The sequence below is a fragment of the Phacochoerus africanus genome, chromosome 2 (genome assembly GCF_016906955.1).
Source record: "Phacochoerus africanus isolate WHEZ1 chromosome 2, ROS_Pafr_v1, whole genome shotgun sequence".
NCBI lineage: Eukaryota > Metazoa > Chordata > Mammalia > Artiodactyla > Suidae > Phacochoerus > Phacochoerus africanus.
The window spans coordinates 103,713,992-103,858,170 of record NC_062545.1 but is presented as its reverse complement, the minus strand read 5'-3'; positions in this window follow the sequence as shown (position 1 = coordinate 103,858,170).

Genomic DNA, 144,179 nt, shown 5'->3' with positions numbered 1-144,179 from the left:
TGTCTGGTTTTGGAATGAGGGTGATGGTGGCATCATAGAATGTCTTTGGGAGTATTCCTTCTTCTTCCACCTTTTGAAAGAGTTTAAGGAGGATGGGCACCAGTTCTTCTTTATATGTTTGATAGAATTCACCTGTGAAGCCATCTGGTCCTGGACTTTTATTTGTAGGGAGTGATTTTATGACCTCTTCAATTTCATTTCTAGTGATCGGTCTGTTCAGTTGGTCTGTTTCTACTTGATTCAGTTTTGGCAGGCTGTAAGATTCTAGAAATTGTCCATTTCTTCCAGATTGTCAAACTTGTTGCCATATAATTGTTCATAGTATTCTCTTATGGTTTTTTGTATTTCTGCTGTATCCGTTGTGATTTCTCCTTTTTCATTTATAATTTTGGTTATTTGGGTTCTTTCTCTCCTCTTTTTAGTGAGTCTGGCCAGGGGTTTGTCAATTTTGTTCACCTTTTCAAAGAACCAGCTCTTGGTTTTATCAATTTTCTCTATTGTTTTTTGAGTCTCTATTTTATTGATTTCTTCTTTGATCTTTATAATTTCCTTCCTTCTGCTGACTTTAGGCCTTTTTTGTTCTTCTTTTTTCTAATTCATTTAGGTGGAGGGTTAAGTTGTCAATTTGGGATCTTTCTCCTTTTTTGAGAAAGGCCTGTATTGCTATAAATTTCCCTCTGAGCACTGCTTTCGCAGCATCCCATAGATTTTGAGCGGTTGTGTCTTCATTATCATTTGTTTCAAGGTAGTTTTTAATTTCCTTCTTGATTTCCTCATTGACCCATTGGTTTTTTAGTAGCATGTTGTTTAGTCTCCATGCAGTAGGTTTTTCCTCTTTCCTTTTCCCATGGTTGATTTCTAATTTCATGGCATTGTGGTCAGAGAAGATACTTGAGATAATTTCTATGCTCCTAAATTTATTGAGATTAGCTTTGTGTCCCAATATGTGGTCGATTCTTGAGAATGTTCCATGAGCATTTGAGAAGCATGTGTATTCTGCTTTTTTTGGATGTAGGGTCCTGAAGAGATCAATGAAGTCTAACTTTTCTCTTGTTTCCTTTAGGATCTCTGTTGCTTTATTGGTTTTCTGTCTAGAGGATCTGTCCATTGATGTGAGGGGGGTATTAAGGTCTCCTACTATGATTGTATTCTCATCAATATCTCCCTTTATGTCTGTTAATATTTGTTGTATGTATCTGGGTGCTCCTGTATTTGGGGCATATATGTTGACGATAGTCACATCCTCTCCTTGGATGGATCCCTTAATCATTAAGTAGTGTCCTTCTTTGTCTTTCTTTATGTCTTTTGTTTTAAAGTCAATTTTGTCTGATATGAGTGTTGCGACTCCTGCTTTTCTGTCATGTCTATTGGCGTGAAATATTTTTCTCCACCCTTTCACTTTCAATCTATATGTATCTTTTGTCCTAAGGTGAGTCTCTTGTAGGCAGCATATTGAAGGTTTTTGCCTTTTTATCCACTCAGGCAGTCTGTGTCTTTTGATTGGGGCGTTCAGTCCATTGACGTTTAAGGTGATAATTGATAGATGATTATTTATTGCCATTTGAGGTAGACATAGATCTTGATAGAGCTCATGATATAGTGCAATGTTGCTCAAAGTTACTCTACAAACAATTCCATCAGAATCACTTGGCAATACATTATTTTAAAAATATTTTTATATAATGATTTTTATTTTTGATTACAGCTGCTTTACAGTGTTCTGTCAATTTTCTACTGTACATCATGATAACCCAGTTACACATACATGCATACATTCCTTTTTCTCACATTATCATGCTCCACCATAAGTGACCATACATAGTTCCCAGTGCTACACAGCAGGATCTTATTGTTAATCCATCCCAAAAGCAATAGTCTTCATCTATTAACCCCCAGCTCCCCATTCATCCCACTCCCTTCCTCTCTCCCTTGGCAACTAAAGGCCAAGTCCATGATTTTCTTTTCTGTGGAAAGGCTCATTTGTGCCATATATGAGATTCCAGATATAAGTGATATCATATGGTATTTATCTTTCTCTTTCTGACTTAATTCACTCATTATGAGAGACTCTAGTTCCATCCATGTTGCTGCAAATGGCATTATTTTGTTCTTTTTGATGGCTGAGTACTATTCCATTGTTTATCTATAACACATTTTCCTAACTCAATCATCTGTTGATGGACATTTGGGTTGTTTCCATGTCTTGGCTATTGTGAATAGTGCTGCAATGAACATGTGGGGGCATGTGTCTTTTTCAAGGGAAATTTTGTCTGTATATAAGCCCAAGAGTGGAATTGCTGGGTCATATGGTAGTCCTAGGTACAGTTTTCTAAGGTACCTCCATACTGTTCTCCATAGTGGTTGTACCATCTTGCATTCCCACCAACAGTGCAGAAGGATTCCATTTTCTTCACACCCCCTCCAGCACTTGTGTTTGTGGACTTATTAATGATAGCCATTCTGATTGGCTATCTGAGGTTGTATCTCATGATAGTTTTGATTTGTATTTCTCTAATAATCAGAGATGTTGAGCATTTTTTCATGTTATTGTTGGTAATCTGTACATCTTCCTTGGAAATACATCTATTCAGGTCTTTTGCCCATTTTTCCATTGGGTAGTTGGATTTTTTGCTGTTGAGTTGTATAAATTGCTTGTATAGTCTAGAGATTAAGCCCTTGTCAGTTGAATCATTCGAAACTATTTTCTCCCATTGAGTAAGCTGTCTTTTTCTTTTCTTTTTGGATTCCTTTGCTGTGCAAAAACTTGTCAGTTTGATTAGGTCCCATTGGTTTATTTTTGCTTTTATTGCTGTTGCTTTGGGACACTGACCTGAGAAAACATTTGTAAGGTTGATGTCAGAGAATGTTTTGCCTATGTTCTCTTCTAGAAGTTTGATGGTATCTTGTCTTCATTTAAGTCTTTAAAACATTTTGACTTTATTTTCGTGCATGGTGTGAGGGTGTGTTCTAGTGTCATTGATTTGTATGCAGCTGTCCAGGTTTCTCAGCAATACTTGCAGAAATGACTGTCTTTTTCCCATTTTATGTTCTTGCCCCCTTTTTCAAAGATTAATTGACCATAGGTGTCTGGGTTTATTTATGTGTTCTCTATTCTGTTCCATAGGTCTGTATGTCTGTTTTGGTACCAGTACCACACTGTCTTGATGACTGTGGCTTTGCAATATTTCTTGAAGTCTGAGAGGGTTATGCCTCCTGCTTGGTTTTTGTTCCTGAGTATTGCCTTGGCAATTCTGTGCCTTTTGTGGTTCCATATAAATTTTTGGATTATTTGTTCTAGTTCTGTGAAAAATGTCATGGGTAATTTGATAGGGATTGCATTGAAATCTGTAGATTGCTTTGAGTGGTATGGCCATTTTTACAATATTAATTTTCCCTGTCCAGAGGCATGGAATATTTTTTTATTTCTTTACATCTTCTTTAATTCCTTGATTAATGTTTTATAGTTCTCAGCATATAAGTCTTTTACCTCCTTGGTCAGGTGTATTCCTAGGTATTTGATTTTTGGGGGTGCAATTTTAAAAGGTATTGTGTTTTTACATTCCTTTTCTAAAGTTTCATTTTTAGTATACTGAAATGTGACTGATTTCTGAATGTTAATCTTATATCCTGCTACTTTGCTGAATTTGTTGATCAGTTCAAGTAGTTTATACACCAGGACCAGGTGGGATTTATCCCAGGTTCACAAGGATGGTTCAACATATGCAAATCAATCAACATCATACACCACACTAACAAAAGAAAAGTCAAAAACCACATGATCATCTCAATAGATACAGAAAAAGCATTTGACAAAGTTCAACATCCATTCATGACCAAAACTCTTACCAAAGTGGTTATACAGGGAACATTCCTTAACATAACATAAGCCATTTTTGACAAACCCATAGCAAATATAATACTCAATGGAGAAAAGCCGAAATCTTCCCACTAAAATCTGGAACAAGACAAGGATGCCCACTCTCACCACTGTTGTTCAACATATTATTGAAAATCTTAGCCACAGCAATCAGACAAACAAAAGAAATAAAAGACATCCAAGATGGAAGAGAAAAGGTAAGAATGTCACTGTATGCAGATGACATGATACTACGTATTTATTTTAAAAATCTTTAGTTCAATCTTCTGAATCAGAATGTCTTAGGATATTTACTGGAAATATTCATGTTTAAAATGAATAAGAATGTTGGAGAAAACAATTTGAACTCTGGAGAGACCCCATGTCCCACAAAGAGAAGAGAATCAATGAAGAAGCCCTTTTCGTTGTATAGAAAATTGGAGGTTAATCTAGTGAAATGAAGGAAGACAAGGTTAGAGGTTTTTCTTATTCAGTTTTTATAATTATAAGCAGTCTTTCTTCTGACTTTGAGGAACTGCTGAATTTTTTAGTTATTTTGGGGAGGGTTTGTTTTTTTAACTAGTTTTGCCATTTTGATATTTATCAAGAGTAGACCAGCTGGTTGGGATTCTAGAGATAAGCCTTCCCTCAGAATGCATTACAAAGTTCACACCCTCTTTAGGCTTCAGCTTCCTTGTCTGTAAAATGAGGCAATTAGACCATAAAATCACCCACATTCAAGGAAGTGAAACAGTGTATGTATGTGCCAAAGACACTGAAAGTGGGAGATGTTACATCATGAGGGCTTAGACTTCTTTAAATCATTAGGTTAGAATTAGGAACTGAGAGGACAGTCATAGTGAAAGAAAGGTTGTATCTGAAAACTCTAATCCTGATTCTCAAAAACAAGAGTATTCTTCTGACAGTATTAATGAAAAACTTACAAATTGTCTTCATGTCACCAACTAGATTATCTCAGCTCTAGCCCTCCAGGGAATCACCACCATCACTTACCTAATGGAATAAAAATGGATAATGAGGCACAACATTTCTTTCCAGTCATTTGGGATTTTACAGAGTTCCTAGAAGGTAGGGCAATAAATATCAGTAGGTCTAGAAGAAGTAAATCAGGAGTTACAGACATTGGTTACCTGAGGAATAGGGATAAGAGTGGGCTGAGGGCCCATAAAAAAGAATGAAATAACGCTATGTGCAGCAGCATGGATGGACATAGAGATGATCATACTACATGAAATAAGTCAGGAGGAGAAAGACAAATACCCTATGATATCACTTATATGTGGAATCTAAAATAGGATACAAATGAACTTATCTATGAAATAGAAACAGACTTACAGACATAGAAAATAGACTTGTGGTTGCCAAAGAGGAGGAGGGGATGAATTGGGAGTTTGGCATTAGCAGATGCTAACTATTATATATAGGATGGATAGACAAGGTCCTACTGTATAGCACAAAGGACTATATTCAATATCCTGGGATAAACAATGATGGAAAAGAACACAAAAAAGAATGTATGTGTATTTACTTATATATGTGTGTATATATATATGTATATTTACTTATGTATACACATATATAATATATAATTTACTTATATATATGTATTTACTTATCCATATCCATATATATATACACACACACAGATAGATAGATCACTTTGCTACATAGTAGAAATTAACACATTGTAAATCAACTATATCTAAATATTTTTTTAAAGAGTAGGCTGAGGGCAACTGGAGTATTATCAAGGGATTATATTATTTTATTGGGTCAGAGACCAAGAAATACCCACATTTCACCATGACTTAACCACTCTTCCTTTGGATAAGAAATCCAAATTTGCAGGACACAAGGACAAGGAAAGGCCAAGCAAGTTTTGATTATTATCTTGGGCCCCAAATATCAGTGCAGATCTGTCATGAGTGGGTCTGGAAATCTTGGACAATGTCTTTACTCAAATTTGGTCAGCATGGATTGATGAAAATATATACAATGCAGTCAAAGGGGAAACATAAACCCAAAAGTTTGCCAAAGTAAGTACCTCTGTGCTGTCTACCATGCTGCCAGCCACAACTTCCCCAGACTCTGATAGAGCTGGTCAAGGCTGACAACCCTAGACATTCTCAGATCTCACCGCCACTGGGATGAAAGGAGGATCTTAAAAGTACACTAAATGATCTTTGAAAATATGTTCATACACAATACTGATATCAACTGATAAGTGCTATAATAGAACTAATCTGTGGTTAGATTGCCAAGATGGAAAACAAGGTTTCACTGCCTACTTCTCATGTGACCTAAGGCAAGTTACTTATACTCCTTGTGCCTCAGTTTTCTAATATGTAAGATAGGAATAATGATAATATCTATCTTATATGGTTATTGAGGGGATTAAAAAGTAATTCATGTAAAGTATTTAAATTAGGGCCAGCCATGTAATAAATACTAATGAACTGTCAGCTATTGTTCTCTTCGTTTTGTTTGTCCAGAACAGTGGTCATCAGTAGACATTCAGTGACAGTGAAACATGAATGATGATAAATGTATGACTGAGCATAGATCTTTTGTTTGCTTGTTTTTTAGAGAAGAACTCCTCATTACTTTCACATATATTTTATTACTGTAGGCATTCATCCTCTCAGCTGCTTGTTGGAAATACACTGGAGTGGCAGTTAGGCTTATTTGCTTTAAATATCGTACAATGTGAAATTATTGAATTATCACAAATATACATAAAAATACTTTAATATTAAAAAAACAGAAAGGAGAATCTGAGAATGAATAGAGAGAGGGAGGGAGGGAGGAGATGTGATCAAGACAACCAGAGAGAGAGAAACAGAGAGAAAGAGAAATGTGTGGACCAAACAAGAACTGGGACTGCTGCTAAAACTCCACACTGCCACAGTTGGGGACGGGGAGGTGGAGGTAGAAGCATAATTATGGCCATTGTGACTTTATCTCTTTGCAGTCAAAAAGTGACTCCTGATTTGTGATCTCTTTATAGATTAACTCCAAAATTTGAAAATCAATGGACAATGCTTACATTATTAAGACAATCATTTTAATGTCTGACAAAATATTATTCTCTTCTTCCATGGACATAGTTCATCTTCCCGATGCTTTCTCTTTCAACTAATTAGATTTTTCCACTCTATCTTGAAAACTAACTCTGATAATTTTTATGTTGAAATAGACTTCTGTACAATTTGGGGGAACTCTTTCTTCAAATTGAATTTGTTTACACTATTTTGACTTTGGGTTTTTTGTTTGTTTTGTGTTTTTTTAGGGCTACACCTATGGCATATGGAGGTTCCCAGGCTAGGGGTCGAGTCAGAGCTACCATTGCCAGCCTACCCCACAGCCACAGCAAAATCAGATCCAAGCCATGTCTGTGACCTACACCACAGCTCCTGACAACACCAGATCCTTAACCCATTGAGCGAGGCCAGGGATTGAACCTGAAACCTCATGGTTCCTGGTGGGATTTGTTTCCGCTGTGCCACGACTGGTACAACAAACATTTTTACACTATTTTGAAATCATGGCAGATTCACATTAAAGAGACAGCAAAGACAGCACAAAGAAGTCCTGTGCAGTCTTTGCCTAGTTTCCCCTGATGGTTACATGGTAGATCTAATTGTTTGTTTTTTAAAAAGCTGCATCCTATTTTATGGCTCTAACATCTTCTTAAGTCTCTCTGAGGATACTAATTAGAACTGTTTTAGTTGTTTTATTTTCTTTTGATCTGCAAGGTGTCTGCTTCCTATAGGGTTAATTTGCTCTATCTTGCTTGGTCTTTCTCTTTCATTGACACAATTTTTTTTTTCTCAAATATCTGATGACTCGTGATTGTTAATTATATTTTAAACAATGATTCCTTAGGAAAGCTGATGAGGATATCTGTGGACATCAATAGAGTCAGTCAAGTAGCAGGCTTTGATTTGGGGTAGATAAGCTGCCTAGTAGTAATTATAGTGGAAAAACGAAATTCCTAAAAGGGGACGGCTTTATCCTGTGGCCTCATTTCCTATATTAGTTCCTCTAGTGCACTCTGACACCATTAGGATTTTTTGTTTGTTTGTTTGTTTGTTTGGGCTTTTTGGCCGTGCTTGCAGGATGTGGAAGTTCTCGGGCCAGGGATCAAATCCACACCATGGCAGCAACCCAAGCCACTCTGGTGGCCACCAGATCCTTAAATTGTGGAGCCACAAGATAACTCCCACCCTGACATCATTTTCTAGTATATAAGGGTCTACACTTACAGCAGGATCCATATCGGCAGCTCTGGCTATTCTGCTTGCATGGGGGATGGGAAGTGAGGGATGGAGGAAAACAGCTGAATTGCCTTATCTAGATTTCATATTTACTCAAAGTTATGAACTCCTCATCCTTGCTCTTCTTCACATCCTGTATCTTGGACACAAGAATTTCTTTGGGGATTTTCAATAGCAGAATTATCCAGTAAAAAATACAATGAGAGTTCTAAAGACAGCATTTTGTGTAATTAAAAATTTCCTAGAAGCCACATTAAAAAGTTTTAAAAGGGGAGATTAATTTTAGGAATATTTTAGTTACATACAATATATAAAAAAATTACCTCAACCTGTAATAAGTATAAAAATATTGAGATATTTTATTTTACATTCATCTTATTTCACATGAAATCTCCCAAAGCTGGTGTGTATTTCACACTGTGGCACATGTCATCCAGGCCAGCCATGTGTGAGAGGCTCGGTAGCTGTATATGTTTAGTGGTTACTGTTTCAGAAATAACACTTTTATTGTGGCCCCAATCATTCTACTTCTTCCATTATCATTCATTCATTTTTTTAATCATATAGAAAATGTATGAAATCTCTGATCCACTGATGGTCATCCTTTTATTCTCATGACTATTGTGGATTTAACATGATTTTAAAATTTCATTTCATTTTAGCAGAGTATGAGATGAAAAGTATATGAATGTGTAAACGCTGCTACTGAGAAACCCATAAAACCAGCAAAATCCCAACATCGCCTCCAATGAAAGGAACTAAAACTTAGAGGTTTTGTGGGTGTTAAGTAAACAACAATAACAACAAAGCACAGCTCCTGGCATTTCCTATTCTACATGTCTCAATGATTTTATTTCCTCTCAATTACCTTGGTCCACTAGCATTTGATTATTCTGTATTATTGATTCCTTTGTAGTTTAACAATAACTAATATGTATTACTTACTATGTATCAAGAACTCTTCTTAGACTTTATATCTCTTGTCTCATTGAATCCTTTCAATAATCTCAGGATAAATGTGCTATTATCATCTCCTTTTTATATATGAGGAACTGAGGCACAGAGAGGCTAAGTAAGTTGTTCAAGGGCACAGAGACCCCAGAAGTGTGATTTCACAACCCACATTCTTAATCACTATATCCTATGCTTCTTCCAGAGTTTACATCTAAAGCTGGGCCACAAAGGTTTGACTCAGCCCCTCCACTTATTTGCCTTGTAACCTTGACATTGACACAGAATGTCTCTTAGTTTTGTCATTAGGGTAGTGAGGTAAAAGCACTGCCACCACAGTGCTTTGCACATACACAGCAGTGTGGAAATATGGTAGCTGTGGTCATTATGGGACCAGACAGTACTTAGGGGTGGGCTCCATACTGCATGCAGACTATCTGCTCTGCTGAATGCTGGCTTCACCTCTAGATTCAGACTCCATTTGAACTTTTACCAATATCCATTAAGCTACTATCTCTCTTCAATATAGGCATTTTCATGACTTTGATATTCTTAATAGAAGGTAATTCTTATTAAGATAATGGCAATCAGTACCAGATACCTGGCTACACCTTATTTTTTCTTTTAGGTCTAAATAAACAGCTGACTCTCCATCTCTGGTTAGGAGAGGCCCACTACTCTCTAAGCCCGGTTATGACATTGTAAGTTATTGACCCCTTGACCCTATGAGGAACAAGAGAAAAGACATAGATTGACTCCAGTTGAAACTATATTCATTAATAGAAAAATAATATGAAAAGAAATGACTTTGTGATACTTTTAAATTAATAATCAATAATTTTTATATTAGACCTCGGTTTGATCACTAGGCTAAAAGAGTTCATGTAAAAAGCATTTTAAAAACAAGACTTTGTCATGACTATAACTCCAGGACACTGCAAAGCACTTGGCTTAAAATGTGCATTTCTCAAAGATCCATATGGAATAGATGGTATGTGTACATCATTGACATCTTGAGTAGGAAATGCTTTCTTAGAAAGCTTGGCTCCAACAGATTCAAAAGAGAGGCCACTATTTCTCTGGTAAGTAATGGGCTATGACTGTGCTAAATATGTATCCCTTCAATTGAAAGCCTCTGAAATGAGGGCGAGAAAACTGATTAGAAATGGTTTGGGAGTCTAATTCAGTTAGTGGGAATGAAGATTGATAAACAACATCAGGTGATCTGCTGGAACAAATAGATTCTTGATACATCAGGAATCCAGCTGCTTTTATGTTCCAGGTGAATAAGTGCCACTTAAATAAATAAATAATTTTTTTTTTCTGTGCATACATCCCAGTTGGGCTGCATTTATTAAGTTAGAGGCGAATCCAGGTTGGAGAGGCACAGAGTGGTCCTCAGGGAGACATCATGGAATTAGTGGGAAAGACAGAAAGGTCACTGGGCTCCAGAGAGGGGAAGAGTTGGGTTTAGCAGCTTTCTCATAACTGAGCCTGCTATTAACATAGTGTTATTTTGAATTTATAAGACATCTTGAAGCCCTGAGTTTCCATGTGTACTGCAAACATTAATTAATCTTCACAACATTGCCCAGAACATGAGGAGGTCCAATTCTCATCTCACGGGTGATACTGCCCAAAATCAGAGAAATTAAGCTAGTGGCCAAGGGACACTCAGGTCAACCAGAAGACCTGACTTCAGGGATTGAAGATCCACAGGCCCTGGGAAGAAAGTGTGATCATTTTATTTTAGCAGGTTAAGCAAAAGGAAAAAGAAAGCATTTCTTGAGGCTTATAGAAAGCAAAGGAAGGAATCAACTATGGAGGAGTTTGTAAAACATCTGCTTAAATTGGGAAGGCATCTTTTGCTCCCCAAGATTTTTTTTCAATGAAAAAAATGCAATTTATTTTATGAATGCAATAAAATGGTATCCCATCCCATAAAAACTAAAAGTACAATGCTGTCTAAGTGTGTTGTGTTGCACTGAAGGCCCTGCTCCATAGTAGCTCTAATATGTAGAAATTAATTTATCATTCCTACTGTAAGAATAAGAATCAAAAATCTTTTTAATTTAGGTATTTTTCTCTGAGAGAAAATAAAGAGTTAAAAGTTTCACCCAAAAAGAGTGGGAGATGTCACTTATTGAAAAGGCAGATTTCAGGCAGATTTGACAAATGACAGCAGTGACATTTTCAGAATCACAAAAGCTGGAGCAGGATGCTTACTCGTCTTCCGAGGTAACATCTCTCCAAGCTGCAAATAGGATTATAAATAAAGTGCTGTTCAAAGACCAATCACAAAACCATTTTCCTTGAGGAACTTAAAATAGAACAAAAATATCCCATTTACGTTCACACAATACATTTTACTACCTGCCACTTTAATTTCCAGAAGAGTCAAGCTTAACAATGGTATCAAAGACAGGTTTATTATCAAGGTCCGCATGTCCTATTTTCCTCTTACTAACAATCTAACACAAATGCCAGACACAGAAGTTATTTCTGGTGCAACACATCATGTAATTCCTTTTGACAGGTTTCCTCTTCTTTGAAACTGTAAATTCATTCATTAGATAGAAGGCACTTGTTAAGCTCTCGTATATTATTGTTTTATTTGTTTCAAGGATAGACACTATCTCTGTGATGCATAGTATATTGCTGAGAAGTAGTTCTGTTTGTATTAATGGGGAGAATATTGATGACAGTCAAAAAATTAAGTGCTTTGTCTTGTGGTTCTGATTGAAACCACTAAAATCAGTAGCATAATTTGAACAGCGGGATAGACGAGAAATTCTGGTGTGTAATCAAGAATTAGAGGTTTAGCCATATATACTTAACCACAACATAAATAAGGGATTTTGAAGCTCAGTCTTAGTTTTCTTAGAGAACGTAACTCTTATCTAGATCTCCGGCTCTTTTCTCTTGTTAGTATTCATTTCTAAGTGAAAATTATCTAAAACTTCTCACTTGGGAGCATAAAGAGAATCATGTTGGAAACCATCACAAGGGTAGAAAACTGAAGGAAAAATGGCATTAGGGACCAAGAAAAGGGGATTCATCAGAAATTATGACACTTTTGGAATGTGTCATATCAAGTTAAGAAACTTGCAGAAGTTCACAGAACTCATAAGAAGCAGATCTCATTGTTGATCCCAATTTGTGTCATTCCAAAGCCCACACTCTTTCCACAACAAAAAGTCTCTAAAGCTCTTTGTTTACAATTTTGTAATTATTTATAACCAGTCTTGTTTCAAAAAGAATATAAGGTTAACTTACAAATATGCAAGACATTCAGGAGGATTCACCTTTATAATAGAAAGTAAAATGAGATAGAAAAGTAAGGACAGATAAATAAGACAATCCAAAGTCAATTTAGGGCATACCACAATACCAGTAGGTCTCTCTGGAGAGAAGCCTTAAACTGGCGTGGGAGTTTTGTAGCAGTAAACAAGACATCTACAGGTCCTCCACATTCTCTCTGTAGATGCCAACCAGTTATTCAGAAAAATCCAACTGATTTTTTTTTTCCTACTCTAAATTCTCATACAAGCATGTATCCTGATGAACAACGTCTTCAACAATACATTTTCAAAAAACAGGGTGTCAAGTTTAATTAGGTTCCTTCTCCTTAAAGTTAGATTAACAGCTGCCACATCAAACACAGGTCAATAAAAGCAACCCTAAGCACAAGATTTTGGAGACTAGGGGCAGGGGGAAGGGAGTAGAAGCAATATTGACTTCAGGCTCACGAGTTTTTCTCTTTTTTTTTTTTTGTCTTTTGTCTTTTTAGGGCTGCACCCGTGTGCATATGGAGGTTCCCAGGCTAGAGGGTCTAATCGGAGCTATTGCCACTGGCCTATGTCAGAGCCACAGCCACAGCAACGCCAGATCCCAGCCATGTCTGTGACCTACACCACAGCTCACTGCAACGCCAGATCCTTAACCCACAGAGCTAGGCCAGGATTCGAATCCACAACCTCACAGTTCCTAGTCGGATTTATTTCTACTGTGTCTCGACGGGAACTCCCAAAGCTCATGACTTTTTTATTTTATTTAACCCAATATAACCAAAATTTTATTATGGCTTAATTATCTGGAACAATTCAGTTAGATGCTAAAATATTGGGAAGAATAAATGGACATCCTCCCTCCCCAAACCAATAAAAAAAAAAAAAATCCTAAGTAAGTATTACTTCTCTGAGCTGTAAAATGTATTTAGCAGGGTAAATGTAAAATGATAATCCCTGATAAGCAGCTAGAGCTCAGCAATGCTCTGTGGCCCCTTAATTGTGAATCGACATGTTCTAACAAGCATAGTCAGATTTACAACTTAGTGTTAGGCATTTAAAGAAAAAAAAAAAGATCTTGTTAAATAAAAGTGCATTATCTGGAATTAAGATATTATCAGGATTAACAACTTATCCTGAGTTAGTTCCACCAGTTAGTTATTAGACAGCAGGGACCTGAAGGAATAGAATGCAGGATATATACTTTAAGTCCCTATCATTTATATCTGGAATCTAATATGAAGCGCAAATGAACCTATCTATAGAAAAAAAACAAACTCATAGGCTTGGAGAACAGACTTGTGGCTGCCAAGGGGGAGGGGGACAGAGTGGACTGGACTGAGAGTTTGGGGTTAATAAATGCAAGCTATAGAATTTGGAGTGGGTAAGCAATAAGATCCTGCTGTATAGCACGGGAAACTATATCTAGTCACTTGTGATGCAACATGATGGAGGAAAATGTGAAAAAAGGAATGTATGTATATGTCTAACTGGGTGACGTTGCCATATAGCAGAAATTGACAGAATATTGTAAATCAAGTATAATAGAAAAAATAAAAATCTTAAAAAAATAATTAACAAAGAAAAAGAACAAAAGAAGTCCCAAAAGTATTTTTCATCTCTACCCAAAATGCTGGAAAGAAATGAGTTTGAATGATTTTCATGGTACTAGTGGGATTTTGAGGGGGTGGTTGGAGGCCTAAGGTCAGCACAGGAGCATCCCCTGTGTCTTGAACTGAGAAGTTAGAAATGACAAGCAGAAATCTCTGCCTAGGTCTCACCTCAGAAAGCCCCATGTTTTGGAGAGTCCTTAGGGGAAATTGTTTACCGCTCTCCTTCCAGTGGCTTGGAACAAGCTCACTACCAGGATCCCCAGTTCCTATTTTTCTCATTCAGAAATCTCTCTGGTCACCTACCTCTAGCTATGCTGTGCATGGGTCGTGTAGAGGCCCCAAGATTGATTTGTGCTCATGTGGTCATCCTGGGGCCCTAAAGGTATGAGAATTTAGAGTAAGAAAAAAAAGGTATGAGAATTTAGAGTAGGAAAAAAAAAATCAGGGGGGTCTCTGTGAAGCTGAGCTGCCAGAATGGTACTGACACACTAATTTGGAGTAACTCCTACTCAGGACACTTGACAAGTTCAAGACTCTGGGCTGCTGATCACCTACTATAGATCCTTGGATTTTTTCCACAATCCTCCACATTCCAACAACAGGGCTTCCTCTGATCGTTAGAGACTGTAGGCAGTGAGGGAAAGCACATGGGAATAGTGGCAGAAGTTCCTTTTGGTGTCAGTGCTTCCCCTGATATTATGGTTTTAAGTTACTCAGGGAAGATGTGGTACATATATACAATGAAATATTACTCAGCCATAAAGAAAAACGAAATACTGCCATTTTTAGCAACATGGATGGACCTAGAGATTACCATATTAAATGAAGTAAATCTAGCAGAGACAGATATCATATGTGTATCACTTATATGTGGAATCTAAAAAGAAAAAAAAAAGATACAAATGAAGTTATTTACAAAACAGAAACAGACTTGCAGACTTTGAAAACAAAATAATGGTTACCAAAGGGTAAAGTTCTGTGAGAGGAGAGGGATAAATTAGGAGTTTGGGAATAACATATACACACTACTATATACAAAATAGATATCAAACAAGGACCTAGTGTGTAGCAGAGTGAACTCTACTCAATATTTTATAATAACGTACATGGGAAAACATCTGAAAAAGAATGGATATATGTGTAAGTGAATCACTTTACTGTGCACCTGAAACTAACACAGCATTGTAAATCAACTACACCCCAATATGTCCAATATAAAATTAAAATTCAATTAAAACACACACACACATATATATAACCTAGAAAAAAATCCCCCAGGGAAGTCTTTGCACTTCCTCCACAGACGTTTTTCCATAATTGATGCTTCTTGGAATGGTTATGCATCTCTTCTGAAAGATTCTGAAACTATGGCTTCTTGACATCAACTGGTCCATTTAATCTATGTCTTTCACTTTTGATCAATATAGTGACATTGTCCTTTGCTAAACTGATCTTAAACCATGTTGGATAAAGCAAGCACGTCTCTTGTGCAAATGGAAACACCTTTTCCACCCTCTCCACGGAGCACTGCCTTTTCTCTGCACTGATGGTCATGTGTGGAAGGCAGTGGTGCAGACAACATTTAAAAAGATCATATCCTAGGAAAGTGGTAATGACAACCTAAAGACTCCAAGGCAAGACATGATTAAAAGATAGTGTTCAACTTTTACACTGTATAATTTTATACAGCCAGTTTGCCACATCTAGAAAATTAATTATTGTTCACTTTTCTCTGCATACCCTAGACTCTTAATTAGGGTCATTATCAACAACGTTTAAGAGAGTCATTAGAAGCCAGTGTTCAAGGTGGCTCAATGGGTAACATAGTCATGGGTATATGGTAGAAGGAAACTGCAGAGGCAAGGAGATTTATATTGGTTCAATAAAACAGGTTTTGAGGAGCCATGGCATTGTGGGTAAAAATATCATTAGTAACTTGTCTCATGGGGAAAAATGAAATTAGTCAGGTATGGTGCATTTGATAATAATGAAATAGAATTATTATTGGATCTGAAGAAGTGGTACCTGGACACTTGAAAAAAATCTACATGTGCACTGAAAGGACAAACAAATGTGTAAGTACCTCTTCTCTATACGTTATTTTAAACCAGGAGTTCTGCAACTATAGTCTTCACATCTTATTCTACTTGTCTTTGAATAACCCTACAGATAGGAGTGTATTATACATTTCTAAAGGGTTATAAACAATGAAAACAAATATGTGACACAGACCATTCATAGCTCACAAAACCTTGATTATTCACCATCTGACCCTTTACAAAACAAGTTTGCCAATCTTTTATAAATCATCAGTAAATCACATTACCTTATATAGAAATTTGTAACTTCTTTTAAAATAAACCTTTAATTAAGAACAAATTCAGGTTTACAGAAAAATTACCTAGATAATCCAGTTTCCCTATTATTAACACCTTATATGTGTATGATATATTTGTTACAATTAAGGAAACAATAAAGAATTATGAACTAAATCAATATTTTATTCAGATTACTTAAGTTTTGACCAAAAGTCCATTTTTATGTTCCAGGATCCATCCCACATTCTATAATCAACCATGTCTCCTCAGGAGCTTCTTGGCTAAAACAGGTGTTCAGACTTCCCTTATTTTTGATGACCTTGACAGTTTTGAGGAGAAATGGCCATGTATTTTATAGAATGTCCCTTCATTGGGGTTTGTCAGATATTTTTCTCTTTTTTTGTCTTTTTTTTTTTTTGTCTTTTTAGGGCCCCACCCGCAGCTTATGGAGGTTCCCAGGCTAGGGGACCAATCAGAGCTGTAGCCCGCCAGCCTGTGCCAGAGCCACAGCAATGTGGGATCTAAGATGCATCTGTGATCCTACACCACAGCTCATGGAAACACCTGATCTTAACCCACTGAGCAAGGCCAGGGGTTGAACCCGTGTCCTCATGGATGCAAGTCAGGTTCATTAACAGTTGAGCCAAAACAGGAACTCCTAAATTTTATTTATTTATTTTTGCTTTTTTTCAAGCCCCCCCCCCCAAGGCACGTAGAAGTTCCTGGGCTAGGGGTCAAATCAGAGCCACAGCCACAGCAACATGGGCTCTGAGCCACATCTGTGACCTACACCGCAGTGCATTGCAATGCCAGATCCCTGACTCACTGAATGAAGCCAGGGATTGAACCCGCATCCTCATGGGTACTAGTCAGATTTGTTGTCCCTGCACCACAATGCGAACTTGATAGTTTTCTCATGATTAGATTGGGGTTATAGATTTTGGAGAAAAAGACCATAGAGGTAAAGTTGCAGTTCTCATCACATGCTATCAAGGATACGTATCATCAGTATGACTTAGTAATGCTGATGCTGACCCTTGTCACCTGGCTGAAGTAGGGCTTGTCAGGGTTCTCCACCATAGCTACTCTTTTATTTCCTAATTCCCTCCCATACTCCTTGGAAGGAAGTCACTATTACCAGCCCACAATTAAGGAGTAGGGCATTATGTTCCATTTTCTTGAGGGTGGACCATCTGTTTAAATTACTTACAATTTTTCTGGATAGGACGTTTGCATGTTCTTCATTTATTTATTGTAGAATCATATCTGCATTAACTCATGAATATTTATTTTATGCTTTGCATTATAATTCCATACTACTTTATTTTATTTCTAAAATTATTCCATCTTTGGCCATTGGGAAGTATTTCAGTTGGCACACATGTCCCTTTAACTTATCCTCCATCACTTTTGTTTTTGAGAACTTTCTTATTTGCTGGCACTATAAAATACTCCAACTACATCTTGAATATATATTATATTTTAAGTTCAAGTTGTTTATTTATACAGAGATCTTCAAAAAATATTTTCATGGGACCCCATATACTCAAGGCCAAGTTGTGGTCCAGGGATTGCATGTGTAAGGAAAGTCATGGGAAAGATAGTAGCAAAGCAGAAATTTGAAGGGAGGAGCCACATATAATTTTCTTTTTCATGATTTACTGCAAACGAGTCCTGCTCCAGAAATCAATTCAGCCACATCAGGAATCCTTTAAAACTTTGCTTTCCAGCCATTTTGGAAAGCTGACATTTTTCATTTGATTATGAGAGGTTGCTCAATGAAAGATGGTTTTAGAATTTTAAATAAAGCTATTTTTACAAAGAACCATTTGGATCTATCTAGGAAATAATACCATCACGCATTGCAACAAGTAGTGATATTTGATAACATTGCCATATGGATATTTAACTTACCATTCAAACTGTAGCCTGGCATTTATTTTTACAAATTCCAAGCCTCTTATAAAATGTGTCTATACTACACTCACAACTTGCTGTCCTCTTGATTTTTGGAATTATCTATTATATTTTAGATAAAAATTAAGGAGAGGAACTAAAACTAAGAAATCAGGTCTACTGAACAGGAAATGTGGTTCAACACAGTAAGACTTTCCAACACGATATGAAGAAGTTATGTTAAGTGGATCCCAGTGTTTTCCTGTTATATTAAAAATGTCCCTTATTAAGGGATTTGTTTTGTGGACTTACAACATGAAAATGATTTCTAATAATACTTGGAGGATTTCTACACCTCCACTTTCTAAAACCCAGATTTGGAGGGCTTTTGATCGTGTCTAAAAAAATTGACTCTAAATTAAAACAGTGAAAAATTGCCAATGATGAAGAGCCCTAATAGGAAATCTCAAAAATAAAAAGTCTGAAAATATTTGAAACAACAGTGAATCATTGAGATAAGTATATTATTTTTATATTAATTATAGACACATTAACTGATGTAACAAACCCCCAAATCTCAGTGTCTCCACACAACAGAAGCTTATCCATTGCTATTCAACCCATCAGTGCAGGCATTCCTGATCAGTGGATAGCTTTCCAGGCAGTGATTCAGGGACACAAGCTCTTTTATCTTGCAGCATTGGCATTCTTGCAGCCCAAGTCTTTTGTATTCAGTTGACAAGGAAGAGCAGGGAGAGACCATAGACTTGCTTATTCTCAGCTCCTCCTGGAATTTACACACATTGCTGGCACTCACACTCCATTTTTAGCAATATTTAACATAAAAGGGAAAGCGTATAGGAAATTTCCAGGGAAGCAGCTCTTCAATATGGAGGGAGAGACCATGGCTTATTGGTGGAAGTTCCAACCTAATCTCTTTAGAAAAGACAACCAGCATTAGGAGGTCCAAGTTCAGTTCCAGTCATATATCTAATTATACTATGCCAGGTATGTGGCTGTCTCAAGGTTTCAGTGTAAATCACAAGCCAAAATATTATAAAATGAGTAACAACGCAAGAACTATAACTAAAGACTAAATATGTGTATTGTAGTTACAGAATGGTTCTGAGGAAAATGTGAAATCTTAAAGAACCTCTTGATTAGTGCATTAACCATCATGTTTTGGGCATTTAAATAGTGTCTTTAATTAAAGCCTGTTCTCTTTTAGTTTTTCTTACACATAATGAATAGAACGTCAGTCTTACTAGATCTCAAAGTGGAAAAGAATGGACACAGAGAACTGCCAGGGAGTATACAGCAAGGGTGCCTATGTAATCTTCATAAGAACTTATTTTGAGTGCTCAGTATCTACTAAGAACAGCACTTGTCACTTTATATACATCATCTCTTTAATATTTTCTCAAATTCTGAGATAGTTACCAATATTGTCCTTATTTTACAAAGGAGAAAACTAAAGCTTAGAAAGGTAAACTCCTATGCCAGGCATGGTAGGACCAAGCAACATATGCAAGAAAGGTGGCTCTGGATCTTACATCCTAGAATATAAAAAAGCAGAGCCCCAGATTCTGCTTAAGAGAGTCAATATACGCAATGGGAACTTGGCACTCCCTCTTCTGTAAGCCTCTAGTCTTTATTAAGTAGAACACCACAGACCAAAAAAACCTTATCTTTGATTAAATACTTAGAGAGTTCATCTACAAACTTTGCTAGCACTATAGGGATTCCAGGTGTCTTTTCAATAAATGAAACACACCAGATCAAATTCTTCAAACACAAATGACTAGGAGAGCTATATGCTGAGCTCTTAAAGTCAGGGGATCATGGCATCAATGAGTCCTATTTTTTCATCATTGGAGTGGCCCTCTGATGTACTCAGCTAGGCACGAAATGAAGGAAAATATATCTTGGTCCCAATTTCACTAAGATCCTAAGGAACAACACACTTGTGCAAGAATAAGAGTGATTTCAGGTCATTTTTTTTCCCCATCCTGCCTGTTCAGCATCATAATCACGCTCTCTTCTGGCCTTTGCATCATGTCTCCCAATTCATGAGAGCATTGATGTGTTTGGAGGAGGTTGAAGGTAGTGAATTTACACTCTCTTCCTACATGGCAATCTAAAAGTATTTGGTGGCCTTTTGGATTTTCTATCCCACTGAGTGAGAAAAAGGAGACAAACAGGGGCCTAATAGAAAGGAAGTTTCTCTTCTACAAGCCATTTTGGCTGGGGGAGAAAGCATTATCCTATTTGGGTAACATAGAAGTCTTTGAACCTTGAAGAAGTTATTTAATTATGTTTAAAACAACACTAAACTAATTCAAGGACACTTCAATGTAAAGAAAAATTAATCAAATTACTGTATTTTAAGTTAAGGATAATTATATATATGCATATTATATACAAACGTCTGCAGACTTGTTTTATTTATAGAAAATGTGTCTGATACTTTGAATCAAGAATGCTTTCGCTAGTGATTCACTGAAATGTTTCCAGGCTTTTTCTTTTTCTGACGCAAAACAATTTCCCTGAAAGGTTGAAAATCATTTAAATGAACCTATAAAATAGGTGGTAAAATGGTTTTTAGCTCAGCTAAGGAGGTGATGTGCTGATCTTAATGAGGCCCCAACTTATGAGAGACTATTCTCATGCTTACACAAATCATTTGTCTCAGTGACATGTGCAATAGCTATTAATGCAAAAAACTTTACATCTATAAGCCCCTCTCTACCATCTTTACCACATTTCCAAGAGTTTTAACAACCTTGACTACCCACTGTAAACTTTCTCCTTCCTAATGGAAAGCATTCATTTAATTTGAGCACAAGAATTCTTGAGACTCAGGAGATTTTAAGCAACAGCACTGACACACTTCATTTTAAACGGGGAGCAATTCTGCTCCCCTAAGGGTCATTTGGCGATATCTGGAGATATTTTTGGTTGTCACAATTTGAGGATACAATTGGAATCTAGTAGACAGAGGCCAGTAATGCTACTAAACTCCTAAATTACACAGGATAACCCTGCCCAGGAAAGAATCATCCACCCAAAACGGCAATAGTGCTGGGGTTGAGACAATGCCTAAATCAGAAACAATAGATTAGGGACAGAAGATAGAAATTGAGAAGTTTGAATTGCTTCCCTGGAAGAGAGGAATACAATAATGTGTTGGGTGCCCTTGCAAGCTAACAGGCAGTTCTTAAGACTGATTGGAGAGGGAACAAAAGAGGCAAAAGTGTTGAAAACTTCGCCTATGATCACTGGGGTTAACAGAAAGCACCTGGATTTAAAGAACAGTTGTCCTTGTTCTCAACCAAACTATTGACGTTACAGATGCAAATGATCTATCAATATTTTCATAATATTTGCATTATAAATTTTAACTTCTCAATAAATCAGAAATTCTAGGCTGTTAAGCAAAAGAAAATTATGCCAAGCTAATGATAATTGCTTTGAAATTTTAGATTACTGTAATGGTGGACTTAATTAGTTCTGTGATTTAGAAGGAGAGCTTTCTTTTCACAAACATACATATACACACACATGTGTATGCATACACACACACACAAAGCTGGTTGCTCTATAAATTCAAATCATGATTGGTAACAATGGACCTAGCAACTTTCCTTTTATCTAAAGATCCTGCCTGTTTTTTCAGCTTAAGCAAAAATGAGCAATTCTTTTCTTTTTGCTCTTTGATCTAAGAAAGTAAGCAAAGTCTCATGGATGAAATTACTAACAAAGACATAGAAAACCTAGACTGTGGAAGTCAAAAGCTAGATGGACAGGAAAGTCACAAGTCAGGTATCAGTGGTCTGACATCACTGAGGTTAATATCCATGCATTTATTCAATACATATACAGAAAGTATCAGATGTGTTCCTCACTATGTACTGCTATTAAGTTAGTGGTACATAAAAAAGAAATCTAAGTTTTGCCTTTCCAAAATGGCCCAAAAGCAAACCAAATATTAATGATGATTATTTCCAGGTGATAGAATCACAGATGACTAAATTCCATTTTTGTAATTTTTTGTGCTTTTCTAATTTATTATAAGGAACACAAATTAGCTTTTTAATAATTTCATTTAAGGAAATATTAAGAATCTCAGTTCTTTCATGAATTTTTTTTTGTAGAATATGGCTTAACTCTATAAAATCCTAGTTTTTTTTTTTTCAAATTATATGTATATATCAAGTAAAGTAGAATCACAGGAACATCCCAAAATATGGACAATAGACGATTTTTTAAAGCGGTGACCTAAAACCAGTTCCAAAGACTAAGAGACCACTGGCTGTCAGATATGTCCTGCCATAGCCTGAGGCCCCTTCACAGGGCTGGGAGGCATGTTTATCAAATGTTCCTTCCCAAACTCTCCTCTCCTGCTTCTCCCATTCCCAATAGTCACTCATATGTAATTTTCCCAACCTCTCAGTTCCATCTATGTTTCTCACTTAAAAAAAAAAAAAAAAAAAAAAAAACTCAGCTGGAAACCTCCTTCAGGGGAAACCTTCTGAAATATCTAGACATTATACGTAGTGTCTAACTCTGAGAAATTTCAAGATGGGATCCATGCTTTTAAGTTATGTTTCCAAGAATGACCTTAATTGAGAATAACAACAAGAAAAGAAAAAAAAAGAAGAAGAAAAAAGAAAAGGAACTCACAGTTCAACAGTGATGTATCCAAGCTTTAATTTTATGGAAGACTGAATGAAAATGTCCTTCTCCATCTACACACAGTTTTACTTTGGCAAATTCACTATACATGTGTTAAATTTGTGCAGGTTCCATTGTTTTTTAGTAGCACTCCCAAAAGCACACACATTCATACTCAGGCTTATGCTTGCTTGTTCCAGCTATCAACAATTCCTAATCCTCGTTGCACACAAGAATAATTCTGAGAAAAAAAATAAAAATAACCATGTGTCAACCCCATGGTAGAACACTTAATTAGGCTTTCTGGGAGAGTAAACCTCGTATTTAAAAGTTCCTCAGGTGATGATGATGTGTAGCCAGTGAACAGATCAAATGAGCTAGGGGCACTGAGCTAGGGCATAAAATATTTGAGTCAAGAGGTTACCTTCTGTTTCTGTCCTCTCCACCACTACTCTAAAACCATGTCTCATTAAACACATTAGGACGAGTATGTGGCATGCTTTAAACATAGGTTTGTTGACTTGGCATTGCTATAATGGTATAGGTCATAAATTATTTTTCTGATTATTCCTGACTCTAGGTCCCTGTCATAGGTGCAAAAGTGCTTTTGAATTCTGACAACCCTTTCTTTTGTGATAAGCAAAAGTCATGCTATAAGCCAAGCAAAGCACATGAGAGTGGGCCAATGCATCCTAAACCATGATCCTTTTTATCTTCCACTAAGCCCTTGAGAAGCATTATAGAATTTCACATGACTGCGGGCCAAGCCTTTCTTATGTTAGGATAAGTCTGTGAGCATAGCTTTTCTGGGCTAAGTTGAGAGTGAGGAAGGCACTGCCTTGGGTGATATAACCATGCTAGTTTTGGAGTTGCATATAAAGTCCTGTCAGTAGGTGACAGCAGAAAGCAAAACAAAATTTCGGTTGTTCTCCAGTCTGGATAATGGGCTGCAATGGAGCCTAATCTCTAGAAAATCTAATATGATTAAAGTAAGGGCTGCTACCACTAATGGGAAGATTTAGTTCAGCAAGAATTGAGCTCTTAGGAGTTCCCATCGTAGCACAGTAGAAACAAATCCAACTAGGAACCATGAGGTTGTGGGTTTGATCCCTGGCCTCGTTCAGTGGGTTAAGGATCCATTGTTGCCATGAACTGTGGTGTAGGTTGCAGATGCAGCTCAGATCTGGCATTGCTGTGGCTGTGGCATAGGTGGGAAGCTACAGTTCCAATTAGATCTGTAGTCTGGGAACTTCCATATGCCACGGGTGCAGCTTAAAAAGAAAAAAAAAAAAGACTTGAGTTCTTAAAGGCTAATAATCTGTCAATGAGTCCTGGCCCTCAAAATGGTGGGTTAGTAGTCCAAAGACCCCCTAAATCAATTCAGCATGCATTTTTTTTAGGATAGGATGAACAAAAACTCAGTCTTTTGTACAGATTTTGTGATCCCCAAAATGTTACTAGATTATATTTTTAGGTTGCCTGGCAAACCGTCACTAGCATGTCCTAATAAGGACATGTTTCTTACTTTACAGAGATTTAATTCTAACAAAGAAAATAATAAGCTGAGGACTATATCCTACATGAGTCAAAATAAGCATTTGGAGAAAGTAATCCTTTGATAGTACCTAGGAAATATTTATATCACAGTTGAATTTTCTTTACAGATTTTAATCCTGAGCATTAAGACCATCCAAGCATCTTCAAAGGTTCTGGGAAAACTAGGGAAAAAAAGTTTGACTAGGGAAACAGTATGGAAGGCAGGACAGAGCACCATGTTTTGTTTGCGGCATGGTCCTATGAATGTTCTTCCAACTTCCCATGATTCAGTTGTATCAATATTATATGGAATAAAAAAAGGACACAAAAGAATTCATGTGTAAAACAGAAACAAACTCAAAGATTTCAAAACCAGTCTTATGGATACTATAGGTAAAACCACTGAGGGGAAGGAAGAGCTAGAGGGTGGGAACAACATATATATACTGCTGTATAAAATAGATGCTTGATTAGGGCCAACTGCACAGCCCAAGCAAATTTACTCTGTGGTTCGTGATAACCTGTATGGGAGAAGGGACTGGGTATATTTGTATGTGACTGATTCGCTTTGCTGTATACCTGAAACTAATGCAACATTGTAAGTCAACTATACTTCAATAAAATTAAATTAAAAAAAAATTATGAGCTCCTGTTGTGGCTCAGCAGTAATGAACCCAGCTAGTATCCATGAGAATGCAGGTTTGATCGCTGGCCCCAATCGATGGGTTAAGTATCCAGTGTGGCCGTGAGCTATGGTGTAGGTCACAGATGTGGCTGTGGCTAATGTGGATCTGACATTTCTGTGGCTGTGGCATAGGACAGCAGCTGCAGCTCTGATTTGACCCCTAGCCTGGGAAATTCCATATGTCTCAGGTGTGGCCTTAAGGAGACCACAAAAAATGTTTTTGAAAATGTTACATGGAATTGATTTTTGTGGAAATAATTTCTATTGGACTTTCTGCCTCCAGCCTTTCCCTTTCCCTTCCCCATTCTTTTGTCACCATGTAGCTTGGAAATAGATAACTTTTCTCTGCATCATCACACAACCACCACTCTGCCTCCGTGTCCTAATCTCCTCCTCCTAGAAGGACACCAGTCCTATTGTATTAGGACCCAACCTAAGACCTCATTTTAACTCAGTTATCTTTTTCAAGACCATTTCTCTAAGTGCAGTGACATTTCTGTGTTACCTGGGGTTAGGTCTTCAATGTAGGAATTCAGGGTGGACAAAGTTCAGTCTATAATGACACATATTGGATTTATCGCCACAATTTTTTAGATTGAGATCTAAATATATACAAAAATCTTGATACAATGAGGTACATTTTCCATCTGGGATTAGTCCCCTCTTCCCTCTCTTTTCTTCATACTCTTCCCCCCTCAACCCCAAGTTTATCAGAACCTTAGGACAGTTTCAGTTTGGGTTAAAATTTGTTTTTAAAAATTAATCCTTCTCTCTTGCTTCAGGGTTCTGGATTTTAGCCTCTGGACAGCTTATTATTAATGCTTTTATTTGGCTTTTGACATTTATCTAGCATGATACACCTTTAACTGTCAGCTTAGTGTGCATCAAACCAAAGGTTATATTTGCCCTCATAAATTCCCTGCTCAAGCCTTTGCTTCCTTTCTCTTGCAGCAAAGCAGAGAAGAAAAAGAGAAAAAGATCATGTCTAGGTCTGACCGTGAACAACATGGATTTCAAGGTTAAGTTTTCCCTCAGCAAAGAGATTTCGAGTTCTAATTGGCCTTTTCTCTTTGAGAAGACATTCCCTTCACCACCCTTCATGCTAATCTACTGCTAGGTGCCCATGGAATGTGTCACATTGAAACTTTAAGCCGTGCCACATTTAATGACTTTACATCTGATCTGAAATGGAATTCGTTAAGATAGTTTGATGTTGCTGAATTTCCAGCCCATAAATGAATATGACTTTTAAGAAAGTATTATAGATTATGCTCAGTCATTGCCTGAGAGCTTCTCAAATGGTAGTTTGTCAGTTAAGGATATTCTGCACTGCTGGACAGTATGTCCTTTCTCAGAAGGGAATCTTAGCTGTGCAACTCTGTGTCTGCCTCACATGCCATAGAAACAAGATTTCAAAATGATGTCATATTTTCATGTGTATGCTTACACAAATGCTGATCATAGTACTTATATTGTCTAAAGTCAGACTGTTTGAGAGTAAAAGGAACGGATGTTAATCATTGCACCAGGACTGCAGGTCACACATAATCACTCTAATTATATACTGGTTTGCCTTTATTACACACAAACATCTATCTTCACTCTTAGGAGACTCATCCATGCAACCATGACAATTAATTTCCTTCATATTTACTAAACACTATTTACGGAAAAGTCAAACTTGGACATGCTCTGGAGACTGTGTTAAAGGAGCACATGTGAAAAGGAGGTATGTTCTTATTCTCCTCTTCTTCCCTTTCCTACTTCCATGATGGTGTCAGAACTCACTTATACATCCCAACTTAGTGGTTCTCAACCTGGAATACATACACTATGGTTCTGGGAAGCAAATCACTAAGGGCCCATACAATGTACATTGAGTTATTTCTTAATTTTCTATTTTCATTTTCATGGGTGCATGTGTGTTGGTGGGGTGTGTGTATGTGTGGGAGGTGATATCTTGTTTATCCTCAGTCAGTGGTGTAGAATCACTTGCTAAAGTGACAAATTTCAGGCTCCTGAAGAGTTGATATGTGTAAAGTTAGATCAGTTTTTCCAGGACTGGTTAGCAAAGTTACAAATCTACACATTTTTGCCTAGATGCTCAGTGTCGACATGAAGCTGGTCTGTCTTTCCAGTCTATTCCCATTTCTGGAAATGAGCAGGGCAAGGGAAGAGGAAGGACACATACCTTCTCAGGGCTATTTTCTGTGCAAGGTGATATATCTTTCTCTTGGCCCTAAGAACTAGGATTCATTTTTTTTTTTTTTGCCAGTCTTTTCAAGCAAGAAAAAGGATCAGATGAGATAATAGTATTCTCTAAAGTCTCTAGTGTCTTGAATCTCTAAAGTACCCTTAGGGAAAGTGGAGAGGCTTCTCGTCTTTGCTTTCTAATCATGCATACTTATTTCTTTACCTGTCTACTTTACTATGAATTGCAGCAAGTTCTACTTGAATTGCAAGGTCCAGCTCTATTACCTCACGAGCTACATTGATTAGTTACCTGTTTAACCTCCCGAAACTTCAATTTTAATCATATGGTATCTCCTTAAGGAGTAAGTTTTACAACCAGTAAAAATATGAATTGAGTATTTTGGTTAGTATTATGCTTGGTTGCAACCCGGAGAAAACTGTACCATGTGGTATAAAACACAGGTATATATGTCTTCCATAAAAATAGGTAATTAGGGATGACAAGATAGCTAAGAAAGTTACTTCTGACCCTAGGCCCTTCTGGGTTCCTGTACTACCATCCTTGTTGTAGGCTTCTGTTGTCATAATATCAGGCTTGTTGTTTCACTTTAGGTATGATTTCATTGTTCCTGGTTAAAAAAAGGAGAAAAGCAAAACATCACAGGGGAAGATAATGAACATACATGTCTGCCAGGTCTTTCTGTTTAAAAGAAAGTGTTGGGGAAGCCTAATCTAATGACTTCTACTTGTATTTCATTAACTTCTTCAGGACATTTGGCTAACTATGGCCTCAGAGGATTTGAGGAGAAGGATGCTTCAACTGTGTACATAGCCACCTTAAGCTAAATAAGAGCTCCACTAATAACGAAAAGGACAATGGATATCCAGAAGTCGCCTACCCATATTGTATAAAATACATGGTATAAGACCTGCACAGAACACGGTTTATCCAGATTCACCCCATTATGGAAAGTATAATCCTACCATTCAGTTTTTAAAGTTTTTCTTATAGTTTTTTTCTACTCACAGAAATACTCCCATATTCTTTCTCTCCCAAACAATATATTCATAGACTTTTTTGAGTTGAGAAGTATCATCAATCACATGGCCCAACTTTCCCAAAAAGTCTGAAGCCCAGAAATGATGCACAGTTTGTGCATCACAACTGGTTCCTGCTCAGAATTCTAAATCCAGTAAAACCCAATCCTTTTGTGACTATTACTTGCTGACCACTTCATATTTTAATTCCTTCTTCTGAATGATGTATTTAAAATTGATCCATTTTCAGGATGTCTTTGGCTATTCTGGGTCTTTTGTGCTTCCAAACAAACTTTAAAATATTTTGTTGGAGTTCTGTGAAAAATGTCCTTGGTAATTTGACAGGGAGTGCATTGAATCTGTAGATTGCCTTGGGTGGTATAGTCATTTTGGTAATATTGACCCTTCCAATTCAAGAGCATGGTATGTCTTTCCATCTATTTGTGTCATCCATGATTTCTTCCATCAATGTCGAATAGTCTTCAGAGTACAGGTCTTTGGTCTCTCTGGGTAGGTTTACTCCTAGGTATTTTATTCCTTTGGATGTGATGGTAAACAGGATTGCTTCCCTAATTTCTCTTTCTGATCTATCATTGTTGGTATATAGAAATGCAGTTGATTTCTGTGTATTAATTTTGTATCCTGCGACTTTGCCAAATTCATGGATGGGCTCTAACAGTTTTCTGGTAGAGTCTTTAGGATTCTCTAGATATAGTATCATGTCGTCTGCAACGTCTTCCTTTCCAATTTGGATTCCTTTTATTTCTTTTACTTCTCTGATTACTGTGACTATAACTTCTAAAACTATGTTGAATAGCAGTGGTGAGAGCAGATATCCTTATCTTGTTCCTGATCTCAGCGGGAATTCTTTCAGCTTTTCACCATTGAGAATGATGTTTGCTGTGGGTTTGTCGTATATGGCCTTCATTATGTTGAGGTAGGTTCTCTCTATGCCCACTTTCTGAAGGGTCTTTACCAGAAATACGTGTTGGATTTTGTCAAAGGCTTTTTCTGCATCTTGAGAGGATCACATGGGTTTTATTTTTCAGTTTGTTAATGTGGTGTATCACACAGATTGATTTGTGGGTGTTGAAGAGTCCTTGCATCCCTGGGATAAATCCCACTTGATCATGATGTACGATCCTTTTAATGTATTGCTGGATGCGGTTTGCTAGTATTTTGTTGAGGATTTTTGCATCTATGTTCATCAGTGAAACTGGCCTTTAATTTTCTCTTTTTTTGTGGTATCTGTCTGGTTTTGGTACCAGGCTGATGGTGGCCTCATAGAATGAGTTTGGGAGTGTCCCTTTCTCTGAAATTTTTTGAAATAGTTTCAGAAGGATAGGTGTTAGCTCTTCTCTAAATGTTTGATAGAATTCACCTGTGAAGCCATCTGGTCCTGGACTTTTGTTTGTTGGAAGTTTTTTAATCACAGTTTCAATTCCAGTACTTGTGATTGGTCTGTTCATCTTTTCTATTTTCATCTACTGTAGACTTAAAATATTTAAATCTTCTTTAACCCAATAGCTGGCCCCAGTGATAACAGTGTCCTTCCTAGGTAGCTCTTATTTCAAGGTCCCAGCCCTGCCCTACCCAGGATGTGGCTTTGGCAAACACTGGTGCCCCTATAAACAGTCTCCCAATCTGTGGGGACCAGTCCTACAGACTAGCACATCTGCAACAGTCATATCCAGGCTTCACAGGTAGTTGGCCTAAGGGTTAACTGCACCCACCAGTACAACCACAGCAATCATGGCCTAACTACAACAGGTGGATGCATGCAGCCCACACATGGGGTATCCTAGAGCAAGTAACCAAGGGGGACTGTGCCACTGGGCCCCACAGAACACCTTCTACTTAAGACCATTTTTTAAGACTGTAGCTGATATACTGAATACATAGAAAGAAACAGAGAGTTAGGAAAATGAGGAGAGAAAAGAATACCTTCTAAACAAAACAAGACAAAATCTCAGAAAAAGAATGAAAATAAAGAGAGATAACTATATCTAGTCACTTGTGATGGAACATGATGGAGGATAATGTGAGAAAAAGAGTGTGTGTGTATATATGAGTGAGTGTGTGTGTGTGTGTGTGAGAGAGAGAGAGACTGGGTCACTTTGCTGTACAGCAGAAAATTGACAGAACACTGTAAACCAACTATAATAGAAAAAGTAAAAATCATTTAAAACAAGAAATTTAGAAGGTCAAGTGTTCCAAGTGACAGTCATAAAAATGCTCATCGACTCAGGAAAAGAATAGATGAATTTGGTGATGTTCTCAGTGAGAACATCAACAAAGAGAAAATATAAAATAATTAATTAGAGCTGAATAGCATAATAAATGAGATAAGAAATATACTAGAAGGAATCAAGAGTAGATTAGAGGATACAGAAAATCAGATCAGCCATTTGGAAGACAGCATACTGGAAATCAATCAAAAAGGAAAAAGAAGGAACTTTTGAAAATGAGAATAGTTTAAGAACCACTAGGAAAATATCAAGCACACTAATATTCACATTATAAGAATTCCAGAAAGAGAAAAGAGAAAGAAACGGAAAGAAAATCTATTTTAAGAAATACTGGCTGTAAAACTCCCTAACACAGTGAAGAAAATTGACATCCAATTCTAGAAATCACAGAGAACCCCAACCAAGATGAACCCAAAGAGACTAACATCCAGATACATTATAATTAAAATGTTAAAAAGTAAAGATAGAGATTCTTAAAAACAGAAAAATAAGGAAAAAAAAAAACTAGTTATGTACAAGGGAGCAACCCACACCCTCACCCAAGAAAGAATAGCAGCTGATTTTTTAGCAGAAGCTTTATAAGGCCAGAAGGAACTGGAATAATATTTTCAAAGCCCTGAAGTAAAAACTTACAAATATGAATACTCTTGCCAGCAAGATTGTCATTCAAAATTGATGGAGCAACAAAATTACTCAGGTAAGCAAAGGAGTTCATCATCACTATTCTAGCCTTATAGGAAATGTTAAAAGGACTTCTTTCAATGGAAAAGAAATGTCCGTAACTAGAAACAAAAAAAAATTATGAAAGAAAAATATATCACCTATAAAGGCAAGCAAACAGTGTAGGTAGTGGACCAACCACTCAGAGTTAGTATGAAGGTTAAAAGACAAATGTATTAAAATAAACTACATGTAAAGTAATTAGTTGAGATACACAAAATAAAAATTGTCAAAACAATAACTATGTCCATCAAAAACATAAAACATGGAGGACATGTAAAAATGTCGTGCTAATGCACTGGAACTTAAGTAAACATCATTTTAAAATAGTTTTTATATATGAAACCCAAAGTCTATAACAGATATACAAGAAAAAAAGTAACCAAAACCTAAAACCTATAACAGATATACAAGGAAGAAAAAGAGAAAAAAATACAAACGTAGCTCTAAAGAAAATCATTAACTCTCAAGTGAAGAGAACAAGAAGAAAGGAACAGAAAATCCCTGCAAACACAACCAGAAAGCAATGAAAAAGTGTCAGTGAGTACACACCTATCAATAATTACTTCAAATGTAAACTAACTAAATGCTTCAGCCAAAAGACCCAGGGGAGACTGAGCCATCATGGTAACATGAGACATTTTCTTTGTCTCGGTTGTTCAAATCTATAACGTGTATAGCATCTATAATCTGCATAGCATCTGTAAGTCAGCAAAAGTTCCTCTGCCCAACACATCAGGACAGCAGGGAGGCCCACACTTGCATACATCTGAATGTAGATATACCAAAACACATGGATTGGGTGTAACTGGAGAACAGCAGAGATTGGGCCTGGGATACTGATCCCCTGACCATGGTGGCTGAGCCAGCAGCTCAGATAACTCAATAGCAGCAGGAGAAGAAGTGCCTACTACTCCAGCTTCCTGGAGCAGCACCCATGGACACAGGGATCTGAGAAGCAACAGCTATGGAGACTGCAACTCTCTCCCTCCAGATAGTAAGGCACCTGTAAACTGCATGACCCCAGCTTTACACCCACCCAATGGTAGTAGTGCCTATGACCCATGCAACTCTGAATGAAGTGGTAGTGACCACCATTTGATGCGCTGGGTAGCAACACCAATGGCACCAACAACACTGGCACAGGAAGGTACTAGCAACCCCAGAGGCACAAGTAGTGACAATGAGGGTACAAGAAAACACCTTTAGCAGAGGCTGAGGCCATAAAGGGTGGAAAGCACTGATTCTAACATATAGCCAAAGGCAGCTCAGGTAAGGGAAATAAAAACTTGTGTTATAGCGCCACCTACTGAGAATCAAAAGGAAGGCTTCTAATTACCAATTTGTATGATAAAATTGAGTAATAAAGCTTTAGGTATTCACTACTTCAAATGTGTGAGAAGAGGAACAACTCATCAAGCACCATGAAAACCTATGGCAACACAGTATCACAAAAACAAAATGACAATTACCTATAAACAAAACATAAAATCACAAAATAGGAGTTCCCGTCGTGGCGCAGTGGTTAACGAATCTGACTAGGACCCATGAGGTTGCGGGTTCGGTCCCTGCCCTTGCTCAGTGGCTTTACGATCCGGCGTTGCCGTGAGCTGTGGTGTAGGTCGCAGACGCAGCTCGGATCCTGCGTTGCTGTGACTCTGGCGTAGGCCAGTGGCTACAGCTCTGATTCGACCCCTAGCCTGGGAACCTCCATATGCCGTGGGAGCGGCCCAAGAAATGGCAAAAAAAAAAAAAGACAAAAAAAAATCACAAAATATTGTGATCTAATTGATAGAGAATTCGAAATAGCTATAATGAATCAAGCTACAAGAAAATCCAGAAAAGCAGTTCAATGATATCAGAAATAAAATTAATGAATAGAAAGAACATTTTACCAAAGAGATTGAAACTCTAAAAAAGAAGCAAACAGAAATTCTGGAACAGAGGAACTCAGCAAATGAGATCAATGCATTTAGAAAGCATTGCAAATAGAGCAGACCATATAGAAGAAAGAATTGGCAAGCTCAAAGATAGATTTCTAGAAATAATGTGGGTGTGGGAGAGAATTATGACCTAAAATAATGAAGAAATTCTATGAGAATCACCCTACTCCATTAGAAAGGGCAACATAAACATAATGGTTATCCCAGGGGAAGAGAAGAGGAAGGGAGCAACAAACTTATTTAAAGAAATAACATCTGAGAACTTCCCAAACCTGAGGAAGCAAATAGATAATAAAAGTCTATGAGGCTAAGAAATATCTAATTATCTCAATACAAAAAGACCTTTTTCAAGACACATTATATTAAAACTGTCAAAAAGCAGTAACAAAGACTTGTAAATAGAACAAAATTCAGTGAGTTAAAAAAAAGAATTTTAAGGGGGAGGACATAGTAACCTACAAGGAAACCCTGTTAGGCTATCAGCATATTTCTCAACAGAAACCCTTCATGCTAGCAGAGAGCAGAATGAAATACTCAAAATATTGAAAATGAAGATTTTCAGCCAAGAATACCCTATCCGGCATACCTATACTTCAGATATGAAGGAGAAATAAAGGCTTTTTTAAACAAAAGCTGAGGGAATTAATCATCTGCCTTATAAGAAATCTGGAAAGGAGCTCCTAGACCAGAAATGAAAAGGCAAAATTACACATAACTTTGAGTAATATAATAAATCGACAAACAAAATTGGAAAATTGAAACTGTATCAGAATAGCTTGTTAAAAACTAGTCATAGCATAAAGGCTAAAGGGACAAATACAGTAACAATAACAATAGCTTCTTCAACTTGGTTATGAACTCATAACATAAAAAGGGACAATTTGAGACAACAAAAAGTATGAGGAGGAAGAGGAAAAGGACAGAAGCATTATAGGAAAATGAAGATAAGTTTAAATTGACAGCAAAAATGGATCATTTTATTTATTGAGATGTTTTACACAAACCTCCTAGTAACCAAAAAACAAATCTAGGGCAAAGACACATAACATAAAAAAGAAGAAAATTAAAAACATATCAGAGAAAATCACCAATACAAGGAAAAAGAAACAATAGAAATACAAAGCAACCAGAAACCAAAAAATAAATTGGCAGTATTAAGTTCTCATCTATTGACAGTTACCCTAAATGTAAATTGATTGAATTCATCAATTAAAAGTCAGAGAGTGGCTGGATGGATTAAAAAAACAAGACCCCATTATATGCTGTCTTATGGGAGACTCATCTCAGCTTTAATGACAAAAGGGCTGAAAGTTAAGGGATGAAAGATAATACTCCAAGAAAAATTCAGCCATGTAGCCATACTCATACCACACACACACACACACAATAAAATGACCTCAAGACAAAAATGGAAATTTTTTACTGAAAAAGGGTAAAATTCATCAAGAAGACATAATAGTTACTAATATATATGCACCTGGCACAGAAGTATCTACATATATAAAGCAATTATTAACATGCCTAAAGGTAGAAATTGACAGCAACACAATAATTGTAGAGGAGTTTAATCCTCCACTTACATCAACTCATAGACAAGAAATCAGACCTTAAATGAAACTCAGAACTGATGGACTTCATAGATGTATACAAAATATTCCATCCAAATGGAGCAAAATACACTTTCTTCTCAAGTGCACATGGAACAGTCTCAAGGATAGATCATACAAAACAAGCCTTAATAAATTTAAGAAGACTGAAATCATATAAGCATCTTTTCTAACCATAGCGGTATGAAACAAAAAATGAACAGCACGGAGGAAACTGGGAAAAAAGTCACAAGTATGTGGACATTAAACAACATGCTACTGAACTACTGGAGCAATAAAGATATCAAAGTAGAAAACTTTAAAAATTTGAAGAGGAATTCTCTTGCAGGGCAGTGGTGATATGGTGTTGTCACTACATCAGCTCAGATCACTGCTGTGGCACAGGTTCAATCTCTGGCTCAAGAACTTCCACATGCCAAAAAGCAACTTAATAAAATATGACATACCAAGACTTGTAGGAAAAAAAAAAAAGCACTACTAGTACAGTTGACCCTTGGACATCATCAAGGTGGTTAGGGGGTACTGACCCACAGTATAATCAAAAATCCACATATAATTTTATAGTCAGTGCTCCATATCTATGGTTTTAGGTCCCCAGACTCAACCAACCACGGATCATGTAGAATTGCAGTATTTAAAAAAAAAATCCATGTACAAGTGAACCCATGAAGTTCAAACCTGTGTTGTTGAAGTGTCAAGTGTATACAGCAATAAAGCCTACCTTGAGAAAAAAAAAAAACACACATACAAAATGTCAAAAACAATTTAACCTTATGCCCAAAGAAACTTAAAAAAAAAAAAAGAGCCCAGTCAATAGTAGGAAGGAAATAATAAAGATCAGAGTAGAAATAAGTGAAATACAGACTTCATAAGTTATTATAAAAGATTAATCAAACTAAGAGCTGGTTCTCTGAAAAGATAAAATTAACTCAGTAAGAAAAAAAGAGAAGGCTCAGATAAATAGTATTAAAAATAAAATAATATAAATTACAATGACTACCATGGAAATGCAAAGGATTGTCAGAGAATATTACAAAGTTATGAACAAAAAATTTAACAACTTAAAAGAAATCGATTAATTATTAAACTCATACAAGTTTCCAAGACTGATTCATGAAGAAGTAAAAAATCAGAGTAGAATAATCACTACTAAGGAAATTGGAGTTCCCATTGTGGCTCAGTGGTTAATGAACCCGACTAGCATGCGTGAGAACACAGATTTGATCCCTGGCCTTGCTCAGTTTAAGGATCTGGCTGGCATTGCCATGAGCTGTGGTGTAGGTTGCAGAGGTGGCTCAGATCCCATGTTGCTGTGGTTCTGGCATAGGTCAGCTGCTACAGCTCCAATTTGACCCCTAGCCTGGGAACCTCTATGTGCTGCTGGTGTGGCCTTAAAAGACAAAAAGACCAAAGGGAAAAAAAAAAGAAAAGAAAAGAATAATCACTAGTAAGGAAACTGAAACACTAATCAAAAACCTCCCAATAAATAAAAATCTGGACCAGATGGCATCACTGGTGAGTTCTACCAAACATTCAAAGAAGAGTTAATACATATTTTTCCCAAACTTTTCCAAAAAATTGAGAAGGAGGGAACACTTCCTATCTCATTTTACAAGGACAACATTACCCTGATACCAAGACCAGGCAAGGACATCACACACACACACAATTATGGGTCAATTTCTCTGGTGAACAGAGATGAAAATGTCCTCAAAAAAATCAGCAAACTTAATTCAACAATACATTAAAATAATCACATACTATGATCCATGAGATTTATTCCAGGGAATACAAGGAGGGTTCAACATTCACAAATCAATGTCATCCACCACATTAAGAAAATAATGATTAAAAGTCATATGATCATCTTGGTGGATGGAGAAAAATCATCTGATAAGATTCAACACCTATTTGACACTAACAATGAAAGAACAGAAAGAGAAATTAGGGAAGCAATCCCGTTTACCACTGCATCCAAAAGAATAACATACCTAGGAGTAAACCTACCTAAAGAGACAAAAGACCTGTACTCTGAAAACTATAAGGCACTGATGAAAGAAATCAAAGATGACACAAAGAGATGGAAAGATATACCATGCTCGGGGATTGGAAGAGTTAACATTATCAAAATGACTATACTACCTAAGGCAATCTACAGATTCAATGCAATCCATATCAAATTACCAAGGACATTTTTCACAGAACTTGAACAAAATATTTTAAAATTTGTTTGGAAGCATAAAAGACCCAGAATAACCAAAGACATCCTGAAAAAGAAAAATGGAGCTGGAGGAGTCAGGCTCCCGGACTTCACACTATACTACAAAGCAACAGTCATCAAAACCGCATGGTCCTGGCACAAAGACAGAAATATAGATCAGTGGAACAGGATAGAAAGCCCAGAATTAAACCCACACACCTACAGCCAACACATCTATGACAAAGGAGGCAAGAATATCCAATGGAGAAAGGACAGCTTGTTCAATAAGTGGTGCTGGGAAAACTGGACAGCCACATGGAAAAGAATGAAGTCAGAACACTCTCTAACACTATATACAAAAATAAACTCCACATGGATTAAAGACCTGGATATAACACCAGACACTATCAAACTCTTAGAGGAAAACATAGGCCAAACACTCTCTGATATAAACGACAGCAACATCTTGTCAGATCCACCTCTTAGAGTATTGACAATAAAAACAAAAACAAACAAATGGGACCTAATCAAACATAAAAGCTTCTGCACAGCAAGGGAAACCCTAAACAAAACAAAAAGACAACCCACAGAATGGGAGAAAATCTTTGCAAGTGAATCAACTGACAAGGGATTCATCTCCAAAATGTATAAACACCTTCTGTAGCTCCATACCAATAAAACAAACAACCCCACCAAAAAGTGGGCAGAAGTTCTAAACAGACAGTTCTCCAAAGAAGACATATGGATGGCCAAAAAACACATGAAAAGATGTTCAACATCACTCATTAGTAGAGAAATGCAAATCAAAACCACTCTGAGGTACCACCTGACACCAGCCAGAATGGCCATCATCCAAAAGTCTACAAACAAGAAGTGCTGGAGAGGGTGTGGAGATAAAGGAACCGTAGTGTACTGTTGGTGGGAATTTAAATTGGTGCAACCCCTGTGGAAAGCAGTATGGAGATTCCTCAGAAAACTAAACATAAAACTACCATTTGATCCAGCAATCCCACTCCTGGGCATCTATCCAGAGAAAACCACAACTCGTAAAGACACATGTACTCCAATGTCCATTGCAGCACTCTTTGCAATGGCCAAGACATGGAAACAACCTAAATGTGCATTGACAGAGGAGTGCATCAAGAAGATGTGATACACATATACAATGGAATATTACTCAGCCATTAAAATGAATGAAATACCAGCATTTTTAGCAACATGGATGGATCTAGAAATTATCATGCTAAGTGAAGTCAGCCATACAATGAGACACCAACATCCAATGCTATCATTGACATGTGGAATCTGAAAAAAGGACAGACGGAACTTCTTTGCAGAACAGATGCTGACTCACAGACATTGAAAAAACTATGGTCTGCATAGGAGACAGTTTGCAGGTGGGGGGATGTGCCTGGGCTGTGGGATGGAAATCCTGTGAAATTGGATTGTTATGATCATTATACAACTACAGATGTGATAAATTCATTTGAGTATTAAAAAAATAAAATTATATAAAAAAGATTCAACACCTATTTATGAAAAATTTAAAAAAAATAACTAAAAAAGGAATTCATCTCAGCATAATAATGGCTGTGTATAACAAATCCATAGATGACATCATATTCAATGGTGAAAAACTAAAAGCCATTCCTGCAAGATCTGGAATACATATGCTCACTCTCATGACTTTCATTCAATGTAGTATTAGAATTCCTAGCTAGAACAATTTGGCAAGAAAAAGAAGTAAAATACGTTCAAATTGGAAAGACAAAAAGCAAAACTGTCACTGTGTGTGAATGATGTAATTTTATGTATAGAAAACACCAGAGATTCCACTCCCCCCAAAAAACTGTTAGAAATAATAAACACAGTAAAGTACTGCAGTACAGAATCAACACACAAAATTCTGTTGTATTTCAATACACTAACAACAAACTAACAGAACAAGAAATTAAGAAAACAATCCCATTTATAATTGCAACAAAAACAATAAAATACATAGGAAAATATTTAACCAATAAAGTGGAAGATATCTACACTAAAAACTGTAAAGTATTTGAATGAAATTAAGTAAGTGGAAAAAGAGTTTGTGTCCATGAATTCAAAGAATTAACATTGTTGAAATGTCTCTATTACTCAAAGCAATCCACATATTCAATGCAACCCCATCAAGATCCCAATAATATTTTTTACAGAAATATAAGCAAAATATCATAAAGTTTGCATGTAACCTCAAAAGGAAAGTTAAAGCAATCTTCAGCAAAAAGAACAAAGCTGTAAGTATCCCACTTCCTGACTTAAAATTATACTACAAAACTATAATGTAATCAGAACTGTAGAGTATTGGTAGCAAAAGAGAGACATAGATCAATGGAACAGACTGAAAGTCCAAAAATAAACCCACACATACATGGACAATAAAATATTGACAAAAGAGTAAAGAATATGCAATGGCAAAAGGATAATATCTTCAATAAACTGTGTTGGGAAAAGTGAACCTCTACATGCAAAAAATGAAACTAGATCACTACTTAACATCTTACACAAATATTAACTCAAAATGGATTAAAAGCATAAATGTAAGATCAGAAACCAAAAAACCCCTAGAAGAAAATTTAGACAGTATGTTTTTTGACAATAGTTTTAGCAATCTCTTTCAGGATTATCTCCCTCAGCCAAGGGAAAGAGAAGAAAGAAAAAAAAACAAAACAAATGTGATTACATCAAACTTAAAAGCTTCTGCATAGCAAAGGAAATCATCAACAAAATGAAAAGGCAATCTACTGAATGGGAGAAGATATTTGTAAATCATATATTCAATAATGGATTAATAACAAAATTACATAGAGAATCAAACATTTCAATATCAAAACCCACAAGTAATGCAATTAAGAAATGGGTAGAGGACCTAAATAGATATTTTTCCAAATAATACATACAAGTGGCCAACAGACAAATGAAAAGATGTTTGATAGCACTAATCATGAGAGCCATACAAATAAAAATCACAGTGAGATATCACCTGTCAGAAAGACTATCACAAAAAAATCTGTTAATATTTGGTGTATGTATCTGGGTGCTCTGATATTTGGGGCATGTATGTTGATGATTGTAATATCCTCTTCTTGAATGGACACCAGACAAAGAAGGACACCATTAAATAGTGTCCTTCTTTGTCTTTCTTTATGGCCTTCATTTAAAAGTCTACTTTGTCTTATATGAGTATTACAACTCCTGCTTTCCTGTCAACTGAACAGATTGATCACTAGAAATGAAATTGAGTATGTCATAGAAAACTCCCTACAAATAAAAGCCCAGGACCAGATGGCTTCACAGGCTAATTCTAACAAACATACAAAGAGGAACTGATGCCCATCCTCCTTAAACTTTTTCAGAAGTTTGAAGAAGAAGGAACACTCCCAAAGACATTCTATGATGCTGCCATCACCCTAATTCCAAAACCAGACTAAGATACCACCAAAAAAGAAAACTATCAGCCGATATCTTTGATGACTATAGATGAAAAAATTCTGAAAAAATTTTAGCCAACTGCATCCAAGAATACATCAAAAAGATCATACACCACGACCAGGTGGAATTCATCCCAAGTTCACAAAGATGGTTCAACATACACAAATCAACCAACATCATACACCACATTAACAAAAGAAAAGTCAAAAACCACAAGATCATCTCCATAGATGCATAAAAAGCATTTGACAAAGTCCAACATCCATTTATGATAAAACTCTCGTCAAAGTGGGTATAGAGGGAACATTCCTTAACATAATCAAGGCCATTTATTTGGGACAAACCCACATCAAATATAAGACTCAATGGAGAAAAGCTGAAAGCCTTCCACAAAAATCTGGAACAAGATAAGGATGCCCACTCTCACCACTGTTATTCAACATAATACTGATTCAATGCGATCCCTATCAAATTACCCATGACATTTTTCACAGAACTAGAACAAACAATCCAAAAATTTATATGGAACAACAAAAGACCCAGAAGTGCTAAAGCTATCCTGAGAAATAAAAACCAAGCAGGAGGTATAACTCTACCAGACCTCAAGCAATATTACAAAGTCACAGTCATCAAGACAGTGTGGTACTAGTACCAAAACAGACGTACAGACAATTGGAAGAGAATAGAGAACACAGAAATAAACCCAGACACCTATGGTCAATTAATCTTTGACAAAGGAGGCAAGAACATAAAGTGGGAAAAAGACAGTCTATTCAGCAAGCATTGCTGGGAAACCTGGAGAGCTGCATAAAATCAGTGAAACTAGAACACATCCACACGCCATGCACCAAAATGGCTGAATCATGCACCAAAATGGCTGAAAGACCTAAATATAAGACAAGACACCATCAAACTCCTGGAAGAGAACATAGGCAAAACATTCTCTGACATCAACCTTATGAATATTTTTTCAGGTCAGTCTCCCAAAGCAACAGAAACAAAAGCAAAAATAAACCAATGGGACCTAATCGAGCTGCCAAGCTTTTACACAGCAAAGGACAACAAAAAGAAAACAAAAAACAACTTATAGAACAGGAGAAAATACTTTCAAATGATGCAATTGACAAAGGCTTAATGTGTAAAATATACAAACAACTTATACAACTCAACAGCAGAAAAACCAACAACCCAATGGAAAAATGGGCAAAAGACCTGAATAGACATTTTTCCAAGGAAGATGTACAGATGGCCAACAAGCACATGAGAAAATGCTCAGCATCTCTGATTATTAAATAAATGCAAATCAAAACTACCATGAGATACCACCTCACACAAGTCAGAATGGCCATCATTAGTAAGTCCACAAATAAACAGTGCTGGAGGGGGTGTGGAGGAAAGGGAACCCTCCTGCACTGTTGCTGGGATGTAAGCTGGTACAACTCCTATGGAGAACAGTATGGAGGTACCTTAGAAAACTATACATAGAACTACCATACAATGCAGCAGTCCCACTCTTGGGCACAAAACTTTCCTTAAAAAAGATGCATGCTCCCACATGTTCACTGCAGCTCTATTCACAATAGCCAAGACATAGAAACAACCTAATTGTCCATCGACAGATGATTGATTTAGGAAGATGTATTATATATACACAATGGAATACTACTCAGCCATAAAAAGAACAAAATAATGCCATTTGTAGCAACATGGATGGAACTAGAGACTCTCATACTGAGCGAAGTAAGTCAGAAAGAGAAGGACAAATACCATATGATATCACTCATATCTGGTATCTAATATACAACACAAATGAACCTTTCCACAGAAAAGAAAATCATGGACTTGAAGAACAGACTTGTGGCTGCCTGAGGGGAGGGGGAGAGAGTGGGATATTTGGGGAGCTTGGGGTAAATGGATGCAAACTATTGCTTTTGGAATGGATTAACAATGAGATCCTGCTGTATAGCACTGAGAACTATGTCTAGATATGTATGACAGAGTATGATAATGGGAGAAAAGTTATGAATACATGTATGTATAACTGGATCCCCATGTTGTACAGTGGGAAAAAAATTGTGTTGGGGAAATAAAATAAAAAAATAAAAATAAAACAATATAAAATGACTGACCAAAAAAAAAAAAGCAAAAAATAACAAATGTTGGAGACTAAGTAGGTAAAAGGGAATCCTCATGGTGGGAATGTAAACTGGTATAGCCTCTATGGAAAAGTTGGAGATTCTTCAAAAACTAAAAATAGGACTATCATAAAATCTAGCAATTCTACTTCTGAGTATTTACACAAAATGAAAACACTAATTTAATAAGATATATAACCCCTCTGTTATCAGAGAATTCATTACAATAGCCAAAATATGCAAGTAACAGGTTTTCATGAATGGATAAGGAAGATGCAGGATATATATGTATATCATACACACACACACGATATACATATATGATGACATATTATTCGGCCATAGAAAATAATAAAATCTTGCATTTGCAATGGTATGAATGGACCTAGAGGGCACTGGCTAAGCAGGATAAGTCAGAGCATGACAAATACCATATGATTTTATTTCTATTTGGAATCTAATAAACAAGTGAACAAAAAACAGAAAACAGAGACAGATTCAGAGAGAACACACTGGTGGTTGCCAGAGGTGAGAGGTGCTGAGCCAAACAGGTGAAAGGGACAAAGAGATACAGATTTTTCCATTATAAAATAAGTAGGCCACAGGGATATAAGGTACAGCATAGGGAATATAGTTAATAATACTGTAATATCTTTGTATGGTGACAGATAGTTACTACACTTATTACAATGATCAATTTTTAATGTATATAAGTGTTTAATCACTATGTGGTATACCTGAAACTAATATAATATTGTATGTCAACCATAATTAAAAAAAAGTGTTCATGTATTTTTATTTTTGTCACAATGTTTATATTTTGTAAATACTTATACATTAATTGGAACAAAAGAAAGGGACTAGACAGGCATATTCAATACAAGTAAGGCACAACCTCAAATTTTCCAAGCATGAAATATAAGAAAATTTACAAATCTCAGGATGAAAACAAACTTTTAATTCCTTATCTTTTAGAATCCAAATCTGAATTCATATAAATATATATGTATATATAAATACACATACATATATATACACAAAGAGCAATTGTGACAGCAGAGGACATTTCTTAGTCCTCTGAAAAATTAAAGTAATTCAATTACTATGTTACAGGGACATTGTTTTTCATCCTTGTGAAGTGATAAATAAATGGTTAAATGTATGAAAATAATTTATATTTTTATAACTAATTTTTAGTTTACTAATCTCTCTTCTTATGCTGTCCACCTTCTGATCTTTATAATACATACTGAAGTTGTATTCTTATTTACAAATTAGTCAACTGAGGTTGAGAGACATAAGAGAGTTTCCTAGAGTTACACACTTAAAAGTGCAAGAGACAGGACTTCTGATTTCAATCTAGTTCTTTCTTTCACCTCTCTAATTACTGACCCCCTGGTAATTTATTTGTGTTTGGGGTCAAACATTTGAGAAGGGTTTATGTTGCTATTGGGAAAAAAATGTTTTTGTTTGTCTATGTTTTCCAAATTAGGAATATGATAGTATTGGAAAGAAAATTTTTAGGTTCAGTGGTATGGCTAAAGGCTCAAGGCAATAAATTTGTAGCAAGACTCAAGTTTCTAATCTGTACTCTGTAGCTGGAAGTATAGGTAAAATTCATCATGTCACTTATTTTCAATTAAGTGCTTCAATTTTCTCAAGGAGGAAGCCAAGGAGACATAATCACATACTTATGATTGATATATTGAATTCAGAGCTGACCACTTTTCTTCATAACTCTACCCTAGGCTCACTCATTTCTCTAAGGAAAAGGCTTTGAGTTGTATTGACCTCATTCTGGCACCACAGTCTACAGACTAATAACTGCTGGGATAAACCAAGATCTTTCATTCTATGATTTTCCTCATCAATTCACTTACTAAATATTCATGCAACCATGAACATGGTCCCTGGAAATGCGTGAAAAAAAAAAAAAACTTAAACTCCTAGCCCTAGTGGTACTTACATCTCTATAGAAGAGATGAGTAAAACACATAAAATCTGTACATGCTACTGTAACTATAATGGTAGCATGTCATAAGGCAAAAGCAGAGAATAATCTCTTCTGTCCAGTAACCCAGAGGACACTGAAGAAGATATCATTCAAAGAAAGATTACAAAAAAAAGACATACTCACCCATATGATCATTGCAGCACTATTTATAATAGCCAAGACATGGAAACAACCCAAATGTCCATAGGCAGATGAATGGATTAATAAGATTTGGTATATATACACAATAGAATACTACTTAGCCATAAAAAGAACAAAAGAATACCATTTGCAGCAACACGGATGGAGCTAGAGACTCTCATACTGAGTGAAGTAACTCAGAAAGAGAAAGACAAGTACCATATGATATCACATATCTGGAATCTAATATACAGCACAAATGAACCTTTCCACAGAAAAGAAAATCATGGACATGGAGAACAGACTTGTGGTTACTAAGGGGGAGGGGGTGGGAGTGGGATGGACTGGGAATTTGGGGTTAATAGATGCAAACTATTGCATCTGGAGTGGATAAACAATGAGATCCTGCTGTATAGCACTGGGAACTATATCTAGTCACTTATGATGGAACATGATAATGTGAGAAAAATAATGTATATATGTATGTGTGACTGGGTCACCTTGCTGTACAGTAGAAAATTGACAGAACACTGTAAACCAGCTATGATTGAAAAAAAATAAAAATAATTTTAAAAAGAGTATGGATCCACAAAAAAAGAGAATGGTTCCAGGGATAAATTGAAGCTACCCTGAGAGAGGAAACATGTAAAGCACCAACTGTTAACTGTAAGAAAATAGAAGATGAGAAGTCTCAACAAGGTCAGAGGATAGTTTAAGTAGAAATAAAATAAGTAAAATACTGGTAAATTTTGTCATTAGATACTGGCATATTACATATTCAGGTGATCCCAAATGTGTTGCATTTTTCAAGGCGTAATAAAGACCGGGATGAGGCCATACATCTGAAGAATGATGGATGTTCTTAAATGGGTAAAGTCAGGCTATTGGATGGGTTTACAGACATAATATAAGTATTAAGGTTGCTATAGATGCTGGCAGCCATGGTGATAGAGAAAGGAAGACTGGCACCAAAGTTTTCAATGGTATAAATTAGGGGTATTTCAAATGACTAGGAGTATGTCAGATAATCAATGGTATCACTGGGTGGCATGTATCACAGAGGAGGAAGAATTATTGCATTGATTATAGAAAAATCATGGTCTGGAAGTACCTTAAAAATTCCAAGATCACCAAATCTCAACAAATGTATTACATGAGAACATAAAGTGTACCCTTTGCAAAATACTGAAAAGGAAGTGTTGTCTTTGGGAAAGAGCCAGGTATGATGACACAAGGAATTTGATGAGGGTGAGGAAATCTCTTCAAAACTGAATGTGGTTCCCAAAGGAAAAAAGCCCTTTGTGAGAAAATAGAGGAGAAAAAGTACAGAATAATAGCATAACAAATATCTGGCTTAATGTTCTTGTATCATCACAAGTTAACAGTGCAAAACAATTATGGTATATGGCTTCTGAGATTTTAGGACTAAATAGAGTGAGGTTCTAAGTATTGTTGAGGTCATATCAAATGCATACCTGCAAATACCATGGGTAAAGTTACAGAAGAAAGACCCTGAGCTTAGAATGCCAGAATTTTTTGTAATGAGTAATAAGCATGGAGGCAAAAATTATCTTTGTTATAGTGTATAAAAAGCATTCCTTCTTTGCTTAAGACACTATCTCTATCCTCAAATGCTGTTTGAACATCCTTGAAACAATTGTCTGGACCAAGGGGCAGTCGGTGCCTCTGCTGACAAGACATACAAAAGCATGAGAGACTCTTGGAAAATTTTCTCCCAATATTGGTTTATGACTTTTCTCTAGGCTGGGGGGTGGCTTAGGAGTTACCTTAGATTTGAACCATCTTGTAACACTAATTTGAGGGATTTATTAATATACTGTTTCCAAGATAAGTGAGAATTTAGCTGAGGTAACAATATATCATATCAAGTATAAATATCTCATTGTTGGGACTGAAATTAGCAACTGGTAATCATGAGATGCAGCTGTTTTAAAGACTGTGTACTAGTCACTCAGTTCTGAAGGGGTACCTCTTAATAAGATGTAATAGTATGGGAGTTTTCTGGTGGCCTAGTACTGAAGGGTCCAGCGATGTCACTGTAGTGGTTCGGTTCACTACTGTGGTGCAGGTTCAATCTCTGGCTCAGAACTTACATATGCCACAGGTATGTCCAAAAAAAAAAAAAAGATTCAATAGCTAAAGTAATCCTCCTACACTGTTGTAATATAAATTGGTGCAACCACTAAGGAGAACAGTATTGAGGTACCTTCAAAAATTAAATATAGAACTGTCATATGATCCAGCAATCCCACTCGTGGGTATATATCTGGATAAAACAACAATTCAATGATACACGCACCCAAATGTTCATTGCAGCACTATTTACAATAGCTAAGATATGGAAGCAACCTAAATGTCCATTGACGGAGGAATGGATAAAGGAGATACGGTACATATATGCAATGCAATATTACTCAGCCATAAAAAAGAATGAAATAATGCCATTTGCAGCAACTTGGATGGACCTAGACAGTATCATATTGAGTAAAGTAAGTCATATAAAGACACATATCATATATCACTTATATGTGGAATCTAATAAAAATTACACAAAATAACTTATTTATAAAACAGAAACAAACAGATTTCAAAGCCAATCTTATGGTTACCATAGGTGAAACTGTTGTGGAGGAGGGAGAAATTGGGAGAGTGGGAATTCCATATACATATTATTTTATAAAAGAGATGATTAACAAGAACTTACTGTATAGCACAGGAAAATCTACTCAATAGTTTGTAATAACCTATGTGGAAAAAAGAGAACATATTTATACGTGTAACTGATTCAACTTTGTTGTACACCTGAAACGAATACAACATTGTAAGTCAACTATACTCCAATAAAATTTAAATATATATAATAGACTCAAGAACTATAGTTTTCTTGGGCCAAGATGGTCCAATTTCCCCCAAGTTTCTCTTTTCACAACCATGCATTTCCCAAGTCTTCAGTGACTGGTAAATTTTGAAGTCATGTCTAAGTGCCACAAGGCCATCCATGGCTGATACTGCCCTCTTTTTCTACATACTTTCATAAAGCTGTATGCTGCCTGTTGCTTCTTATGAACGTGAGGGTCAATCTAAACCCCAAATCATAGCTGCTGTTCAGCAAAGTAGGCACTGCTCGTTACTGAGTTATAGAACCCTAGCAATATTTTTTTTTGGATTCTAGGAACTGAGTGTGAATGCACTATTCTCAATAGGTTATCCCTGTTTAATGAAATGCTCTGCTTCACTCTAGCTACAGAATGTACAGGCATACCTTGTTTAATGCATTTCACTTTATTGTGCTTCATAGATATTGTATTTGGTTTTGGTTTTGGTTTTTAACAAATTGAAGATTTACGGCAACTCTGAATCCAGCAAGTCTGTTGGTGCCACTTTTCCAACACTGTTCTTCATTTCATGTCTCTGTGTCACATTTAGCTAATTATTACAATATTTCAAACTTTTTATGATTATTACATTTGTTTGGGGGATCTGCAATCTTATATAATTATTGTAATTATTTTTGGTTTTTATTTTTCAATTAGATATGTATAGTTTTTTAAACATAATGATGTTGCACACTTAATAGACTACAGCTTACTGCTAACCTGGCTTTTCTCATTTTTAAAGTTTTATTGAAGTATGGTTGATTTACCTATGTTGTGATAATTTCTGCTGTACAACATAACTTTTATAAGTAGTGGGAAACCAAAAAATTTGTATGATTTGCCTTATTAGGGAATTTGCTTTATTGCAGTGGTCTAAAACCAAACCTTCAATAATTCAAATGTATGCCTTTATGTCCACTCTTCAGCTGTATTGGAAAAAACAATTTGCCCATCCATGGAAGATCAGAGAGAGGATTTTAGAGTGAGACTACTTCTTAAATAGACTTTCCATTGATAATCCTATTTTTATTTCCACCTTCATTGCTACGCCAGAGATATCTGTGTCACCTGAGCCATTCTGGGTTCATCTTCTAGGGTTTCTGCCCCATTAGCTTAGCTTTTTGTTCTGTTATGATTGTTCTCTGTTAAGACTGGTCATGTACTTCCCAGTTTTTACAGCACATTTTTATTGTCCACTCTAATTTTTTTTTTATCTTGACGGGTTTCTCTTTTGAAATTTATAAATAGATAAATAAAATTGAAAAAGAAAATCTACTCACTGTAATTTGAGCAGGGTTTTGAGATATAAGCTTATGTATTCAGTTTATAACTCTTACCACAAGCCTTCAGAAAAAGTTTTGTACTTTTTGATCATTTATCCTCAAATATAGTACCAAGCATATCTTCATTATTGAGAACACACTTTGGCAGGACATCCAGAATATCCAGACTCCTCCCACCCAGGGTTGACAAATCTAATTCATTAGATATTTTTTAATCTTACCCAGACTAGGTATGGAGTGATTTATGTGTCCTTTGCTGACCATTTTCCTAACACTCTACTACTTGAAATATTGATAAAGTCAGATTTATTGAGGAATATTTTGTATACTCAAAATTCACCCATTTTATGTGTAGAGTAGAAAGACTTTTCACAAATGTGTACAGTCAGTAAACTTCTACTAAAATCAAGATATAGAATCTTTCATCACCCAAAATGCTTATACATCTTCGAGGTGTTTAGGTAAGAATGGCTATGAAAACTAGCACTAGTTTCATAACCCCCATGCTTACTTGTAGATAATCTTCTCACCTAATCTAAAGGCTTTGGCAACTATGGTGCATTCTTATGAATTTGTATTTTCAAGACTGTCATATAAATGGGATTCTACAATATGGAGCTTGAACATTTGCCTTGTTCCAAATCTTACAAGGGAAAGCAGTCATTAATTATGCAGTAGGATGTCAGCCATATGTATTTTTTTTAGGATGCCCTTCAAGAAACTAAGAAAGTTACCTTATGTGTATGTTGCTAAGAGTTCTTATCTTGAATAGGTATTCAATTTTGTTCATTTTAATTTTTTTATTTTTATTTATTTATTTTTGTCTTTTTTTTTTTGCCTTTTCTAGGGCTGCTCACCACGGCATATGGAGCTTCCCAGGTTAGGGGTCTAATCAGAGCTGTAGCCACCAGCCTACACCAGAGCCACATCAACGCAGGATCCGAGCTAAGTCTGTGACCTACACGCAGCTCACGGCAATGCCGGATCGTTAACCCACTCTGCAAGGCCAGGGATTGAACCTGCAAACTCATGGTTCCTAGGTCGGATTTGTTAACCACTGTGCCACAATGGGAACTCCCAATTTTGTTAATTTTTAAAGCATCAAGATTGTGTATGTATGCATGTGTTTATTTTGCTGATATAAGTAAAACCTATTGATTGATTTTCAAGGGATAACCAGCTTTGTATTCCTGATAAAAATATCATGTGTCAGGATGACCTATCCTTTTTATATATTGCTGGGTTTTATTTGATAATATTTTGTAAATGATTTTTACAACTAGGTTCATGGGGAGTGTTTGTGAATTTTGTTTCTTATACTATATTTAGAGTTTGTAAAAATGTTTCTTCTCTCCTTTTCCTGGAATAGCCAATATAGAATTGATATTATTTCCCCCAAAACTATTGGGTTCAGTTTGCCAGTGAAACCACCTGGTCTGGACTTTTCTCTGCGGGAAGAATTTTAACTATATTTCTGTAATAGATACAGAGTAATTAATGATATCTATTTATTGTCAAATAGGCTTTGTAACTTGTGTCTTTCAAGTAACTTAACCATTTCATCTACATCATGATTTTTATTGACTTAAAATTATTTGTAATATCCAACTGATACATTTATTATCTGTAAGATATGTACTATTTTCTCATCTGTTCCAGGTAATAGCAAATTGTGTGTTTTTTTCTTATTTGGTATGGCTAATGGTTCATTTGTTTCTTCAATTCTTTCTATGAACTAGCTTTTTTATTTCATTGATTAAAAAATTCTTCTTGAGTTTAAAACGTCAATGATTTCTTTTTTTTTTATTACATTTTCTTTTTTTTTTCCACTGTACAGTATGGGGACCCAGTTACACATACATGTATACATAATTTTTTCTCCCATTGTTGTGTTGCATTGTAAGTATCTAGACATAGTTCTCAGTGCTACATAGCAGGATCTCATTGTTAGTCCATGCCAAAAGCACAAGTTTGCATCCGTTAACCCCAAGCTCCCAATCCCTCACACTCCCTCCCCTTCCCCCCGGGCAACCACAAGCCTATTCTCCAAGTCCATGATTTTCTTTTCTGTGGAAAGTTTTATTTGTTCTGTGTATTAGATACCATATATGAGTGATATCATATGGTATTTGTCTTTCTCTTTCTGACTTACTTCACTCAGCATGAGAGTCTCTAATTTCATCCATTTTCACTCTTTTTTATGGCTGAGTAGTATTCCATTGTGTATATATACCACAACCACTATGGAGAATAGTATGGAGGTAACTTAGAAAACTATACATAGGACTACCATATGATCCAGCAATCCCAATCTTGGGCATATATCTGGACAAAGCTTTCCTTAAAAAAGACACATGCACCTGCATGTTCATTGTAGCTCTATTCACAATAGCCAAGACGTGGAAATAACCCACATGTCAATTAACAGATGATTGGATTAGGAAGCTCTGGTATATATATGCAATGGAATACATCACTGATTTGATTCTTTCTTTCTGCTCTTTTTGAATTTTTATTCTAATTTTACAAGCTTATTAAAGTGGCATCTTATTTATTTTAGACTTCCCTATATTTTTAAATGAATATAATAATATTCTACTATGCATTATTTCAGCCATATTCTACAATTTTATTATTATATATTTCTTGAGTATTAAATTCAAAATATTGCTATGTCTATTTTGACCTATGGGCTAAGGAAAAGTATAGAGTTTAATATCCAAAGAGATTTTCCCAGCATCCTTTTGTTACTAATTTCTATTCTAATTTCATTGAAAGAATAAAACAGTTTTATTATTTTATTTTATTTTATTTATTATTTTTTTGCTTTTTAGGCCTGCACCAGAAGCATATGGAGGTTCCCAGGCTAGAGGTCCAATCAGAGCTGTAGCTGCTGGCCTATGCCAGAGCCACAGCAACACTGGATCCGAGCTGTGTCTGCCACCTACATCACAGCTCATGGCAATGTCAGATCTTTAACTGAGCAAGGCCAGGGATCAAACCTGCATCCTCATGGATGCTAGTCCCAGATTCGTTAAACACTGAGCCATAATGGGAACTCCTATAATTTTATTTTTAATTGGTGGGATTTCTGTTATGGCCCAAAACATGGTCTATCTTGGTGAATGTTCCCTATGCATTTGAAAAGAAGATATATTATTGTATTGTGTGGAGTGTCATATAAAGGTAATTCATCAACGTTTTTGAAAATACTGCTCAAGTCTAATATAGTTTATGATTTTCTATGTGTTCCATCAGCTGATGGAAAGTGTTGAAGTGTACCACTACCTTTATATATTTCTTGATTTCTTCTCTGAGTATTTCTTCTTAGGTATTTTGAAATATTCTGAAGCATTTTCCTAAATGCATACATATTTATGACAGTTATGTCTCTTTTATTCATTGATGATATTATCATTATATATTGTTCCTCTTTATCCCTAATAATATTCTCAATATTTCTTTGTATAATATTAATAGACATTTCCTCATTGTTTAGTATTTGCAAAGTGTATCTTTTTATATCATTTTACTTTTAGTTTAACTGTGTCTTTATATTTAAACTATGTATGGGGGTGGTTAATAGTGGAGTTACTGCATTTCTATCTATTCTGCCACTCTTTGTATTTTATTTAGGGTTTTGGCTTTTTACAATTAATGCAATTACTTATATTTGGATGTAAATTTTTGAGTTTGCTAGTTGTTTTCTCTTTGTCTTATCTGCTTCTTCTTTTCCTCTTTTTTTCTTATTTCATTTAGTTTTTTTATGACTGCATCATTTGGAATCATAATTTTTTAGTGCTAATTCTAGAGTTTCCAAAATTCATCTCTACCCTATCAAAGTCTACCTTCTTTCAGTTAATACTACACCACTTCAGATATATTAAAACATTAGAAGAATATACTTTTACATTTAGTGCTATTGACTACACACACTTTACTTGGACATCTGTTATAAATCACACAATACATTGTTATATGGTTTTTACTTTACATATTAAACTTTTTAAAAGATTTAAAATATATATACCACTTTCTGTGCTCTTTACTTCTTGTGTAGATTCAAATTTCTATCTGTCATTATACTCTTTCTCTCTGGAGGACTTCCTTTTTATTTTATTTTATTTTATTTTATTTATTATTATTTTTTTGTCTTTTTGCCTTTTCTAGAGCTGCTCCTGTGGTATATGGAGGTTCCCAGGCTAGGGGTCTAATTGGAGCTACAGCTGCCAGCATACACAACAGCCACAGCAACATGGGATCCGAGCTGGGTCTGCAACCTACACCACAGCTCATGGCAATGCCGGATCGTTAACCCACTGAGCAAGGGCAGGGACCGAACCCGCAACCTCATGGTTCCTAGTTGGATTCGTTAACCACTGAGCCATGATGGAACTCCAGGACTTCCTTTTTAAACAGTTCTTTCAGTACAGACTGCTTCCATTAAAATCTCTTAGTTTAATTGTCTAAGAAATTCTTTATCTTGCCTTCACTGATGAAAGACATCCTGAATAGAAGTGAGATTTTTGCTCTGTATTAGATATGTGTAATATCATCAACTTTAACAGGCCTAAAGAGACTTTAAAATCCTCTATGAGGGCAGTTGTCAGGTATTTTATGTTGGTAGAAATCTAGAATTTGTAAAAACATGCTTGAAGTGAAAAGGAATTTTAAAAATAAAGATTAGAAAGCAGTGAAATGTAATAAATCTTTGATGGTTATTGTGCTATTTACTGTTCATTATTTACCATTGGTTAGTTATTTATACATCAAATTGTTTACTACCCCAAGTATTCAATTTTAAATTTGAAGAGGCAAAGCATTCAGATGTTGCAATAAACCCAAATTCTATCTTGAACTGTGTTCACATTTGACCATGTCTTTTCACTCATAGCAAATTATTCTGCATTGTGTGCTATGACAAACCTTGTATTTCCATCATTTGTATTAAAGTGAAATACACATACTTATTAAAATCTAGCAACACAGCTCTGAAGGATTCTAGTAACTTGACATGAGATTTACCCTCTAGTCCAACACCTACATTTTATAGATAAACAAACAAAAGCTAGATTAACATATAACATCAGAAACAAGACAAAAATTTAGGCCTCGCATTTCAGTGCCTTTGATTTACAAAGCCAGAGTCCTATAGAAAATTAATGAATGGTGCCTTTGTTTTTTTCTGTTCAAAATTCAATGGTTTACTTCTAAAACTGCTATAAAATTTAAATATAAATTTTTATTTTATTATTATTCTATCTCCATTTGGTGCACAAGCACATTTTTTAAAAAAGAGACAAATATTTATCACCTCTTTTGTTTTCCTGTGTCTCCCAAAGAGACTAATATTAGAAACATCTAAATTTATCTTTAAATATATGAAACTAGATTAATTTTTTGTTGACTTAACATAGACTCTGGATGGCCATTCATATAATATATCTATCTATGCAAATAGATACATACCCACATATGTTTTAGTATCAATGCCTTCTTAGTACCATTCAATAGTATTGGAGGGTTCCACCCCATTTGGTTTTGTATGTGGGAGTCAGAGTATTTTGTTCTGTCTTAAAGAAGGAAAGAAAAATCTGTACTTTTGCGCACCACATTGCTGACAATTTATCATTTCATATACATTATTGATGATGTAGTAGTGCCTTAATCATTAACTATATATTAACTCAATCACAGACTAAAAAATACGGATTAGTTGATCCTGGTGCAAAACTTACTTTCACTGATTCATCACTAACACAAAAAAGGTTCTGTCTTATCATATGAAAAGTACTAGTGACTGAAAATTCTCAGGGGAGATTAATAAGTAGCAGGATAGGATGCTTTCAACCTCCTGTGCAGTTGTGTCACAAAAGAAAATCTTGTCCAAGATGCATATTGCCAGAGATTATCTCATACCTCTGCCAAATGTGAATTATAAAGAACTAACAAAGGAATAAAGTAACAAAAAATCACCTCTATTCCTCCTACTAAATACAACTGCCACAAATTACTGGAAATCTTTCCAATTATGGGTCTAAAAATTGACCATTCAGTTGGGAACTAACAAAGCCTACCCCACTGCTAATCCTTAGATAATTACGAAAAGTCTAAATTGCCTGTCATGTGATTGAAGTAGACACTTATAAGGCAACAGGGTGGTCGTGGTCACTAAAGAGATGGAAATCAGATGAAAGATGTGACACTGTGGGTGTTAGCAAATGCTAAGGAAAAGGACACCTCTCTTTTTCTGTGCCTGTTGACCTTTTTGCTCTAATGCTCAGTCCCTGGGGCTAAATGTATTTACATTTCCTGGCATCTTTTTTTTTTTTCAATTTTCCCATGATATATCTTCTTTCTATACTCTCCTGTACTCTCCAAGCATCTCCAAGTAGATTTAAAGATCAGTCTTGATCTTTAAAAATAATAACATATGTTGGGTCAATCCCTGCCATTGTAAAGTTCTATAATAATTGGCTAATTCTTTCAAAAACTTAACTTTAGCAAATATTCAAAAGAATACCACATATAATATAGGAAAATTTTATACAGATATAAGAATTATAAAATGATAAACTCATAAAATATGGTATTTTAAATATCTGGTATTCTGAGTTGATCAGATCCTTGTAAAAACACTGCAATTCAACTAGCTCCATGAAGGCATCCATGATTTATCCAGGCTTTTTGGCCTCCCTCTCTGTTACTCATGCAACACATTAGAATTAACCACACTGTTTAGGAGGTAATCCCTTGCAATTACATAATTGTTTTCTAATTATATCATGTACATTTTTCTTGATATCCCAATAAGTTGCAACCTCTTGATAAAAATGACTATATCTTATGCCACTCATGTATGCCCTGTACCTTTTAGATTTGCAATGATCGCATAACACGCACTCAATACTAGCTTACTTTCCTCCAACTCTGTGTATTCACAGCATCCAATCAATATACTATCACATCCACAGCCCCATTGACTGTACTTGAAAAACCTTTGCCCTCTCTCTCATCCTATCTATTGTCATCCTATACATCCAGCTCAGTCTCCTTCTTAATCTCCTGGACCCCTTAGATGTTATATAATTGCCAGTTCTTAGTTAATGCTCCCTTATATTTCTTTGTGAATATATTCTCTTTTTTTGTGTAGCCTATGCATACTCTTTTTGATGTAACAATAGGGAGAGAGCAGGAAACATACTTTAAGTCATTTCTATATTCCCACAATGCTTAGAACTATGGAACCCAAATGAGAATACACACTGAGTTTTACTCTTTTTCTATGTCCCAGAATTTAATGCAGTACCTGACACACATTAGGTAATTAACAAATGATTTTTTAAATGAATTAATAATGAAATAAACATAATTAAAATGCAAAGCTAGATTAGATTTAAATAATTTAAATATTATTCTTTATCAAAATATAGGCATATATTAACACTGATTTTTTATAAAGGTGTGCAAATAAGAAATATAATTTCTGATGTTACTTATAATGCACCAAATAAATTTTGGTTGGCAGTCCCAAATTCTTTCCCTATCAAAACTCTAACCAGAGAATCTAAAATTAGCAAACCATAAGACACTTCAAATTTGTAGATTAAGAGAACATGGAGCTCATCTCCCCCCAGAAACACATCAAAAATACATCTGTATGTATTATAATTCTTATGAAAAACTAACTGGAAGCTGGCACAGGAATTCCTATAAAACCAAGGCTGCAAGAAGTATTTCCATGTAACTGGGTAGGATGGGGAAAATAAAAAGCATTGAATCTGGATCTGTTCCAAAGGAAGGCATCTAAGTGGAAAATAAAGACTTTATGGGTGCACTCTCACCCTTGGGAGTGAGCAGGTCAAGCTATAGACTGGGTATCCCTGTTGTGGGGCTCTCCAAGTAGGAGATAAGCCTCCTTGGCTGCTCATAGAATTTCTGAGACAGAAAGAAAGGCTGGATAAGCCTAAATTTCACTCATGAGGCATGTGCAGGTGCCAACAGACAAGGCACATAGATGTCTATGTAGTGGTTTCCATGTCATTGTATTCCCCAATCAGAGCTGGTTGAACATCCTGGCCCCACTCATTCCATGCCATAGCTTGGCACAGGATTGAGGGGAGTTGAATCTTGGGGAAAATTCTTGATCTAGCAACACAGAGAGCCAAGGGCCTGGAATGTAGTTCAGATAGGTCTGCAGCAGCCAGTATTGGCACTTACTTGAACAATTTCCCAGAAGAAGTCCAGGCTTTGGAGAGTAGTGCAGTTTCTTCAATTTCTATAGCCACAATACCCCTACCCACAGTTCCAGCCAAGTGAACACTCTGGCCCCACCCACTCCACAACACACTCGCATTAGATCTGAGATGACCATAACAGGGAAAAACAGACAATCCTTTGGGCTACATGTGAGCAGAGTCACATATATCTACACAGGCAGTGCATTTTAACTCTGTAAGATCTTGAGCCTCACTGACTTCAGCACTCCCCTTCTTTGGGGCAAAACCTCCAGTGCAGGAATAAGGAAAAACACATACTTAAAGGGAACAGAGCCTACTCAAGGCCAACCCTCAAGGTTCCACTCCAGCAACTTGGGATCAGACTCCCACCCTAAGAGAGATTTACCAGTCACTGAGCAGAGGAAGTCCCACCTGATACTCCATGTAGGCTTTAGTACTTTCACACCAGGCACAACCCCTATTAGGGTAATAGTGGCCAGTACACATTGAGGAAAGATAAGACTGGCATCCACACAAAATCCAGCCCTCATACCAAAGATACTGAACACATGCATAACATAGAGATGCTTTCCCATAAGAAAACCCTTTCAAGACTATAATAGATATTTTCAACTAAATTCATAGAGATAAAATTAAATAAAATGGAAAGGCAGATAAATGACTCATAATTGAAAGATCAAGAGAAAACCCTGGAAAAAATACACAATGAAAGAGAGATAATCAGTACCGATTGAAAACTTAACCTACCACTTAAAAGAATTAGGAAAAGAAGAACAAACAAAACCTAAAGTCAGCAGAAGGAAGGAAATCATAAAGATCAGAGAGGAAATCAATAAAATAGAGATCCAAAAAACAACAGAAAAAAAATACAGCCAAGAGCTAGTTCTTTGAAAGGGAAAACAAAGTTAAAAACCCTCTGGCCAGACTCACCAAGAAGAGGCAAGAAAGAACACAAATAAAATAAGAAATGAAAAAGGAGAAATCTCAAAAGATACTGCAGAAATACAAAAAAATTAAAAATAAAAGACTATGAACAATGATATGCCAACAAATTTGACAAGCTGGAAGAAGTGAACAACTTTCTAGAGACATACAATCCACCAAACTGAATCAAGAAGAAATAGATCAAAATATTGGGACACAAAGCTAACCTCAATAAATTTAGGAGCATAGAAATTATCTCAAGTATCTTCTCTGACCGCAATGCCATGAAATTAGAAACCAACCATGGGAAAAGGAAAGAGAAAAAACCTACTGCATGGAGACGAAACAACATGCTACTAAAAAACCAATGGGTCAATGAGGAAATCAAGAAGGAAATTAAAAACTACCTTGAAACAAATGATAATGAAGACACAACTGCTCAAAATCTATGGGATGCTGCAAAAGCAGGGCTCAGAGGGAAATTTATAGCAATACAGGCCTTTCTCAAAAAAGAAGAAAGATCCCAAATGGACAACTTAACCCTCCACCTAAATGAATTAGAAAAAGAAGAACAAAAAAGGCCTAAAGTCAGCAGAAGGAAGGAAATTATAAAGATCAAAGAAGAAATCAATAAAATAGAGACTCAAAAAACAATAGAGAAAATTAATAAAACCAAGAGCTGGTTCTTTGAAAAGGTGAACAAAATTGACAAACCCCTGGCCAGACTCACTAAAAAGAGGAGAGAAAGAACCCAAATAACCAAAATTACAAATGAAAAAGGAGAAATCACAACGGATACTGCAGAAATACAAAAAACCATAAGACAATGCTATGAACAACTATACGGCAACAAGTTTGACAATCTGGAAGAAATGGACAATTTTCTAGAATCTTACAGCCTGCCAAAACTGAATCAAGCAGAAGCAGACCAACTGAACAGACCGATCACTAGAAATGAAATTGAAGAGGTCATAAAATCACTCCCTACAAATAAAAGTCCAGGACCAGATGGCTTCACAGGTGAATTTTATCAAACATATAAAGAGGAACTGGTGCCCATCCTCCTTAAACTCTTTCAAAAGGTGGAAGAAGAAGGAATACTCCCAAAGACATTCTATGATGCCACCATCACCTTCATTCCAAAACCAGACAGAGATACCACCAAAAAAGAAAACTATCGTCCAATATCATTGATGAAGATGGACGCAAAAATTCTCAACAAAATCTTAGCCAACCAAATCCAACAACATATCAAAAAAATTATACACAATGACCAGGTTGGGTTCATCCCAGGTTCACAAGGATGGTTCAACATACGCAAATCAATCAGCATCATACACCACATTAACAAAAGAGAAGTCAAAAATCATATGATCATCTCAATAGACGCAGAAAAAGCATTTGACAAAGGCCAACATCCATTCATGATCAAGACCCTCGCCAAAGTGGGTATAGAGGGAACATTCCTGAATATAATCAAAGCCATTTATGAGAAACCCACAGCAAATATAATACTCAATGGGGAAAAACTCAAAGCCTTCTCACTCACATCTGGAACAAGACAGGGATGCCCACTCTCACCACTGCTCTTCAACATAGTTTTGGAAGTCCTAGCCACAGCAATTAGACAAACCAAAGAAATAAAAGGCATCCATATAGGAAGAGAAGAGATAAAACTGTCACTGTATGCAGACGACATGATACTATACATAGAAAACCCTAAGGACTCAACCTCAAAACTACTTGAACTGATTCATAAATTCAGCAAAGTAGCAGGATATAAGATTAACATTCAGAAGTCAGTTGTATTTCTGTATACCAGCAATGAAATATTAGAAAAGGAATACAAAAATACGATTCCTTTTAAAATTGCACCTCACAAAATCAAATACCTCAGAATACACCTGACCAAGGAGGTAAAGGACCTATATGCCAAGAACTATAAAACTTTAATCAAAGAAATCAAAGAAGATGGAAAGAAATGGAAAGATATTCCATGTTCCTGGATTGAGAAAATCAATATTGTAAAAAGGGCCATACTACCCAAAGCAATCTACAGACTCAATGCAATCCCTATCAAATTGCCCATGACATTTTTCACAGAACTAGAACAAACAATCCAAACATTTATATGGAACCACAAAAGACCCAGAATCGCCAAAGCAATCCTGAGAAACAAAAACCAAGCAGGAGGCATAACTCTCCCAGACTTCAAGAAACACTACAAAGCCACAGTCATCAAAACAGTGTGGTACTGGTATCAAAACAGACACACAGATCAATGGAACAGAATAGAGAATCCGGAAATAAACCCTGACACCTATAGTCAATTAATCTTTGACAAGGGAGGCAAGAACATCAAATGGGAAAAAGAAAGTCTATTCAGCAAGCATTGCTGGGAAACCTGGACAGCTGCATGCAAAGCAATGAAACTAGAACACACCCTCACACCATGCCCAAAAATAAACTCCAAATGGCTGAAAGACTTAAATATATGACAGGACACCATCCAACTCCTAGAAGAAAACATAGGCAAAACACTCTCTGACATCAACCTCATGAATATTTTCTCAGGTCAGTCTCCCAAAGCAATAGAAATTAGAGCAAAAATAAACCCATGGGACCTCATCAAACTGAAAAGCTTTTGCACAGCAAAGGAAACCCAAAAGAAAACAAAAAGACAACTTTCAGAATGGGAGAAAATAGTTTCAAATGATGCAACCGACAAGGGCTTAATCTCTAGAATATATAAACAACTTATACAACCCAACAGCAAAAAAGCCAGTCAATCAATGGAAAAATGGGCAAAAGACCTGAATAGACATTTCTCCAAAGAAGATATACAGATGGCCAACAAACACATGAAAAAATGCTCAACATCGCTGGTTATAAGAGAAATGCAAATCAAAACTACCATGAGCTACCACCTCACACCAGTCAGAATGGCCATCATTAATAAGCCCACAAATAACAAATGTTGGATAGTGTGTGGAGAAAACGGAACCCTCCTGCACTGTTGGTGGGAATGTAATCTGGTACAGCCACTATGGAGAACAGTTTGGAGATCCCTTAGAAACCTATCCATAGAACTTCCGTACGACCCCGCAATCCCACTCTTGGGCATCTATCTGGACAAAACTCTCCTTAAAAGAGACACGTGCACCCGCATGTTCATTGCAGCACTATTCACAATAGCCAGGACATGGAAACAATCCAAATGTCCATCGACAGATGATTGGATTCGGAAGAAGTGGTATATATACACAATGGAATACTACTCAGCCATCAAAAAGAATGACATCATGCCATTTGCAGCAACATGGATGGAACTAGAGACTCTCATACTGAGTGAAATGAGCCAGAAAGTCAAAGGCAAATACCATATGATATCACTTATAACTGGAATCTAATATCCAGCGTAAATGAACATCTCCACAGAAAAGAAAATCACGGACTTGGAGAAAAGACTTGTGGCTGCCTGATGGGAGGGGGAGGGGGAGGGAGTGGGAGGGATCGGGAGCTTGAGCTTATCAGACACAACTTAGAATAGATTTACAAGGAGAGCCTGCTGAATAGCATTGAGAACTTTGTCTGGATACTCATGTTGCAACAGAACAAAGGGTGGGGGAAAAATGTAATTGTAATGTATACATGTAAGGATAACTTGATCCCCTTGCTGTACAGTGGGAAAAAAAAAAAAGAAATAGATCAGACAAATCACTAGAAATGAAATTGAATATGTAATAAAAACACTCCCTACAAACAAAATTCCAGGTCCAGATGGTTTCACAGGTGAATTCTACAAACATACAAGGAAGAACTTATATCTATCCTTCTTAAAATTTTCCAAAAGGTTGAAGAAGAAGGAATACTCCCAAAGGCATTCTATGAAGTCACCATTACCCTAATATCAAAACCAGATAAAGATACTTCCCAAAAAGAAAATTATTGGCCAAAATCTTTGATGAATATAGATATAAAAATTGTCAATAAAATTTTAGCCAAATGAATCCAGCAACATATAAAAAAAGATCATACACAATGGCTAAGTGGGATTCATCCCAAGTTCACAAATATGGTTCAATATACACAAATCAATCAGCATCATACACCACACTGACAAAAGAGAAGTCAAAAACCACAGAATCATCTCAATAGATGAAGGTAAAGCATTTGACAAAGTCCAACATCCATTCATGATAAAAACTCTTACCAAAGTTGGTATAGAGAGAACATACTTCAACATAATAAAAGCCATTTATGACACACCCACATCCAATATAATACTCAGTGGAAAGAAGCTGAAAGCATTCCCAATAAAATCTGGAACAAAACAAGGATGCCCACTTGCACCGCTTTTATTCAACATAGTACTGAATGAGCTAGCCACAGCAATCAGACAAATGAAAAAATGAAATAAAATGTATCTAAACTGGAAGATAAGAGGTAAAATTGTCACTGTATGGAGATGAAATGATACTAAATATAGAAAACCCTAAGGACTCCACACAAAAACTACTCAAACTGATCAATGAATTCAGCAAAGTAGCACTATACAAGATTAACACTTGGAAAAGGGTTGCATTTCTGTATATTGACAATGAAATATTAGAAAATAAATATAAAAATACAATTACTTTTAAAATCACACCCCCAAAATGAAATACGTAGGAATAAACCTGACAAAGGAAGTGAAAGACCTATATGCTGAGAACTATAAAACATTAATCAAGGAAATTAAAGAGGATTCAAAGAAATGGAAAGATACTCCATGCTCCTGGGTTGGAAAAGTTAATATTGTTAAAATGGCCATAATACCCAAAACAATCTACAGATTCAATGCAATCCCTATCAAATTACCCATGACATTTTTTCACAGAACTACAACAAACAGCCCCCAAATTTATATGGACACAGACACAGAATTGCCAAAGCCATCCTCAGGAACAAAAACCAAGCAGGAGACATAACTCTCCAGACTTCAGGCAATATTACAGAGCCAAAGTAATCCATACAGTGTGGTACTGGTACCAAAACAGACATACAGAGCAATGGAACAGAATAGAGAACCCAGAAATAAACCCAGATACCTATGGTCAATTAATCTTCAATAAAGCAGGCAAGAATATAAAATGGGAAAAAGACAGTCTCTTTAGTAAGTGGTATTGGCAAAACTGAACAGCTGCATGTAAATCAATGGAGCTAGAGCACATCCTCACACCATACACAAAAACAATCTCAAATTGGCTTAAAGACTTAAACATAAAACAAGACACCTTGAAACTCCTAGAGAGAACATAGGCAAGACATTCTCTGACATCAGCCATACAAATGTTTTCCTAGGTCAGTCTCCCAAAGCAATAGAAATAAAAACAAAAATAAACCATTAAGACCTAATCAAATTTCTTTTGCACAGCAAAAGAAACCGTAAAGAAACGCAAAAAGACATCCTACCAAATGGGAGAAAATAGTTTCACATTACGCAACCGACAAGGGCTTATCTCCAAAATAAACAAATTCATATGATTCAACAGCAAATAATAAGCAACCCAACTGAAAAATGGGCACAAGACATAAATAGACATTTTTCCAAAGAAGACATGAATGACCAATAGGCACACTAAAAAATGCTCAACATCACTAATAGAGAAATGTAAATCAAAACTACATTGAGGTACCACTTCACACTGGTCAGAATGGCTATCATTAATAAGACTTCAAATAACAAATGGTAGAGAGGCTGTGAAAAAAGGGAACCCTCCTACATTGTTGGTGGGAATGTAAATTGGTACAACTGCTATGGAAAACAATATGGAGGTATATCAGAAAACTAAATATAGAACTACTATATGATCCAGCAATCCCACTCCTAAGCATATATCTAAAGCATTCATTGAAAAAGGTACATGAACCCCTAAGTTCACTGGAGCACTACTCACAACAGCCAAGACATGGAAAAAAACTTAAATGTCCAAGGAAATATGAATATATTAAGAAGATATGGTACATATACACAATGGAATACCTCTCAGCCATAAAAAAGAACAAAATAATGTCATTTGCAGCAACATGGATGGAATTAGAATCTCATACTAAGTGAAGTAAGTCATAAAGAAAAAGACAAATACCATATAATATCACATATCTGGAATCAAATATCTGGCACAAATGAACATATCTACAGAAAAAAAATGAACTCATGGACATGGAGAACAGACTTGCCAAGAGAGAGGGGGGGAGGGAGTGGGATGGACTGGGAGATAAATTCTGCTGTTTTAAGCAGAAGCAGTCTTATATTTAGAAGAGCTACAATCATTTCCTCTAAAGACCTGCAACTTAGGTCCTTCTCAACTCTAATATATCCCCCAAATTGGTCTTTGTAAATCCAACGTCACTCCTGAATGGTAAACAAGGAATGCCAGCAGCTGCATGAAGATGTGTGTTGGCTCTTTCACAAGGAGAGAAGATTCTGGTGGAGAGAAGAAAGCAAGAACAATGCAGAAGAGGAAAGAGTGCAGAAATGAGAAATGAGAGAGGCTAGAGCTAATTTTGTTGATGTTCCAACAGTGCAGCCAAGGCCATTGGCGATACACTGACTTGGATCCAAATGTCCTCTTCATGGCATTTTAAAGGAAGGGTACTTCATTATTTTATTATTCAATACAGAGCACACGTGAGGCAAAAACTAGATGTACTATCACAGAAACTATCTTACTTTCTGGCACTATTGTTTTTAAACAGAAGATCCACAGATATCAGCAAATCAGATCCATTCTTTGCAAGGAAATCCTGAGCCTGTACCCAACACTGCCACTTAGAAAACCAAAGACATAGCCCTCACCCCTGTTCTGTTACCACCTGGAGCTTGGCTCCTAGGATGCCTGTCACCCAATAGTCTCCTTTTACCCAACTGAATCTTCCAGGTTCTTATTGGTTTAAAGGGAACCACTGATTTCCTGTGACAGGCAGAATACAGTCTGTTTCCCTTCTTTTTAAAATAACCATATATGTTCCCCCTGTATTTCACATTATGTATACATTCACACATGACTCATTTCAACTAATGTAGTTGCTTCCCTTTTCTCTTCTCAAAACCAAATGATATTGACCCTTTGGGATCTCTTAATTTGGGCCTTAAGAAGTCACTCAAGTTATTCTTGCATAAATCTCTATTAGTTTTGCTGGGGAAAATCATCATTACCTTGTCCTCAATTTTAATGTTTATTTCCAAGCTTTTTGATAAAAATTCCAGGCCAAGTAGAAAACTCTGCTAACACTAACTATAATTTGTAATATCCTCTTGGAGAAAGTAAAAAAGAGCCCTATTTTATAGTTAAATGCTCAAAACCATAGTGTACATACTTTGTCTTAAGAAGCCACAACTTTATTTAACCACTTAAGCAAGGAATTTAAAGTATGTGGATTCCAACTGTGGAATGACTGTGGAAAGGAGAATGACCTTTAAAAAGAGGCTGAAAAGGAATTGATTCCTTATAATTTTAAGTGTATGTCGGAGTTCATCTATTCTAAACTCTTAACGGGATGCTAAAACCACCTTTAAAAATAATTTGATAAACTTTCACACAAGCTCAAATATACTATTTTCATGGTCACAGGGGGAGATGATGACTTCAAAAAACATTATATCCAGCTTTCATAGCTCTCTATTTCCCCTTGTTTTGTATGCTTCCCTATAATCTCCACACATTACTTCTGGCCCCTGGAATAACACCAAGTGTTTTCTTGCTCCCAAATTTCTGCCCCCACAATATCTGAAGAGTTCTCGCTTTAGACTTTGTTTTAAGTTTAGATGTTTCCAGTTCCTTTACCATGGCTTCCAGGCCAAGGCACATCCTAATCACTCCTCTGGATAAAATGCAATTTGAAAGCTTCCCTTTAAAACATCACCCTTGAAACCGAGTTTAATAAATGTGTCAGTTGACTGTCTTCCACTTAGGATATAGAAAGCTAAAGAGAGCAACATTCATCTACCACCACCAATACAGCACACACACATGACAATATGCAAGTTGGCAACTGTCTTGACTGCATAGCAACCAAATAACCCAAAATATAAGGGAAGACAGGACACTCTAAGAATGCAAATACCTGCTGACTGGGAATAGATGCTGCTGGGCATCATACACCCTAGTAAGGACAAATCAGCTAAAAGTTTAAACAAATTGCTGAAGGCTAAATGTGGGATAGCATGAGAATATAAAATACTGGTAGCTGGTAGCTTCAGGCCCAAGGAAAGTTTGTATTCACTCTCAGCCTCCTTATCCATGCACCCTAGGGTCTTCGGGAGGAAAATGGACTGTAGATGAGAAATAGAAGGCTCCGTGGTAGAGCAGTCCTAGAGGCAGGAGGTGCATCCCTGGGAGCCAATACAGAGATCCTCCTGGACCCTTCTCCCCACAGAAGCAAAGCTTTAAGCCATTGCAGAAAGGGCAGAAAATCTTTTCACCTGAGGGCACAGGTGAAGACTTTCCAAGTCAGGGAAACTAGTAAAAACTGGTACCTGGAAGAGTGCAAGTATACATCCTGGGTCTAGATTTTTAGGGATGCCCTGCTATGGGAGTTAGAACAAAATTACAGGAGTAAAGAACTCAGGATTTGTGGCCCAAGAGCTGTGTACATTGAAATCACAGTATTTCTCACTTTAATGCTAATCCTTTAGCTGATGGTATCATTCCTGAATTCTAGAAAACGTTTCTAAGCTCTCACTCCTGGTTTTCTCCTAGTTGAGCTACAAGTTGAAACTTTTGAATGGCTGCCAACAAATGGAGTTTAGACAATCCCTCTCTGCCAGGGCTTTGAAAATAGATGGTACATGGGGAAAGGGGAGAAAAGTGTTAGGGGATTAAAAATTCAACAGCCCTTGCAGGTTAGTTCTTTTCTTTAGGTAGGCTTCCTCTAAATCTATTCTTTTGGGGTATTGGGCTGATTGAGATAACGGGATAATAAAGACTTGTCAAACAAGCAAACAAACTTCCAATCTTCAACAATTTTCCCCCTCCCCAGGTTCTTAGAGGACAGGTAAAGAAACACTCAGGATAAAGAGAATTCTGGTTTCTCCACAGTGTCTGCGCATGCCTGAGGGGTGAACTTCCTGCGCAGAAAGCCTGGCGATTCAGTTCATAAAGGGAAGAGCAAAGCACAGGCTTCCTCATTGTTCCAATCCTTCTAAATCAGTACTCATGGCTCCTGCTGTGCTTGTTGGGAGAAACTCAAGGATTTTTTTTTTTGTGCAATTGTCTCAATCAACACTGCAAGCTTCTTGTAATCTTCCTTTCCATCCTCCATCGCTCAATGCTGCAAACCAAAACCAAGGAAGTATTTTCACAGAGCAAGTATGTCTTTACCCCTCCAATACCCCCTTACCCTGCACTGCATTAGATAAGGACCTTGACCTTTCTAGAGCCCCACAGAGATGAAAGAAAAAAAAGGAAAGAGAGATAATTATGGCCTTGTTAAATGTATTCTGCTTCCCTCTGTCTAATCTACAAAGCCTCCAAGGCATGCAAACTCCAAGAGAATGTGGTTTTTGGAAGACACTTAAGAAACACGTTGATGAGGAGAAGACAGGGGGAGGGGTGACATCCACAGGGAGCCCTCCCCTCTAAAGGTCTGATCACACTTAGGATTTGCGCCAGGGATTCCCATTTGTTTTGTTCTTACTTTTATTCTTATACTGATTTTCATTCCAAGAGTTTGTAGTTACACATCTTCTTGAAAAGAGCATATGAATAAGAATGTGATTTATTTCTAGTTAAGACTAGAAGCTTTAGTTTGGTAACCAAGAGATCACCCTCTCTCTTCCCCTCTCTCTCTCTCTCTCTCTCTCTCTGCCCTACTCTCACACTCCCCCCTCTTCCTTATGTCACTGTAATCCAGCAGGATTCTATGGGGCCTTCCTGGGACAGACCCCTCCCCATATCCTGTGCTTTAGCTTCTCTCTAAAGTACCTAGCTAACAGTTCCTGATTGTTTCCTGAGTATTTTTACAGATGCTAAAACCCTCCACCAAATGGAAGATATTAACTACTTGATGACCAGTAGCACCCCACACTTCCTGGAGCCTCAGGGCTGATAAAATTAACCCCTGTGATACCACCCAGTTACCACACCATCAACCAATCAGAGAACTGTGCATAAACTGATCATGCAACATGTGACCCCCATTCCCCACCTGGATTTTTAAAAGGCTTTGCTGAAACCCTTCAGGGAGTTTGAGATTTTGAGGGGCATGAACCACCTGTCTCTTTGCAAGGCCAACAATAAACCTATCTCTGCTCTAGTCTCTGACACTTCCATTTGTTTGGCCTCACTGTGTATCGGACACATGAACTTGAGTTCTGTAATATCATTTGCTATTTATTGAACACCTCCATGTGCAAAAAAGTTTCTACCCTTCTAATTAATGACAGTTGATTAAAGTCAATGTAGGACATACAAAAGGAAATAAAGTACAAAGCCTTTCTTCTCCTAAAGAACAAGCCATGTAACATCAGCACAGCTGTTAGCACATACATTGCTATAGCATCACTTCTTGCTGTGTTCTACGCTCCAGGAAAATAGGTGTCAGCCTCTGTGCTCACTACACCAGCTCCAGGACTTGGACAATGCTGGAAGAAACTGGGCTCCATCAAGGCTGGGTGAACTGGGTAAGTGATTGTGTGAGTTGATGAATGGACTCTTGGGAACTTTCCACTCAAATTTTCTGTTCCTACAAATCAACTTTCAGATAATAATCCACACTGTAACTGGTTTAGACACACAGAGACCTGCTAATTCACCTCTCCACAAATACCCAAAGATATTTTCAGTTCTTAGAGACTTTTGGAGAATCTCTAAATCATAGTCAAACAGAGAGAAATCACCAAATAAAAGCAAGACCACTGGCCCTGAAGTATGAATAAAGTCATGCAGAAGTACAAAAACTATTATCTCTACACTGTGAGAAAATTTTTTATATGTATGTATTTGCACATTTGCAGGAGCTAGTGGGGGCTGATATTTGGCCAGGAAGGCTTCCTAGGAATGGTAACATTTAAACTAAGTTGTGAAACTGAAAAAAAAAATGTATCAATAAGAAACAAATTTTAGAGGAAAAAATACTCAAGATTGAATTATATTGCTATTCTATTTATAGAAAATGATATTATAAAATCTTTTCAAATTAAGAGGTGATTGAAAAGTATGTACCCCATCCCCCAAAAAAAGGTTATAAAAGAATTATAAAGGTGTGCCTGGGAGCTGAGTAATTAAAAATAAAAAATAAAGTATTATATTATTTTTCTAAATTATCTTTTATGATATTTGGTGCTTTTATATATTTATAGTTTGTTGTAATTACTCTTTTCATTCTAAATAAATGTTCACTTTTGTACTTAACTTTATGTTTATAATTTTGTATTCTTTTTCTTCAAAACTAACTATCATGTAACCCTCAGGCACCACACAATCTGAATCCACTCCTGTCTGATGAATAATAAGCACACCACACACTAGACTTCATTTTCCTCAAAGCCCACCTGCCCCAGAGCCCAGAGTTGAATATCTCTCTTTATTCCCCCTCACAACATGTCTCCTTAGTAACTACGGCCAACAGGATTCATGGGAAGGCTAGCTCAACCCCCACTTGACACAATGATGACGGCATTGAGTTTAAATGAATGCTTTGCGTTGAAGAAGTCCAGGTGTTCCTGAAGGTTGGGTTCTTGTCTTATCATAGAAGGAATTCAGAAATGAGATGGAAATTGAGAAAAAAAAAAGTGACGCTTTTTTTAAAAGTGAGGAAATCTCTCTGCCCTTCTCTGGCATGCTAGTTACAAGGGGCATCAAATTACAAGTCAGATATTCACCAGGAAGGTGGGGTTTTGGGGGGTGGTATTCCTTAATTTTCATCCCAGCTCCACCTTCCTGAAGGGAGGAGGGATATTTGTCCTAATTTAGCTTCTATCATAAGTGTCATGGCATCAGCACATGATGGATACTTCTTATCTGCATAGCTAATTTATTATAGTTTTATTATAACGAGGGCATAAGGAGCAAAAAGTTACATTTGGACCCTGGAGATTCATGTCATTTTCCACCTTTGGACATTTATCACCTCAAAATGTGGGGTATCCTGTTAAAAAAAAAAAAAAGCAGGAGGTTTCTGCTTTTCTTTGTCTGCCCAAGGACACCACTGTTTGTATGATTCATGGTTTCCTGCCATCTGACCCACACCCTCTTTCTCTGCTCATATGTAACTATCTGCCTGCTGTAACCCAGAACTCTTCAAAGACAGGGGTAGTATCTCTGCCTAGGGTAGTATCTCTTGCCGCTGATTAGGAAGTTGTGAGGTTACCTTTTCTTACAGAATTCTATCTGGGATAGAAAATTATTGCCTTTAGCTTAATAAGATGTTACATACGATTCCTTAGAATTATCAGGAACTTAGGATAAAATAAGACAAGTCCATGAGGACTGGATTCTGGTCTAGGATTTCCAAGTAATTTGTATCCTTGGTCTTGGAACTATAACTTCTCCATATCTCAGTTCCTTTTTCCATAAAATAATGGGGTTGTATTTCATCAGAATTTCTTACCATGGGACCTGTGATCTTCTAAGAAGTTTATGAGTAAGATTCAGAGAATTCATGACCTCATAAAGACTATTTGTAGAATTATGTATGTTGTGCATTTTCCTGGTTAAGTCAAATGTTCAGATTCTCTGAGGGTATTTTTTTAATAAAAAGAAAAAATCCTGAATTAGATAATATACTTACAAAACTTTAATAGTTGCTATATTTTTAAGATGTTGCATATATAATGAATAAAAAAGTAACACAAGTAGTAACTAAAATAATTGAAGTACTCTATGAAATGATATTTAACCTTTCCCAATCTTTGTTAACTTGAGAAACCTTAAAAACAAACACTTATTCCAACTTTTAAGCATCCAAGATAAGCCTGAGAATAACATAAGTACAAATGCCAGACTTTGTACATAAAACATACCTCTGAGTGTGGGGTGATAAATTCTTAATTTCTGGAGTTGTTGGACTCTAAAATGGAATATCTTCTTAAGAAGCCTTCTGAAATCTCCCTCTTGGATATCTGCAGGCTGTTTCAATTTACATACCTAGAATCAGTTTCACAAGATTATAATTTCAACTCTGGCCATGTATTCTACCAGCTGAGTGGCAGGCACCAGGTTAATTAGCAACACAAACTGATAAACTGCCCTAGTTTTTAACTCTGGACTAGTAAGGTTAATTGGAGTTACTGTGCTCTTTCTCATAGATGAAGAAAAACAAAAAGTCAGCTAGTAAAGAACAAGATAATAATAAAAGTGCAAGACAATACATAAAAGGAAATCATTTTGAATCACCTCTCTGCTCCAAGTGATCTTAGACATTTCTTGGCCTCTTGAGATGAGCCTCTCAATTCCCCACTTTGCCCCCACTTCCTCTTCAATCTGCATTCAACAAATATTTACAGAGTGCCAAATGTTTGTCTAAACCCCAAAGGCAGGAACTAAAACTCGAAAACAACAGGAGCTTGTATTGATTTCACCCAGATTTATTCTTGGCAGAGCAAAGCCTGCCTTATCCAGGGGCAGGCTGAGTGATCTCCAGCTCCTGCTGGAATGATGTAGAAGTCCCCTGGAAATGAGCCCCCTGCCCAAAGGCATCTTGTTCTCTGGCCCTGCCAGGTGCCGGCAATTTTTGCATTAGTCACTCATTTTCGTTAAGGCACCAAAAGTCTCCCTGTTACAATACAAAGGTTACTTGGGAGGGAAAACAAATTAAATCATTAACACAGATGAGTTAAACCCATTAGCTTCACCCTGCAGGTATTGAACAAAGGATACACAGGATGGATGGCATGGCCTGGAGCAGAATTCCAGAAATCAATGGAGATCCCTCCTTGTGGGTTATGAACTTTTTAATGTCAAAAAGATTCAGACCCTCACTTGGTAGTAGTTTGACTTCTAGAACAACAGTACTCATTATTTACTATATCCTTACTGTCCACTAAGCACTCCATGAAGCCTTAGACATATATTTTCTCTTTTAAGCAGCCTTGTGATAAAGATATTTTAATCCTCATTTTACAAATTAAGAAACTGAGTGTTCAGGAGGGTTTAAGTAATGTCCATAATGTTACACAGGTCATGATACATCTATATCTCTTAGATTTCAAATCTTGGAATATAAATGTAGCATGTTTTACTGCTTCCATTAATACAGTGAAAAAGATGTATAATGTAAAACCTACTCTTCATCTAGAAGTGTTTTTAATGGCTTTGAATAGTGTCAATGTCAATGTGTACCAAGAAGTTAGAGAGTAGACTGTATATCTCAAGTAATGAGGTTAGAAAAAGCAATTAAGGGAATCTAAAGGAGCAAAATAACCCAGTCTCATTAGATAGAGAGATAGATATATTGAGAGAGACACACAGAGAGATCAAGAGATATAAAGAGATGCAGAGATGCATATTCTAGATCCTATTGTTTCTGAGTCTTCAAAAGGCCATTCCAGAACTCTAGCAAACCAGCTGCTTCAGGATGGTAGGGAACATGGTAAGACCACTGAATTCCACTGGGCCAAGGACCAAGACCACTGGATCAAGATACATTGCCATCCTTTTGCTGGGAAATAAGCCACTTGATCAGAAGCAATGCTATGTGGAATACTATGAAGGTATGTGAATTATTCTATAAATCCATGGATATTACCTCTAATAGAAGCAGTGTGTCTATGATAAATCCCTATCTAGAGTAATTGTCTATTCCAGCAGGAACAAAATACTGTCCCTTCCATGATGGGAATGGCCCAGTGTAAACAACCTGTTACCAGGTAGCTGGATGATCACCTCAGAGAAAGTTGCCATATTGGGAACTTACTATTGATCTCTGCTGCTGACAGACTGGCCACTCAGCAGTGGCCATAGCCAGGTCAGTCCTGATGACTAAAAGTACATGTGGTTAAACCCATGTTTAGCCTCCATTTCTTCTAGCATGGCCACATTGTTCATGAGGCCATTGAGCAATGATGGGGTTGGCTGGAGAAAGAAGCTCCAAATATCATAGAATGATAATTTGTCAGCCAAGCCTGAAAATGCTATAATCATCAGGGCCTCAAGACATTTTATCTCCTTGTTCCACCATCCTCAATATGCAGCTTCCATCTCATGGTCTAAGATGGCTGCTGGAACTCTGGCCAACATCACATTCCCAACAGTGGGAATGAGGAAATGAGGAAGAGAGAGGACATTGGCTGGAAGAAGTACCCAATGCTGTGTTTACATCCCACTGGCCAGAAATTCATCACTTGGCCACCATCCAGCAGCAAAAAAGCTGGGAAAAACTCCCTAAAACATAAACATTTGTTTCTTAAGGAAAGGAAGAAAATGGGTCTGGAAAGTAATTTTATTATCCCTCAACATATTTTAAAACAAATTTTCTACCACTCAACAACAGAGGTTTTTTCCCCTCTCTTACAGAATTTCTCTTGGCAACTGGCAGCATAATTTATCAAACTGTCCAAGTCAGAAACCTCCTCCTTTTTTACTGCCTGCCCTATCTATCTTTCAAAAACACCTAAAGTTTCTGTGCTTTCCTGAAATTCAAATTCTACTTTCCTAGTTTCTTTCACTATCTCCTATTTCCTAAACAATCTCCCTGATATTACCTCAGTCCTTCTTTCATCCAATTCTTACACTAATGGCAAAGCCACTTCCTAAGCACAGCTTGGATCACAGGTGTGTCTAATCATTTTCCACTGACTTTTCAAACCCCACCCAAATCAATCCATATCCTCTACCTCAGCCTTACTGCTTATTAAATCCTCCACCCTCATTTTCATCTCTGCTCTCTAGTCATCCATGGGAGGATTCTAGTTCCTCAAGTACTCTGGGCACTTTTCAGGCTTTTTGAGGCTCCCACTTGCTGCTCATGTCTTAGACTACCTTCCTCCTATGCCTATGACTGATGTCCTAACTCCTGCGCATTCTTCAAAGATTGGCTCAGGTGCCATCTCCTCCAAGAAACCTTCTATTATAGCCACATATTATGAAATCGTGTCTACCTAGAGCATCTCTATCATAGGATTTTCCATAACACATTATAATTAATTATTCTCCACCATATATATCCCTCAGGATTCTAGAGAAGGAACAGAATAATTTGTCTACAGATGTCCCGTTCTTAACACAGTGCCTAGGACATCTTCTGCAATAAAAAAAATGAGTTCACTTAAACACTATTCCAATCTCTTGCCTACCACATAGATTTCATCTCTGTTCAACACGTGGCTACTCCACAAACCTGTTTCTAGTTTGTTATCCTGATTTATGCCAGTTTGTCCTGGCATTGCTGCTCGTGAGAATGCTAGCCCAGAATGACCTACCAGGCAATGACCTCTTGTCTGACTCTTGTCCTTTACACACCTGTCTGCACACCAGATACATCCATTCATAGCACATTTTCAGTCTGGAATTACTTGATACTACTACATGAAACCCTATTGTTAATCTTGGTTCTAGAAGACTTTATTGAAACTACTAACACAGTAACAACCAAGGCTTTAATCACTGCAAAGCAAATATGTATTGAACATTAATTAACAGAAAAATATTCACTGTAGCCCTTATTTATGTTAAATACTGTGGTCAATGCTGAAGATGTAATGAGGAGCAAAAACAGTTTCTCATCTAGTGGAGTTTCTAGCTTAGGAGCATGACATTAATGAAATAATTGCATTATAAAAATTTAACTATAAATATTAAGAAATGCCTTCAGTGAAATGAAAATAATTCACTTGTTAATGTCAGAGAACTGTAGATAGGTGGGTGTGGAGGTGAGGAAGTTTGATGGAGGTCATGGGGTTAGCCAAACTATCTGAAGGATGAAGAGATATTAACGAGGTGGAAGAAAAAGTGATGATGAGAGGAGAGAGGGAGAATATTGAGATGCAGAGAATAGTATGTTCAAAGGCCCTGTGGTAGAAGGGCCTTTCCCAGTACCTTCAAGACAGTGAGAAGAGGTTCACTTAGTGGAAGCACATGTGTGTCAAGAACAGAGAGGTTGCAGGTGGTCATCCTGTTGGAGCAACCTCAAGTACATGGATCTTCAGAATCATAGGGGTTGAAGGATAAATCATGTGCTTGTCAGATCAAAAGGAGAATACATATGGCATGGTCTGTAATGCCAGTGAGCTTACAATTAAGAACTAGACATCTTGAAATATGAACAATCAGATATCAAGTAATGACTGAACAATATTCTAATGATTCAAGCAGCCACAAGAAATCAGAGAGGGGCTGAATCCTTCATCAATTCTTCTGAAGTCTGCAGCCTAGTGAGTACCAGAATGGATATGGCTTCCAATAAGAAAATGTACTTTATTTCACTATAAGTTCACCTGCCCAGGGGATCTTTCATGGGTATTTTTCTTGAGCTAATAAGTGATTGAAAGGGTTCTAAATAGGGTGTGGGGAATTCTCAGAAAGGAAGTAGAAAATAGAGCCTGTCTCACTCTGAAAAGCCTAAACAGGATTTTTTTCCAAAAAGATTATATTTAATTAGCTCCCAATTTGCTTCTAGTAACAGAAGGGATTTAACAGTTTATGGTAATAATATGTAAAAGGTTGAAATGCTCTTAAAACATATGCCAGAATCTTCTACTGCACAGAGTGTGAGAAGCTACTGGCATTACTGGTACACAAGGGGAGTGTGAGTAGAATACCTTGCTCTCCTCAAGTTACTAGTGGGGTGGCTGGCAATGACCTTTAAGATTCTCTGCCAAACAAAGGGATAGGATTATCCAATCAGGTTACAATGTCCATGGTGGATATATACAATAGTCCTGGTTAGCCTCTGCAAATGAGAATACAACTACTAATGCCTAAGTAATTGTAACAATAATACTTCTCATTAAGATGCTTATTACAAATTGGGATCTGTTCTACATAGTTTATATGTACTAGCATATTAACATTTTTAATTATTAGGACAGTTGTATAAAGTAGTTATTATTGGCTTCACTTTGGACATGAGAGTCAGAAACAGAGGAGTGAAGTAACTTCTCAAGGTCTCATAATTAGTTAATAGGGAAGCTAGGATTAGAACCCAGCAATCAGCCTCCAAAGTCCACATTCGTTATAAACACGCCAAAGTACTTTCATTCATGTACCTTCTTCAAATGGTGGGTACAAGGACAAAGTGTTCTTAGGTGTAAAAGTGATTGAAATAGTCCTTGACCCATAAGAGTATCCATATTTGCTTTCAATATCTTTTTTTCCTAGCCTACTGTAGTCTGCTCCCCCCATTCTGTTCATCTGTCCCTTTTTTTTTCCCACTCCAATTCCCTTTTGATACAATTGACTCCCAAAGACCACAACATAATCATAAGACGTTTGTTCATGAGCTACTTTTTGTGCAACTCTTCTGGATGACTGTTAGAACAAGAAGGAGAAAGAGGAGGAGGAATTCATAGGCATGTTGATGATTAAAGGACTGTAGGAGTGAACATTCCTAGAGAAAATAAACTCTGCCTTGCAGGCAACCCCGGATGGTGCTGTGTGGATGTGACTTAGTCCAGAAAAGTAAGAAACCTAAAGAGGGTCATGTCTGCTCCATGGGTCACAGATAGGAGTTTCTATACTGTTTCCCAAAGCTGGGGTTGAGGGAGATTAGATGGTAAAAGAGACACAAAACCTATGAAATATGGATTCATGAAAGGGAGATTCAGAAATGTGGGAAGAGAAATCAGAGGCAAGCATGGGGCAGTTTCATGTGATGATATTGTGACCACAGAATTAATCAAAAAGCTGTGGTTATAGATGACAGGTGAGATAATCACATATTGACCTGGGAACCTTGACTTGAAGGCAGGGGATGAAAGATAACCCATGCATGTATTTCCAGAACAAATGAAATGATAATTTCTTGAAATTAAAGACACCCAGCCTTGACTTATCTCTGCTAAGGAAACAGATAATACTATCAAAAGACACAATGTCTTTGTCAAAGATCTGGCTGGGGGACTAGTTAGTTCAGAGAGACAAGCTCCAAATATGACTGATAGAGGAAAATAACAAAAGAGACCTTGGAAATTTTTGGAACAATGTCTTCTCAGCAGTGAGACTGCTGAGGGTCCAGACTCTCAGAAGCCTAGGGTTCAGGGGATATTTTTAATAGACTGCCACACTGTCTTTGTGTCATGTGAGGACAGACTGATATTCTGCAACAGACCCTGACGGATGCACAGCTGGAGAAGAACCAGCAGCGGAAACCAATAATAGAGCAGCCTGGAGCATAAGCACAATGAACGTGGGGGTCATGGTGGGCAACACAAACCCCTAGGAGGAAATGTGTGGCTACTGTTGCTCAGGCTTCCCCCTCCCTCGCCCCAGTCACTAAAAGGGCTGTGATCAGCATTCACACCGACAGCAGCACCAGAAGAGTTCTGACATTCATTCCTGGTCCAGGGGTGCCTCCGGTCTCAGGTCAGTAGGAAAGCTTTCATTTTACCATCACATTGAATTTCCTAAAAGTGAGAAAACTTATAAGCTAACATTTCCTAAGTTCTTACTATGCATTAGGCAACTTGACGTCCAATATCTCACTTAACCTTCACCACCAGCCTATGTGGCAGTAAATATTTCTAAAATGATTTGCATTTTTACACATAAAACAAATGGAGAGTTTGGGGCAATGGAAACTTGGCCATGTGGCACAGAATAATAATTCACATCAACTTCCCTTTGATTCTGAAATGTGGGTTCTTATCCCCTCTACTCTGTTGTTTCTTGGATGGCCGTTTTGAATCATTGGCGTGTTGGTGGTAGGGCTTTCTATTCTAGCCTATTACCAGCAAACCTCTAGGCACAGTCCTATTCCAACAACAGTGTCCACCCTCAGTTTTTGTATATCACAATATGTAAACATTTGCAAATATTTGCAAGCTTACTACCCTCTAGAGAGGGAAACACAAATTTGAGCTGGGTTATTTTAGCTAGATTCTATCCAGAGTGACTTACTTTTACCCTACCAAGGATAATATCTCAGGACAGTTCAATATTTACTAAAACCCTACTCTTTGCCTGGCACTGTGTCAGGAGTTGCAGGCAAACAACCAAAAAGATGCAGAACTTGAGTATAATCAGAGAACCAATGATGCTCAATTATAAATCTTCTTTCAAACAAATAATTTCCCTCCTGTAACATCACCTCAGCAAGGGGACTGCTGATGTTTTATTACCTCTTCTTGCTCTTACTGGGGACACTCAGAATTCTCATTCCTTCATCCATGAAAAAAAGAGATGCCTAATGATTTTGGAATAAGTCCTCCCAATTTAGCTATGGTTGCCATGGAGACTGTCTCTCATTCCTTCAGCACTTTGGCCACTCTTACCCCCTGGACTAAAGCTAGGGTCCCAATCCCCCACTCTAACCCACTGTAAGAGGGGAGGAATTATGATGGGGAGAGGCATGTTCATGGTAGTTGAAACTGGAAAATGCAAATGCATTCTATAGAGAAATAATCTCATGAATGAGAAAACAGGGTTTTAAATGTGGAGTTTAATATTCATCTACATTCTCTAAAGAAATAAAATATGGTGGTCTAAATTAATAACCTGTCTCTGCTTTATAATATTTTTCTAGAGGAAAATAAATTTCAAATTCCTAACAACCAATCTCAAGACAAAATAAATGAGATTCCTTCACTAATTGTGGGCTGGCTATACATGTTTTATTTTTAAAATTTATTTGTCTACTATGGCAGTACACAAATGTCTAGAAGTCATAAAAATAGCCAGTTAAAGAATCTAGTGGAAAAAGGAACACTAAATTCAGTAAGAATAAGCAAGCTGGCTTAGATCACCTAGTAAGTCCATGGAGAATGCTCATGTCAGGATGAAGTGAGCTTTGCCTGTGAAGTGATGCTTTGGCCCAACCTTCCACTCCATAAAAGGACCCTTGAGTATTTATAGCACATGTGTAAAAGCCATAAAGAAGGACAAAATGAACAAAATCTTGGGGCTGTCCCTCTCTTATTTTCAAAGCTCACATTTACTAAGGCAGAATAATTAAGTTGGGATCATTATATAGATATCCAAGAGAAATACTTTTCTCCCCATCTTGATTTCTACTCAGATGCCTGTCAAAAAGGTAATACAAATATTTAGTTAGAAGACTTTATCAAAATAGTGCCAAGACTTACTTTTCAGCAGCATAAAGACTAGATCCAGGGACCACTATTTTTTTTTTTTTCCTGTTGGAGAAGAACAAGGTTAATTTGTTACTTTGGAAATAATGACAATACCTAGTACATAATTACTTGGGCCAATCTTTTGTTAAGAGGATTTGTATGAAGAGAATTATACAAAAGAAATCAGAGATATTTCTTTTTAAGTCAAGGCTTCTAATCAAGACAGTAAAACCAATGCTTTGGTTTTCTGAGAAGCAGTCCTGGCAAAAAGAAAGGCTCAAATTGGTCTATGTTCAACCAACTCTTTCCAACTTTTGCCCTGAAATGTCAACTATTTTATTCTAACACCTTAAGGGGAGCGTAAAAGCAAGAGAGGAGGAAGATCACATTGTAACCATGATTGGTCATTGCTTTGGACTGAATTTTAGGTGATATAAGGGAACTTACTGTCAAGAAAATTCAGTTAAGACTGGTAGTGGAAAATTATTCTCATCTGTATAAATATCTTTTACTTGAATTTTGCAAAGTTTTGCCCTTGGGCTTCATTCAAAAACTTGAAATCAGCTGGTTTACCTAGAATTCCTTTTCTGTTTTCCTCTTATTTGGGGTGGATAAGATCCTAGGCTGGGAGCTCCTGCTGTGGCTCAGTGGGTTAAGAACACAACTAGTATCCATGAGGATGTGGGTTCAATCCCTGGCCTCACTTCGTGGGTTAAGGATCTGGCATTGCCTCAAGCTGCAGCTCGGATCTGTATTGGCTGTGGCTTAGGCCAGAAGCTGCCATTCCAATTAGACCCCTAGCCTAAGAACTTCCATATGCCAGAGGTGAAGCACTAAAAAGAAAAAAAAAATCCTGGTCTGTATATAGGATTTTTCCTACAGTCTGCCAGCTGAGGGCTTTTATGAAGGAGAGGAATTGCTACTGTGTTAAAAATATGCCTCATCTCTTCCCCTAAGGTGGTTCCACCCTCTATTTCTATGCTCAGGACTCCTTCCCTGTGTTTGCTGATAATATTATCACATGTCTATCTTCTATATCTGTCCATATAGATCCACATTATTTTGATATCCATCTTAATAAGAGATCCATTTAGATAACCCCTTCCTTGCTTAGGGTATGGGAAATATCTAAATACATGCCATTTTACAATGAAATTATTTCTCTTTGGTCATGATGAAATCAAGCAGAACCTTTGGGTGCCCCCACATACAAAGACCCCTCCATGTCCCCTGCCTCATGTCTGCAGAAAAGCTAAAGTCTACCAGATCTCCATGAACCACAAAGGAGCCGGCTCAATCAGTTAATAATTAGAACAAGAGAGTCACAGACTCTTTCAGTGTCTTATGCACATTCCTAAGTTGCTTTACAGTTTCTATAACTGCTACCACAGGGGAAAAAAAAAACTAATTGCATCATGATCAGACTGCAGCCATGGCATAAGCTGCTCCATCTTGAGCAGTCCTGAATCTATGGCTAGCACAGTTCCAAGAAGTGGACTCAAGAGAATGGGGTTAACACATCTGCTTATGATAATCTGTATCTTTGTGGACAGCAAAATAATTCTAGCTTGCTCTGCTTGTATATGTAAGTGGGAAACTAAAATTGTCAGCAAAGAGATGCTACAGATACATGTTGATACCTTCCACTCTGAGAATATGGGGCCCTGTGTCAACATGAAGAAGTAACAAAGGATGGACCTTCCCCCCTAAGCTCACAAAAATGAAATGATGTCTGACAGTAGATTTGTGAGCAGATTTTAGCAAGAAGAACCCTTTGCAGGAAAGAGCTTTCTGCAGGAGGTCTCTTTTGCCTGGTCATAGCAAAGCTATATTGTCACTAAACTTAAAGCAGTCACCTCCATATTCTGTTCATCTCCAGCCCAAGCACAATTTTCAAATCTTTTGATCACACAATACTTGGCCTAACTTGTTGGCTCTGGCCTTAGAGCAAAGAAATAGAATGAAGAATAAGAAATTAACAGATGACTATCTCTTTACCCCAGATTCCCCTTCAGTCATCTCATAAACACACTCTCTGAACAAGGCAGCATCTAAAGAAAGATCACAAGTTATCGACAAGTCTGCACATAATGGGAGATGACTTTGAATCTGACCCAATGCCTCCATGATTAACTGAGATTACTTTCCTTTAGAAACTTTCAGAGACAAGTAGAATTTTTGGAGTTGGCTCTGGGACATGAGTCTGCCTTCTCCCCCAGTTACCAGTCTTCCGATTGAAACAAATCTTCCATTCCTACCAGCACTTGTCTCTTGAGTAATGACTTTTTTTCCCCACTTTTTAGGGCCACACCTATGGCATATGGAAGTTCCCAGGCTAGGTATTGAATCAGAGCTACAGCTGATATCCTATGCCACAGCCACTGCAACACGGGATCTGGGCCGAGTCTGTGACCTACACCAGAGCTCACAGGAATGCCAGACCCCTGACTCACTGAGTGAGGCCAGGGATTGAACCTGCACCTTCGTGGATAGTAGTTGGATTCGTTTCTGCTGCGCCACTGCGGGAACTCCCAAGTAAGGACCTGAGTTTTTTAACAATGAGATTATCCCTGTAAGTACTAGAAGCCAGGAGTCCCTAAATATAAAGCCATCTGAAGCAAATCAATAATATTACAATAGTATGAAAGTAGACTCCAACCTGATATTTGAAATTGGAATGTGTGCTTGGATTTCTCAAATATTTCAAGTGGATATTTTTGCTCAGGAAGATAGGGAGAAGTCTTACATGATTATCAACGCTTGATTTGATAAACAACCCTGTCCTGAGTTTGATCGTTCCTAATAAGAGGCAGATCTACACTCAGCTGATCCCATAAGGCAGAGGACCTGAGACCCATCCTTCAGGGAAGCAGAAGGCAGCAGCTGCTCACTTGGCCTGATCTGAAAGCCGATTTTTTCTCATTTGTGTAGATACGTTGGTTCCACAAACAAATAGCTGACTGGCTATTTCTCCTCTGATGGTCAATAAAAGACCCAGCTTCTCTGAAGAACTTGTAGATTATTTGGCTTTATCTGTTTGCCCACTTTTGCCATCAGAATTAGCACCAAACTTTTCCTGGGTTGGGAAAAGAAAAAGGTTAATTCCTCAGTGACAAAAGATCCTCATTTCTCTCACTTCACTGGATCCCTGGAGGCCAGAGCTGGCAATAAAATTTTGCTTGTATGTACATATTATCTGAGAGACTGACTGACTGTAAGTCCCATTCAAATAATGGGGGGAAAACTTCTTTATCCTTGGAAATGGAAATGTGATCCTTAGACTAAGCAAGGCCCCTGCAACTAATTAGATGTCCCATGTTAGCTCTTTCTGGCCTAAAATGACCTATTCAACCAAGTAGTGGCTTATGATCTGTTGGAATCAATAGAATAGTATCAAAGAAAAATGGTGATGGAAAAACATTTTTTAAAAAGGATAGGTCGTGGGAGTTCCCTGGTGGATCAGTGAGTGAAAGATCTGGTGCTGTCACTCCTGTGCCTCTGTTTACTGCTCTCACATGGGTTCAATCCCTGGCCTGGGAATTTCTGTATGCTGCAAGCATGGCCAAATATTTATTTATTTATTTATTTATTTATTTATTTATTTATTTATTTATTTATTTATTTATTTTTGCTTCTTAGGGCCTCATTTGAGGCATATGGAAATTCCCAGGCTAGGGTTCAGATTAGAGCTACAGTTGCCAGCTTACGCCACGGTCACTATAACTTGGGATCTGAGTTGAGTCTGTGACGTACACCACAGCTCGTGGCAACACCAGATCCCTGACCCACTGAGTGAGTCCAGGGTTCGAACTTGTGTCCTCTGAGATACTAGTTGGATTTGTTTCCATTGTGCCACTATGGGAACTCCCAAAAACTTTTTTTAAATTAAAAAAAATTAAAAATAAAAAGGGTAGGTTATGGATTTAACTAGAAGTGAGATATTTTACTGTTTGGATACCAGCTTACAATTCTTAACCTCCTTAAGCCATCTTAATAACCAAGACAGGTTTTAATTTTTTATCTCATTCTATACCCTATCCATTTTCTTCATATTCAGTAGGTGTATTTTTCATCTTTGGAGAAGAACTTTGTATATTTTTAGCACATATATATGAGGAATGCATACTTCAGGTAATTTCCTAGACAGCTGATTGGCTAAAGCTCCAAGTCACTAGAAGAAGAGAAAGAGACCTTCCCCTCCTGCCTCCTGTAACAATGGTCCCATGCATTAGAAGGTAGGAGTAGGGCTGAATCTAGAAGATCAGGAATCTGTTTATATCATAGAGAAAGATGTGAACTATATAAACTTTGTGATGACCTCTTCCTTTGAGTGGTCTTTCAGATGTTTTCTTGGCTACTCCTGGGATGCTGACATTATGGGATGCGTAGTGTCATGTTCACCTATAAGTCAAGAGGGTATCCATTTCATTATGATGAACCCCAGGAAAGCCAGGCTTACTAAAAGTGTGATTCTAATACCTATAAATCATAGCACTATACACTGGTACCATGTGATAAGTTAGAAAAGGGAAAAATAAATAAAAGAGCAGTGCAGTTATTTTCCTTGCTTCCATTTTCAATATTTCCTTTCACTATCATTCTTATGCAGTAGATATTTACAAAACATTAAGATCTTTGCTCAGATGATGTCCATCTGCTCTAACACCTTATTTCCTCACCTGAAGCTCTGATGCCCTGACAGTGACATCATAGGCATTTTTGCCTGGAGTCAGTTATAATTAGGGCTCTAGGTGAAAAATGAACAGGAGGAACAGATGGCTCCATAAGAGCAAGGAGTCTGTTCACATGCAAATTTCATCAGTAATTGAAGACAGAAGAAAACCATAGGACAGAACAAAGATCTACCCGCAAATGAGACTTCTGCACCATGTGAAGAGTTTGCTAGTGTCATTTGCCCTTTCTTGGCCCATCAGGGAACACTTCTCTTCCTATTCCTAAGGATGGGTAGGCTTTGGAAAAGCACAGCAACCAGGCCACGACTATTTAGAGCTTTTGACTATTGGCACAGGGATCTGGAGGCTGTAGCACAGGCTAGGCATAAAGAAGTGGGGGGTTTGCTTGTCTGCCTCTGAGGGAAGAGTTGCAACCTGGGAGCTGTCAATCTCAATTAGCTCCTTTGAAGAACCTTTGTGTGTGACATCAAATAAAAATAATATAGTCATGTGAAGTGGAAGGTGGTAATTGCTGATTCTTCTCAATGTATGTTTTAATGTTCCTGGGACCCTGTATTATTGAAATCACTGCCTTACTAGTTAAGTGTTAAAAAAAAAAGGTCTTTTATTTGTTAATTTACATAGTTTCAGGAAGCCTGAAGGAAGAGTTCAGGACTTGTAAGGAATGGGAAATAAGGGGGAAGGGGAACATTACATTTGTGTAAGTAGGTCCTGAGGTTTTTCGGCGATGGCACAGCCTATCTGAACTACTGCTATCCTCTCCCCACCCAAACTTCTATGCAAACTATCATTTTTTTCTCCCTCTTGGAGGTTGAGCAAATTCTGCCAGCAAAGAGTGACTCATGGGAGTTCCCCTCGTGGCTCAGTGGTTACCGAATCCGACTAGGAACCATGAGGTTGAAGGTTTGATCCCTGGCCTCACTCAGTGGTTAAGGATCTGGCATTGCCGTGACCTGTGAAGTGGGTCACAGACATGGCCCAGATCCCTCATTGCTTGGCTCTGGCGTAGGCTGGCAGCTATAGTGCCGAAAAATAGTTTATAATTGTTCAAAGTCAGGAGAGTGGTTACTCCTATGCTGTTATATGTCAGAGAGTATGGAAAGTAATGAGTGAAAGAGAAGCTGATGAATACTGACAATATTCTGCTTAATGTAGACATTGGTTACCAGGGTTTTTTCTATTTATAAAAATTTATTGCATGGCACAATTAAGAAATGTATACTTTTACATATGTATATTACACTTCAAATGTAATTTCAGTTAAAACACTAAAGGGAAAATATGCCACAGCCTAAAGCTTTTCTAAATTTTACACCAGCTCCTCAGTACAGAGACCAATATCTTATTTACTTTTCTGTCTCTGGCATTTACATAACTGTAACTGTATTTGAAAAATCAATAGATGGAAGGATTCAAGAAAGATGGCAGTTGTTTTGGCTTCAGAATCTCTGGTTTTCATGAATCCCTTTTTTATCAAAATAAAGAAATGAGAGAGAAAAACTACAAACCTATGTATAACATTTTCAAAAAGCAGAAAGGAATCTACAAGACCATAGCACATAACCTATCTCGACATCTGTGTGGAAGAAAGTGGAAGGAACCATCAAGTTATATGATGGGCCTAAGAGTAAAAAAGAAATTCCAAAAAAAGGAAATAAGGCTTCATTCAAAAGTTAAGGATAAATTTAAAGTTTCCAACAGTAGTGAGTATAAGAAAGGCTCATGGAAAGAGCTAAGAAGCAAGAGGCAAGCTACACTTATGAACTGATAAAGCTGACTTATCCCACATGAGGGTAAACTGCTGTGACAGGAATGAAGATTGAGCAGAGTTGGGAAAATACAGAGAAAGAAATGAGAATATCCAAATAAAATTGGGAGGGGAATAACAGAACCAGGAAATCTCAGAGTGCAAGCCATCATATTTTTGAACTTTCAACAAAAGCAGCAATGTGTTTTGTGAAGAACAGCTATCCAATTTGAATGTACTCCTAAAATTTCAGGAAAACTAAAATTCATGAATTTGAGTATCAGAAAAGCTTGAGATCAAACCCCATGCAAAGTTAATGTGAAAACAGAGAGACAAAAAGGAACAGAATAATATTCCTGCCAACAATACAATTATCGAAAGGTGCTTAAATAAAGGAGGGAAGTATAAAACCTGCAAGAAAAAAATCTAAAATACATACAAAAATTATTTAAAAATAAAGAACAAAACAAACCAGAAGTACAAAATTCAAAATGAGATATAAATTCAAAATTAAAATAAAATATGTTGTAGCAAGGAAGATGAAACTAGAAGAGAAACATGTGGATGATCACAACAAATAATTCATTAGGAGAAATAGATGGTGAAAGAAAATTTCAGAAATTGAGATAACAGTAATTTGAGAGAAATAGACAATTATTAAAGTTAAGAGAAGAACATTCAATATATAAATAATAATATTTTCTGAAGAAAACAAATATAAAAGCTGATAACTACCAAAAGTTTTAGTTCATGAATAATTTTATGAAAAAAGACTTAAACTATTAAAAGATCACAGCCTATATTAGATTACTCACTGCTGCCAAGACACAGCCTAATAGTTCCTCGACTTGAAAGAAAAGGATGAGGAAAAGCTTTGGTCATCTAGGCAATAATTTCTTTTGACTTAAAAAGGAAAGAAAACTTGGAGTTCCTGTCGTGGTGCAGTGGTTAACGAATCCGACTAGGAACCATGAGGTTGCGGGTTCAGTCCCTGCCCTCGCTCAGTGGGTTAACGATCTGGCGTTGCCGTGAGCTGTGGTGTAGGTTGCAGACACGGCTCGGATCCTGCACTGCTGTGGCTCTGGCGTAGGCCGGTGGCTACAGCTCCGATTCAACCCCTAGCCTGGGAACCTCCATATGCCATGCGAGCGGCCCAAGAAATAGCAACAACAACAACAACAGCAACAACAAAAAAGACTAAAAGACAAAAAAAAAAAAGGAAAGAAAACTGGTTATTTTCAGGTATTTGAACAGATGGTTTATTCCAGAAGAATAGTGAGTAATATATTTTAGACATAACAAGGAAAGAAAATGTGAGATAAGGATTTTATAACAAACAAAACCGACCTTCAAGAATAAAAGACACAGACTCTTACTAACATTCAAGAATTCAGACAGTATTTTCACATTGTCTCCAGAAGGCCTTCCAAAAGAATCAGAGACAGTCAAAATTACTAGAGACAACCAACATAACAACTGCTGTTGAGTACTGCTACTTAGGATACTAAGACTAAATGAGGATTAAAAGGGAGAATGCAATGGCTATATAATCTGACAATGTTGACATAGTGTGACCTTAAAAAAATAAAAGGAGACTAGGAATAAGATATGCAAAAAAATTAACTCTTCTCATTAATCATAATAAGCAGTGATATCGTTAATATTGTTATCCTGAGACTGCGGTGTGAGATGGAATAAAATAATTATGGAACATTCTATTATACACTGTTCTTGAAAATCAAAATTCTCAGGGTGAAAGAAAATAAATGCAGATGTAACCATCAAGAACTATGAAGGGTTTGTGACTTTCTCCTACTTGAAATCTAACAGGTGAGCCCACCAGGTTCGTGGTTGCCAATAGAACATACAGGCTTTAGTCCAGAGACAACAGAATGTCTTACCCTTTTTTTTTTTTTTGTCTTTTTGCCTTTTCTAGGGCTGCTCCCCATGGCATATGGAGGTTCCCAGTCTAGGGGTCTAATCGGAGCTGTAGCCACCTGTCTGTGCCACAGCCACAGCAACACAGGATCCAAGCCGCGTCTGCAAACTACACCACAGCTCACGGCAACACTGGATCCTTAATCCATTGAGCAAGGCCAGGGATCGAACCAGCAACCTCATGGTTCCTAGTTGGATTCGTTAACCACTGCTCCATGACGGGAATTCCTTTCCCATTTCTTTATTATCATGCACAGCAGGAATCATGAGCATAATGTTTGTATTAGAGTTCTCTTTGTCCCCTAAATCCATGATGGTGACACAGAGAAGCCTTGGTCTCTGTTGCACATTCTGCAAGTTTGCATCACAGATGAGTAACCTAGAGTTAGAGACAATGAATCTTTTACAATAGTCTGCAAGCAAAACTGCACATGATAGTCATCTGTAGCTACCTGACAAGGTGAGTGTATACAGTGATTTATTCAAATGCTAATCTTGGTGTTGCTGTGAAGGTATTTTGTAAATATGATTAACATCTACAAGTAAGTGACTGTAAGTAAAGGAGATTACCCTTGATAATGTGAGAGGCTTCACTTAATCAGTTAAAAGCCTTAAGAGTTAAAACTGGAGAAATTCTGCCTCAATATCAACTGCTACCTGAGTTTCTAGCATGCCATATGGATTTTGGACTTGCCAGCCCATATGATCATATGAGGTAATTCTTCATTATTTTTTATTTTTTTATTTTTTGTCTTTATAGGGCCATATGTAGGGCATAAGGAAGTTCCCAGGCTAGAGGTCAAATCGGAGCTACAGCTGCCAGCCTACAGTACAGCCACAGCAATGACAGATACAAGGTTTGTCTGTGACCTACACCACAGCTCACAGCAACACTGGATACTTAACCCACTGAGTGGGGCCAGGGATTGAATCCACATCCTCATGGATGCTAGTCAACTTCATTACCACTGAGACACTGCAGAAACTCCTATTTTTCTAAATATGTATATATTCCTATTTGTTTTGTTTGTAGCTGATACATTAGCCTTTGTACTGGAGGGAGACATTATCTTTCTCTTCCAAGGCCACTCCCTGTACAAATATCTTTCAGAAGATAGTCTAGAGCAAAGATGGTCAATACCTCTGCTCAAGATTTTCAAACTATAAGATTCCTAGAGATTTATTTCCCAACTGTAACATAGAAGTTAAGTAAAAGCCTTATAGTCCTGAATTTGAATTGGAAATACCAAGATAAACTCACAACAGGTTATATTTATATATATTTGTCATACTTCTGTCCATTGAAAGTTTAGAAAAATGTGACTAAACTAGTACCAATATCAAGCCCAGACTCTAATCTTAAAATCCCTTTTCCCTTACAGAAAACTAAAGCTTCTTGGGAAAAATGGCTGACTCCTAGTTTGGGTTCAGAATATCTTGACATAACAGAAAGCATGGAATATATCAAAGACTACCAGGGTGATGCCAAAAGTACATATGAGGCAATTTAAAGAGACTTCTACATGGGATAATTTGAGCTTTAATAAGGGAAAGAATTGCAATGGATTCAAACTCAAGGTAAATGGTCACCTTCTGAAACTGGCAGGGAACCAACTCATTTTCTTTAAAACGGGATAAAATAAAGACTTGCCACCGTACTGACTTTCTTATACGAACTGAAGTTGCCATTGGATATTCAAGTGATTAGCCATGAGTTATATAACTAATCAGTGGCAGAGGCAGAACAAGGTGTAATTCCCTTTCTATTGAGTAAATCTATGTTGATATGCGTTATTTTAAATACCTAATATGTCCCTGACCAGGAGTTCCTGCTATGGAACAAAGGGACTGGTGGCCTCTCTGCAGTGCCAGGATTCAGGTTTGATCCCCAGCCCAGCACAGTAGGTTAAAGGATCTGGCATTTCTGCAGGTCACAACTGTGGCTCAGATCTGATCCTTGGCCAGGGAACTCTATATGCCATGAGGCAGCCAAATAGAAAAATAGAAAAGAAAAAAAGAATGGCCCTGACCATTTAACTTTTTTCCTTGTGTCCTGAGGTAAAAGATCTCGAATTTTTGCGAGTCAAAAGACATCTGTACACAGGATAAACTAGGTATTTGGATGCTACTGAATGTCCTCCAAACACTAGTGGCTTAATAAGAAAGGTATAGTTATCACTCCTGTTACCAATCAGAGTTTTTCCAAGGATTTTGCTTTTACAGTTACTTTGGAACAGACTAATACAGGAACAACAACCTTGAACATTGTTGGTCACTTGTGCCAGAGGAAATGAAAGACCCAAGGTTCTCACATATACAGTATGTAATTACATGCCTTAGAATGGAAATACACTCATCACTTAGGCACATAAACCATTACATAACATGAGTGATACTGCCCCAACCAATGACAAAGAAGCCAAAAAATGAGGTTTACCATGTCCTTGGAAGGGAAAAAATTGGGAAAAACTGATTCTTGGCCAACTGATTCTTGAAATATTTAACTTTCCATTTCTACACTTTCACAATTCTATATCCAGAAGCAGAGAAAAGATCGGGTTTGTCAAAGTCACATATATCACAAGGACAAACCATGGTGGTTTGTGAGTAATCCCTACGCTCAAAATTAAAGCTCCTAACCCTTTTTGTAAACCAGGGAGAGCCCCCAAACCCTAAGAATTTCATGCAATATTAAACATATGAAGATGTGAAGAAGAGGTCTGCCTACACCCTCTCCAGATACCACTGCTCTCAGTGAGGGAAACCCACTTTGTGTTCTCTGCCTGGCTCTGACATTTTTTTGTGTGTGGTACTGATATGAGAGGACCCATTTCTTGTCAGAGAGCTTTTTTTTCTCTTGGGATGTGCTTAATGCATACACAGAGCTAACATGACTCTCTGAGAAATACTCTATGAAGAAGCTCTCTTCATCAAAGCAATGGTTGACTCCAAAGAGAAGTAAAGGCAGTGGGGTCAAAGTTTCTTCCTACATTAAGAAGCTAAGAAGAATGGTTGGACAATAAACACCTATTCTAGATTCCTGAAGAAAACCCCACTCTCCCAGAAGCCAGAGTTCACTGTGCGTTCTTAGGTCCTCATCTTCATAATCACACAAAGAACATGGACACATCGGTAAAGGAGCCAAGATTATCATCCGGACACCAGGATTCTCCTGTCCCTCTGTCTCCACCCTTGTACAACAATTTCATGTGGTCATTCCCATTCCTTCTATTTCCTCTTACACTACTTTCTGTAAAATAATAATAATAATAATCTGATTATGTTGAATGAAAAAATCAAGGCACAAAATGGTATGTGTGAAGGACTGTAACCGTGTGAAATCAGATATGCAAGTGAAAACTGGAAGGGAACTTTTATTTTTTTTTAATTTATTTTTTTCTGTGCCCTTGGCATGTAGAAGTTCCAGGGCCAGGGATCAAACTCCCACTACAGCAGTGACAACACCAGGTATTTAATCTGCTGAACCACCAGGGAACTCTTCGAAGGGCTTTTTAAATGAAAGTGTTTTTCTTTTGATTTTGTATATTTTATAATATAAGACCTCATAAGGCTAGGCAGTATCAAGGTGGCAGAGGAGTAAGACATGGTGCTCATCTTCTCCCACAAACACATCAAGAAAACTATCAACATGCAGAACGATTCACACAGAACACCTACTGAATGCTGGCAGAAGACCTTAAACTTCCAAAAAGAGGAAGAAACCCACCACATATCTGGGTAGAACAAAAGGAAAAAAAATAAAGTGAGAGAGAAAGGAATCAGATAAGGACCAGCACTCCTGTGAGGGAGCTGAGAAAGAGGAAAGGAACCCACACCATGGGAAGCCACCTAACTGATGGGGAGATCATCCAAGACAGAGGGACATCAAAGCCACAGAGAAAAGTGCAGTAGCTGGACTGAGGGGGGCAAAGCAGAGAGGGAGCTGCAAACACCATCAGTACCACCACCTCCAGACACCACAGCCTGAGATGCTCAGGTGGGGGCTGGATGCTGAACTCAGGCTCTAGAAGTCAGTTCTAGAGAGAGGACTAGAGTTGGTGGTGTGGAGACAGCCTGAGGGATTTAGGGAGCAGTGGACCAAGAGCTGGGGAGCAGAGCACCACAGCTGAGAGGACCTGGGAGGCGGTCTGGGCCTGCAGGAGAAGCAAGCCTCCACTACTGGGGAAAACAAGAGGGGGAGGGGTTGATGACCAGAGGAATATCTTTCTCTACAAACACATGGACTGTCGGAGAGCAAGGCTTAAGTGGGCTACGGGCGGTGGCATCTCCTGCATGGGCTGAGAGAGATGGGGCACTTCTTGTGTGGTCTACAGGTGACAAGGACAAACCACCACAGTTATCTATGACTGCAGAGGTAAGCATGGCCTGCCACAATCAGGGATCTGTGAACAAGCACCTACTGCATGCCCAGTCACCTCAGAGGTCAGCACTGAGGAGGGCACTGCAACCGAGCACCACCCATTGCTGCTCTCACTCCCATGGGAATGCACACACACACTGGTGTTGCCACTTCCAAATTCTCCAGGAACTGCCTACAACTGCCTGAGGCTCATTGTCACTTCCCAGGGTCATTCAACTTGGAAAAGCCTGAGCCACCTTCCTGTGGGTCCTTGCTACTGTCAAGGGCCCAGAAATCAGGCACTGGCTACTAGCCCTGCCCATAGCTTTCATTTCCCTAGAAGCAAGCACAGCACCCTATCAAGGGGATAACAGCCTGATCATACTAAGGAAAGAGGCAGCAAGCATCCAAACTCTCACACCAAAAATAAATATTAAGCCCTCATAGAATACCCAGGAGTGCTCTTGCATATAAATAGCCCTCCAAGATTACAGTGGTTTGTTTCCCTAAACTCACAGAATAAGAAAAATATTAGCAAAAATGAAGAAGCTCAGGAACTATTTCCAGTTAAAAGAATAGGAAAATTTACTTGAAGGAGCAAACAAAGAAACAGACTTCTGCAGTCATTCTAACAGACACCAAGTTCAAAAAGAAGACAGTGAAAATACTGAAGGAATTATGGTGACTGTGAAAGAATTAAGGGTGGATATGAACAGTAATGAAGATTACTTTAGAGAGGAACTAGAAAATATAAGCAGGAGCCAAGAAAAATTAGAAAATTCATTTACAGAGATGCAAACTGAATTAGAGGCACTGAAGATAATAATGAATAGCAGAAAGGAATGACTTAGTGACTTGGAAGACAGAATAATGGACATTACTGAATCTGGACAGCAGACAGAAAAACAAATGAAAAACCATGAAAGCAATATAAGAGATCTTAGGGATAATTTAAAGTGAGCTAAACTATGCATAATATGGCTTCAAGAAGAAGAAAAAGAAAAGGGGATAGAAAATATATTTGAAGGAAATTATTGCTTAAACCCTCCAAATCTAAAGGAAACAGATGTAAATTTACAGGAATCAGGATTTCTCACTGTGGTGCAGCAGAAACAAATCCAACTAGGAACAATGAGGTTGCAGGTTCGATCCCTAGCCTCATTCAATGGATTAAGGATCTGGCATTGCTGTGAGCTGTGGTGTAGGTTGCAGACGCAGCAGGGATCTGATGTTGCTATGGTTGTGGCGTAGACCAGCAGCTGTAGCTCCAATTGGACCCCTAACCTGGGAACCTTCATACGTCACAGGAGCAGCCCTAAAAAAAGCAAAAAAAAAAAAGATACAGGAATCACAGAGGGCCCCAAACAAGTTGAACCCAAACAGGCCCACACTGAGATACACAATAAAAATGCAAAAGTTAAACAGAGGTTTCCAAAGGTAGCAAAAGAAACAAGAAGTGTTAATTATAAGGGAACACCCATAAGGCTATCAGCTGATTTCTCTTCAGAAACACTACAGGCCAGAAGAGAGTGATAAGATGTATTGAAATTTCTAAAAGGGAAAAAATTGCAGCCTAGAATACTCTACCCAGCAAGGATATTATTAATAATAGAAGGAGAAATAAATAAATTCTCCAACAAAATAGGAATACTAAACCCATTCTAAAATAAATACTGAAAGAACTCCTCTAAATAAAAAAGAAGTAAGATGAAATAGGATGGAGGAAGTCATAACTGGAAAGTAATCACTTAAATAAGCCAGTATACATAAGTGAAAGGGAAAAAAAGAGAAAAAAAAAAACTATTGTAAAAGTGACAATAAACACAAGGAACAGCAAAAGGATAAACATGAAGATGTTAAAAAAGGACATCACAATTATAAAATCTGGGGAAGGAAAGTAAGAAAATGTAGACTTTTTTTTTTTAATGGATTTGAGCCTATATGACTATCAGGCTGTAGCAAGCAGATGTAGGAAGGGGTTAGCATACTTGAAAAACAGGGTAACCACAAATCAAAACCAAATAATACATTCACAAATACTAAAAGAAGAGGAAAGAAGCATAAAATAAAAGGAAATCACTGAACCAAAAAAAGAGAGGAAAAAAGGACAAACACAGAAGCACCTGAAAAAACAAGGTTTAAAATGGCAATAAATACATGTTATCAATAATCACCTTAAATGTCAATGGACTAAATGTTCTAAGCAAAAGATCAAGAGTGGCAGATGGTATAAGGAAAAAAGAGCCTATAATATGTTGTCTTCAGGAGACTCATCTTGGGGCAAAGACAAATATAAATTTATTTATTTATTTATTTATTTATTTATTTATTTATTTTTTGTCTTTTTTTGCTATTTCTTGGGCCGCTCCCATGGCATATATAGGTTCCCAGGCTAGGAGTCTAATCAGAGCCGTAGCCACCGGCCTACACCAGAGCCACAGCCATGCGGGATCCAAGCCACATCTGCAACCTACACCACAGCTCATGGCAATGCCAGATTGTTAACCCACTGAGCAAGGGCAAGGACTGAACCTGCAACCTCATGGTTCCTGGTCAGATACGTTAACCACTGCGCCACGATGGGAACTCTGAAAAATATAAATTTAAAGCAAGGGGATAGAAAAAGATATTTAACACCATTGGAAAAGCCAGGAAAGCAGGAGTTGCAATACTCATATCAGACAAAATAGACATTAAAACAAAGGCTATAAGGAAAGCCAAATAATGACACTATTAATAATAAAAGGATATTACACTTGTCAATATATGCCCCTGATATAGGCATACACAAATTCACACAACAAATACTAACAGACATAATAGGAGAAATTGATGGGAATACAATCATAGTAGAAGACTTTAGCACTCCACTCACATCAATGGACAGATCCTCTGAACAGAAAAGCAATAAGGGCCATAGAGACCCTAAATGACACAGTAGAAAATTGATATTTTCAGGACATTACATCCAAAAAAAATCAGAATATATATTATTTGAAGTGCACATGGAATATTCTCAAGGACTGACCACCTACTGGGGCACAAAACTAACCTCAACAAATTTGAGCTTAAAAATTATTTCAAGTATCTTCTCTGACCACAACTACATGAAACTAGAAATAAAACAGGGAAAGAAATGAGAGAAAAAACAACTACACAGAGATTTAAAATGCTACTAAAAAACCAAGGGGTCAAGAGGAAATCAAAAGGGAAGTTTAAAAATATCTCAAGAAAAATGATAATGAAAACACAAAAATTCAAAATCTATCGGATGCCACCAAAGCAGTACTTAGAGGGAAGTTTATAGCAGTATACGTCTTCCTGAAAAAAGAAGGAAAATCTCAAATCAACAACTTAACCTCCCCCCCCAAAAGAATTAGGAAAATAAGAACAAACAAAACCTAAAGTCAGTAAAAAGAAGGAAATCATAAAGATCAGAGAGTAAATCAATAAAATTGCGATTTCAAAAATAGAAAAAAATCAATAAAACCAAAAGCTGGTACTTTGAAAGGGTAAACAAAATTGACAACCCTGTAGCCAGACTCATCAGTAAGAGGGGAGAAAGAACTCAAATAAACAAAATAAGAAACAAAAAAAAGGAGAAATCTCAATGGATATTACAGAAATAGCAAAAAACTTAAGAGAATACTGTGAACAATTATGTGCCAACAAATTTGAAAACCTAGAAGAAATGGACAACTTTCTAGAGACATACAGACCACCAAAACTGAATCAAAAACAAATATATCAATTGAACAGACTGATCACTAGAAATAAAATTGAGTATGTAATAAAAACACTCCCTACATACAAAAGCCCAGGGCTACGTGGCTTTGCAGGTGAAATCTACCAAACATACACAGAAGAACTTATACCCATTCTTTTTAAATTCCCCAAAATGTTGAAGAAGGAACACTCCCCAAGACTTCTCTTAAGTCATAATCACTCTATTACTAAAACCAGATAAAGATACTGCCAAAAAAGAAAATTATAGGCCAATATCTATGATGAATATAGATGCAAAAATTCTCAGCATAATTTTAGCCAACCCAATCCAACAACAGATAAAAACAATAATACACCATGACCAAGTTAACAGGAATGGTTCAGCATATGCAAATCAATCAATGTCATAAACCACATTAAAAAAAGTTGAAAACCAGATGATCATCTCAATAGATGCAAAGAAAGCTTTTTACAAAATCTAACATACATTCATGATAAAAATTCTTACCAAAGTGGGTACAGAGAGAACATAACTTGTCATAATATGTCATTTATGACATACTCACAGCCAATGTACAACTCAACAGAGTGAAGCTGGAGTTCCCGTCGTGGCGCAGTGGTTGACGAATCCGACTAGGAACCATGAGGTTGCGGGTTCGGTCCCTGCCCTTGCTCAGTGGGTTAACGATCCGGCGTTGCTGTGAGCTGTGGTATAGGTTGCAGACGCGGCTCGGATCCTGCATTGCTGTGGCTCTGGCGTAGGCCGGTGGCTACAGCTCCCATTCGACCCCTAGCCTGGGAGCCTCCATGTGCTGCGGGAGCGGCCCAAGAAATAGCAACAACAGCAACAACAAAAAAGACAAAAGACAAAAAAAAAACCAACAAAAAAAAACAGAGTGAAGCTGTGAAAGCCTTCCCTATGCCCACTTTCACCATTTTTATTCAGCATAGTATTGGAAGACCCAGCCACAGCAATCAGACAAATGAAAGAAATAAAACTATCCAAATTGGAAGGGAAGAGGTACAATTGTTACTGTATGCAGATGACTTGATACTATATATACAGAAAACCCTAAGGACTCCACGCAAAAACTACTCAAAACTGATCAACAAATTCAGCAAAGTAGCAGGATGTAGGATTAACATTCAGAAATTGGTTGCATTTCTGTATACTAACAATGAAGTATTGGAAAAGGAATATAAAAGTACAATACCCTTTGAAATTTCACCCCCCAAAAATTAAATACCTAGGAATAAACCTGACAAAGAAGGTGAAAGACCTATATGTTGAAAACTATAAAATATTAATTAAGAAAATTAAAGAGGATTCAAAGAAATGGAAAGATATTCCAAGCTCCTGGATTGGAAGAATTAATATTGTAAGAATGGCCATACTACCCAAAGCAGTCTACAGATTCAATGCTATCCCTATCAATATACCCATGACATTTTTTACAGAACTACAACACCACCACCACAATTTATATGGAACCATAAAAACCCAGAATTGCCAAAGCAATCTGAGGAGCAAAATCCAAGCAGGAGGCATGACTCTCCCAGACTTCAGACAATATTACGAAGCTATAGTAATCAAAACAGTATAGTACTGGTACCAAAACAGACATACAGACCAACGGAACAGAACAGAGAACCCAGAAATAAACCCAGAAGCCTATGGTCAATTAATGTTCGACAAAAGGGGCAAGAATATAAAATTGGAAGTAGACAGTCTCTTCAGCAAGTGGTGCTGTCAAAACTGGGCAGCTGCCTGTAAATCAATGAAACTGGGAAGCACTTTCACACCATACACAAAAACAAACTCAAATTGGCTTAAAAACTTAAACATAAAACAAGACACCTTTGGAGTGTCATATCTTTGTGGTCATTTGCTTCTAGGTATTTTTTTATTTCCTCTTTTATTTCTTCAGTGATCCATTGGTTGTTTAGTAGCATGTTGTTGAGTCTCCACGTGTTTGTGTTTTTTGCAGATTTTTCTTGTTGATTTCCAGTTGTATAGCATTGTGGTCAGAAAAAATGCTTGATATGATTTCAATTTTCTTAAAGTTACAAAGGTTGGATTTGTAGCCCAGGATGTGATAACTTAGAGAATGTTCCATGTGCACTTGAGAAGAATGTGTATTCTGTTGCTTTTGGATGGAATGTCTTATAAATGTCCATCTGGTTTAATGCATCATTCAGGGCCTGTGTTTCCTTATTGATTTTCTGTCCATAGCTGTAAGTGGGGTGTTAAAGTCCCCCACTATTATTGTGTTATTGTCGATTTGTCCTTTTCAAAAGCCGTTCTAAGAGGAAAGTTTATAGCAATACAAGCCCACCTCAGGAAACAAGAACAAGCTCAAATAAACAAGCTAAATTTACATCTAAAGCAGCTCGAGAGAGAACAGACAAGACCTAAAGTTAGCAGAAGGAAAGAAATCATAAAGATCAGAGCAGAAATCAATGAAAGAGAAACAAAGAAAACCATAGAAAAGATCAATGAAACGAAAAGCTGGTTCTTTGAAAAGATCAACAAAATTGAAAAACATTTAGTCAGACTTATCAAGCAAAAAAGAGATAGGACTCAAATAAATAAAATTAGAAATGAAAAAGGAGAAGTAACAAGGGACATCACAGAAATACAAAGGATCACAAGAGACTACTATATGCAACTATATGCCAATAAAATGGAAAACTTAGAAGAAATGGACAAATTCTTAGAAAAGTAATTCTTCTAAGACTAAACCAAGACGAAATACAAAAGATGAATGGATCAATCACAAGAACTGAAATGGAAACTGTGATTTAAAAACTTCCAACAAACAAAAGTCCAGGACCAGATGGCTTCACAGGAGAATTCTATCAAACATTTAGAGAAGAGATAACACCTATCCTTCTGAAACTATTTCAAAAAATTGCAGAGGAAGGGATACTCCCAAACTCATTCTACGAGGCCACCATCACCCTGGTACCAAAACCAGACAAAGTTACCACAAAAAAAAAGAAAACTATAGGCCAATTCCACTGATGAACATCAATGCAAAAATCCTCAACAAAATACTAGGAAACTGCATCCAACAATACATTAAAAGGATTGTACATCATGATCAAGTGGGATTTATCCCAGGGATGCAAGGATTCTTCAATATCCACAAATCCATCAGTGTGATACACCACATTAACAAACTGAAGAATAAAAATAATATGATCCTCTCAATAGACACAGAAAAAGCCTTTGACAAAAACCAACACCCATTTCTGATAAAAACCCTTCAGAAAGTGGGAATGACGGGAACTGACCTCAAAACAATAAAGGCCATATATGACAAACCCACAGCAAACATCCTTCTCAATGGTGAAAAGCTGAAAGAATTCCTGCTGAGATCAGGAACAAGACAAAGATGTCCACTCTCACCACTACTCTTCAACATAGTTTTGGAGGTCCTAGCCATGGCAATCAGAGAAGTAAAAGAAATTAAAGGAATCTAAATTGGAAAGGAAGAAGTAAAACTATCACTATTTACAGATGACATGATACTATACCTAGAGAATCCTAAAGACTCTACCAGAAGACTGTTAGAGCTCATCCATGAATTTGGCAACATCACAGGATACAAAATTAATACACAGAAATCAACAGCATTTCTATACACTAACAATGAAAGAGCAGAAAGAGAAATTAGGGAAGCAATCCCGTTTACCACTGCATCCAAAAGAATAACATACCTAGGAGTAAACCTACCTAAAGAGACAAAACACCTGTACTCTGAAAACTATAAGGCACTGATGAAAGAAATCAAAGATGACACAAAGAGATGGAAAGATATACCATGCTCGGGGATTGGAAGAGTTAACATTATCAAAATGACTATACTACCTAAGGCAATCTACAGATTCAATGCAATCCATATCAAATTACCAAGGACATTTTTCACAGAACTTGAACAAAATATTTTAAAATTTGTTTGGAAGCACGAAAGACCCAGAATAACCAAAGACATCCTGAAAAAGAAAAATGGAGCTGGAGGAGTCAGGCTCCCGGACTTCACACTATACTACAAAGCAACAGTCATCAAAACCGCATGGTCCTGGCACAAAGACAGAAATATAGATCAGTGGAACAGGATAGAAAGCCCAGAATTAAACCCACACACCTACAGCCAACACATCTATGACAAAGGAGGCAAGAATATCCAATGGAGAAAGGACAGCTTGTTCAATAAGTGGTGCTGGGAAAACTGGACAGCCACATGGAAAAGAATGAAGTCAGAACACTCTCTAACACTATATGCAAAAATAAACTCCACATGGATTAAAGACCTGGATATAACACCAGACACTATCAAACTCTTAGAGGAAAACATAGGCCAAACACTCTCTGATATAAACGACAGCAACATCTTGTCAGATCCACCTCTTAGAGTATTGACAATAAAAACAAAAACAAACAAATGGGACCTAATCAAACATAAAAGCTTCTGCACAGCAAGGGAAACCCTAAACAAAACAAAAAGACAACCCACAGAATGGGAGAAAATCTTTGCAAGTGAATCAACTGACAAGGGATTCATCTCCAAAATGTATAAACACCTTCTGTAGCTCCATACCAATAAAACAAACAACCCCACCAAAAAGTGGGCAGAAGTTCTAAACAGACAGTTCTCCAAAGAAGACATATGGATGGCCAAAAAACACATGAAAAGATGTTCAACATCACTCATTAGTAGAGAAATGCAAATCAAAACCACTCTGAGGTACCACCTGACACCAGCCAGAATGGCCATCATGCAAAAGTCTACAAACAAGAAGTGCTGGAGAGGGTGTGGAGATAAAGGAACCGTAGTGTACTGTTGGTGGGAATTTAAATTGGTGCAACCCCTGTGGAAAGCAGTATGGAGATTCCTCAGAAAACTAAACATAGAACTACCATTTGATCCAGCAATCCCACTCCTGGGCATCTATCCAGAGAAAACCACAACTCGTAAAGACACATGTACTCCAATGTCCATTGCAGCACTCTTTGCAATGGCCAAGACATGGAAACAACCTAAATGTGCATTGACAGAGGAGTGCATCAAGAAGATGTGATACATATACACAATGGAATATTACTCAGCCATTAAAATGAATGAAATACCAGCATTTTTAGCAACATGGATGGACCCAGAAATTATCATACCAAGTGAAGTCAGCCATACAATGAAAGAATAACTTCCAATGCTATCACTGACATGTGGAATCTGAAAAAAGGACAGACGGAACTTCTTTGCAGAACAGATGCTGACTCACAGACAGTAAAAAACTTACGATACTACTCAGCCATAAAAAAGAATGACATAATGCCATTTTCAGCAACATGGATGGAACTAGAGACTTTCATCCTGAGTGAAATGAGCCAGAAAGACAAAGACAAATACCATATGATATCACTTATAACTGGAATCTAATATCCAGCACAAATGAACATCTCCTCAGAAAAGAAAATCATGGACTTGGAGAAGAGACTTGTGGCTGCCTGATGGGGGGGGAGGGGGAGGGAGTGGGAGGGATCGGGAGCTTGGGCTTATCGGACACAACTTAGAGTAGATTTACAAGGAGATCCTGCTGAATAGCATTGAGAACTTTGTCGAGATACTCATGTTGCAACAGAAGAAAGGCTGGGGGAAAAATGTAATAGTAATGTATACATGTAAGGATAACCTGACCCCCTTGCTGTACAGTGGGAAAATAAAAAAAAAATAAAAATAAAAATAAAATAAAATACCCCCCCCCCAAAAAAAAAAAAACTTATGGTCTCCAGAGGAGACAGTTTGGGGGTGGGGGGATGTGCTTGGGTTATAGGATGGAAATCCTGTGAAATTGGATTGTTATGATCATTATACAACTATAGATGTGATAAATTCATTTGAGTAATAAAAAAAAGAATAAACAAAACAAGACACCTTAAAACTCCCAGAGAAACCATAGCAAAATATTCTCTGACATCCACCATACAAATGTTTTCTTAGGTCAGTCTACCAATGTAATAGAAATAAAACAAAAAATAGACAAATAGGATCTAATCGAATTGACAAGTTTTGCACAGGAAAAGAAACCTTAAAAAAACAAAATACAACCTACAGAATGGGAGAAATCCATTTCACACTATGTAATGATAAGGACTTAATCTCCCAAATAAACAAACTCATACAGCTCAACAGCAAAAAATAAACAACCCAATTGAAAAATGGGCACAAAATCTCAACAGATATTTCTCCAAAGAAGACATATGAATGACCAAAAGGCACATGAATAAATGCTCAATATCACTAATTGTTAGAAAAATGAGAATCAAAACTACAATGAGGTACAACCTCACACCAGTCCAAATAGCTGTCATTAGTAAGTCTACATATACCAAATGCTAGAGAAGGTATGGAGAAATGGGAATGCTCCTACACTGTTGGTGGGAATGTAAACTGGTACAACAACTATGGAAAACAATATGGCAGTACCTCAGAAAACTAAATATGGAACTACCATATGACCCAGCAATACCACTCCTGGGCATATAACCAGACAAAACTTTCATTGAAAAAGATACATGCACTCCTATGTTCACTACAGCACTATTCACAATAGCCAACACATGGAAACAACCTAAATGTCCATGGACGGGTAAATGGATTAAGAATATTTGGTACATATACACGATGGAATACTACTCAGCCATAAAAAGAATGAAATAATGCCATTTGCAGCAACATGGATGGAACTAGAAACTCTCATACTAAGTGAAGTAAGTCAGAAGAGAAAGACAAATACCATAGGATATCTCATACATCTGGAATCTATATATGGCACAAATGAACCTTTACACAGAAAAGAAACTCATGGACTTGGAGAATTGACTTGTGGTTGCCAAGAGGAAGGGGAAGGGAGTGGGATGGACTAGGGATTTGGGGTTAGTAGATTCAAAGTTTTGCAATTGGAGTGCACAAACAATGAGATGCTGCTCTATAGCACAGGGAACTATATCTTATCACTTGCGATGGAACATGAAGGAGGAAAATGTGAAAAAATATTGTGTGTGAATGTATATCTGGATCATTTTGATGTACTACAGAGATTGACAGAATGTTGTAAATCAACTAGAATAAAAAAATAAAAATTAAAAAAATCATTAGCACAAATTTATTTGAAAAATCATGATGTAATATCATTATGTGTATTATTACCTCTCTTAGGAACATTTCCATCTGAATAGATGTTTTGTTTTCCTTTCCTAAAACTATCAGAATAGCATTATCTTAATCATTAGGTTAATACTGACCTCCTAGGCTCCTTACTTCTGAGGATGACACTGAGTTACCTTTTGGGAAATGCATTACTGTGTAGAAAACCCAGAGATTTGCAGTGTCTATTTTTTTTTCTCTACAAACCTTTTTTCCAACTCTTTCCCTAATCTGTGAATAGATTATTAGAGGATTTTATTTTGTTGTTTTTTGTTGTTGTTGTTGTTTTGGAGGGAGAACTTACTCAGAAACTGGAAACCAGGAATTGCTATACACATGAAAGTGATGCTACATACTGAATTTTTTTCCCTACTGGGAGAGTCCCAAAGAGATGGAACTAAGAAAGGTCTTAGGGATCATTTCTAGAACCACCTTTGACTTTTACAAGGAAGGTGTGCTGGACACTGTGGGTTGGCTAACTGAACATATAAGCACAATCTCTTTCTTCTGCCTTCCTCTGCCAGAGACACTGGAACAGCTAAGCACTTAATTTCCCAGCTTCCCTTGCAGCTGGGGCATTCATGTGATTCTACCATATAAGTGAAAGTCGGCTGGGAATTTCTGAGATGGCTTTTGTTTTTGCTGATGAAAGGGACAGAAGCAGAGGGTTGCTTCTCTCCCCTTTTCCTTCCTGTTCTAAATACAGACTTCATGCCTGGAGCTATACCTTGCATATTTGAGACAATCAGGGGAGGCCAGGTGAACCACAGACCTGTTGGGCCTAATGCTATTAAGCTGCTACAATGACAGCAGAGGCTGCTCATGTTTAGATACTTGCCATGGGAGACAATAACTTTCTATTTGATAAAAACTACTGTGGCTCCATATTTCTGTTTATTGCAACCAAAGCATTTCTTCAGGAAATTGAATTTCAAACAGGTAAAGTGATTTAACTAAGGCCAGGGAGCTGCATTAATCAAAGGCGAGAAGCAGGTCATGAGAGGATGGGAAGAAACACATACACTTTCCCCAAATATACTAGAGGCAGAAGAGCTGCCCACTGAGAAGGATGGAGTGGGAGGGAAGATGACATCTGGGTGGAATCTGGATAATGTTGGGCAATGAGTTAACATCTCTGGGCCTGATAGCCTTTATCTTAAAAAAAAAAGGTTTATCATAAATGATTTCTAGGATTCTAAGGGACCCTAGAAATCATTTATGATAATGAATACTCAGTAAATTTACCTTTTGAACAAGTCTCCTGCTTTACCTAAGAGCCAGCAAGGAGAAGTTTCCAAAGTTTAGTAGGAATCATAAGACACTGGAGATCAAGTACACAGAATGCAGAAATGGGCAGGATCCAGGGGGCCAAATCATAGTTCAGAGTCCAGAATCTCAGAGTTCAAAAAAGCAGGAGGGAATCAGGAGTCAGTCTAGGAAAGTGGCAAATGAAAGGATCACACCCAGAAAAAGTTAATGTCCTCATTGGTCAGGAACCCAAGCCATGGTCTTGGTGAGAGCCATGGACAATGGATGAAAAATGAAAATTAATCTAAACATTTCTGGGGAGTTTTCATTGTGGCACTGTTGAAACAAATCTGATTAGTATCCACAAGGATGAGGTTTCGATCCCTGGCCTTACTCACTGGGTACGAATTGGGCATTGCTGGGAGCTGTGGTGTAGGTTGCAGATGCAGCTCAGATCCCGTGTTGCTATGGCTGTGGTGTAGGCTGGCAGCTGTAATGCCAATTTGATCCCTAACCTGGGAACTTCAATATGTATTGGGTTTGCCCCCCCACCAGAAAAAGAAAAAAATCTAAACATTTATGAAATACCTCCTCAGCTGCTTAGTGGCCTCTCAGAGGAGAGGCTCTACATCAGTTAAAGCAAAACAAGACCAAGTGCAAGGGGTAAAAAACTGAAGGGAAAAAAAATGGCAGAAGTTGATTGCTTATCTTCAAGAAGATGCCATGGAAGGAATCAAATGGCAATACATTCCCTACACATATAAGCATTCTATACCTACAAAAATAGCCATGTGTCTCAAAGGGAAGGTGTGGGCTGTCTCAGCACCTGGCATTATGGGGAGAGAAACAGATGTATAGCAAGTTAATGGGTTGGTTTTGCCGCCTACATTGTCCTCTCTTCCTGAAGTTGGATTCTAAGGAATATATAGCATAATATATAGCCATGGGCTCTTCCCTCCAGTTCATCAGCAGAAAGGGGATATTTACAATTGAATACCCATCAGTATGGGGCCCTATAGAGCAGGGAGTTCATTATTTACAGTTCCCACAACCAGGCCCATTGTTCCCCCTTTTGTGGCTTCTCAGTTGTCCTGGCAAGCAAGCAGTCCCAGAAAGGCTTGGAGGGAGGACCCTCAAATGGCTGCAATTCCCTCTGACTAACTAACCTGAACTTACATAGAGACAGGGCAAGAAAATGCCAATTTGGCATAATTTCAGGGCCCTCTGAAGACTTATCAAAAATATCCCTGCTAACTGCCTGTTGCCCGACATTGCTGCCTGAAGGAATTGTGCCCCTTTGAGTTAAAATACTGTATGTTCACTATTCAAAAGCAAATATATTTCAGGCCAGTATAATCCATTAATATCTTTGTAAAAATTAACAAGATCCATCTAATTTTAAATCACATTTTTTTGAGTTGGGCAGGTACGCAGAGATCCTGAAGAACAAGATTGGCTAGCAAAGTATGGCCTATGGACCAAAGCTAGACAACCACCTGTCTTAAAAAGAAAGTTTGGGAGTTCCCGTTGTGGCGCAGTGATTAACAAATCCAACTAACCATGAGGGTGCAGGTTCAATCCCTGGCCTTGCTCAGTGGGTTGAGGATCTGGCGTTGCTGTGAGCTGTGGCTCGGATCCCGCGTTGCTATGGCTCTGGAGTAGGCTGGCGGCTACAGCTCCAATTCAACCCCTAGCCTGGGAACCTCCATATGCTGCATGAGCGGCCCTAGAAAAGACAAAAAGACAAAAAGAAAAAAAAAGACAAAAGAAAAAAAAGAAAAAAGAAAAAAAAAAAGAAAGTTCGAATGGAACACAGCCACACTCTTTTGGTTATGTATTGTCTACGCCGGAGCTGAATAGGTGCAGTACAGGTTGTATGGTGCACAAAATGAAAATATTTACTATACAGGCCTTTACAGAAAATTTTTCTAACCCTTATTATGGAATACCCTCTAATGAGGAAACTGAGACAAGAGAGGGAAGGGGACAGGAGCCCTGGCAGAGGTGAATCATAACTGTACCACAGGAATCCCACCTTATTGCTCCTTTCATTATGTCGCATTGTTGTAAAATAAGAACAAATAAGAGTCAGAATGAAGAAAGGCCTGAGGGGCTCTCCCATGGACAGAGCATATGAACATAGGGTCCGTGGATTTTGTGAGTTAGTTTGCTTACCCAGTGAGGTTTTGAGCTATTGTGCAATTGGACACTGTTGTTAAGTCATGAGTTTTCACTGTAATTTACTCAAAGATTTGAAGATTGGAGAATAATCTCTACATATCAATTTGAAAATCTATGTGTGGACTCCAAGTTCTCTCCAGTGGGATAAATTCAGAGAGTCTCAGGACAACAGTGTTGCTGAGATAAAAATTACCAGACTCTTATCACCTTTTCCATCCCATTGCAACTGTTACAAAGGTCTTGAGCCCCTCCTGAGCAACCTGGCCTACTTCATTCTTGTTTCATATAAGAAAAGATATTTGGCTAGCTCCTCTCCCCAACCCTATAGGAAAGTAGACATTTCCAACTGATCAGCAAATGTGCTGTAAGACTTCTCCTCTCTCCTTTGTTCCTGGGCTATAAAAATAGATGAAGAATTCATGCTTGGGGTCAGATCTCCCTAATCATCAGGAAGTTATCCTGCTGCATTTCTTGCCTCAGTAAACTTATTCTTTTTCACCCCACTCTGAGTCTGGAAATTCTTTTGCAACCCTAGCAGAGACCACAATACTGTGCATCAAGGGGAATTTTTCCTTTAACATTTGATTATATAATTCTTTGATCAGGCCTCATAGAATCAGACCTCTTTTTTTTTTTTCTTTTCTTTTTAGTGCCACACCTGTAGCATACAGAAGTTCCTAGGGGTCAAATTGGAACAACAGCTACCAACCTGTGCCACAGCAACACCAGGTCCAAGCTGAACGTGTGACCTATTCTGCAGCTTGCAGCTATGCCAGGTCCTTAACCCACTGAGGGAGGCCAGGGATTGAACCTATATCCTCATAGATATTAGTTAGGTTCTTAACCCACTGAGCCACAAGGGGAACTCCCAGAGAAGCCCTTCTGAAGCAATGAGTATGTGTGTAACAAGGCTGAACTTGTTTTTAAAAATTAAATCTTATGCAGAACTTCCATAGGTAAAATGTATAAAGTGAGAGATGTTTTAGCTGGTTGTCTTTTCATAAATGTTCTTAAGGACTTCTTAACAGAAACATGACTCCCCATAGATCACTTTTAGAAAATCCAAATTTATTCTAATTGTTACTAGAATCCCCACTGTCCCCAACAATTGGACTTGTAACCCACATCTGAGTGACTCTGGGGAAAATGAACTCATTAGTTCACTCACACATATTACACAGACACACTATACGCACACACACCACCCACCCACCCTCCACACATATCACATGTACCCAACCTATTTTTATGCTGATCTTACTATTTGAAAATTCTCTTATTTCAAACTTAAATATCCTTCCCTATAACCTCTCTTATATTCTTCTCTTACTCACTTTTCTATGTTTTATATTCACAATATGAGGTACTTGGACAAACAACACAGGCATCAGCTTGGAATGCGTTAAGAATTCAGAATCTTGAGCTACATTCCAGGCATAGAGAATAAGGACTTCCATTTTAACAGAATTCTCTGAATTTATTTGTGCAAAAAATTAAAGAAGCATTGCTAAAACACAATAGACTAGCTATAGTTTTTCAAGGAAAATTGTGCATAATGAAGTTCAAGGATTACATTTACATCAAATCAGCACTAAATTATGCAATTGTGAAAGTAACTAATATTCAGAACACTATTAAGTGCTGTTCACTGTGCCAGGAAGGCACTGAGGACATCAGAGGAAAATATCAGAGCCCCTGACTTCAAAGAGCCCCAATTTTAGGGAAGAATCAATATTGTCAACAGCTATAGGTGATACAAAGGTATTAAAAAAATGTTGTGGGATTCCAAATATTGTTTGGATTCACTTCACTGTGGGGATGCTATTTGAGATGGGAGTGGAAGCAGAAGGGAAAATTCTACAAGCAGATATCTTTGAACAAGTATGAGAGGGAAAGATATGCTATGTTTAGACAACTAAGGCAGGCAGGTTCTGACAAGGTTCCCAATGATCCCTGCTTCCTAATATCCTTGCCCCTGTGTAATCCTCTTCAATTGAGGGTGGGGAGGACCTCGTGACTTTCTCCTCATTAACAGAACATGGAAAAAGTGAGAGAATTCAAATTCAATGATTGAATTAAAAAGACTATGACTTCTGTCTTGCTTGCACTTTCTTGCTGGCCCTCTCTCACTTCCTCACTTGCTCACTCTGGTGAAACAAGCTGATGTTAATGTGAGATTATGTAGGAAGAGGTCCATGTATCAAGGAGCTAGGAAAAGCTTCCAGTCAACAACCCAGGAGGAAGCAAATACCAAAACAATCACATAGGTCAGCCAGGAAGTGGATTCTTCCAAATCAAGTCTTTTCATGGCTATGGGCTTCTGAGAGACTCAGAGCCACAAACTCACCTAAGCCCACCCACATTCTTGGCTCACAGAAACTATAAGGTAGTATATAGTATTGTTGTTTTAAGATGCTAAATTTGGGGTATGACATGCTACTCAACAGTAGATTACTGGAGTGGGCTAAATGAGAGTCACCAAAGAATCTGTAATCCTAATCTTCAGAACCCATGAACATTACCTTATATAGCAAAGGCTTTTCAGGATGTGATTAAGTTATGTATCTTGATTCTCTTTGACTCTCCAGGGGAGTCCTAAATGGAATCACTCATATATTTATAAGAGGAGATGAGAGGGGAACTTGACATACATGGAAGAGAAGGCAATGTGACCACTGAGGCAGAGACAGGAGTGAAGTGGGTGTAAGTCAAGGAAGGTTGCCATCCACCAGATGCTGGAAGAATCAAAGAACATGGAGTCACATCCAGAGAGAGTGTGGTCTTTCTGACATTTTGATTTTTTGTGATACTAATTTTGGACTTCTGGCCACCAGAACTGGGTGCAAATACATTTTTCTTAAATCACCATATTTGTCATGATTTGTTACAGCAGCCATAGGAAACTAATACCATGGCTAATACAGGAGCTCTGACGAGTTTAGTGGGTGGAGTTTCACAGAAAAGATGATTTTAAGAAGGCAGGCTAAAGTTAGACAACACCTTGTCATGTTAAATAAAGTGTACAGAGTTATGTACAGACAGCTAATTGCAGAGAATGGGGGAAAGCAGAGTTAAGTAGAGGAAATGTCCTGATTAGATTATTTTAGAGCTCACTCTGGTGGCATTCTGGATAGGACAGGGAAGACTGGAAGTCCTTCCAGGAAGTTAGTGCAGGAGACTGGTTGAGAACAAATAGAAACCTGACAAAAATTGCCAGAAGGACTTAATTCACACAGGTATTTTCTTCATCTTTGAGACTAAGGTGGAGAAATAGAGCTGGGATGCAAGACAGTGGTAGGCTGGGGGTAAGAACACTGAGCAGCCATTAGCAGTCAAGGATACTTGGAACCTCCAAATATTTCACTTCGCTATGATGCTAAGTGTCTGATCTCTAGATAGCCTTCCTGATCCAAGCAAAGGAGTGAGGATTATGGCAAAGACTAAAAATGGAAACACTGTCTTTCACTTGTGGGTCAGCTAAGTCAATGCACTACTTGTCCTCAAGGGTTTTAAGGAAATAAAGTATACACCAGCCTTGCTTGGAAGCCTGTCAGCAGGACATGGAGACCAAAATTGGGTAGGAAATTTGGAATTCTAGTAAGACTCAAGGTGGAGTGAAATGGGATCAAACAGACCTTGCTCAGCCACTGGTTGTGTGGTCTTGGGCCTTGGGGTGATGACTTAGTCTTTCTCTGTCTTAGCCACTCAGTTTTTGGATCTATAACCTGGGGCTAATAACATTATATTGTTATTATGAGGATAAATAAGGACAAATGGGTAAAACATGAAAAATAAACTAGCTAATATTCAGGTGCACCCCAGAGAATAAAACAGAATATATATTCCATTCTATCCTACAGAATAGAATAGAATCATTTAATATCAGTTCTTTCATCAGCTGAAACTTCTCTCTCTCTCTCTCTTCTTTTTTTTTTGGCTACACCATGACATGGGGAATTTCCCAGGCCAGGGATAAAACCTGAATCATGGCAGCAACCTGAGCCACTGCAGTGACAACACTAGATCCTTAACCTAACGAGCCACAGAGAACATCTGAATCTTCTGAGCCTAGTACAAAACAATAGCCTGCCAAGTAAATATGTACAGCAGTCAAGAAGCCATTTATAACAAAGAATAAAATGTTTACGGAATTATTTAGCTATATAATACATAGTTTTACAAATGAAAATGTTTATAAATAGTTGTAAGTCATATTTTATAACATAAACCACATAAAATATACAAAATTTAGATTAATATTTAATTTAACATATGGATCAAATTGTAAAACTTATATTCATTCCACAATTTATCTTTGAAAAAGTAAAACACAGCTTACACTTCTAGAAAAGGCTTCTAAAAATACTATTTTCAATTAACTAAGCATGAATAGCATTTGGATAATATTTCACTAATTTAGGAATTTAATTATAAGGAGATGCATAGGTCATTTTAAAATAAATTATTCAATTCATTGACTTAAAAGTTGATTTCAATTACTTGATTTTTTTCATATGAAACAATAATAATAGCACATATTTGCATATAGCCCTTTCCAATTTACACCATTCACACAAAACCACAATTCCTAACTCTTTGCTATGTGACTGAAATTGAATTTTTTTTTCTGAATAGCCTGGTAATGGGAAAAAATATGATCAATGAATGAAATTTTCAGGGAAGCATATTTTGGCTCATTTAGGAAAACCATTCTCATTATCAGACATGCCTCAGATAGAATGGACCATCTCACATTGTGGGAGCACCCTGGGAAAAACTGGGTATCAGATAAAAGATGTACACCTTTGAAAAGGTACTGGAAGGAAAGTCCAGTGAATTTGGGTGATCAACCTGGTACACTATTAAAAGTCTTCCCTAACTCAAACATGTTATGATCCAAGTTCATATAGTGGTGAACTATAAATATGCACTACTGGTTTGTATACATCACCAGAAATATAACATCCTAGATTGCAGTCTCTCTTTCCTAAAGAACATAGAGAAATAAGGTAGAGGGGGTGAAAGACATGGAGAGAGGGAAGCAAAAAGAGAAAATATACATTCCAGTTTCCTATTCTTCCCACCCCATTTCTGGGATTTACTTCCACACATATCCCCATTCAACTATTTCACTTACCAATTGCTAGCCAAATTGTAATTACAAATTCAATTTAAAGATTAATTTAAAAAATTAATAAAGATTTTTATAAGGTTACAACACATGGAAGCTACTCATCAGGAAGATTTTCATCTTCGACTGCCTTAAATATTAGACTATTACTATCCTAGTATAGCTCGAACACAATAAAAGAATAAAAGGAAAAAATACCCCCAGGGGACATTGACATTTTCACAGAAGAAAGGTTGTGATTCTTTGCTTACTATCTTCCTCTTGGTGCCTTTTGATTCTGCAGTTAATGGTAATGTTTCAGTCTCCTAAATGTCTATGCTCACCCAGACCAGTAGATCAGGGATGAGCAGAACTATATCTGAATGGAGTATATAAAGGTGAGAGGTCCCAAGTTGTGTTAAATGCCAGGAGACATTTTAGGACACTGTGCCAAAGAGGGGAAGCCAAAATTGCCAATAATTTGTGAATTAAACTATCTAACATCACAATTTTTTCAGGTCGAAATGGATTAAAAGTTGGCAAATTCATGCGGTTCTGATAGAGTAAATGGAAAAATAATTAGAGCATTTTTCTTTAAAACTACTGTTGCATAGAATCTACATAAAATTTATTTAGACAATATGTTTATTTTAGGTGGCTTCAAGGAGGATAATACAGTTTATGGGATACCCCAAATCTTCCCAAACTTCCTGGTGTCACTACCAGGGGCTGTCAGGGAAATGCAATCAAAGATCAGATGCTGTATTAAAATTGCAGCTGCAAAGGTGACATTGGAAAAATTTTATTGAATTCTTAGTAATAAAGTAAGAGATATGAAGCACGTTCTAAGTAGGTGAAATGTGGCATCAGGGACTAAAGCTTTAACAAATTTTCAGACTTTCTGTTAGGATGACAAATTTTGCAGCATCCTAGTGTACTTCAGAAGCGAGAACGCTTCCAAACACTAATTGCATTAACAGCCATAATGAAGGGCCTTCTTGTATCTACACCTTTTGCCTTGAAATTTGGTTAGCCCTACTTGCTCTGAGTCTGGGCTGACTGAAATCATTATATGGCCCTACATTCTTCTAGTCTCTCTCTTGCTCAACTTAGAATCCTGCTATTTCTATGAGAATATGATGGACTGGATGATAAATGGCCACATGGAGCAGAGCTTCATGTCCCAAACTGTCAGCTAACCACAGATGAAAGAAAACTGAGAAAACTCAAGCCTGGCCAAGATTTATACAAACTTCTCATATTTCTGAAACTGGCCCCACCTTCACAGCTTGTAGTTTTTAACCACTTCCTCTACTACTCATTCTTTAGCCCCATGCTTTAAGCAAGCACTTTAATTGGCTGTGGTTTCTTGCCTGGTGAAGTGGCCCAAATCTTTATACCTCAAGAATCTACACCATTAGCAATCCTCATTGTATTGGGTTATTTAGTTTTCCATTGACTTTTATCAAAAGGCATGAGAATATTAAGAGATACCCCAGAGAAACCATTTATATACCAGAGTCTTGCTTATCCTGATTGTGAAGTAGCAACTCAATTTTCCCTTGATAATCAGAATCAATTGTCCCAGCCAGGTAACCCTGTTCTTTGCCTTCTGATTACTGGTATGAAGAGCCCCCAAGTGTCCAGAAAATAGTCTCAACTTCTAGCTTAATTATTTGATTGAACTAGTGTTGAGTCTTCTAGTAAAAGTCTTCCTTCACTTGGGAACTACATTCTAGACCAGCAGAATCCAAATTTTCAGGGAGGGAAAGCAAAAATTTTGCTAACTTAGCATCATAGGTCACAGTAAGAAAATTCACTTCTGGGGTATTTCTTCACTTCCTTTATAATCTTATCCATGAATCATGTCTATAATAGAAATAGCTTCACATATTGGTCACGGATTTAGTTCATCTAACATTTTGTATGACATCTCTGATCTTTGTTAGGTGTTGCCCCCAGCTAGCACTATATCTGAGACTGCAGAAGTCATCCACCAATCTGCAATACCAGCTGCTTCAGAGTTACAGGGAACATGGTAAGACCAGTGAATTCCATGAACATGGCTACATTGCCATATTTCATTGGATTTTAAATGAATGCCTTGTTCAGAATCAATAGCGTAAAAAATACCATGACAATGAATAAAATACTCTATAAGTCCAAAGATATTGGTTTTGGCAGAAAAATCATGAGCAGAGAAAGGAAATCCATACCCAAAGTGTCTATTCCAAGGATAGCAAAGGGCTCCCCCTTCCATGAAGAAAGTGGTCTTGTACTAATCAAATTTTCCCAGGTATCCAGTTTATTTATTCACATAACTGGAGTTCAGTGTTGTATTTGTGATTGGAAAATTGGATCCCTAGCAGAAAATTCAGGTAATTAGCCTTTGTAAGTAGAAAAGCCATGTTGCTGATCCAATGCATGGTCATTTCTTTTATCATGGCCACCTTTCTCACAAGCCCAGGGGAAGAATGGGATAACCAGGCAAATAGGCCAACTGAGGGCCGCAAAGCCACCACATAACCCACTTGCTTATGATGATCCTCGTTGCTCACTGGTGAACATTTGCATTGGCAATAAGTTTATATACATTTTCTTCCCATTTTGTGAGGTCTACCCACATACCTCTTTCCCAGACTTTGTCACCAATTTTCCTCTAGAACCACCTCTAGTTCAAAATTCTGTATCAATAAATATTTGGTCAGACAAGTCAAAATTGTAGTAGATGAAAAGGAAAATAGAAGAAGGAAAGGACAATTTAGGGATTTTACCTTGAGCAATTGTGAAAGCTGGTTATGTGTTCTGTAAGAGGCTGTCATTTGCATATCTAGAGCTGATGTAGGAACAACAAGGTGAAAGGAAAATCAAAATGGAGTAACTATGCCCAAGAGAGCTCTGTAAAGTGGATCCAGGAGAACACTGAGGAAGTGGGACTTGTACATTTCCCAGCCTGGTTGTAGTCTGAACTTCTGACCAACTATTGCCACTTATTAACACAGGCAATCTGGAACATTTGCACAATGTTCCAAAAAGTCAAGATCTTTAGTGAATCCTTACCCTAAAAAACCCAAGACAGCCTTAAGGACAAATATTTCCTTTTTGTGGCAGATCCAAATTGTCATTCTTGCAAGACAACTTTAACACTTTTGTGGCCTTTGCCTTTATAAGCCCATCAATTTTTCTCTTGCCTGGAACACTCTCTCAGTTTCACCCCAATCTATGTCTCCCAAATTTCAGTTTCTAAGACCCAAAATAAAGTTCTATATTCTTTGCAGACTTTATACTAATTACTGTTCAAGACCAGGCATCTGGGAAAAGAAGACTACAAAGCAGGGGAGGCAAAGATAAACTGGAACTTTTGAAGGTGAGCAGTCAGGACCAACTGCAACTAGCATTAGTTACTCATCTCTTGAAGGCTCCAGCTAAGATGATAGGGGTGTCCATGTAAGAAGGGATGAACACGCACCTGGTCCAGAGTCAGGAAAGCTGGAGGAATGGATCTAGTGTGTCTGGAGGAGCTGCAGACCCACCAGCAAAGTGACCCAGGAGGTTCACAGTGTTTGGCTGTGTTACTGCCCAAAACCCTCACAATCACTTTCCAGTACACAGATATGGAGCTTTCATCCCTGGAGCAAAATCTCTCATAGCCCACACTGACCTAGAACTATACTATACCATAGAGAGAATCTGAAAAGCACAGGTCAAGCATACCTAAATGGACACACTGCAAATTTACCATTACAGACACTAACATTCATTGTTTTGTTTCTGTTTGTTTTTTTGTTTCATTTGTCTCACAGCAGCTGCTGACTGATGCAGGGCATTAAAGTGATAATCTCTGCTTGGACCTCAAAAAACAATAAATAAGGAGATTCCAGCAACAGCACTAGTTATTTCTCTCTGGAAACTGGAAACAAAGATCTAAGGTTGTTAAATAAAAGGCAATTATGTTTAGCTCTTAAAGACAATTTTAAAATTTAAAGATAATAATGAAGTGATCATTCTAATAGTGAAAATTAAGAAATTAGATATAAACTATATCAAAATCCATGTAATAGCTTATTTTTAATAACTCTTTTATTTTCACATGTTTTCTCCTAAATGGGTTCTGTCCTGTTGTTGCTATGAAAATGATGACTTTCTGCATCTGCCAGAAAGCTTAAACAGTACCACATCCAAATAAATGTGATGATTTTCCTTTCTTTGTGTTATTTTAAGACTGGTTCTTATTTTTTTCTCTCCCATCCCTGCCTTTCTCCTGACTTTATGTGCATATAATTTAATTTTCCCTACCATTTAATTCATGGTAGGTTACCATTCTTTTATCTCAGCCTTTTTTATTTTTCTTAGTATTTTAATATTTAGGTTTGCTTTTTCATGTATCTCCAAGCTTATTCCTCCTTCCCCTCCCTAAATTCCCTAAGGTGGGTAAGGAAGAGGGAAAGGATCAATCCTAAAGTTGGGATGAGGCTGAGTAAAAGTGAAGAGGGTTCTTTAAAGACAGCATTTATACCATCATCAGGTAGTTGAGTTACACCTGTGCACATACCTGAGTGCCCCTTGATGATTTTTAAAAATTTATGCTTTTGAACTTCCCAAATTAAAAAAAAAAATCCTCAAATTATTTTAACCTTGAGACAGACTTTTACATAAAGGAAATATTTCAGATACTTGGAAATTTCCAAATGTCTAAGATGTACATTTTTCTCCTTTATTTTTCCTGAAAGAAAAATGATAAAAGAGACTTTTAAAAATGGAAATAAGACTGCTTGGTTGGGAAATTTTTAGTCCCATTATGAATTCTAACTAGCAGGATCAGTTTTATGACCACTGTATCACACAGGTGAATATACACATAGAGTAAAGGATTTTCTCACCCAAATATCTCAGTCTTTAAGTGAAAATTCTGGTGCTCTGAAATGGAAATGATTTGTCTGAGGGGAACAGAAAAGTACTCAAAGAGAATGGTAATTTTGGAAAATAAGCTTATTTGGTGGTATGTGAAAAGATTTTCCCTGTGTTTACCTGCTTCCAAATTGAATATATACTGGCAGCCCTTGAAGAGCAGAGATGTTTCTCACTGGAAATAGCTGCTGTTTCTCAGACTGCATGCGTCTGCATCACAGACCTGTGGTGAGTCCTGTAGTTCTCAGAGGTAGTTTGTGGTAAGTTGGGGAGCAGCTAGCAGACACAGGAGGTAGTGGGTCCCAAGCATTGGGGTACTGCCCAGATGCCTGTTCAGGACTGAAGCTCATGGCTCCAACTGCAGTTAGTGGCTGACAGCTCTCCATTGGGTTCCTCTATGTCATCAGACTTCAGCCCACAAAACCCATTTCTATCTCACCCATGGTCACAACTCTTCCCAGCAGACAACTCTTATCCAATGCCTGGTATATGGCAGGTAAGGCATTTCGGGGAGAGGGGGGATGTTTCTCCTTCACAGCACAGACAACAAAGGTACAGCCACAGAACTTCTGAGATCGCCTGAAGCACAAGCTTGTGGGCTATTTCTTGTAGTCATTGTTTTACCCCAAAGCATGCAGGTTTTGCATTCTACTCTAGGACGTCAGTTTTATGTAAAAATATTTAACATTGTTTGTTACATAACTTAAAGGTTCCCCAAAAATTTTCAACTAAAATTAATGTACAGGAATATTCATGCTGTGGTTTTATGGCCAAAATTAAACAACAAAGTAGGATGCTTGTTTTGAGAACGGCAGATCTGTGGTGATGCTTCATGGTACCTGGGGAGGGTTGAAGAGGCTAACTTGGAGCTCAGTTCTATACTGACAAGTGACATTTAAGGTATTTAGCAGCCTTAAAAGCTCTCATCAGCCATACTTTCAAGAAGCAAAATATTCCATTTTAGTATAGGAAGAGGCTGCTGAGTTGTTTCTGGATCATATATGACAATGCTAAATGGATTAGGTTTGAGTAAAAGAGGTAGCCTGGAATATTTATATCTAGTGCTATTTTTTCAATCTCTAAAAGACTGATTTGGTCAGAATTACCTTTTGCTCCAATTATAAAACTGGAAGTTTGTTTTCCAACTCCAGCTCCCCACCACTGTCCCCTTGTTAAGCAGTTTTCCAAATTACTCTCACCTCTTCTTGGTTGCCTCATGCATTTTTCCCTGCCTCATCTACCTTTACTTGGTCCATCCTACACACACACATACACACACACACACACACACACGCATAAACATCCACATACATGCACACACACACTTCTGATACAATGGCTGAGTGGGAAAATCAAGACTTTATCAAACAATGGGTAAACAGATCTCCAATTATCCCTGTGTTTGTGTAACATTTTACTTCTGGAGGGACTAAATGATATCTACATTTGGATTTAATACTTCTAATGACCTTCTAAAGAAATAACCACGACAATGAAGTTAACAAAATAGAAGTACAAAAGACAGAGTGGCAGAAGGTGTGACCACAAGGAAAGGAGAGAAAAGTGGGGAAATTCTTCCCCTTTGTTCTACTCTCAGAGTAAACCTGAGGGCAGGTGGGGGTGGGGTGGGGATCAGAAAATGGCCCTTTAATGTACTGAAGATCAAGAGGACTGTGGGAGGTAATTAATCGCCCACCACAGTCACACTGCTCCAAAGTAAGGGCGAGACTGAGTACATGACTCGTATGTGGGTACAAACTCTCACTGCAGTTCCTTCACTTCCCAATACATACTTAATGATGGGTCATATATGGTGTTGGCCAAGTCACTTTCTCATTCTTTATTTCATCTTTAAAATGATGGCAAGGGCAAGATGATCTGTGAGGTACCTTTAACACTAACATTCTAAAATCCCATTATTTTTATAACATAGTTGAGACAAGCACACATATCTCCTAAATTCCCATCCCAGGTTCATTTTCTACACTGCTTATAGGTTCTCCTTAGGCTCTACGGATTCCCCAAGGCAGTGATGGATGAACATAATGTGGAGAATGGATGATGTTCATCTTACTCTATCTACATCTGACTGTGATGGATGGCAGAACACACATTGCTTAAGATTTGGTGACATGAAGGTGGGGAGCGCTTGGCCTCTATTAGTGAGTGATAATAGTAGATGGCCTGGAATCTGTTCTGGTCTGTCTGAGAACTACACAAAGTGAGCCACCTCTTGCTCTGAACAATTTTCTAAATACCATGGATATCTCTAAGAACTAAACCAGATATGGTGCCCTTGTGTTGGATACTGCAACTATACAATGTTAATTTTTAAAATTAAATTTCAAAGCGTGAAATAGATTTTTTAAGGACTGCACCTGTGGCATATGGAAATTCCCAGGCTAGAGGATAAGTTGGAGCTGCAGCTATTAGCCTACACCACAGCCTCAGCACTGTGGGATCTGAGTCACATCTGCAACCTACCCCACAGCTCACAGCAACACCGATCCTTAACCCACTGAGCAAGGCCATGGGTTGAACCCACGTCCTCACAGATACTAGAAAGGTTCATTACCGCTGAGCCATGATGGGAACTCAAGAGTGAAATAGATTTAGAATCCCATTGTTCTTTAAGTAAAACCTGCTAGTTATATCCATCCCCAGAATGCTTAGTAAAAATTTAATCTTTCTCAGGAGGGCACATGTTAAATTATTTCTCTTTCTCCATGGACATGTTACTTGCAACTAACTTTGTCTCAGGTCATAGATCTGGGGGACTCACAAGTTATTCCGTGTGTTTTCCTGGGTTCTTAAATAAGTTTAAAATATATTTCTAAGTCCAAGTCTGAAAGAATAAATGAGCATGATTTTGAGGGATGAGGTATGTTTTATTAGGGATATTCTTAGGTATTTTTAACATTACACATAGAAAGTTTGGGCATAGGATGTCTAGTTTTTTCTTAAATTAAAATGTTAACATCTTGCTCTATTTGCTTCAAAAAAAATTGTTCAAGAAATGAGACACATATACATTTGTTTTTCTCCCATTATCATGCTCCATCATAAGTGACTAGACATAGTTCTCAGTGCTACACAGCAGGATTTCATTGCTAATCCATTACATGTATGTGTAACTGGGTCACCATGCCATACAGTAGAAAAAAATTGTACTGAGGAAATAACAATAAGAAAAATTAAAAAAAAATGAAACATTTCCAATCAAGCTAAAACCTTCCCAGAACCTATTCTCCTCAGAGGTACCTACTCTTCTGAATTTGGTTTTTATCCATTAATAATGCATGGTCCTGTATTGAATTCTTATAAGCTTAGTATCACTGATGCACTTCTATACCAACAAGCAGCACTACTTAGAGCCCAGGGTCTGGTTTCAGGCTGCTAATGTTTCCTCATGTTTAAATATGGATCTCATCTCATTACCTACCTCTTGGAGCTGCTTGGAGAATTAAATGAGGAAATGTACATAAAGCACTTAAAACAGTACCTAGTGTACATTAAACATTCAATAAATTTTCACTTTCTTAAGTAGCATTAGATGGCACAGCTTTATCACTCAACATTCTTTGTTCAGATTTACTCACTAGTTCATTCATTGTAAATCTATTATTTGACTCTATTGTAGTTTATCCATTCTCCTCTTAAAGGACATTTACAATAAATTTTCAATTTCATGACATTACAAACAATACAACCATGAACTTTGTGGTTCATGTTTCTATATATAGATGAATATGAGTTTGACTAGAGTTGATTTAGAATTAGAACTGTTGTACCTTCATCTTTACCAGCTAGCATCACATAGTTAACCAGCTTCTCCCTTTAAGTCAGGATCTTTTAGCATACTTTGGAATCACCAGGAAAGCTTGTTAAAACACAGATTTCTGGTTCCTACACCTAGAGTTTCTAATTCAGTTGGCCTGTGATTAGACCTGAAAAATCTGCCTTCCTAACAATTTTTTAGGTGTTGCTGATTCTGCTGATCTGTGGACTAAACTTTGAGAACCAATCCTCTAAATGCTGAAATTTATACCTCTGTTACTGATTTTACGATTTTTACATCCTCATGAATACCTGGAAGTATGTTATTTTTCAATTCAATGTGATTAAATGACATCTCTGTGGTTTTAGTCTGGTTCACTCTAATTATTAATGAGATGTAACATTCTTTTATTTGATCATTGGTTATTCAGAGTACAACTCCTTCCAACTAGTAGTACATTGTTAACTAGAAGCAAGGAGAGTATCTTTGTAATCACTAACAGCCCTAATTTATGAAATAATGTAGAAAAAGAAATCAAATATAATAATTACAAAGGGAGCTAAAATTCCCTTTTTTCTCTAGACAATCAATGGGCCAACAAACTAAAATAATTTGGCAAGGTTACTTAATAAAAGACATACCTACAAAAATCAACAGAATTTGGAGTTCCCACTGTAGTGCAGCAGAAACAAATCTGACTAGGAACCATGAGGTTGCGGGTTCAATCCCTGGCCTTGCTCAGTGGATTAAGGATCTGGCGTTGCCATAGCTGTGGTGCGGCCATAAAAGGAGAAAAAGACAAAAAAAAATCAACAGAGTTTGCATACACTATGAAATAATTAAGAAATGCAAAGAAATATAAGATTCCACAAAGAGTAGGTAATAAATATAAGGGAATAAAGATCATAAAAGATGTACAAATTCTTTATGGAAAAGATTATAAAATTTAACAGTTAAGTGTATTTTCAGTCAGATTTTAATAGATATAATAACAAAGATCCATTTTTAAGAATTTGATAATATCCTTATTCATTAAAGATGCTCAGAAAATTTTCTCTAGAAAATCATTACTGCTAATATTATTTTACATTTCTGATATTGAACCATCTTCACCATATTCTCTACTTAGTAATTAGTAATATTTGTATATACTAAGTTCAACTTCTTTGTATTTAATTTAGACCATATGAATCACTGCTGAAAAAATAAAACTTCATATTATTATCTTGGTTGGGTTGCCCAGACAATGCTATCAATGCTATTTTAGTCAGTTTTGTTCTCCCAAAATCATTTTTCTTTTTAATGGTTGGCAAATGAATTGATAAAATGTCTGGAACTAGTGTCTTTCAGAGGAGTCATTTGATAATCAACTCAATACATTTTTGATGTGATTAGATTTTTGATGTTCTTTGCTTAATGACAGATGTCTATATCCTAGAAAATATTCTTATTTAAATTTTCATTATGCTTTCATAATACTGTTTATAGAATTCTCTTCAGATTTAAAAAATCTATACTGTGTCTGTAGTAATATGTCTTTTCATTTATGATATTTTCTTTGCCTTTTCTCTGGTTTTTTTTTTCATTTTTTTTTCTTTTAGGGGGCCCACCTGTAGCATATGGAAGTTCCCAGGGTAGAGGTTGAAATGGAGCTGCAGCAGCCAGCCTGTACCACAGCTATAGCAACAAGGGATCTAAGCTGCGTCAGCAACCTACACCACAGCTCACAGCAATGCCAGATCCTTAACCCACCAAGCAAGGCCAGGGATCGAACCTGCATCCTCATGGATATTAGTTCTGTTTGTTACCACTGAACCACAATGGGAACTCCTCTTTTCGCTGTTCTTATTGATCCATCTTGCTTAGTTTATCTACTGTTGGTGTCCCCTTTTAGTTTTTCAGTAATCTCCACAGTATCTTAGTTTTATATATTGCCAAAATATGCTTTTATTTTTATTATTTTATCCCTTCCACTTTTTTTAATTTTAGAGGAAAAGACAACAAGTCATTTTTAATAGCCTGATGAGCTGAAGAATAGAGAGGTTAATAACTTGCTCTAAATAGATGAATTATAGTTGACCCTTGAGCAATGCGGGTTACTTATACACAGATATTTTCAATAGAAAATACAGCAGTACTACAAAGTTTGTGGTCAGTTAAATCTGTGGATGCAGAAGATACAGAGGGCCAACTATAAATCATATACAGAGTAACACCCAGGTTGTTCACCCAGGTCATCAACAGTAGTTATTAGGTAAATCAGGATCTCAGAGTTAGTGGTTAACGAATTTGACTAGGAACCACAAGGTTGTGGGTTTGATCCCTGGCGTTGCTCAGTGGGTTAAGAATCTGGCATTGCCGTGAGCTGTGGTGTAGGTTACAGACGCAGCTCAGATCCTGTGTTGCTGTGGCTCTGGTGTAGGATGGCAGCTACAGTTCCGATTACACCCCTAGCCTGGGAACATCCACATGCCGCGGCAGAGGCCCAAGAAATGGCAAAAAGACAAAAAAAAAAAAAAAAGAAAGAAAGAAAGAAAGAAAAAGAAAATCAGGATCTGGACCTAGGCAATCTAGTTCAAGAATATACAGTTTTACCTGGTTCGATTCCTGGCCTCACTTGTTGGGTTAAGGATCTGGCCTTACCATGAACTGTGGTGTAGGTCACAGACATGGCTCAGATTTGGCATTACTGTGGCTGTGGTGTAGGCCAGGGGCTACAGTTCCAATTCAGCTTCTAGGCTGGGAACCTCCCTATTCCTTGGATGCCTTCACATTCATAGGTATTAAGATTAGGAATCAAACATATCTTTTTTGGGGAACACAATTCAACTTAAAACAGTAAAATTCAAATAAATTCACTCACAAGAAAAAAATAATCACTTAGTGGAATATATCTCAAAACTTTTGAGTGCCCTGGTTTGAATTTAAGCTTCATCATTTACTATCCATGTGAGTAGTATAAGTTATTATATCTTTCTAAGTTTCAATTGCCTTATATGTAAATGCATAATGATAAAAATATATAAAGAGTTGTTATGACTCTTGGCATGGCGAAAATACATGGATGAAAAGAAAGTAAACCACTTCCGCATAGTGAATCCAGAGGATAAAGAAAAATAGCACAGAGAGAAGGTAAAAGCAGAGCCTCTAACATTTCAGTACTAATATATCTAATATATCAAAATATAGGTAGTCTGTTTATTTATCAAAAAAAAATAAGGATTTGAACTCAAGATGGCACATGTTAAGATGGCAAATGGTAGGTCTAGGGTTGTACCCTGCTTTTGTTTGTGCATGTTTTTCTGCACTTTTCTATAAAACTGAAATACTTGATTTAAGCAAAGAATAAAAGCAAAATGTGTAGTAAAGAAAGTATTACTGCATTAATGTCCCAAGTCAACTCAAATTTTCTTTATTTTCTTAAGCTGTGGATTAAAAGAACAAGTTAACCACTTTCAACTATTTTTAAATCTTAGGAGTAATAACTGGTTGAGATTATAATTTAAATGCTATACTACAATGTAAAATGAAAACTGTTGACATATTTCTACTACTCCCTAAATATACCACATTTAAATTATAGAGTATTTTGTCTTCTCCCCTAAAATAGTAACACATACAAACATATATATACAAATACTTTTTCTTTACATAGTGGAATCATATTATACATTTATCTTGGCCATATTTTAAAATCAGCTCATAGATACCTACTCTGTTCATTTTAGAGACTGCTTGATCTTTCATTGTGAGTCTGGCATAATTTATTTACCCTTATTCCTGTTAATTGATGTTTAGGTTTGTTCTGTTTTTGTTTGTTTTTTTTTTTTTCCTCCAGGTAAGTGAATAAAGGTATATACATTTCTCACACTATCAAAGGGTAAAAATCTTAAAAGCTAAATCATTGGATAAATGCATATGTTCATTTTTAATTTTGATAAAGTATTCATTGCCAAAATATGAGGGAAAAATTTTACTTTGTTGAGGTGTTTGAATGGAAAAAAAAAGGAGCAACATTTTTAAAAGGTTTTGAGTTCTTTCCAAATGAATTTGAAATAAGTGACATAATTTTTGAGTACCTACTCTCTGCCAGACTTTCTACTTATATTTCCTTATTTAACTGCATGATAATCCTATGTAATTATCATTAGCATTGGTTAGATGATGATACTGTGACCCAGAGTGGACAAGATGGGACAAATAAGTGGTAGAAACAGGATGCAGACCCAGGTGTGTTTCATTCCAGAGTCCAAGTACCACCTGGAACTGGTTCTCAGGTAAGCTCTGGGAGGAAAGTGGATATTCAGAGAAATTACTCTCTGTTTTGAGCTTGCTTGGATTCCTGATCCCACAATGCCTCGAAATTTGGAAACAATCTTCACTTAATCTCTTCCTCCCATTGCTTGGCCCAATTCCAGCCTCTGGGGCCCTATCTTTCCAGAGAAAGGGAAATACAAAGAGATCTCAAATGGGTACTGAATCAGCCTTTCCTCAAAGAATGTCTTACAAAAAAAGGCTAATTCAATTTTCTTTCCACATTGCCAGTGTCACTGGCATTTGTTCTTATTTCCCCAGTCACTGTGTTCCTGACTTTATCAGTCTACACATTCTTGCCCAGAGCCCCATTTCCTAAAGATGATTTTTTTTGGTCACCAAAGATTGGTTTCAAAGCTTAGCTATCTCCCCATACCTGGTCCATATTGAATCCCCTGCCTGACATGTGGTGTGGACCCTGCCCCTGCAATCTTAATTCACTGAGCTATCTTAATAAAACAAATACCTTGAGGTCTCTCCATCCATTCACAGCCCAGCTGTTCAGAAGTCAATCCAAATCTCAATACTGACTTTTCTATTTCCTTCAGACTGTGTGGCTTCTTGTTTTCTCTTAGGATTTGTTAGAAATAAAACAAAAGGACTCCAACTCCACTGTCTTTAAAACAAGTATATATTTTTAACTCTGAACTAAAGGTTACTTGTACAACAGAATATGAGACATATGAGCTGAGATGGATTCTGTTCCCAGAGGGCTTCAGCAAACTCTTAACTTCCAATTCTTACAAACTGTTAGAGAGTCATCATTCATAAATGGATCCAGCCAGGAGGGAGCTCCATATTTCTTACATAGAAGGGTCTGAGTGATAGATGGCGGTAGGTAACTCACCTTGAAACTGTATTTTTATAGTATGTAGATAAAATTTTTTCATATTTATGCCAGAGAGCAAAAATAATAACATTTTTTTCTAAACATGCCTCTAATCACACTTCGTGTGTGATTAAGAAAAATATTAGTCTTTCATGTCAGCTAATATTATGATAATCACTATTATTAATAATTTTGAAATGATGGAAATTTTAGGGCAGTTGATGCCCCTTTCTCCCACCCATTCTTTGGCAGATCACAAGGACCAACATTTGTTTCCCCAAAATGCAGCCAAGGAATGGAATTCATTGGCTATTGTTCTGGAGCCAGGTGGCAAATGCCAGGCCATAGCACATGATCTCAATAACTTCAACAATTTCTTCGATTTATTCAGTACAATTATGGAAAGCCTGGAAGCTTATCCTTGAAAGTAACCACTGTCTTGATATTCACTGGCTATTCTAAACATGAGTTAATAAGGATACGATAGGGGAAATCAGTGTTGTCTAGACTTTGGATAGGAAGGAAAGTGCAATATTAGCTGCCACAATATGGAACAATAATTTTTGTAACAACATTTTCATGTGCAAGAAGGAGATAAAAGAGAAAGGAAAATTCCCTGTTCTCCCAAAGCCTAATATATTCCCCTTTCCTGAGATTTTCTCCAATTTCTTTGGGTTGAAATGAAGTGCTATTTCCTCAATTCATAGTGATAGAAAAATATTTGTATGGCTTTTAAACTTACAAGTTGACACTCTTGTCAGAGTTTACATGTAACAAATCATCTAGTCTTCACAAAAATCCTATGGGTAGGTTACTACTTTCATTTACACCACCATTTAAAGGAAATATAAGCACTGATAAATGAATATCTTATCCCAAGACACAGCTATAAATTGCAGAGCCAAGAACTGAACCTAAACAAGCAGGCTGAAAAGCTTTGCATCTGCCCACTACACTTTGCTGCATATCACTAAAAAGTCAAGATAGGATAATGCCTATTTTCTGGATATGCATTTATAATTTTGCTAAGCATCTGAATATGGGTATCAATCACTTAAAGGCACAAATTAGGTAAATACGCTATATTAAGAGGAAAAAAAAAGATAAAACATGATCTTTCCCTGAGTAAAATGAAGAGTGTGGAGGTAAGGAGAAATGTCCTTAAAATCTCCATCTCACCTAACTATAATACAAGCAGCATTGTGTTAAGGTCTGTTAAAGAAATGTGCTGAAGAAACTGCAGCACCATTACTAACCAGAAAAATAAATTAAATTGATTGTATTTTAAGCTGGTATTTTTCTTAACATGAGAAAGATTATATCTTTACATGTGTAGGGGCAATTTTCATTTCATTTTCTGTGATCTATTTGTGGCATATTTTTTCCCATTTAAAAATATGGAATTGTGGGTATGTTTCTTATTTTCAGTTCTGTATGTTAGGTATGTTGATTTTAAGTCTGTACTGTAAGTTGCAAATACTATAGCATAGCTTGTCATTTTTCTTTTCATTGTGCACATGGAGTTTCCTTTTCTTAAGACTAGGAAAAAAATTTTCCCTTTCTCTAGGTATAAAGGATTTCAGCCATTACACCATGTCTTCTACTGGAACTTTTTGGTTTACTTTGATTTTTGCATTTAAACACATAATCAATTTAGAATTTAACTTGATGTATAATGTAAGAAATGGATATAACTTGATATCTTTTTGTTTTGTTTTTGTTTTTGTTTTTTTGTCTTCTTGCCATTCCTAGGGCTACTCCCGCAGCATATGGAGGTTACCAGGCTAGGAGTCGAATTGGAGCTATAGCTTGCCTGGCCTACACCAGAGCCACAGCAACGTGGGATCCAAGCCGTGTCTGCAACCTACACCACAGCTCACTGGCAATGCTGGATCCTTAACCCACTAAGCAAGGCTAGGGATCGAACCCGTGACCTCATGGTTCCTAGTCGGATTTGTTAACCATTGAGCCACGACAGGAACTCCACAACTTGATATCTTTATTATGAATTTTTACTTATCTCAAAATCACTTGTTAAAAATATAATTCCACTCAATTTAGAGATTGTTCTTATTACATACTGGATTTTTTATGTGAAATTGAGTCTATTATTTGGATTTTTTTCTCTCACACTGGTATGCCTCTCTATACCTATGGCAATATCACACCATTTTAAATATAAGGACTATATATTTTATTTATCATAGAATTATCCCCCTCTCATTCTTCCTGGCTAGGTTGTCCTGGTTATTCCTGCATGCATGCAAAACAGTTCCTTTATTTTTCTTTATTGGAAATAATTTTTTATTTCAATTCCTCAAAATTCATGAATGTTTGATTGCTTCTAAATTTTAGGGGCTTATGCAGGGTTAAGGTATTATGATACATCTGCTCTTAACTTATCTATATAATACCTTGAGATCTGCATTTCCCAATTTTAAATCCTCAGCCATAGATATACACAGTCACTCTTGAGATAGTCCATATTCCTGTCCATAAGTCTCTTTCAAGTCTCTTGTCATCTCTCTGCTATGACCAGAGCAGGCTCAGGCATAGATATCATTCTTCAACTTCTACTCCAAAGAAACTCTGCAAATCTGTCTAGGTCTTTGTCCACATGGGCACATTTTATAGACATTCTTTGCCATCACTAATGATTTTATCTCCCTTCTTCCCACACTCTGAGTATTCTGCTTTGAATCAGGTCCCAGGTTGCACTATCTCAACTATCCTACATTTTCCCTTTTTAATTCTTCTGTATCTTTCCTATTTTTCTTTCCACTCCTGTGATTCTTTTGCTAGTATGGTTGGGAATAGGCATGGAATTCCCCTTTTTTCTTCTGCTTCTGCCTACCATTTTATTCAAAATTCTCTAAATTAACCAAAATAACTTAAACTTTTAGAACAAAAAAAGCTAAAGACTTTTGGTACTTTTGCTTTGTGTCCTATCGCATACCTTCACTAAAACCATGATCACATAGTCAAGCATTTTTCTTCAGTGAGGACAAAGAGTAGGGAGAAATATCATGCAGTTACCATTTCTTGTAGGAACAGGAAAATATGGTTGATCGACAGGAATAAAAGCAGGTGCAGAAATGGGCTTTAAGAGGGTCCAGACTGTGGGCTTAGCAAACAATATTTCTAAGTGGTTGTAATAAATATGCTCATAAAACTAGAGGAAACTATGCTTAAGGAAATAATAGAAGGTAAAATAAGAATGTGTCATCATGCAGATATTTTTAGTAAAAATAAAGAAATTATAACAAGAAGAAATTCTAGATTGAAAGTACAATAATTTAAATGAAAAATTCGCTAGCTAGATTCAATACTAGATTTGCACTGACAGAAGAAAAATTCAGAAAACATGAAGAGAGAGAGATACATTCTGGAGAACATAGATATAAAAGAATGAAAAAAGTACACAGCCTTCAACACACATGGGAAACCATTAAACATATCAATACAGCATGCATATAAAAGGAGTACCAGAAAGAGAGCAGTGATTAAAAAGGGGCATAAAAATGTTCAAAAATATAATGCTCAAAAAAAAAACCTTCCCAAAGTTGAAGGGACTCAACAAATTCCAAATAAGAAAAATGCTGAAATCCAAAGCCAAAGAGGACATTTTAAGCAGCAAGGTAAAAATGACTGGAAACCTAATAAAATAAATATATGATTTCTCATAAGAAACAAGGAGGCCAAAGGGCTGGCATATTCAAAGTGCTAAATAGAACAAAAAATTAATCATGCAAAAATTTTATGTCTATCAAAAGGAACTTTCAATAAGTGAAGGTAATAAACATACTCCCAGATAAGCAAAAAATAATAAGATAATTTATTGCCAGCATATCCACATGTAAAAGATATAAGAAAGAAAATTTATCAGGCATAAAGCAAGTGACCTCCAGACAAGAATTCAAATTCATGTGAGAAAAAATAATAACCACAAGGGTAATTATGTACTTATAAAAGATTCACTTTATAACTGATTTTAAAAAATAATTGTATAAAATAATATGAATATAATTGCATTGTTAGGATAACACACAGAAATGCAGTGTACTTGATCATACCTCATAATGAAAGTGGGTGGAATCAAAACTGCATTGGAATTAAAAAAAAAAAGCCACCAAATTTTAATGTGAATCCAGAAGAATAAGAAAACAAGAAAAAAGTAAATAAGTTTAACATAACAAACATTACAAATATTCACTTGCTCTTTCTTCTTCTATCATATTTTTGAAAAGACATTAAATTATATATAGCAATAATTACAGCAATGTGTTTTGGGGATTGTAACATATACAGCTAAAAATATATGACAAAAATAACACCAAAAAAAGGAACAGCATGGATATATAAAAACAATGTTTCTGTACCTTTTGGAATTACAGTATAAATCTGAAGTAAATTTTGTTAGATTAAGATGTATGGTAAGCCCTAGGGCAATGCTTAAGCAAATGCCCACACATATGCATATATATGTGCTGAAATATTACTTAAAGGATTTAAAATGTTACAATAGAAAATATTCACTAAATCCAAGCAAAAACTATAAAGGAAGATCTATGAAAGGCAAAATCCAACTATCAATGTAACATTAAATATGAAGATTTGCTAATCTAATATAAAGGTAGAGATTGTCAGAATGAGGTTAAAAACATAATCCAACTATATGCTGTTTGAAGAAAATACATTTTTTAACTCAGATACAACAAGAAATTTGGTGGAAAAAAAAAACAGAAAAAAGGAAAAGACAGACCATGAAAACAGCTCAAGTAGTTATATACATGTCAGATAAAATAGACTTTAGGACAAAAGTATTATTAGAGATAAAGAGGGACATATTATAATAATGAAAGAGTTGATTAATCAAAAAGATGTAGCAATTATAAACACATATACACCATCCCACAAAGCCCCAAAATTATTTGAAGAAAAACTGATGCAACTAAAGATAGAATCAGACAACTCAAGTATAAGAGCTGAGATTTCAATGTCTTACATTTGCAAATTAATAGACGATCAGCTTGAAGATTTCAAAAGGGAAATGGAATAATTGAACACCATTATAAACCAACTAGACTAGCAAACATACTCTACCCAACAATGGGTATAATACTCTACCTAACAATAGTAGAGTACGAATTCCTCTCACCAATAGATTAAAATGTAAAAGACATGGAATCAGTTTTAAAAATAGTTTCTCTGACCACAAATGAATAAAGTTGCATATAAATATAAAAAATATGGGTAATTCACAAATATATGAGAATTAACTCCTAAAAATTTTTCAGGGAAAGAAGTCACAAGAGATTTTTTAAAAATATTTTGAGATCAATAAAGACCCCCAATATATAAATTCATGGGATGCAATTAAAGCACTGCTTAGAAATTTATAGCTGTATACACTTTCTCAAAAATAAAAATAACACAAAACAATAACAAAGCCTTTCCCATTAAGACACAGTAAGTGAAAAAATAAACCAACTCAAGAGCAAGAAGGAAATGATAAAGAGGGGTACATAATAAAATAGAGAATATCATTGAAGTCAAGAAACATTCAGCTAGAATAAAGAAGAAAAAACGACAAGCCTCAAATGACTAGAAATTGAAATGAAAGACACTACCAACTTTATAAAAACAAATTAAGTTATATGAGAATACTATGAACAATTATACATCAAAATATTAGATAACTTAGGTAAAATAGACAGATTCCCCAATGCAAAATGTACCAACTCTATCTCAAGAAAAATTATAAAATCTGGAAAGACAAAAAGAGATCAAATTAGCAATCAAAAACACTATTCACAAAGAAAAACCCAGGCTCAGATTATTTTACTCATAAATTTGACCAAAACTTTAAACAAAAATTAATACTCACTCTTGTAGAACATTTGACAAAATTGTCCTAAAAAATAGAAGGAAAAGGAGAACTTCTCAACTTATTTTATGAGGCTTGTATTATCCTGATACCAAAAAATAGATGAAAGTAAAACAAGAAAATTATAGACCAATACTTACAAATATATACACAAAAACTTGGAGAAGGATCAAGATGGTGAAGGAGTAAGAAGTCATGCTCACCTTCTCCCACAAACACATCTATGTAGAACTATTTGCACAGAACATCTACTGAATGTTGGCAGAAAAACTTAAACCTCCAAAAAGGGCAAGAAACCCTCCATGTAACTGGGTATAACAAAATAAAAGAGAGAGAGAGAAAGAGAAGGAATCAAGAGGGACTAGGACTCTGAGAGGGAGCTGTGAAAGAGAAAAGGAATCCACACCCTGGGAAGCCACCTAAACAATGAGGAGATCAGCTGAGATGGAGGGACATCAAAGTTGCCAAGAAAAGTGCAGGAGCTGGACTGAGGTGTGCAAAGCAGAGTGAGAGGTGCACAGATCATCTGTACCACTGCCTCAGACACCACAGCCTGAGATGCTTGGACTCAGCTGAAACTCAGACTCCAGAGGTCAGTTCTGGGGAGAATATTAGTGTTGGCTCTGTGGAGACAGCCTGAGGCAGTAGGGGACAGTGTGCCACAGGCTAGGGAGCAGAATGCCACAGCCAAGGGAACCGAGGAGGAGGTCTGGGCCTAGAGGAGAAGCAAGGAGCCATTTTGGGGGAGGGTAAGAGGAGGAGGGAAGACCACCATAGGAATCTCTTTCCCTGTGCACTTGCAGGCTCTCAGGGTGTGGCACCTCTGGCACAGGTTACAGGTGGCAAGAAATCACTAGCTCAGTCTATGGGAGACCAGGCACCACTTCTGTGAGCTACAGGTGGCCAGGCACCTGTAGTGTGGACTAAGGGCAGCAGGGGCTAAATATGATGTGGTGCTTCTTGAGAGATCTACAGGTGTGGTAACAAAACACAGCAGTCATATCAGAAACCAGAGAGAGGTATGGCCCATCACCACTAGGGGTCTGTGAACAGGCTCCACCTGCAGCCCCAGTTACTTCAGAGGTCAGCATAAAAAGAGGGCACTGCAACCGAGTACCTCCTGATGGATGCTCCCAATACCCCGGGAATACACCTGCCCTGCTGCTGCCACTGCCAAATGCTCTAGGCAGTGCCCACACTAGATCACTGTTACTTCCCAGGACCTTGCAACTAGGAACAGCCTGTGCAGCAACTCCTTCATTGGATGAATGGAACAGGGGGCTTCTTGCATGGTATAGAGGTGGCAGGTGCAAAACACTGCAGCTATTTATGACTCCAGAGGGGAGCGTGGCCTTCCACAACTAGAGGTCTGTGAACAGACACCACTTGCAGTCTCAGTCACCTTAGAGTGCACCACAGAAGAGGGCATTGTGACTGAAACCATCCATTGTTGCTCTTACTCTCCTGGGAATTCACACGCCCTGGCATTGCCACTGCTAAATGATCTGGGTACTGCATGAATCTGCCTGAGGCTCATTACCACTTCCCAGGGACCTGCAACAAGGAGTAGTATAAGCCACTTTCCTGAAGGTCCTTGCTATTGCCAAGAGCCCAGGAACCAGGACTGACTATTAGCCCTGGCCATTGCCTCCTTCTCCCTGGAAACACACTCAGCACCCTATCAAGGGGATATACAGCTCACACTGAAGAAAGAGACAACAGATATCAAAACTACCACACCAAAAATAGTTACCCCCCCATGAAATACAAAAGGCCACTCTTGCATAGAAAAAGTCCTCAAAAACTACAGTAGTTGGTTTCACTAAACTCACAGAAAAAGAAAAAAATATAAGCAAAACGAAGAAGCTCAGGAAACATGCCCAGTTAAAAGAACATAAGAATTTACCTGAAGCAGCAAAAATTAAGAGACCTCTGCAGTCAGATAGACACTGAGTTCAAAAGGGAGACAGTGAAAATACTGAAGTAATTAAGGGTGAATATGAAGGAATTAAGAGTGTGTATAAACAGTAATGCAGATTACTTTAGAAAGGAAATAGAAAGTATATGAAGGAACCAAGAAAAATTAGAAAATTCATTTGTAGAGATGCAAACTGAGTTAAAGGCACTAAAGAACAGAATGGATAATGCAGAGGAATGAATTAGTGACTTGGAAGATAGAATAATGGACATCACCCAATCAGGAAACCAAATGAAAAAACATGAAAGCAATATAAGATATCTATGGAATAATATAAAGCAGGCCAATCTATTCATAGTAGGGATTCCAGAAGAAAAAAAAAGGGCATAAAAAATATATCTGAAAGAAAATATGGCTGAAAACTTTCCAAATCTAACAGAAACAGATATCAAGATACAGGAAGCACAGAGGGCCTCAAACAAGTTGAAGCCAAACAGCCCACACCAACACATATTATAATAAAAATTGCAAAAGTTAAAGATAAGGAGAGGATTCTAGGAGTTCCCATCGTGGCTCAGTGGTAAACAAATCTGACTAGAAACCATGAGGTTTCAGGTTCAATCCCTGACCTTGCTCAGTGGGTTAAAGATCCGGCATTGCTGTGGTCTGTGGTGTAGGTCACAGATGTAGCTTGGATCTGGCATTGCTGTGGCTCTGGTGTAGGCCAGTGGCTACAGTTGTGACTGGACCCCTAGCCTGGGAACTTCCATATGTCACAGGTGAAACCCAGGAAAAAGACAAAAAAAAAAAGGAAGAAAAGAAACTATAAGGAGAGGATTCTAAAGGCAGCAAGAGAAACGCAAAGCACTACTTTTAAGGGAACTCCCATAAGGCTATCAGCTGATTTCTCTACAGAAACACTATAGCCAAAAGAGAGTGGCAAGATATATTCAAATTTATAAAAGGGAAAAATTTGCAGCCTAGAATACCCTAACCAGCAAGGATATCATTTAAAATAGAAGGAAAAACAAAGAATTTATCCAACAAACAGAAACTAAAAGATACAGCAATACTAAACCTACTCTAAAAGAAATATTGGTAGGACTACTCTAAATAAAAAAGAAGTAAGAAGAAATAGGATGGAGGAAAACACAGCTGGAAAGCAGTCACTTAAATAAGCCAGTATTTAGATCTAAAAGGAAAAAGGAAAAAAAGTGATGATAAACACGAGGAACAGCAAAAGGAAAAACATGAAGATGTTAAAAAAGGACTTCAAAATCATAGCATGTGGGGAAGGAAAATAAGAAAATCTAGACTCAGTTTTTTTTTTTTAATGTGTTTGATCCTATATGACTATCAGGCTAAAGCAAGCAGATATAGAAAGGGATTAACATCTTAAAAAAGAGGGCAACCACAAATAAAAAACAAACATTACATTCACAAAAACTAAAAATAAAAGTACACAAGCATAAAACAAAAGGAAATCATTCAAACAAAAAAAAAAAAAGAAAGGAACAAAGGAGAAACATAGAATCACCTTGAAAACAAGGTTTCAAATGGCAATAAATACATGTTTATCAAGAATTACCTTAATTGTCAATGTACTGAATGGTACAATCAAAATACATAGAGTGGAAGATCGGATAAAAAAGCATGAGCATACGATACGCTGTCTATAAGAGACTCACCTTAGGGCAAAGGGCACATATAGATTGAAAGTGAAGGGATGAGAAAAGATATTTCATGAGAATGGACAAGACAGGAAAGTAGGAGTTGCAATATTCATATCAGACAAAATATACTTTAAAATGAATGCTATAAAAAAAGACAAATAAGGGCACTATTTAATTATAAAAAGATCCATTCAATAACAGGATATTACAATCGTCAATATATATGTTCCTAATATAGGAGTACCCAGATACATACAACAAATACTAATAGACATAAAAGGAGAAATTGATGGGAATACAATAATAGTAGGAAACTTTTACATAACACTCACATCAGTGGACAGATCCTCTAAACAGAAAATCAATAAGGCAACAGAGATCCTAAAGGACACAATAGAAAAGTTAGACTTCACTGGCATTTTCAGGACATTACATCCAAAAAAATAAGAGTATACATTCTTCTCAAGGGACATGGAACATTCTCAAGGACTGAACACATATCGGGACACAAAACTAATCTCAACAAATTTAAGAGAATAGAAATTATTTCAAGTACCTTCTACGACAACAATGGAATGAAATTAGAAATCAGCCACAAGAAAAGAAATGAGAAAAAACTAACTACATGGAGATTAAAAAACATGCTATTAAAAAACCAGTGGGTCAATATGGAAATCCAAAAGGAAATTAAAAGATACCTCAAGACATATGATAATGAAGACCCAACCACTCAAAATCTATGGGATGCCTCAAAAGCAGTGGTTAGAGGGAAATTCATAGCAGTAGAGGCCTTTCTCAAAAAAGAAGAAAAATCTCAAATCAAAAACTTCACCACCACCTAAATGAATCAGAAAAATAAGAGCAAACAAAACCTAAAGTCAGCAGAAGGAAGGAAAGCATAAAATCAGAGAGGAAATCAATAAAATAGAGACCAAATAACAACAGGAAAAAAAATCAATAAAACCAAAAGCTGGTTCTTTCAAAGCGTAAAAAAACTGACAAACTTCTGGCAAGATTCATCAAAAAGAGGAGAAAAAAACCTAAATAAACAAAATAAGAAATGAAAAAGGAGAAATCTCAATGGGTACAGCAGAAATACCAAAAACCATAAGAGAATACAATGAACAATTATATGACAACAAATTTGAAAATCTAAAAGAAATGGACAACTATCTAGAGACATACAGCCTGCCAAGGTGAAACAAGAAGAAACAGATAAATTGAACAGACCTATCACTAGAAATGAAATTGTATACATAATAAAAACACTCCCTGCAAACAAAAGTCCAGGAACAGATGGCTTCGTAGCTGAAATCTACCAACATACAAAGAAGAACATATACCCAGCCTCCTTAAACTTTTCCAAAAGGCTAAAGAATAAGGAACACTCCCAAATATATTCTATGATGCAATCACCACCCTCAACACCAAAACCAGACAAAGAGACTACCATAATAGAAAATTATAGGCCAATATCTTTTATGAATATAAACACAAAAATTCTCAACAAAATTTTAGTCAACCGAATCCAACAACACGTAAAAAAATCATACACAACCACCAACTGGGATTCATCCCAGGTACCAAGGATGGTTCAACATATGATAATCAATCAATATCATACACCACATTAACAAAAGTCAAAGACCACGTGATCATCTCAATAGATGCAAAAAAAATCTATTTAACAAAGTCCGACGTCCATTCATGATAATAAGTCTTACCAAAGTGGATATAGAAGGAATGTACCTTAATGCAATAAAACCAGTTTATGAAAAAACCCACAGCAAATGTAACACTCAATGAAGAAAAGCTGAAAGCCCTCCTGCTAAAGTTTGGAACAAGACAAGGATGCTCACTCTCACCATTTTTATCCAACATATTATTGGAAGTCCTAGCCACAGCTACCAGACAAACAAAAGAAATAAAAAGTATCCAAATTGGAGAAAAGAGGTAAAATTGTCACTGTTTGCAAATGACATGATTCTATATCTAGAAAACCCTAAGGACCCCACACAAAAACTACTCAAACTGATCAATGAATTCAGCAAAGTAGCACCATACAAGATTAACATTTAGAAAGCAGTTGCATTTCTGTATATTAACAATGAAATATTGGAAAAGGAATACAAAAATACTACCTTTTAAAATTGAACCCCCCCAAAATATCTAGGAATAAACCTGACCAAGGAGGTGAAAGAGCTACATGTTGAGAACTATAAAACATCATTCAAAGAAATTAAAGAGGATTCAAAGAAATGGAAAGATACTCCATGCTTCTGGATTAGAAGAATTAACATCATGAAAATGGCCATACTATCCAAAGCAATCTACAGATTCAATACAATCCAAATCAAATTACTCATGACATTTTTCACAAAACTATAACAAACAATCCAAAATGTATATGAAACAACAAAAGACCCAGAATTGCCAAAACAATCTGAGAAACAAAAACAAAGCAGGAGGTATAACTCTCTCAGACTTCAGGCGATATTGCAAAGCTATAGGAATCAAGACAAAGTGGTACTTGTACCAAAACATACATACATACTAATAGAACAGAATGGAGAACCCAGAAATAAACCCAGACACCTACAGTCAATTAATTTTCAACAAAGGAGGCAAGAATATAAAATGTGGAAAAGTCCCTTCAGCAAGTGATGCTGGGAAAACTGGACAACTGCACAATCTTCTAGATAGAAAATGGTAAGAAATTTGCAGAAAACTATTAGAACTAGTAAGTTCTGCAAACTTCCAGGGTACAATTGCAATATAGAAAATCAATTGTATTTCTATACATCAGCAATGAATAATACAAAAATAAAACAATTTCATTTATAATAACAATAGAATACTAGAATACTTAGAAATTTAATAAAGTGCAAATCTTAAACTCTGAAAACCACAAAACATAACTGAAAGTAATTAAAGAAGACCTAAATAAATAGAAATATTTATACACCTGCATCAGAGACTTAATATCGTTACAATGGCAAAACTCTTCAAATTGATCTACAGAGTAGATAAAATCTCTACTAAAATCCCAGATAAATTTTGCATAGAAATTGTCAAGTTATTCTCAAATGACATATGGAAATGTAAGAATGGTCAAAGCAAAGTTGAAAAAATAAAAGTGTTGGACAACTTACACATCCTAACTTCAAAACTTAACTGCAGAATGTGTTGTAAGTTCAAAAGAGCCTGTTTCTTCCAAAAGAAGACATGTGTGTCTAAATGAAACAGAATTAACTTTTCAGAAGTTTATGGTAAATTGATTTTTAAATAGAATGCCAAGAAAATTCAATGGGATAAAAATAGTATCTTCAACAAATGGAGCCAGTATAACTTAATATCTGTACACCAAAAAAATTTTTTTTGGAAATATGGACCTCTATCTTATACCATATGCAATTTACTCTAGATGGCTCACATACCTAATATAAGAGCTATGGCTATAAAACCCTTAGAAGAAAATAGAGAAGTAAGTCTTCACAAAGGTAAATAGATTTGATAATGGTTTTTTAGATATGACAACAAAAGTGTAATGAACAAAATTTAAAAATAGATGAATTGAACTTTGTCAATATTGTAACTTTTATGCTTCTACAGCTACCACCGAAAAGTAAAAAAGAAAATCCACAGAATGGAGTAAAATTCTTACAATTCATGTATTTCATATGGGACTTGTATCTAGAATATATAAAGAATTATTTCAACACAATAATAGTAAGACAATTCTATTAAGAATAGACAATAGTGGGATTGACTAGGAGTTTGGGGTTAGTAGATGCAAACTATTACATTTAGAATGAGTAATCAATGACGTTCTATCGTATGGCACAGGGAACTATACCCAGTCTCTTGGGATAGACCATGATGGAAGAAAATATGAAAAAGGGTACACACGCACACACACACACACATACACACATATGACTGGGTCACTTTGCTGTACAGCAAAAATTGACACAATGTTGTAAATCAACTACACTCTAATTTAAAAAAAATTAAAAAAAATGTTAATCTCATAAAAAAACCCTTAAAACGATAAATGACAATAACTATGGGAAAAAAAAGACAACAGATTCAAATAGACATTTCTCAAAGGAAGATATAAAATTGCCCACAAATATCATTAACCAGCAGGTAACTGCAACTTAGAAGCACAGTGAGATACTATTTCATGGCCACTAAAATGGCTGCAAGAAAAAGATATTAACAAATTTTGATAAGGATGTGGAGAAGTAGAAACCCTATATATTATTACCTCAAATGTAGAATGGTATATCTACTCTAGAAAACAGTTTGACAGTTCCTCCAAAATTTAAACACTGTAATGCCATATGATTCAGCAATTCTACTTAGTTATATCTGAGGTAAATGAAAACCTATGTTCACACAAAATCTTGTAAGTGAATGTTCACGGCAGCATTTTTCATAACCAAAAAGTTATAATAACCCGAATAGCCATAAACTGATGAATATATAAAAACATATGCCTTGTGCATATAATAAAATCTCATCCAACAATAAAAAGAATGAAACACTAATATAGGCTACAACACAAATGAACCTAGTCATCATCATGCTAAGTGAAAGAAGTCAGTCAAAAGACACATATTGTATGATTTTTTTCTATATGAAATATCCAGAATAGATAAATCTATAGGGAAAGGAAGAAGATAATTTCTTTCCTAGGCCTGGGGGAGTTAGAAGGATATGGAGAATGACTACTAATGGTTATGATTTTTCTGTTTACCATGATGAAAATGTTCTAAAATTGCTTTTGGCGATGGGTACATTTTTAAAAATGGAATTGTACACTTTAAAATGAATCATGGACTTGCCATTGCGGCTCTGTGAGTTGAGAACCAGACATAGTGTCCTTGAGGATGTGGGTATGAACCTTGGCCCTGCTCAGTGGATTAAGGATCTGGTGTTGCCACGAGCCATAGTGTAGGTTGCAGAAGCAGCTCAGATCCAGTGTTGCTGTGGCTGTGGTGTAGGCCTGCAGCTGCAACTCCAATTCCATCCCTAGACCAGGAACTTCCACATACCACAGGTATGGCCATTAATTTAAAAAGAAAAAAGAAAAAAAATGAAGTGAATCATGTGGTACATGAATTATATCTCAATAAAACTGCTTAAAAAAAAAAAAAAAGAAGTTCACAGGGCCCAAACCACTCCAGCTCCACATGAAGTTAGTGCAACCCATTTGCACTGACTTATAAATATGTCAACTAACTCCAAATTTTGATTCTATTCTCATACCAACCTACACAGCTTTTCACAGTATTGGGGGACATTTCTAAGACACTGAGCACTTCCTGGATGACTTGAGGGTCTCTCTTCTCAGAGCCACTTTAACCCTCCATCTATCCCTGTGCAGTTGCAGAATAGCACACAGGTCTTGTCAGATTCCTATTCCCACTCACTTATACCCTGACAACTAGAATTTTGTACAAGTTTTCCAAGATTCTTTGGTTTTGTTAACTGTTCTCCTTTTTTCTGTGACTGGATTTAGGGATATTTCATAACTTCAGTGTAGCCACTGCAGTCTTATCCTTTGCCCATCATGGGTTTTTAAGAGAGAGGGTCATGCCAAAAAAAAATGTGTCTGTACAAAACTTAAAATAACTCTTTGGGAGTTCCCATTGCAGCTCATCAGGTTAAAAACCTGACATAGTGTCCATGAGGATGTGGGTTCAATCCCTATCATTTCTCAGTGGATTAGATCCAGCGTTGCCACAAGCTGTGGTGTAGATTGTGGATGTGGCTCAGCTCCTGTGTTGCTGTGGCTGTGGCATAGGCTGGCAGATGCAGCTCTGATTCAATACCTTGCCCAGTAACTTCCATATATCACCAGTGAGGCCCTAAAAAAAGAAGAAAGAAAGAAAAACTTTTTGGTCTCAATATTTTAAAGGCAGAAAGTAAGGTAGCAAGCTTGCTTGACCCAAAGTAAGTACATTCTCCAGTGGCCAATGAAGTTGAGTCCCAAGTGATCTTTGGAAGATCTCTCCGAAGAGCCAAGCAGGGGCCACAGAGACCAAAGAGCTGAGAGCCCTCAGAGGGCATCATCAGTACTGAAGAAGGGATATTCTGTAGGTCCAGGATGGTAGGGCCTTGCAGTACCATGGAAAAGTGACTGCTGTGTTTTTCCTTCCCTTTTCCCAAATAAAATCACTCTGCTTATCTTGTCCCTCTTTCAGCACATTCCATTTTATATGCAAGGGAAGTTATCTTGTACCATTAGGTCAGAGTTGTCTGGCCCAAAGTGAGCCATATCTGAGTCTGATGGGGAGATTACAGCAATGCCATGGTCCACAGTGAGGAGACTTTGCACAGTATCTAGAAATCCTGAACCTGATGGGATAACTAGAAAAGAATTTTAATCTGTCTTGTTTATCATGAGCTTTCTATAAAGACAGTAAAACATTTTCCATAGAGAAAAGAAAGTGGGTCAGATATTTGGTGATAATAAGGGTGGATTATGAGAGTTGTTAAAACAATCAATTACTTCCAGTTATTTCTCCATTTCTAGTCAAATGATAGGATTGCATTTCTATGCCCTATGATATTAGTTATGGCCAATGTGACCTTCTTTGGTGGATAAAATATGAATGGGTGTGACATGTGTCCTATGGGTCAAGGCAGAAGCTTTGATAGCCAGTGCCCAATTCATGACATTCACTTTCCTTTGTAAGCCTGGGTTCCTTTGAGATGGTGATTTGCAAACACACCTGCCTATCCATAATGGACATATAACTTGATAATAAATAAACTTCTTATTTTTCAAGTCACTGAGATTCTGTGACCATTTTTTGTTTTCTTTATTACAGCACATAGAGCATAACCTAGATTCTACACCTCATAGATTTGCTGTGAGAATAAAATTTGTCATAAAAAAAACATAGGAAGTTAACACATGAACTGACATATAGCATCGTATTAACTGTAATTATTATTATAATTATTGTAGCCACCCAAAGAAAAAGTCCCTAACATGATGTTTTGCAATCTAGTCTCTGGTTTACATTCCCAGTTCTTCTGATTTGATAGATTTAATTACCCACACATGCAGACACACATACACACCCCTCACTTCAGTTTGGGGCCAGATACGACATCTTGTTTATCCTAATTTCCTTGTTTTCTTTCAGAATACAGAAAGCTCAGTCCAAGTTTGGAGCTGAATTTTATGTTCTTAAGTACAGATTGGGGAGGCAAGGAGTTCATTACCTAACATTCTAAATCTATCTTTAAAAATTATATAAGATGGATAGAGACTTCAATACACATTTCTGCTCTGTCCTTTTTTCTTTTTTATTTTTATGACTGCACCTGTGGCATAGGAAAGTTTCCAGGCTAGTGGTCACAATGGAGTTGCAGCTGAGGCCTACACCACAGCCAAGGTATCACCAGATCTGAGCCACACCCGAGCCACATATGCTGCAGCTTGCAGAAATATTGGATCTTTAACCCAGTGAGTGAGGCCAGGGATCAGAACCATATCCTCACAGACACATTGGGTCCTTAACCCACTGAGCCACAACAGGAACTCCTACATGTCTGTTATTTACCTCATTGTATGGAAGACAATTACAGGCTCCTATTCAAGGTCTGGACTTTGTAATCAAAAACAGGTTTGAATTTTGTCTTTATTATGAGTAGTATATCCTTGGACATATTCTCTGATCACTTATTGCCCTAATAATCTCATATATTAATTCTAGCTATCTCCAGGGTGGTTGTGAAGAATTCAATGTAATGAGTAATGTAAAACAACTTAGGAGGTTATCTGACAGTTTGTGTATATACAATTCATATTACATACCTTTTCCCTTTCCTTCCTTTACATAACTTTATTCAAAATGACAGAACCCCTCCTCCTGGTCCCCCCTCATCACTTCTCTTCCCTGTATTCACCTCCATAAGACTATCCACCTTAGAAAAGCAAGTAATGACTCAGAATACTGTTTCCCCTGGGTTCTCCCCAACCTAGTTCTCGGTAGTGAAGCCTCACTGAGAAGTTTGATCATTTATTTTTCTGTTTTGTCACTAGGAAAATGAAGGGTACCTTGGAATGAGGCCCCATGAGTTCAGAGAGCAGAGAAATGCAAAAAGTGTAGATGGTGTATAAGTACTATGCAGATTCATCTGTGTATGAATAAAACACATATATGGCCACACCTACTTGGAAGACTTCTAAAGAGATAAGAAAAAATGTCTAGCACATAAGTGATCTCAACTATGGAAAACTCTAATTAATGGATGGAGGACCAGAAAAATGTACGCAACTATTTGTAGCAACATTTTGCTTCATTGCCCTAAAAGCAGAAACAATTCAAATGCCTCTCCGTGAGTGAATGGAAAAACAAAACATGGCTTATTTGTACAGTGGATTACTATTTATGTAAAAAAAGGAGCGAACTACTGATACATGCTAATTCATGAGTGGATCTCAAAAACCTTATGCCAAGTAAAAAGAGCCAAATATGAAAAATAAAATCATAAATGATTCCATTTATATGAAATGTCCAAAAATGGCAAACCCATAGAGGCAGAAATTAGATCAGTGGCTGTTTGAGACTAGGGGTGGAAATTGACTGCAAACAAACATTAGGGATATCTCGGGGATAATGAAAATGTTCTAAACTGGTTTGAGTTGATGGGTGCACAAGTCTCTAAATTTATTAAAACTCCTTGAATTACACACTTAAGTAGGTAAATTTTACAGCATGGTAATTATATCTCAATAAACCTTGTAAGAGTGGATAAGAAAGAGATCAAAAGCCAATAGATGATTGCCCAAATGTCAGTTGACAATGAGTATCCTGGTGCTGGCTTAGGATCCAACCAACTGAGATAATGCAGCTATGCTGGGTGGTTACACTTTCTTAACTTGGTCTCTGAGTCACTTCCATGCCATCCAGACATACAAGCTCCACAGAATTCCTGCCAACACACAGTCTTCTCACCTGTTGGGTAGCAGTGGGTGACAGCTGCTGACTCATTCTCTCTCCTTCAATAGACTAATCAGCATTGATGATGATTAGGAATTATACTGCACGAAACTCCCAACTTTGTTCTTCAAAGCTGTGGTAGCTCTGTCATTTGCAGCTGTGAGGTGGGGTTTTAAAACAGGCATCACTCTTGACTGAGAGATTTGTCAATACCACCTAACATCAATGGCAGGACAAGGTCACCAGAAAGGACTCCTGGACAAGGCCAGTCTGCAGAGAGGGAAATCATGCTTATAAAATAAAGCAAGGTAAATGTATGTGATTTCATTGGCATA